The 144,179-nt window shown below is 32.5% G+C and overlaps 3 protein-coding genes and 1 long non-coding RNA gene across 8 annotated transcripts in view; 3 read left to right on the top strand and 1 right to left on the bottom strand.

Moving 5' to 3' along the window:
* The first annotated feature begins 6,579 nt into the window (after positions 1-6,579).
* LOC139491683 (uncharacterized) lies at positions 6,580-41,841 on the top strand. Its single transcript, XM_071279495.1, has 7 exons — positions 6,580-7,024; positions 21,059-21,130; positions 24,564-24,914; positions 27,673-28,035; positions 28,405-28,578; positions 36,821-36,902; positions 40,715-41,841. The coding sequence occupies exons 2-7, from the start codon at positions 21,082-21,084 to the stop codon at positions 41,523-41,525; spliced, it is 1,830 nt and encodes a 609-aa protein (XP_071135596.1). The 5' UTR covers positions 6,580-7,024; positions 21,059-21,081; the 3' UTR covers positions 41,526-41,841.
* A 12,096-nt stretch (positions 41,842-53,937) lies between these two features.
* LOC139491684 (dnaJ homolog subfamily C member 8-like) lies at positions 53,938-79,465 on the top strand. The gene is made up of 9 exons (XM_071279496.1): positions 53,938-54,025; positions 58,053-58,154; positions 58,964-59,020; positions 59,860-59,926; positions 61,239-61,333; positions 64,865-64,936; positions 66,154-66,245; positions 74,872-74,947; positions 76,754-79,465. The coding sequence occupies exons 1-9, from the start codon at positions 53,960-53,962 to the stop codon at positions 76,874-76,876; spliced, it is 750 nt and encodes a 249-aa protein (XP_071135597.1). The 5' UTR covers positions 53,938-53,959; the 3' UTR covers positions 76,877-79,465.
* An 18,182-nt stretch (positions 79,466-97,647) lies between these two features.
* On the bottom strand, positions 97,648-115,700 carry LOC139491685 (uncharacterized). Its single transcript, XR_011656610.1, has 4 exons — positions 115,618-115,700; positions 102,018-102,232; positions 99,217-99,880; positions 97,648-98,304 (listed from the first exon to the last, which is right to left on the bottom strand). It is a non-coding gene; the product is annotated as an uncharacterized lncRNA (long non-coding RNA).
* A 536-nt stretch (positions 115,701-116,236) lies between these two features.
* The window catches only part of LOC139492243 (carnitine O-palmitoyltransferase 1, liver isoform-like), a 56,209-nt gene continuing 28,266 nt past the window's right edge, over positions 116,237-144,179 (top strand). The window contains exons 1-10 of one of the 5 annotated variants that reach the window (XM_071280435.1): positions 122,882-124,244; positions 126,051-126,736; positions 127,542-129,260; positions 129,602-129,741; positions 130,184-130,358; positions 134,238-134,339; positions 138,788-138,925; positions 140,193-140,270; positions 141,553-141,660; positions 143,321-143,405. In XM_071280435.1, coding sequence (XP_071136536.1) covers positions 129,120-129,260; positions 129,602-129,741; positions 130,184-130,358; positions 134,238-134,339; positions 138,788-138,925; positions 140,193-140,270; positions 141,553-141,660; positions 143,321-143,405 — 967 coding nt within the window. In that variant the 5' untranslated portion in view covers positions 122,882-124,244; positions 126,051-126,736; positions 127,542-129,119. Of the gene's footprint in view, positions 116,378-122,878; positions 124,245-126,050; positions 126,737-127,541; positions 129,261-129,601; positions 129,742-130,183; positions 130,359-134,237; positions 134,340-138,787; positions 138,926-140,192; positions 140,271-141,552; positions 141,661-143,320; positions 143,406-144,179 lie in introns of those variants that run through there. The other 4 variants (XM_071280433.1, XM_071280431.1, XM_071280432.1 and 1 more) reach the window with 4 other exon arrangements.

Genomic DNA, 144,179 nt, shown 5'->3' on the forward strand with positions numbered 1-144,179 from the left:
GTGCGTTTCGCCAGATTTAGGTCCGATAGAGCAAATTTTGCATCAGATTTGACATGATTTAGACGATGAAAACCACCACCAATATCATAAAGTCAGCTTGAGTTTGCTTTACAGGACAAGTGGAATAACATTCCTCAGGAACCATGCCTGTCTTGAACATAAAAACTAAATATAAAATAAACAATACACCTAATGCTCCGGGGCGCACTACGTTTGCGCGCATTTGGGGATTAAAATGTTTTACGTTTGCGCGCAGCTTTTGATTACATTTGCGCGCATTCATTTAACAGGTAAACTCAGGTAAAAATATAAATAAAAATTAAATTAAATTTTAATTGACTATATGTTTTTTTTTAATTTTCATAATAAATATGACTATCACTTTTTAATTTTGAAAGTATTTCTTAATTCAAATTATATATTGTTCATATTGAATTCTAAAATAAATTATAAAGTGATCATTATGAACTCCGTAGTATAGCTTTAAAAGACATACATGTAACTTCATTGCGAATATTTCAGAGTGAAAAGTGTTTCAACGAATAGTGATCGTTTTTAAAATTAGTAAATAATTTAAGTTGGTTAGTAAATTAGACCAAGACACAAACATGGAGTTTCGGCACGTACCGAAATGTAAAGTAATGAATTTATCAATACTTTTACCTTTAAGATTAGCTATGTTATAGAATTTTAACATTTTTATCTGTATATATTTCTACGATTTAGTGCTTGTGCATAACAAAACGGACTCACCTTGCTCGAAATCCCACTTCCAACTCATCTTTGGTGAGCAGGGGACTAAGGGGACTAACGGAATGAGTACTTATACTTGTAAATAATTGAACAAATTATAAATAAATAAGTAGTATAGTATTTTACCTGAGTTTACCTGTCAAAAAAATGCGCGCAATTGTAATCAAAAACTGCGCGCAAACGTAATGATTTTTGCGCGCAAATGTAATGGTAATGCGCGCAAACGTAATGCACCGATGCTCCGGTTGGTTGTCATTGTGCAACACAGTTAATAACACATATAGGAAAATCATAGAACTACATTTATCATAAAACACTGTCAAACATCCAAACATACTATCCACACTCATCTGTGTCCACACTTGTATCAGATAACAATATATAGTATCTAAAATAAGAATAGTTTTATTAAGATATTAAATGCCCCTTATATATACATTGATGCTTCAACAATGATCAAAGCCCATGCCGCATAGACATGTTTGTTAGCGCTCCGCATACCCCTCCCCACTTCCACCCAACCAACCCTCCTCATTCCTCCTTCATTGTTACAGTGGTGTACCAACAAAACAATTTATCACATAAAATAATAACACAAAGACACACATTATTGAACAACGAATGCTCGCAGGTACTGAAAGCTAGTTCAAAGCCGCATTTTCAACTAATAGATAAACGTTCTCATATACAAAAATTCCAATCGTGTCGATTAAAAAAGTCTCAAAACTTAAGTTCACATTTTAATGTTTGATGAAGCAGAACTTTAAAAGTGTGCAGTGAATCTTGTGCTCACAACAGTTATTGTCATAATTATGTTTACTTAAGACTCATAAAGGAATTAAGTAGGTACCAAGAAATATTTTACAGTTCAGTTTAATGATCATGAATGGAAGGAAATGGTACGGAAGTTTACATAGGACAAAAAGAAATTGATAGTATTTTTTGTCGAAAGACTTAAACGCGTCTGTGCATTATATAGTACAGCTCTTCTATAAAAGCATGCAAAAAAAAATTTTGATTGACTTGCTTGCTATGTTTGCTTGGATGTTTTCAAACAATAGGTAGGCGGAGTTCCAATACATACTGGGATTTATACAAACTGACAGGAATTGAAGGTAATGTTTATGGACTCCTCACCCTGGTGACCCTGCTGCCTTTCATAACTTTATCCGTATACATATATTAATAGATAAACAAAAGGCTGCAACTGGTATTTTTGTATTAAAAATGATTCGTTGGTGTGGTGAATGGAAACTGTTATGACCTTTTAAAGTTAAATGTAGGTGTTTAATCTAAGAATTTCTTTTTAAAACTTATATACTTGTTTTATACTCAATTGGTAGTATGAAGCTACGAGATATTTTAATTTTTGAAATTGAAGGCACAATTAACAAAGCAAAAGGTAGTTTCAAATACTTTTATAGATCTTTAATGATAATGTACCCTTGTGTTGATCCCATGCTAAACATAACAAAAATCTCTGTACAAAGGTTATCTCGTCTTCATTCTCTGACATATTATAGTCTGCCCTTTCATAAAATAGTGAATTTTTTTTAGTGGCCTATCGAACTTTCGAAAAGAAAAAAAAACCTTGATAACCGTTCAGACAAAAAAATTAAGTTGAAAAAATCTTACAGATACAGCAAGTGATTCTTAATAGCTATAAGATACATTTTTCTTTTAAAATACAACTTTTAAATCTTACGAGAAACTATTCCAAGCTTAAAACTTTCACTGTAACCTCGCTCTAACTTATCCCCCATCCCCCCAAAAAAAAGCCAAACAAACAAACCCGTAATAAAATTGTCATTCTTATAGTCAGCACTAAATTGTTCACACACAAATGTGTTTTAAGCTGCTAAAGACATATGTTTCAAACGCTCAGAAATTCCTTTGTTCTATATTTTTGCTCTCCATTTTTATGCAAAACTTTTTACATTTTTATTTTATGGGTTATTGTTGAAGGTCGTACGATGACGTATGGTTGTTAACACATACTTCCTTTGGTTTCTTATGGAAATTTGTCCAATGACAACAAACATACCACATCATCTACTTTATATAAGTATTGTATAAATTACAACGTATTTTGGTGATCTTGCAAAATGATCGTAATCCCGAAAATCGTAAACATATTTTCTTATCTTAAAAGGCGGCAAGAAGGGTTCCATTAACAGGCCAATAAATAAGATTACAGTTAATTTAAAAAAAAAATACGGGTATTTTTTCTCTCATAATAACAGTAAACAGATTCACAACAATGTCAATTTCAAGAAAGCAGACAACAGTTAATTAGTCAATAACAATAAAGCATCAATGATCTTGAATATATGCCACTTTTAACTAAAATATAAAGGCACAGAACCAGGACATAGGAGCACAGAACCAGGACCGTTATTCTTATCACCAGCACAGCGTCAGGACAATTCCGTTTAACGAACTTGCACGACTTTTGCAATATAATATTGTTGTAATATACTTTGCATGATACTTATGACACATCAGAGAAAAAATTAAGCAACAAAACAGTCGTTTTATTGCCGTTCTGATACAATGTAAACAAACCCACCAGCACAGAATCAGGACCCACCAGCACCTGACAGGACCAAATCACCAGCACAGAACGTTCTCTCGCAGGAAAACCATACCCACCGTGCATCTAAGACTAATCCCTTTTAGAAACTACAAGAACAAACACATGAACAATTTGAACCTTCCTGTATAAAAGCGAACAATTGAAAAATTAATAAAATTATTAAAAGGTTCCCAATATGCCCGTTTCTATGTGTTATGGATAAATGGTAATATGGATTCCACACAGAATGTTTAAGAATAAAATTATAAAGTTAACAGAATCGAAAAGTAAACAATCATATCATTAAGAAGGGATATAGTAACGATAATGTTGTCAGGTCATTAAAGAATGCATATGCTGGCGTTAATATTGACTAGAACACACCCGCGCGGGCATTCAGAGCGTAGTTTAAAGTATCAGTATGTAAAATGTTGTTGGAAGAATTTTGTTAAATACAGAATGACTGGAGAATTTCAGCAAAAGTATCATAAGTCATAGGTTATTGGTGACAGGAAAATGTTTTTTTTACCCTCCACCTTTATTTCCAAAGTTCCCAATTTTTGGTTTTCTATCAATTTCAATATGAACATACATTTAGTCATCTTCGCTAGCCAAGGGTTACGATCCACTCCCGCTCTCTGAAGAGAGCGGGAGTGGATCGTAACCCTTGGCTAGCGAAGATGACATTTAGTATGTTATGAACATTTATTTAAGTAAGGAGCCTGTAATTCAGTGGTTGTCGTTTGTTTATGTGTTACATATTTGTTTTTCGTTCATTTTTTGTACATAAATAAGGCCGCTAGTTTTCTCGTTTGCATTGTTTTACATTGTCATTTCGGGGTCTTTTGAAGCTGAGTATGCGGTATGGGCTTTGCTCTTTGTTGAAGGCCGTACGGTAACCTATAATTGTTAATTTCTGTGTCATTTTGGTCTCTTGTGGAGAGTTGTCTCAACATGGCAATCATACCACATCTTCTTCTTTTTTGTAATCAATGAATTTTGTAAAAGATTTAATGACTGGAGAATTTCAGAAAAAGTATCAAAAGTTCACATGAATAATTTTAGCGCTTATCTGTATATTATGAACATTCATTACTATATAAATAAAGCGTATTTACTTTCAATTCTAAGTTTACTAATCGATCCATGGTGATCATTGATATAGTATACAGACCCTCTCTATTTAATAAAATCTGTGACTGCCATGGATAGTAAACTTGAAAATGATAGCAGATAAAATTCTGAAAATACACTTTATTCGTAGTATATGTATGTTCAAAGTATACAGAAAAACGCAAACCGGAAGTTTAATCTGACTTAAAATTTCGTACAATGACGGGACAATATCCGGATGCCTTTTTTCTCGTTTTTCTCCTAAAATAACTCAATCTGAATAATCATATGAATGGATGACAAATGCGACTATGCACTGTACCTATAGGACACAGACTTCAGACTCGGACTTCTCTTGAACTGAATTTTAATGTGCGTATTGTTATGCGCTTACTTTTCTACATTGGCTAGAGGTATAAGGGGGGGGGGGTTGAGATCTCATAAACATGTTTAACCCCGCCGCATTTTTGCGCCTGTCCCAAGTCAGGATACTCTGGCTTTGTAAGTCTTGTATTATTTTTAATTTTAGTTTCTTGTGTACAACTTGGAGTTTAGTATGGTGTTCATTATCACTGAACTAGTATATATATTTGTTTAGGGGCCAGCTGAAGGACGCCTCCGGGTGCGGTAATTTCTCGCTGCATTGAAGACCTGTTGGTGACCTTCTGCTGCATGTTGTCTGTTCTATGGTCGGGTTGTTGCCTCTTTGACACATTCCCAATTTCCATTCTCAATTTTAATCATATCTTTACCACAATTCAGCTGAAAGCGTAAAGCCTTCTCTATAATTTGAAGGTATCAATTTATATTATATTTTTCTTCGTATGTTGTTTTGTACCAAACAAAATGGATGTTGGGTTTTCACGTTTGGATTGTTCTTTATTGTGACATGTCACGGTCTTGTAAAATTTGTTATGCGGTATGGTATTTTCTAATTGTTGAATCGAAGACCCCTAAGGTTGACTAGGGAATATAAATATGGTCACTGCAGGTCTTCCTCCAATCGGCATTTAAACCCTTGCCAAAGTGGAGAGTCCATTTGGCTGTGCGGGGTGTACAAATACGCAGCCTGTCCGGTCAGAATGTAGACTTAAACTGTAGAAAGAGTGCCACGTTCTTTGCATGTTAAGAACCAATGTAATAATTCTTTGGTGTGATCTGTTGCAAATTCCTGAAATGTCTATCCCTATCCAATATACCCTCTTATTCCAGTGGCGAAAAATTTCCCCGATCTTGATTTTAATTTGTAATCATCCTGAACATACACGAAATAGTAACCACTAGACGGTAAGCAACCAACAATCAATCTCTAACGGATCTTTGTCTCCTTTAGTGTCTCATAGGCAATCATACCTTATTTATCTTGTAAATGTCTTTTGTTTATTTTCAATACACTATCGCCTAGTTCTCTCAGATGAAAAGATGGATTTTCTCGAATGAATAATAAGATTTAATTTATTTCTCTTTTGTCATTTTAAACTATATGTTTTGAAAATAGATATCTAGCTTTTGTTTATTTCCTCATTTCTTTCCCGATCTTATCTTCTCTCTCTCTTTTATTCTCCAATTTTATTTCTCCTTGCTCACACCCTTAACTTCCTCTTGTTTCTCTAGACCATTTCTCTATCTCTCGATACCTTTCTCTTTTCTCCCAACCCTTAATCCCTGTCTCCCTTAATTCACCCTGTCCTATTCTTCTTGTATGGTCATTAAAATTTTATGACAGTTGTATACTTCAATGTTGTCTCCTCTTTGGTCGGGTTGTTGTCTCTTTGACTCATTCCCCATCTCCATTCTCAATTCTATTAAAGTATTTCTCCTCTTATTCTTATATCATTATTTTTCTTCGTGTCGTTTGATTTTTTGGTTTTATAAATTATAATACAGATTTCAGTTGTATTTTAGTTGTCTGTATGTGAATGTCTGTATACTCAAGTATGATAATAACCGTATTAAATAAATACATTAAAGCATATGTTTATAGTGTTGATTAAGTTGAATTAATTGAATGCACTGAATATCCTAACTCGAATAATTCAGCGCCCTCTATCGGTCAGTGTCCTCTCGAGTAATGTAGCGATCGATAGTGAGTCGGAATATAACGACTGGATTATTCGGGTTATGAATATCCTGTCCTTCTGACAGTTAGTGGCGCGTTAAATAATACCCAGCATCCATTGTTTATCTATGTTAGTAGCGGGAGTATCTGATTAGAGGATGCTCTCTTGCTGACTGTTTTATGTTGCAAACAGAAGCATCAACTTAAAAAATTGCAGGAAGCTATACTGATAAGAGATATTAATAGATCACTTACTTCGAAGGCCGCGTACTTTTTACGATAAATGAAGAGACACGAAGATCTGTTGTCTGGTGTAAAATTAATGGAAACCCCTGGTATACATAGTGTGAGATGATCTGCTGCATTGTTGACGTTATTTACTTAGTACCTGTAGTGTAATATTGGCTGCCGTTGTGGGAGTTATTATATAACTATGTGTCAGGATTACCTAACAATTTAGTAATAGTTTCAGTATATAGAATATTTTGTACTGACGGAATATAGTATTCAGCAGAATTAAGAAGGTAAGAATTATTTCTATTTCATAATAATATAATTCATACATGTATAATGTAATAACAATGAAATATTACAAAGCAAATACTTTTTTACTACAAAACTCAAAATCGATATGGCAAAGATGACAATTCACCCATTCTCAACTGTAATTGTTGAGTTGATGGTAAAGATATGTTTTCAGTCAAATGTGTTCAAACCTTCAGTCCGTTTCAAAGCCTTTTAAATTCTCATCCGCATAGTTTTCAAGTATTCGCTTTTTAAAAGTCTATCAAGTAAGAAGACACGTGTATAGTATATACTAACTGGCATAGTACAAAGAAGCCTAAACAAGCGTAAGTATTTGGTAATATTTTGTAGCAATTTTAAGATTCTTTCAGATTTACAATAATTATAAATTCATTTTGTTGCTAATAAAGGTCAGAGTAAACAGAAACCCCCTTTCTAACATTAATTGCATTGGTAGTAAAACTATTGCTATGCGCTGATAAACAATAAATGTTAAAATGTTGATCAGTTATAGACTATAGTATATGTTGTGTTCATTACCGGTGATACTCTTCACACAAACCAGTGGGATATTCATTCAGTAGTTGTGAAACAATTTATATCTCCTACATGAGCATGACATACTATAGGCCACCTGTGATTAACATTTCCTCGCTACTTTAATAGTAAATACCATCACGAAGATGATCTATGTTAGTATTGAACCCCTTGTTATCCTATACCATTGTTTAACTCGTAGTTCTCTAATAGGTTGATAAGGTTTGACAGTAAATACCTCCTGGGACTGATAACAGTGTGTCTATGTGTAAGATTCTGCAATTAATGTATAAGTGGTGGAATGTCGTGCCTTCTCCAGGGAGCTAGGTCTTATTTTGGAAAAGTACCAAGTTACTACACTACATCTTTACCCAAATTACCGAGAAGATCTTAGTAAACCATGTTTAATATTTTGTTTAGTAATTGGTTTCTAATTCAGCTATTTATAAAGTTTTAAATATATTAACCCCTTTCCCGTTCCTATTGGATACCCTCGCAACTATGGACTAAGTTTCCAGGCAACTAATTTGCGTTAATATTTTAAGTCTTGTTTTTGTTACACTATTTTTACGTACAGCAGAGCTCAAATGTATACTTTATATGTATCACTCAACACTTTAATTATTTCAAATAGAACTCTGAAATCGTGAAGACACTTTACTACTAAAATTTTATTGACGATTAAGACGGGATCTTGGTGATTCAGTTGTAAGCTGAACCAACCGAAAAACTTGGACTATTTTTACTGTTTTCGTTATTTGATCGTTATTTCTCACATTTGCATGGTAGCAATAAGCCAACTATATTTTGTGTAAACAGTTATTATTATAGGTGTACATACTTCATGTAGGTTTTAATTTATCTTGACAATATTTCACCTATCATTTCTCCAATGCTCAGTTTTTGTGGACTAGTCTTTTCCCATGCAAGATACTCATTCTGTCATCTTCATTTGGTGTATTGGGTGATTGTAAGGTACATGTATACATGTCCGTCTGGCTGGATTTATCTTACCTCATTAACATGGGTCATTGATAATGTAAATGTTATGTGATAGTTGTCGTAAATCCTACATCTTAAAAGACTTTCAAAATAATCAAGCCTGATCCGAAGAGCGGATGACATTTCAATGTACAGTTCTGTATGTTCTGCTGACTCGGCATCCCTTCTACATAAAATAATATACCAGGTGGTAGACGACCTTGTTCATCATAACACTCGAATATTTTTCCCTTGTCATGAGTCAAAGTCAAAGATTGTATTGATATAAAATCCAAAATATCCGTTTAGATTGATTCTAAACACGTAATATGATTAAGCGTAAATCACAGTGAGCATAGTTCTTACAAGTCAGGTTGGTTCAACTCTATCAGACTAAATTATGAACTCAGTAGAGTCCAGTATATTATAACTACAACATCTTTCGTGATGATTACTTTCTGCACACGTGCACCCTTTGTACTCTCTTTATATACTTTAATGTCAAATAGACTTAATAAATTAAGGCGAACACTAAACATATGGTCTGGATCATAATTGCTTCACTCAGTGCATTCTAAGAAAACAATACATAGTTTTAGAGTTGGCGAAAGCATCTATGATGTATTTTGTTACTTAATGAATGGCTATTATCTATTTTGAATTTATTGAACCATAAAACTAATTTTTGACTCTTCACATTGAATAATCCGCAAATTAGTTTTATGGCTCAATAAAATCAAAATAAACTATTGCCATTCATTATAACTATATTTCTATCAAAAATAAGGCTCAAAGAACGTTTTATATTAATTATATAAACAATAACAACGTACACACATGTTGGCGTATGAATACACAACGTCAGAGTGGGCGTGTTGCCATCAAAATTGACAACATTGAAAATAAAACTAATAATTTTAACCAATCAGAAGACAGTAAATACACCAAATTTATTTATTGTTTTATAAACATGATTACTATGAAAGATTGTAACGTAAAAACAATATATGCACGAGCAAGAGTTAAGTGACAACCTATTGGTTGTTTGGTTGTTTTATATACTGTTGCTCCTCCAGTCTTGATTAAACCAATAGTTTCCAGTATCGAAATGCTTGTGATATCCCCGAAACTAACAGTTATCATGTTTATATGCGGAGGTATCGGGTTTGATTCAGTAAATGCACATTTCTACACATTAGGCCATGCAATGAATATAAGAACTTCAGACATATTTTGAAATAAACTTAATGAAAGCAATTCTTGTTTTAAATTATTCGCCTTTATGATTAAGTCGAAAGTTTCTTGATTTCATACTTTCTTATTATATGCACTTTCAAGAACTGCATAATAGAATAACTGCAAAATAAACAATTAAGCCAACTGCTTTGATGTCTTATGTTGTGTTCTTTAATTGTATGTGATATTGTGAGAATCAAGCGTTAAATGTTTTTCTTAATTATCTTACGCAAGTTTACAAATTGCTTGACTATTTTCCATGTGTATGTTATTTCGTATATTAAGATTGCACTCAAGTCAAACATTACGTTACCACTCTGTTACTGTTTTAACAGCAACAATTGCTACAGTTTTCTTATGTTTAAAAATGTGTTGTCCTACTTGCCAGTAGCATAGAGTCAAGAAAAATAAACATTTGTTGTAATCCAGTAAAAAAGTGTGATTCATCGTTTTTGAAAGGATATATCTCAATATTTATGCAAGAGCTTATACTTTATTCAAAGGTGAAGAAAGAATCGCCGAAAGTTCTCTTTAATCAAAATAAGAAAGAAATTATGCTAAAACAAAAATAATTACATTTCTTTCTTCACTTCAGAAAAAAAGACTACAATAGCGCTAATCGCATATTACCAGCCTTAATTACAAAAATGAATGGTAAACCTGTATAATGTGATATGTTTTCAGCTACAGAGTCAGTCCGTCGTTTGTATAAATTATCTTCTTTTTATATGTGTGTGTACCGGCGCTGAACGTTTGCGCTTTTTCAAAGGACATTTGAGCTTTTTAATGGATATTTGCGCTTCAATTTATAGGAAATTTCCATGCGCTGTTCAAAACAGGAATATCGTAGAATAAGATTTGGCCACTAAGTCAGTAAGTGTTAAACATGCAAGAGTATTAAACAAATCCCAATTCATAGATAAACCCGCACAACATATATTACATGTGGTTACGTTGCCGCTTTACAATAGACAGAAAATGTATTGTTAAACAAGGGAGTAAAATGATGTTATAATTAATATTCTATGCTAGAAATTAAATCCTTTTTAATTATTTGAATAATATCCATAACATTTATAACTATACTAAGAAAGAGAAATGTCTTGCACTCTAAGAGGGGGGGGCAAGGGGTTTAACTGTTATGCTGTTATGGGCCAATTTAATTTTTTGTTATCTGTTATTCTGAAAATATATTTGCTGTTAGCTGTTATTGTCTTATTCATTGTTAGCTGTTATTGGACTATTAGTTTTTTTGTTATCTGTTATTGTGATAATATATTTGCTGTTAACTGTTATTGAAAATTCGAATGTTAGAATTTTTTTTGACAGCCCATATTCGGTAGAAATTGAAGATTATTGGACATTGGGGTCTACCACTAGTAATATGGTGGTCCCGTATTCGGCGAAGGATTTCATTGATATATACCCATCACAGATCAACACATAAACATATTAATATCAGTGAAATCCAGGACAATTACAGTATATCTTATGATTATCCTTTGTAATAAAATCCATTTTTTTATGAACATGTAGCTTGCTGTTCGGTGTGAGCCAAGGCCTCATGTTGAACGTTGAAGGCTGTTTTTTTTTTACCTAAAATGGTTTACTTTTATAAATTGTTACTTGGATGGAGATTTGTCTCATTGGCACTCATACCACATCTTGCTTTATCTGTGTATTTAGAATTTTTTATTGTATGGGGATAATGTTCCTCGTTTCCCGTACGTACATATTAAATTCGAGCATTTCTTAATATGACAAAAGAAAAGTATATGGCCAGGGATATCTGATGAGGATCTCAATTAAGAACTACATGGAGGTCTTTACTACCAGTTAACATTTTATATCATAAAGTACACAAACTCAGATCTGTGATTCTTTTCAAAGCAGAACCAAATACATTGTACAATGAAAGTTCAAACCATGTACTGGGTTCCGAAGCTGCACATAACTCATTACAAACAAAGATGTATTTCGTCTTTAAGCCATTGTTCCACTACTAGACTACGTATTCTACTTACTAGTACACTTGGAACACTCAAAACCCTGATAATAAGATGTTCAAATAAGGCCTTTGAAAATAGTGGAATAATTGGAGTGTCAAAATTATTTTGAAGTACTTGATAAATTGCATGCTTATAATTTGTGCTTTTGATTTTCTACCCTATATACCACTGTGCCTGGTAGTCTTATTAAAAAATAAATCCCACACCTCACGCATTGAACGTGCATTTAAAAAAAAATCAGAATGCAAATATATATATTCAAACTCTTTCAGGTCATTTTTTAGTAATAACAAACAAAAGAACTATGTCAATTAGACCTGCTTTGATACCATAACTGCCCTTAAATGTTTACTAGATATCATTTTTGTCTGCTATGGAGTTTACGTATATTGTCAAGTTATCAGAATTCCAATGGGGAATAACTGTGCACCACTTATTGCTGACCTGTTTCTGTTTTGTTATGAGTTACAATTAATGAAACAAATCAGCAACGGTAGGGATTGTGCTTGATTTTCATATGATGGAGACATAATCGTTCAATCAGTCCAGGACCACACTTATTTTAATATTTCATTTACTGTTATCTGTTTTTGTCCATTTTAATTCCTTGTTATCTGTTATAAGCCAAATCAATTTGCTGTTATGCTGTTATTGGGACCCCCCTTGCCCCCCCTCCTCTAAGGTTGATAAATATTCTTTTATCGAAGTTACCGCGAGCAAACCAATCCTACATATTGACTTGCCTCTTATTTAGACATGTAGATAGATTAGAAATGTTTAAATTCGGACGAATTTATGAGGGAGAATTTAAACTCTATGCTTGTGCACTTGCAAAAGATACCACACGTTTCCCGACATATATGGTATTGTCGAGTTAAAAAATCTATGTAATATTGTTGTTTACATAAAAACATTTATCTTAAGTGCTGATGTTTGGTTTATTATTTTCGTTTCCCGAAATGATAAGCACGTAAGTATATACATATGAAGATTCGTATTATCACAAGATATGTATCTCAAGAGTTCAAGGAAACAAACTGCCGTCAAGTTATCTAACTTCATCTAACTGCTATAACATCATATAAAATCTATTTGGATCAAAATAAATATATATATAACATCATGCAACTTCAGCGACTAGCCAAAAAATGGTGTAAATCTCCTCCATGTCAAACAAAGTTATGTTACTATATGTTACTTTAATACGTGGTGGAGATTGATCAACATCCGAACTACAGTCAATCTGACTTTTCTATATATAACATCTACTAGTATGTGACCTATAAAATTACCATTCTCTCTTTTACTTGGTCTGGGAAATGTATGACCAAGAAAATTCAACTATCTTTAGCGATGATGAACACGTGGCAAGGGATCTGTGAGAGAGTTAACGCGATGGCGGACACGAGGGATTTATGAGATAGTAGACATGTTACTAACGATAGCGGACATGAGGGATCTATGAGATAGTAGACATGTTACTAACGATAGCGGACATGTGGGATCTATGAGATAGTAGACATGTTACTAACGATAGCGGACATGTGGGATCTATGAGACGGCGTTTTGCATTTGCGCCGATCTGCATTTCATTTGCGCCTATTTTTTCTTTCATTTCCGCCTATTTATTTTTTCCTTTGCGCCGATTTTTTTTACAGGTAAATGACAGGTAAATTACAGGTGAATAGATATAAGAAGATGTGGTATGAGTGCCAATGAAACAACACTTCCATCCAAGTCATGTTATATTTCATTGATCATTGTAGACCTCTTCTTTTAGCCACTTGTACAAATGTAATAAATTGTCAATCATAACATGTATTGTTGTCCCCTGCTCACCATGGGGAGGTGAAAGAAGGCCTACAAGATACATCTACAGACTTTCCCTTGGCCGTACCCGTAGTTCTTTAGCCTCTGTCTTTCCGGTCAAATGCCACATGGTTATGCTCGTTCTGTGTTTTGACAAACTAGTCAGACTATCAGAATCCGTGGTGACCCTGGCTTTACACGAGTTTAGGGTACTTTGTAAGATATGTTGTTATGTTTCAAGACACTGTGACCTTCCGATATGTATGGCCATCGATGATCAAAGAATTGACTTCTCGGCTCGTTTCAGTGTGCAATATGTCCATCATGTTACAACGAAGTTTCAGAACAATATGAATCAAAATTATTCTAAACATAAGTGAACAACATTTATAACCAGATATTACCAATGGTATAGTACATGCATTAACTTACCTGTAAATCTAATCATGAGCAAATATAAAATGGACACGTGGGATCTATGATATAGTAGACATGACACTAGCGATGGTGGACATGTGGGATCTATGAGATAGTAGACATGACACTAGCAATGGTGGACACGTGGGATCTATTATATACTAGACATGACACTAGCGATGGTGGACACGTGGGATCTATGAGATAGTAGACATGACACTAGCGATGGTGGACACGTGGGATCTATTATATACTAGACATGACACTAGCGATGGTGGACATGTGGGATCTATGATATAGTAGACATGACACTAGCGATGGTGGACATGTGGGATCTATGATATAGTAGACATGACACTAGCGATGGTGGACATGTGGGATCTATGAGATAGTAGACATGACACTGGCGATGGTGGACACGTGGGATCTATGAAATAGTAGACATGACACTAGCGATGGTGGACACGTGGGATCTATGATATAGTAGACATGACACTAGCGATGGTGGACACGAGGGATCTATGATATAGTAGACATGACACTAGCGATAGTGGACACGTGGGATCTATGATATAGTAGACATGACACTAGCGATGGTGGACACGTGGGATATATGATATAGTAGACATGACACTAGCGATGGTGGACACGAGGGATCTATAAAATAGTAGACATGACACTAGCGATGATGGACACTAGGGATCTATGAGATAGTAGACATGACACTAGCGATGGTGGACACGAGGGATCTATGAGAGAGTAGACATGTTACTAACGATAGCGGACACGATGGATCTATGAGATAGTAGACATGATGCTAGCTATGGTGGACTCATGGGATATATGAGATAGCAGACATGTCACTAGCGATGGTGGACATGTGGGAGGTATGAGATGGTAGACATTGCCTTCTATTTTTCTTATGATGCTCTGTTTAAGCCATACACAAGGTGTCATTATTAGACAACATGAAGCTTGTAAACAAGCTCGGTGACGTAGCATTTTAATCAAAGTGTAGAACATATTTCAATATATACAACATTTAGGCAAAGATTGAAAAGTTCACCCATTTGTTGTTTGATACTCCCACGTACACCACCACAAGTCAATCAGATACGTAAAAAGACAGCATTACAACAGCTGATTAAATGCTACAGATCTCTATCTGTGATAGATAAAGTTATATATTATCTCTAAGGATATCTAATCATCTTTCCGGAAATACTGGATTTCAGTTCTTTAATTGAGGCATAACCGAACATCATGGTAGATAAGATGAGCAATGATCAGTACAGAAAGCAAATGTTTTTAAAATGACGGTAAATTGTAAGATTAAACATTATCTGCCTTTACTTTACAAATTTCCTGAAGTATATGTATTAAATAAAATGATTTCACAAAATTAAATACATTCTAGCAGTATAGATACCCTTGTCAAGTTGGATAGCTAGGAATTGTACGTTTCTGACTAATATTCAACGCTGGTGTTAAAATTTTAAATTTATAGAACTGAACTTGTTAGCTAGCGTTTCAGTTTAAATATGCAGCGCTTGACTTAAAAAGCAAGAAATGGAGTTTATAACTCCAGAGCTTAAACTTGACCTCTTCAGTGCTAGTTACATTTGCAGCCTATTATACTTAACATATTTAGTTCTGGATTTTACATGTCCAGCACTGGATTCTATGCATGGCCATAGCGCTGAGGTTTACATCTCCGGCATTATGGTTAACATCTTCAGAGCTATACAAATGATTCATTTAGATGAAACCAAATAATTATTATAAAATTACAACTGTTTTCATTGATAAACTTAAATATTGATCAATTAATGACAGATATTACTTTAAACAAAGACGGCGTATTCATCATATAAATTATTATAAAATTACAACTGTTTTCATTGATAAACTTAAATATTGATCAATTAATGACAGATATTACTTTAAACAAAGACGGCGTATTCATCGTTAATACAAAGGTAAATATTAGATATAAATAAACACATTAAATGTTCTTTGTAGTGAAATTATGATTTGTTAAGACCTTTGTCAATTTTGTAATGCTTTAAATAGATTGATTTGTCTCGTTTTCATAAAAGATAATTGCAAAAGACCACATTTTGCTAATTCTCGCAAGATGTAATTAAAAGCCGGTTTACATAAAATTTAAAAATTACAATATTCATTATTTTCTGCTATTCATGGGCCATTATTATGGAAAAAATAGTAGATTTACTACCAATTTATCCTCGTTGTAAACTTATTCAATATAAATGAGATAAACACCAAAAAGACATGACGACATAATACTGTCACATCAATTATTGTTGAAAGATAGGTTTAGAAAAGTTGGTACATTGATATTGAAAATGCTTAAAGGATCTTAAAGGTATTCTTTTCATTTGAAACTTGATATCAGGCAATTTACTGACTACATAGCACCACGAGTGTTGACTTTTTTACTTGACGAGCTATATTTAAGTACATTTTGTTAGATTAATATTAGTCGAATTCAGTATTTTCCACAATTTGTTACATAGATAGGCATCATAATGGGACACCTCTTTATTTTTAAAGACTTAACACTGTACTTTATCTAGTTGTCTTTTGGGTTATTTTTGTCGTATAGTTAAGTTGTATTTATATAGAAAAATAAGGGAAATAACTCTTTTAAACTTTTAGATTCGAGCAATGTTTCATTACATGTTGTAACACCAGAACACTTTTTCTGATAGTATCGGATGAGTTTATTTGACCTTTGAAATATTAGAAGTCCGCGTAAAATAACAATATAATACAACACATGCTGTGCTAAATTAAATGCATTTTACGAATATTAGATATAATGTTATATGGTTGTACAAGCTTTGATCATGTACACATTTTAATATGAAGAAAAATGTGCTTCGGTCAACGCTTTAACACACCAATAAATTCATAAAAAAAAGCATTCAATTCTTGATTAAATCAAAAGGCATCAGTAAAATAAAGAACTGGGAGATAAAAAAAAGTTTGCGCGTCTGTTGATTAATAATGTAAATTCAAACGGCGCCAATGAATGTTTTATTTTTGTTGCAGATTAAAATTTTACTTTAATTTGTCTACACATATTATTAATATTGCATTAAGTGTGGTTTCATTGAAGGTAAAACATATACATACATACTATTCAGATTCATTCATATAATTAGTGGTGTCTTCTATCTTGTAAGTCAACCTCCTTCATATATCAGCCATCTGTAAAACAATGTGCGTTACCATGGTTGATGAATTTCTTAATATTCTAGACCTTTTTATTCATTTGTTATGGATCCTTCATGATAGTGTCAAAACTGTAATAAAAAGTCTTTGACCATAATAATTATGAATATGGGCAGATCCATGCGAGGTGAACCTATTCAAGTAAATTCAATAATGTTGGCGCTCCTCTGCGATTTCTGACAAAAGCAATTAGTCCAGTATTTTATCTTTATCAAATTTACGTAACACATAAACATAAAGAGATGTAGTGTCCGCATTGCAAATGGACAAATGAATATATGTGACAGGTATACCGTATAGTAAGATCAATTTAAGGGAGCATTAACTACGGACTTGATTAAACACCAAAATAATATGATTATTGTTTTGTTTCAAAAATAAAAGTCCGATAAATAAAACCCATAAAATGGAAAAGACCGAAAAATTTCTCCTCAATATCATTCCATGCACTTAAAAAAACCAACAGCTATTGAACAGGTCGCAGTGAGGACTTACCACATAAAAAAGCTCAGAACTCATTGTAAGTTATAGGCGACACTTATAAGGGACTGAGTTTGTTTGATATCGACCAGACAATATAATCATCAACCAAGTGATTTTCTGTATATAAAGAAAAAGAAAAAGACGACTACGCTTCAACAGTACATTTATGCGCGGGAATATTTCAGTCGTTATCTTATAGTTGTTGTAACGAGGTAGCCGTCCACATGTCAACGTGTTCAGTACTCGTGACATTGGTTTCTGGATTTACCAGTGCATAACGTGAGATCTTTCCAACTAACACAAGATATTGTCTATTTACATATTCTAGAGTTGGATTTTTTGGTCCATGCTGATCATTCAGTTTTTTAAGACCATTCGACAGTATTATTTCACAAGTAATAATTATTGTCCTGTTAAGTGTTTTACTAACAATGTAAAACTCGCTTAATGAGTTATCTTATATTACGTTCTTGTTACCTCAAGATGATAAAAAAAAATGAACGATTTTGCAGTTGTTTATTAATATACTCTTCATTCGCAATAAGAAAGTTTGACTAAACAAATAAACATTCAAATGCTTCCATGCATCCATTGTAAACACATTGATGATCACTCTATATAATACTAAATTGGTTTTAATTACTGGCTCTAATTAATCATATGTTTGAATATCTTCATTCCAACTTGTGGAGAAATCGTTGATTCTAAAAGTTTCACAGTTTCGACATAAACATAATTTAACCGAAGGTGAATTCGGTGCCCCGGAAGGGTAAGTCGTTTCTGCTCCACTAAAGTGACATCCGTCGTCCAAACTCAGCCTTATGCATTGTGAAGTGAGGATGACACAATTTGACTTTGGGGTCAATTGAGCAGTTATTAATAGATTGACATTTTGAGAAAACATTTGATTTCAGAATGTTGTCTTTTGAACCATATCTCCAAACAATCAGATCGGGAATGACATTGGAAAGAACAAAACCACTGTAGATTTTTTTGGTCAGTAGGTCAACTGTCAAGGTAACAGTAGCTTTTTCCCAACATTTGACATAAAGTGTCCACCACAGTACTCGATTAAGAAATCTGTTTCATCTGCTATAAAATCACAAAGATCACAACAAATACAATGCATATGCTATAAGATATATAAATAGCTAAAATCATTCTGAATATTGATTGTCAGTTTTAAGAAGTACAGTTCAAATAAAGGTACTAACATATATATCACAATATCAAGTCATTAACTAAAACAAATAGTTAAATGTATGAGACAACATCGAATATTGACCGGTCAATAAAAACTATATCCATTTTCCCGATTTTGGTTAGAATGAACACTAAAGTTATAAATGCTTTCGCGCTTTGGTATAGCTGGTAATTTTGTTGAAAACACATTTTGGTGTTTAAAATAAAATAAAAAAGATACAAAAATTGCCTCCTTCAAAGGTAAGTCATTAAATATTTCTGAAAAGTTTAGAGATGTTAGATTTGTGATCTATCATGTTCTGTATTTGAAGTTCATAAATTTATCCGATCATAGGAGTTTCATAGTTTGCTCGTAATTTTAAGGTATTTTAAGTTTTATTTTTTTCTTCAGATTTTTAAAATCATATGAAACTTTTAATTTTAAAAAGTCACATATTTTTGTATTCTTTATTGGCTATAAAATATGTAACCGGTCATTTGTAACCTAAATGGGAGTTTGGGTGAAAATAAATGAGACCTTGATTTTTGGGAGCAACTCTGTGTTTTAAACATGCATAACACATTTGATGTAATATACCAAAATAGTGTCTAGTTAATTCAGATGTCTTATATACATATATACATATCTTAATTTGTGTCAACATTGTTGTCTTCAAAATTCATTCCAAAGTGTGTTTCATATGAGCCATGACCGTCTCCTGTCTGTTTGTCATAAATGGGTTTTTTTTTTTTGCTTTTTCCTCTAAACCTAACTAGTAATCCCCAAATACTGAATTAACAGAAACATAATTGTAATTAAGTCAGTTGAACCAAAAACTAAACATTTGAATAAATCATCATTTCTATTTAAACAGCTTAAATTCGAAAACTGTTTTCATTATGTATTCAGTGAAATTTGAGACTTATTTACGATTGCGTATGAATCATATTTTTATGATAAAATCCTTGAATGTTAACCGAAACAAAAGAAAAAAGACATTGGAAAATAAATTATTGATTATTGTTATAATTACACCATTTTTATCAAAAAAACATGTTTGTTTAAAAAGAAGGATGTTTGTGGTTTCATTGTACGTAGCCGACAGTCAATAGGATGGATTCTGATTATGCAATATTAACCAATGGAATAATCATGGTATTTAATTTCAAACAGCCATATAATCTGAAATGGCGTTATAAACGTTTAATGTGATAGCATTCTTGGGTTAATCACCTTTAGATTATATATATTTGAAGATAATATTTGACCACTTTTAAATGCATCTCACCTCAAATGACATTTTAAAGAGCCCCTCCTAGCCCCAGAACTGATTTAGTCCACACAATAGGACCTCGGGTATTGTGATGAAATATGATAAAGATAAAAGAATGTTGTGTGAGAGAAAATTAAGTGATTTATCATAAAAAAAATATATGTTGAACAGAAAATTACTTGTCAAAGCGAGCATGGCCTGAAGTTAGTACAAGTATTCAATGACAATACACAGTGGAGAGAAAGGTAAAATTCACTTTTCATTCAAATACAGAATTGGTTTTGCATTATTGTTTACAAGTTGTAATTATCATTTTTGAAGTTGAACTTCTTGTCAGATTTATACATAATTGATAAAATGAATTCAAGTATCTTTATTTATGTTTTATCTTTTATGGTGTTGTTGCTAAGTAACTTTTAAATATCAGGACTGAACAGTTGGCAAGCATTTCTTTGTTTACAAATTCTCCGCATTAATATTCACATCTAAAACCTTTGATTATTTGTACCAATAATCCCGATAAAAAAGATATTAAAAAGATAATAAAGGTAATTACTTTAACTAAGTCAATCTATTAAAGTTAAAACAATCCAATTCATATAATAAGAGGATTTACTGATGAGAATATTTTCAAAGCAAATAAAGATCTGAATCGTTTTTAATTGGTTATTATTTTAGTTTGTTTATAGTTATAATATAAAAAGTACATAAAATGTCGTTAAAATCAATAGTTGATGTAAAACGGCAGCTGGGGGTGGAGTCTGATGGAGATTTATTAATAAACATATTTCTATAATAAGTTTAATCTTTTATTATATGGGTGTATGTTTTATTTATTTTTCAGTACAGTGAAGCTTGATAAAGACAATGGATTACATTAATTTGACAATATTAACAGCGCTTTACTTTGTACCTGGTAAGTTCTTTAAATGTTATACAGACGATTTGAGTTTCATATAAAAAAATAAATAGGGAAGAGCCGTACACTACTCCATTTAGTTTTAGAATGCTTCTTTGTTGTGTAGTTTTATGTAAAATTTATATATGATCATCAATATTATAAAACTACAAGAAACATTCAGTTTATAATTAAACAAATGGAATGTACTATAAGATATTTGACTGCAAAATGAAAAGAAACAACAGGTGAAATCAAAGTTTTTCGCATATTTTGGTTTATATTTTCAAAAGCATTGTTGTTACTTTGGCTTTGATTGCACGTGCTATCATGGGTGATGCGTTTTATGAAGAAATTAGTACGAACCCTACTGTTATGAACATATTTGTAAACCAGTTTCCCTATCATAATTCATACAACACCTTTTTACAATGAACAAAAAAGTGAGAGAGTCACTTAATTTCTTAAATGATTAGACACAGTATGTTTAGGCTTATTTAATTCTGCAGTCCTGTGATTTACGAATTTTTCAAATTGTTATTATATCAAAACAGCTAAAAGTACTGACATGCATTGTGTATTTATACCAATTATTACCAATGTAAATTGTATGCCAAACTCCGCTATATATTAATGCTGTATATGTATATGTAAACTGTATAATTTGTGTATCTGTTTAATCGTATGAGCTGTATATTTGCTTACGGAATAAAGAATAATATACCAATGGAAAAATTTATTCAAAGCATATGTTGTTTATTCGGTTTTTAATTGCATTTAATAAAATTGAGAGGTCATGGCAAATAAAGCAAAGTTCCTTTTCTCAGAAATTCCAGACTATAATATGGACTTTTGTCATCAAATTTTGAAAATAAATCACTCTTATGTCATGATGTGCTAGCGTTTATTGTTTACAAAAAGTATAATAATCTTAATAATCCAATAAAACTCATGTTGAGTCACTGAAGTGTAGCACACTGTATTAGGTGTACAAAGGGTGTTAAAAGGTCACACATTAATATTTGTTTTATCCAATATCTGAATTTATTAACTTATTTTTGCTAGCACTGCAGGCAATAATCCTCTCTCTATAAAGCACTGAAATGTCAAATATAAAAGTCAAGAATTGTACAACCAAATCACAAAGTCTTTTCAGACCGTGCAAACAAAATCTTGAAATCGGACTTAAAAGGGCTACTTTGCCAATGGTTAAAAGTAAAAAGTTCTCCGTGAATTTCCCCTGATTTTATTTATTCTTACATGTCGTTTGAAGCGTTTATTTTTGTTCTTTGTTAAAATGTTCAATTATCAAAAGTAAACATTCAGAAATGCAGATAAAGATGTAAAGAAAAATGAAACATGCAACATTAGTTAAAATTGATTATGAATCAGATGACAAAGGCAAAGATTTATTATAAAAATCAGAATTAATCAGTGACAGCTGACTTCGGGTACTTAAAGGTTGAGTACACACGATGTGATATTATGGCCTATAAAACTTTGTTTTAACAAAGAACAGTCTTTTTTTAGAAAACATATTGATTAGGAATGTTTTAACGGACGCGTCTTCATTCTAAATGCTCTCCTATTTTTCCTTTATCATAGAAGAAGCGGATGCGAATGCCTTTCCATTTGTTTTCCCATATTTTTTTTAAAATTGTAGTTTTTACCCTCCTTAAGCATAAGAGGTTGGCAATTATTATGGCCGTGTGCACACAAAAGTGCTCTTGAGTTAAATACAAACGTGTGCACACAAAAGTTTTCAGTTGACATGACAGGACCTAAGAAAAACAAGTCCTTAACCCATTTTTTTGAAGTTCCCTTTTACAATCCCACGAAACCAATTATAAACCAAACGCCTGAAATTTTTATGCTTGTGTGTTTTACATATTTCATTAAACCGAACTTTAATATTTTGTCTTATCATACATTCGGTCTCGGAAGTGTTCGCATTGAAATTTATACGTTTGTTTTACTTAATTACCTTGACCAATTCGTCGGATATTTGCGACTATCAAGTACAAAAAAGATGCTTGCAAATCTTCAGATATCATTTGATCTGAATTATAATGTTTCTGAAATGAAAATACATCTCAAAATAATGTAGATGGGTATAGCACAATTTCAATCGTGGATGTGTTATTGTTGTCAATGTTAACCGTTATAACCAGTGTTGCATCAAAATTAATTACTTAGAACTCTTTAGTAACGAATCACAAACTTTACAAGCGCAATTCAATTTATTCTATCTTTGCCAAGAATATAATTTTATAGACGATCTGCGAGTAAGAGAATTTTACAACTACTTAAAGCTGAACTGAGGCGTATAGATGTAATATAAGTAACTACTTGAGCATTATTACAGAAACAGATAACCATGTAAACGTTTTGTTAATTATAGAACATCATCTAAATATGTGTCACTTGATCACGAACGGTTTTGGCATATTGCTTCTGCTAAAGTACATTAAACTAATTTCAGATATTTAGTGGTAGGATATCGTTGTAAGTTGAGGTTTATAGATATAGGAAGGTGTGGCATGAGTGCCAATGAGACAACTCTCCATCTAAGTAACACTTTATAAAAGTAAACCAGTATAGGTCAAGGTACAGCTTTCAACAAGGAGATATATACCCAAAAGTATTGAAGACAAACAATACAACATTATATATACACAACACAATGTAAACATTATGAACTATTAAACATCACAAATAGTAAATCTGGTAAAAAAAAACTACAAAAATAGTAATGATTATGAAGGTGTGATCACCACTCTCTTAAGTGCAAAAGACATAAATGAACGGAAAAGATGTACCTGCATAATATAAAATGATGATAGAAGTAAGACCCCCCGTATCGGCATGTTCAACCAGCAAAGATGATACTAAAGTCATTACAATTGTATTATATTTAAAATAATAATATTTTAAAGATAGGTCCACGGAGGAGTTGTGTATATTAATATTAATTATCTTTCTATAAGGAAGGTACAGAAACATTCCAAGAGCACAAAGATTATGTAAAAAATGTGGAGTCCTGGATGACGAATTCCATTTCTTGTTGTATTGTGACATTAACATATCATTGCGTTCTAATTTTTTGGCTTATCTAAAAGATTATGTACCATCATTTTAACATCTTGATGAATTTAATAAACTCAAACACATTATAAACCCCCATTCCTGAACTTGTTTGTCATATTGGCCACGGAGTCTTCATAAAGCAGTCTTTAGAACTGAGGGGTCAGACCCATGTCAGACAAGCTCATGATTGTGTTTTATACATAAATTTATAAATGAACTTTTAAAAAATGTTCTATTATATTGTATTATATTTCATTGTATTGCATTGTATTTAAAATGTACATTTGTTTGTTTGTATTGCTTGACCCTTATGGGTGTAATTTTGTAATAAAGATTATTATAATAATCTTAATTATCTTTCTAGGTGTTCTCGGTAAAGCAATAGAACATATATTTGTGAGTGGCTGTACTGATGAAGAAATGAGTATAAAATGTCCCGATAACCATAAGATTGCAGTTAAACGGTTATTCTATGGTGTTAAAAAAGACAGACGATGTGGATTGAGAGGACGAAAGTATATGGAGGACTGCTGTATTCGTACACATTCAGATTGTATTGTAATGAATGAAAGAGAATATGGGAAGTTGAATTCCTATTGTTCCGGTTTTCCTGAGTGTTCCTATAATGTGACTGTCAAGAGTGCAGTAGATGCCTGTCCTGACATGTCGCACAAGTACACAGATTACATGACTATTATTTATGATTGTATACCAGGTAAGAAGGCTACAGAAAAAAGTAACCCAGGGGCGGATCCAGTCATTTTAAAAAGGGGGGTCCAACTACATGTCCCCATTCAAATGCATTGATCGTCCCAAAAATAATGGGGGGGGGGGGGGGGGTCCAACCCCTGGACCTCCCTCCGCCCCTGGATCCGCCACTGCAACCAGAATACTAGGATTTAAGTAATTATAATAGCATTCAAGATCAAAAATTCACACAAAATATATTTGCAAAAATGCTACCATGTACTGACAGCTTTTCAATAATTATAACCGTTTCACTAAAGATTTGTAAACTTGAAAGAACTATTATGTTTAGGAGAATTTGTTGCATAAAAGATCGGTACTGTACTGACTTTTCTTCAGAATAATCATAAATATTCTTTCTCTGACTATTAGTTTGAGTAGCAATGCACTTTGGAATAATAGAAATTTCGAAATTCAAATAAAGAAATTCTGTTCGCTAGGTAACTTAATTATAAACTATACGTTTACCTGAAGTGGTAACATATGATGCAGTTTTTATAGACGTATATTAATTTTTGACTTCTATAATGTGCAGTTACTACATAAAATGGGAACGTATGCAGTTTTAGTTCATAGTGTGTTTGATACAACAAATATTCAGGTAGCTCGGATGTCTTCGAATTCCAACATCTTGTATTTTGAAGTAGCAGATAACAATTGTTCTAGATCTTTAATGAAATGTGCAAATTTTGAGAGTAGTTTGTAATTCGTGTGAATGAATTTACATTTTTATATAGAAAAAAATGTTTTATCATATTTACGGCTGTATTTAAAAAAAAAACACTATATTTTTGTTTGTTATTTAATCTTTTCCAAACTTTACCAAATGAGGGGAAATAACTCAAATAGTAAGGGAGATAGCCCAGATAAAGTAATTGTATGGTGATAGAAATAATAGAAAGTGTTGTGAATTTATTATTTTAATGTGTAGCATTTTTTTCTTTTTCTTATCTGAAAGCATTTCACAAGAGCTATTTCTCACGTTTTATCTTAAAGTTCTATGGCCAGTGTCGTTTTCTTTTTATCACTCAAAATTCCGTGCACAACCTATACAAAATCTGACCAATTTTGCACATCCTGTAGTGTGAAAAAAGTCCGGTGAATCAATACTTTTTATTATATGTTTGAAAAGGCATGATATAAACTTCATTTTGACACAATTATTAAAACATTCTATGAATTGTCATTAAGACCACAATGCTTATTACCATAAAACACAGATCAAGTTAGAATTTTGTTGGTGTCACTTTAACCGTTCTAGAGTAATGCTCATTTATAAATGAAAAAAATGCTGAATTTTAATTTCCGCTCTCTAACTTTAGTTTGCCTCAACTAAATGTTATGACTCGACCACATTAGCTTAAGTTTAGCTTTCAGAAGTCGATATAATGCCTTTCTTCGTCGGCTTTAAAAATAGGTTTGTAACACAGTACATGACGTATACTAGTGGCAAGTATAGATGGTGTACCATTCAGATCAGCTATTTTGTCTGTCGTAATGTTAAGGATGATAATGTTACCATGTCACCACATCGAATTTTAATATTCATGACAACTTTATGACAGGCATTTTCCCTCGGATACAATATGGATATTCAGCACTAATGCCATTGAATATATAAAACTCGTCTCATATATAATGTAGAGCGTGCATACTAAGTTTCAAGTCAGGGATAATGTGTCCTTGGCGACCGGATGAACGGACCGGAAAAATAATCATTGCCCCATTCTTTCATTGGAGTGGCATACAAATATACTACTGTATGGTGTTTCTATTGTAAACGACAGAGGAACTAGTGACACTTCCGATCCCAGTCTAGATTCTATTGTGGGCTCAATCTTTAATTGTATGCTGTAGTATTTTGTTGAATGTTGTTTGTCTGTTCATTTTTTTCGTTTGACAATTGTGTTTTCCATTTTTCTTAATGAAGTGTATAAATGAAATATCTGCATATATATTCAGTTTGGTCAGAATATTTACAATAAGAGGTTAAGATGTACATCAGTGTCAAACACCTGTAAATGTAGGTCTACGTTTATGTTTTCTGTCAGATTGATAATTAGTATGTGTGACTTTTACTATCATAGTCCTACTTAGTTAATTGTTAGTTTTTTAGTTTTGTATTATTAAATTCTTTGAGATTTTAATGCACAAGAAACGAAGTGAATTACAAACAATCGAAATAAACATAAATGTAAATATCTATGTCATTTGATCTCTTGTCTCATAGGCAATCATACCACAGCTTCTTATTTTTATAATACATATACTAGAACATCTTACAATCATGATTGGGTTGTCTTTTTCATCTCTCTATACTTAATTACAGATTAAAATATTTTTAATGATTCCCTGCACTCAGTCTTTGTGATTTGTTTAAAGGGATCCTACAGTTTTGTATTATCCTGTTTTACTTTAGGATGAAAATTTGTTTTTATTTATCAATATGGTTTAAGTTTATATTAGATTGATTTTGAATTTAAAAAAAATGTTGATTCCATCATGGTTTAATAGCCCATCATTTGCAGCCACAGTCGATCTGGTAACATTGCAGTATGTATGTTAAGTAGCCATCGGCCAATATGGGCGTGAGGTGCTTTTTCAATTAAATTTCCATCTTTAAAAAAATCTTAAGCTGGAAGTTGTATGTAATGTTTTAATTTGATCTCGTCAGTTTCTATAGTTTTCCTAAACTAGGAAAAAAATCTTAATGTTTTACATTTCAGACGATGACGTAGTAAAGTTTTGCAGACCTAGTGAGAGGACAGCAAAGTCAGTTTATTTGGCAAATTCAAAATACCCATACCCAGAGAATTCATTGCACAAAAAATCATGTCAGTGTTCGGTCAGATCCGGACTCGCCAATGGGATAACTATTGAAGCTATTGATATCATGATAAGGAAAAGCAAAGATAAATGCCATCATGCATTTCGTATTCATGACTCTTATGGAATTTACCGTCATATTACCTGTGGACAGGAAGGTCTCTATGGTTACCGGTCAGTGTATGAAAGAATGGTAGCAAACGTCACATTAACGTTAGATATAGGGACTAAAGGAAAATGTTTTGTCTGGATACATATCAAAGGTAAAGTTAAACACTCAGCACATCTTGACAACAAAAGCGAGATCCTACACACGATTTATCTGTAATCTAGTTAGTAATTCAAAGCTATTACTGAATTCATTGGCAATCAAACCACATCTCGTTTGTTTATATCTGTTTTTGTAAAATCTAAGAGGAATATGGAAATCTAACAATTGCATAAGAAATGGTTAAAAGAAAAATAAGAGAAAAAGACAAATAGACCAAAACCCAAATTCACAAACTATGTTAAAATTCAGTGATTGAGCCAGTTTGTAATTGTAATTTTTCTTTATGAACATGTTCAATAAAGAAAAACCCTTGACGATTATACTAACAAACCTTTTAATGTGTTTTTTTTTTTCATTTCAGTTCAAAAACCTGAGGATTATTTGATTGTTTCATGTGACGGTGATCCTACAGCACCAGAAGGTTCAGTGTTGCCACCTATTGCGCCAGATGCATCAGTACTGCCACCTAAGTCATACAATGATACGTCGGCAGAGGTCGTCAGTCAAGGGCAAATAAATCTCATTCCAGATATGGGTAAATATCCTTTTTTCAATATTAATTCCACTGGATGGTGAACGAATTGTTATTATAAAATCCCTTTTTAATTGTCGCGTACATATCTCCGTATATATCTCCATGATATAATGGTCGACATCAACACTACCGTCTTATTCACAGCAATCATTCCGTGTTTAGGAATGTTAACAATGTTTGGACGTTAAGAAGATTTTATATGATTGCCAACGAGAGACCAAATGACCCAGAAGTTAAGATCTTTAGGTCACTGTATGGCCGTCAACAATGCGTAAACTCATACCACACAGTTAGCCATAAAACGCCCCGAAATGAAAAATGTAAAACAATTCATAGAAAACCCCAACAGCCTGATGTAAGTACAAAAAAAACTAGAGGCTCTAAAGAGCCTGTGTCGCTCACCTTGGTCTATGTGAATATTAAACAAAGGAAGAAGATGGATTCATGACAAAATTGTGTTTTGGTGATGATAATGTGTTTGTACATCTTACTTTACTGAACATTCTTGCTGCTTACAATTATCTCTATCTATAATGAACTTGGCCCAGTAGTTTCAGTAAAAAATGTTTGTAAAAATTTACAAATTTTATGAAAATTGTTAAAAATTGACTATAAAGGACAATAACTCCTTTTCAGTCATGTAGACTTATTTGTAAATCTTACTTTGCTGTACATTATTGCTGTTTAAAGTTTATCTCTATCTATAATAATATTCAAGATAATAACCCAAAACAGTAAAACATTGTCAAGAATCAGTCCGGTCGACATTACGCATGCGTGAATTCAGATACCCTACATGGAGATAATCGTTATGTTCCAGACCGTATGAGTATTTGGACCGTACGCGTACGGTCTGGACCGTATGCGTACTTTTTCAAAATACGCATACGGTCGGACCGTACGCGTACGGTCTGACTGATATTAAGAAGTTGGTCAAGCTTATTAGATACAAATGTATATAACAGATCAACATGACTTATGTCTCCAATTAATATAAAAAGTTCAACAGCATTTGACATAAAAACTTAATATTTTAACTATTTAAAAAGATCACGCTTATTTAATCTGTTAATCTCCTGTATTTTGCAGGCCGGTAATTCATTAATTGCAGCTCATTGAAATTGAAGTTATCGGAAGTAAACATAATGTGGGAGGACAATTGTTTTAGAATATTTATAAACTTTACAAAAGAAATGCATACGCAAAGGAACATGCATTAACAAAACATGTAAATGTAAAAAATACGACGTTCTTATTAGAAGCAAGTGTCACCTTCGGCCAGAGTAACAAAATAGAATTCACGGATATACAATTAAGCAAATATTTAATTTCAATTGTTCGCTTATTCACTTTATCATCGGCCATCTATTTTGTAATAATAACAATTTGTATAACTAAAAATAAAGATTTTGATAAATGTTTGTTTAAATTTAACCCACATGATCCCAAAACGTATGATCAGCTGGACCGTACGCGTATACTCATACGGTCCGACCGTACGCGTATGGTCGGACCGTACGAGTATACGTATACGGTCCGGACCGTACGCGTACGGTCCAAATACTCATATGGTCTGGAACACATCCGTATAGAAGTTATATGGAAAATAATCTTTATAAGACGACATTCAATTTTCTTCCCGGTTGTTTTCTTAGCTGTTGTGATCACCAGAATCCTTAATGTGTCTTCTTTTTAATGATATAAATTATTTTAAAATAATGTTTAAACTTCATGCAACAAATTTAGATTTTTCATACAGTGATGTCAAATGGCTTACATTAGCCGTTATTCTTACAGAAAATGCCATTTTTCGGGAAAGTGGTCAGCTTTGAAAAAATAAATAAAATACTTTTACTGATGACATTCCTTAGCTGTTGTGACCAAGAGAAAGATGAAAAGTTATAGTTTAATGTGGTGTAGTTTATTTTTAAATTGGTTATTGTCTCCTTGCACCAAATTTGATTTAAAAGTAGGCGATTTTAAGTTTTTATTCTATCAATTTCTATTTGACAACAGGATACATTGTTTGTGTAAACAGATAGTAGCCTGTTACACAATCTTGTTTATACAGTCATGCTGAGACATAATAATTCATGTGATATAGTGTAAACGACGTTTTGTATTAACTTGGTTTAGGGCTGAAGGAATTACAAAACAATAAATAATATGAAATTCACGTTTTTATTATTGAAGTTAATTAAATATTCAAAGTTTTTGTTTGTGTTTGTTATCACGTGCTTATAACCGATATTAAATAAAGTATGAGAATATGCAATCGTAATCTAAAAGTTAACGCATTGTATTAAATAGATGCACGTTCATTTAACTGAGTGTTTTATCAATACACAATCACATTTTTTTGTAATTAATGGGATTAAATAGTTTCTATTCATATTTGGTAAAAAAAAAAAAGAGTTCAGCAGTAGCTGTATGATGGTAGATTGTCAATGAGACAACTCCCCCAGTGACTAGTTGCATTTTAACTGGTCCTTTTGACTCTTTTTCGTAATAATACTTGTATAACCTTTTTAAGGCTATTTTCTCACGATTTGAATACACAATCATAAAGGAGAACAATTCCATTTCGTCGCACTTTAACAGTGCATGCATAAAACAGCATATATAATACACCACTGAATTCGACCACTTGATACTGCAAGTTAAAATCAGATAATAGATTTTTCTTCAAACCCAAGTTTCTGTTATTAATTTCTTAAAACTAAATATACGAATAATGTGTGCGCTCAATACATTAGAAAGTTAACCCCTTTTAAGACCCGTTTTACCATATGATGATATAAATTTACATTCGCCGTCAAAAAGAAACTTGTTGATGACTATAATAATCGAAACTAACATATATATCTAAATACAACACTATTCTTATTTAAAATGAAAATAAACTGCTGTTTATAGAATTGCCTTGTCATTTTATTTTATCCCAAGCTCTTCAACTGAATTAAAATTCATTGAACCGAAACAATATTAAATAAAAAGTCAATAATTTCTTCACAAAACGATAAAGATTGTTAGCTTTGAACAGGTACTTGTATGACAATTAACATGTCAGCTTCAGGCTATATACCTGTGGATACTCGAGGTGGATATATGGTGGAAACGATGCTGGAATCGTGTATTATTTTATTAAAACAGGAAAGGGTCAACAAATATGACATTTCCGAGATTTTATTTTCAGACATGATTTAAGTGTGTTAATTGTCATAACGTAGATACAAACAAAATGTAGCATGACGCTTTCTCACTATCTTCGTGCAACCGTATAAGTTACTGCATGGCTTTTATCAATTATCTTAACCCATATCGTATAGGAGCTTTATAACTTATGGAAACGGGAAATGAGTTATAAAAAGAGGCAACAACCCGACATAAGAGCAGAAAACAACCCATAGTCACCAATGGGTCTTTAACGCAAAAAAAGGGGGGATATTCAATACAAAAATGTTATAACTATATATAATTTAGCGAAAAGAACGTCACACAAAATTCCGTAACATATAAAACAAAAATTGAAAAAAAACACACACACACATAAGACTAACAAAATTTCTGTGTCATATTTTATTGTGGATAACAAGAAACGACAACCTCATCATAACAAATAATTTGTTCCTGACTTTATAAAACAAAACTAAAAACCGTGGCATTCGGCGGGGTTAAAAATGTTGGTGAGTGCTCAAATTTATCTGTGGTATAAAAGCACAACACAAGACCAAACTCTTAAAATTAGTAGGAAAATGCTTCCCTGTACATTGGGCATGAAACTTATTTACAGAATACAAAAGATCTAAAGTACCGATTTGAAGATAATTAAGTTATCTACCAGTACACATCGAACATACATATGAAAGCAAAAAAAAATGTGATACGATTGCCAATAAGACAACTGTCCACCAAAGTTCAAGCAAAAAATCACAAAAATACTGAACTCCGAGGAAAATTCAAAACGAAAAGTCCGTAATCAAATGGCAATATCAAATGATAAAACACATCAAACGAATGGATACATGTAACAACTGTCATATTCCTGACTTGGTATAGGTGGTCGTATCCAACTATAGACAACCGTACGGTCTTCAACATTGAGGAAAAAACATACCGTACGTATAGTCTGATATAAAAGGCCCAACATTAAAAAAATATGGAATTATTTAATTGAGAAAACTAACGGCCTCATTTATAACAAAAGAATTTACGAAAAACAAATCAGAACTCGCGGAATTGTGCTGTTATTCTCACTCAAAGCATAAAAGTAATATTACTGCCATGCTCAAAGTGAGTGTACATTTAAAAATTATTAACTGTCAATGAATTTTAAAATTGAATTAAACGACAGACATTCCGAATTCTCAAGGTACCTGTTATGTATATACACATAAAAAAAATAAAGACTCGTAAGACAACGACATTTCGGCCAATTGTGTTACTTGAACTAAAATTTCAAATACATTTCAGTCAGTTTGATGATCAATCCATTTTGAATAAGAAAATATAATTTATTTATATGCATTTTTCATTTACCAATTTGGGTCAAACATCTTGCGCCGTTTTAATGTTTCAACTAGGACTAAGAAACTAATTCAGTAGTCCCCGGTTTCAACAAAGATCGGAACTCCGGCCTTCAATTAATTTTACAAATTGAACCAAAAATTAGAAAACATGAATCAAAATTATTTTAGCGATAACATCTGGTATTGGTTTTCACTGAAGTTATCTTACAGACCAGCGGGTGTTCAACCCCTTAAATGTGCGTCTTATCGCAATTGTCAAATTATCTAGTAACCCCATGTGGAGCGAGGATGTATTATCGTCCTTGTCGATACAAATAATTGTTATCAAATTGAGTTATCTCCCTTAAACCGGACAGATTCTTGGCAATGTTTCCTTAAAATTACCAATTAAGGGGCAGCAACCCAACAACGGGTTGTCCGATTCATCCGAAATTTCAGGGCAGATAGATTTTGACCTGATAAACAATTCAACCCAATATCAGATTTGCACTAAATGCTTTGGTTTTTGAGTTATAAGCCAAAAACTGCATTTTACCCCTATGTTTTATTTTTAGCTATGGCAGCCATCTTGGTTGGATGGCCAGGTCACCGGACACATTTTTTAAACTAGATACCCCAAAGATGATTGTGGCCAAGTTTGGATTAATTTGGCCCAGTAGTTTCAGAGAAGAAGATTTTTGTAAAAGATTACTAAGATTTACGAACTAGAGTGTCCAAGGACCCTGTGTCGCTCACCTGATATTTTTATTTACAATTGATGCATGATAAATGCAACTGTTGTACTGTCGTTTAGTTTCAGAGATATAATACTAAAAAGTGCATTTGAAACCTGTTTTATTTCAGCCATGTGGGCAGGCAGGGTCATCATACACAGTGGTCCCTGGATATCCTAGTGGTGATTTAAACCAAGTTTGTTTAAATTTGACAGTTGTTTCAAGGGAGAATTTTGTAAAATTTATCTAACGAGAAATGCAAAGTAATGAGAAAGTTGTGAAGTTGTTTTGTTGTTGCGCAACCCCCTGCTCCCCCTTTGCCAAAAAAAACAAAAAGGTAATAAAAAATTATCATATAAGGGCAATCTATCCTATTAATGATTTCTGCAAAATTCAGTTGATTGTGCAAGGGTTGTATAGCCAGCTGAGGTCGTTAAAAACTCTCTTTTGTTGTTGCAAATAGATCTTGACCTGATAAACAATTTTACCACATGTCAGATTTGCTCTAAATGCTTTGGTTTTTGAGTGATAAGCAAAAAACTGCATTTTACCCCTATGTTCTATTTTTAGCCATGGCGGCCATCTTGGTTGGTTGGGCGGGTCATCGGACACAATTTTTAAACTAGATACCCGAATGATGATTGTGGCCAAGTTTGGTTTAATTTGGCCCATTAGTTTCAGAGGAGAAGATTTTTGTAAAAGATAACTAAGATTTACGAAAAATGGTTAAAAATTGACTATAAAGGTCAATAACTCCTAAAGGGGTCAACAGACCATTTTGGTCATGTTGACTTATTTGTAGATCTTACTTTGCTGAACATTTTTGCTGTTTACAATTTATCTCTATCTATAATAATATTCAAGATAATAACCAAAAACAGTAAAATTTCCTTAAAATTACCAATTCAGGGGCAGCAACCTATCAACGGGTTGTCCGATTCATCTCAAAAATTCAGGGCAGATAGATCTTGACCTGATAAACAATTTTACCCCCATGTCAGATTTGCTCTAAATGCTTTGGTTTTTGAGTGATAAGCCAAAAACTGCATTTTACCCCTATGTTCTATTTTTAGCCATGGCCGCCATCTTGGTTAGTTGGCCAGGTCACCGGACACAATTTTTAAACTAGATACCCGAATAATGATTGTGGCCAAGTTTGGTTTAATTTGGTCCAGTGGTTTCAGAGGAGAAGATTTTTGTAAAAGATAACTAAGATTTACGAAAAATGGTTAAAAATTGACTATAAAGGGCAATAACTCCTAAAGGGGCCAACAGACCATTTTGGTCATGTTGACTTATTTGTAGATCTTACTTTGCTGAACATTTTTGCTGTTACAGTTTATCTCTATCTATAATGATATTCAAGATAATAACCAAAAACAGCAAAATTTCCTTAAAATTACCAATTCAGGGGCAGCAACCTATCAACGGGTTGTCCGATTCATCTCAAAATTTCAGGGCAGATAGATCTTGACCTGATTAACAATTTTACCACTGTCAGATTTGCTCTAAATGCTTTGGTTTTTGAGTTATAAGCCAAAAACTGCATTTTACCCCTATGTTTTATTTTTAGCTATGGCGGCCATCTTGGTTGGTTGGCCGGGTCACTGGCACAATTTTTAAACTAGATACCCCAATGATGATTGTGGCCAAGTTTGGTAAAAATTGGCCGAGTAGTTTCAAAGGAGAAGATTTTTGTAAAAGCTAACGACAGACGACGACGGACGACGGACGACGGACGACGGACGCCAAGTGATGAGAAAAGCTCACTCGGCCCTTTGGGCCAGGTGAGCTAAAAATGAACGAAAAACAAATATGATATACAGTAACAAACGAAAACTTCTTTGAAAGTGTCCTCTGTTGATAATTAAGGCAGGTTTACAGGATATACATATAACCTTAATTAACAAACATTTTACTGAATATTTATCTGGATCAATCTAGGATTGGTTTCTGTTTTGATTACCAATATATTTCATTCTCCTTTGACCATTTTGTTAATATTTATTCTTAACTAAAATTTGGCATCGATGTTATAAATGTTTGTTTCCAACTTTGATGTATTACATTAATTATAAAGCCGTCAAAACTAATACCTTGAGAAATAACAATGAAGTTTATATGCAGTTAATGGTGGCGTGGTTTCTAATGAAATGTGTCTATCAAAACTAGAAATACCGGATGAAATATCTGAAGCAGTTACCGTAAATCTTCCCTTCCTATATATAATATGTCATAACTGATTAATAGCTTATTATCTTGTATGAAACAAACAAATGTATCCAACGCAAGTTTCTACATTACTGCTTGTCATGTTGGTGGTATTGCCTTTTTATAATAGTCCTGATATAATTGTCATAGGATAATCGGTTGAATAATATGTTTTTCAAAAGGAGTAATTACTAGTTGCAATCTACTCCCTTATAAACAAACCTAGATTCCCACATAAATGTAGTCTATGATGAACAGTTCCGTGCATTATTTCGTGAAACGTATACATATTAGAATTTGATGGTACATCCACCAAACAGAATTTCTAACAATCACTGAAACATAGGTACACGCGGTTATTTTAGTTACTTAAACACAACATTGTTTACAAACCCAGTAGCAAATTTATGGGTTTTTTTCTTTATTCTAAATTATTACTTAATGGTAATGTTCGTATTTCGGATGGTGACACTAACCATTATAATCTGCAAAATCCTGGTAAAAAGTACTTTCTCAAGACAGGCTTCATTCCCAAGTTTAGTCACAGGGTTGCACAGGTTGCTATTAAAATAAGACCACTATTTTATTAAGGTTTCAACCTAAATAAACTGGGGTTTTTAAAACTAGTTCATACATCTACCACTAAAAATCTTGAGGAAAGTTTTAAAACTGGGTTAAAACTTATACTTTTTTGCAACCTATTCGCTCCTAATCCATTTTAGAATTATTTTATTTATAAGTTTTTACTTATAGTAGCTTTTGTTTAATTTTATATGTTTTTACTTACAGTAGCTATTATTGGAGGTATATGTGCAGCGTCAGCACTCATCCTAGTTATCTGCATTGTAGCTATTGCTGTTCATTGTACAAGGTGAGTTAATAGTTATCTGTATTGTAGCTATTGCTGTTCATTGTACAAGGTGGGTTAATAGTTATCTGTATTGTAGCTATTGCTGTTCATTGTACAAGGTGAGTTAATCTAAAATATTGTAGCTATTGCTGTTCATTGTACAAGGTGAGTTAATAGTTATCTGTATTGTAGCTATTGCTGTTCATTGTACAAGGTGAGTTAATCTGTATTGTAGCTATTGCTGTTCATTGTACAAGGTGAGTTAATAGTTATCTGTATTGTAGCTATTGCTGTTCATTGTACAAGGTGAGTTAATAGTTATCTGTATTGTAGCTATTGCTGTTCATTGTACAAGGTGAGTGAATAGTTATCTGTATTGTAGCTATTGCTGTTCATTGTACAAGGTGAGTTAATAGTTATCTGTATTGTAGCTATTGCTGTTCATTGTACAAGGTGAGTTAATAGTTATCTGTATTGTAGCTATTGCTGTTCATTGTACAAGGTGAGTTCATCTGTATTGTAGCTATTGCTGTTCATTGTACAAGGTGAGTTCATCTGTATTGTAGCTATTGCTGTTCATTGTACAAGGTGAGTTAATAGTTATCTGTATTGTAGCTATTGCTGTTCATTGTACAAGGTGAGTTCATCTGTATTGTAGCTATTGCTGTTCATTGTACAAGGTAAGTTAATAGTTATCTGTATTGTAGCTATTACTGTTCATTGTACAAGGTGAGTTAATAGTTATCTGTATTGTAGCTATTACTGTTCATTGTACAAGGTGAGTTTATAGTTATCTGTATTGTAGCTATTACTGTTCATTGTACAAGGTGAGTTAATAGTTATCTGTATTGTAGCTATTACTGTTCATTGTACAAGGTGAGTTAATAGTTATCTGTATTGTAGCTATTACTGTTCATTGTACAAGGTGAGTTAATAGTTATCTGTATTGTAGCTATTACTGTTCATTGTACAAGGTAAGTTAATAGTTATCTGTATTGTAGCTATTACTGTTCATTGTACAAGGTGAGTTAATAGTTATCTGTATTGTAGCTATTACTGTTCATTGTACAAGGTGAGTTAATAGTTATCTGTATTGTAGCTATTGCTGTTCATTGTACAAGGTGAGTTAATAGTTATCTGTATTGTAGCTATTGCTGTTCATTGTACAAGGTGAGAGAGATATACAATGTATATATCGAAGGTTTTTTCTTATAACTGAATAATTGGTATATAGAAGTTTTCTAATTAGAATGAATAAATGGAGAAAGGAAGGAAGAAATGGCTGTTTTTTTTAATAAAGAATTTCTATTCTGGCAGCATTTAAAAAAAATCATGTACATTTTATAATTGAGACACTAGCGGATTTAGGGGGGTTGGGGGGGGGGGAGGGCCCCCCCGCTTGAAAATCTTAAAATAATTTTTGTAATAACCATTTTTTGTTTAAATGTTATCTTTACTATAAATTAAATATATCGCACTGAAAAGGGTGACACTTTGTCGCTACACTCCTTTTAATAGAATGTAGGGAAAAAAATCACAGGAAAAAAAGTCATGGAAAAAAAGTCACAGGAAAAAAGGTCACAGGAAAAAGTCTCAGGAAAAAAAGTCACAATATATATTTTTTGTATGAAATTTTCACATGGTCTGCACATACATGTATCAACAGGACAAACATTCCCAATATGTATTTTAAATGGAAATGGTCATATAGCCGCACATATATATGAATATATTGAGAAACATTCCAAATAGATATTTTGTATGGAAATGGACATTTTTTAATTCATTTTATACGACTAGCTTTGGAAATTTATATATAAATCGCAAAACATTTAAATAAAACGTGTAAATGCTGGTGTACTATTCAAGGATTTGTTGTAATTATTTTTGTTTTATATCTCTTATGAAAGAGATGTGAGTTTAACAGCAACAGTTTCCTTCATTATGAATACAAGTTAGAAGTTCAGTATATAACTTGACCGCATGTTATTTTGATCGGTGCTTTGCTTTTGCGCCAATTGGCATTTCATTTGCGCAACAAACCATATTTCATTTGCGCCAAAAATAAAACCTTTCATTAGTGCCAATACTTCAGGTAAATAAAAGTAAATAGTATTATTTTTTTTTCGTTCAGAAAACACTTTAAAAAAATAAATACAGGTTTTTTTGCATAATAAAACATATTCCTCAGAATTCAGTCAAGGGACTGCTTCTTGTGGCACCTTCCCCTTTTGTAGACCTTTCACTTCCTGTCTTCGTAGGGAGCTATACCAATGAAATACAACTCATGCTCAATATTAAATAAAAGGAAACAATCAGCTTTCCCTGTTTGTGAAAAAGTCAATTTTGAAAAAAAAAGAACATATTCCATTACGCTTTTATTAGTTTATATTTAATTCCTTTATTGTTTTTAAAATTTTACCACTAACATGACTAAGATAGGTAATCTGATACAAGTATATAATGACTTTTTTCCTGTGACTTCTTTTTCCTGTGACTTTTTTTCCTAAGGATTTTGTGACTTTTTATCCTGTGACTTTTTTTCCGTTTACCTTTTAATATACACATGTCATAATTACATTGGCCTGAGGGTAACTTGATAATAAGAGGATCAAAGGATTTAATTAAGACAATCAGAGGCAGGTATCCCTATATTTTATTTCTTTGTTGGTTTTATGATTAAAACGACCTAGTGCTCAAATGTATAGCATTCTAAATGAAAACTGGAATCCACCTAGTTCTTTTCCTTTTCATAAACGTGAAATGTACGGGTTTAAAAGAGTCTTTTAATATGCGTGGCTGCACTATTTCCCATGCACTGTCTATTCAACTTCACAGGACGAAATTTATTGCAAATTTTGCGTTTTGTTCGCTACTGACGACAGCCCCAGACTGTTTGTTAAAAAACACGTTCAGAATTGGGTAAAGCAAATGGTGAATGTTAATCTCACAAACAAAAAAACAAAAATACCACCAAACAGCCTTATTAAAATCACAAAACTTTACCAACACACATGATAAGACGCGGCTAGTGGAATAGATGCAAGGGGTGATACAGCAATTGCAAAACGGGTAGATACGATCTGTAATTAAATGATTAAACTAATCAAAAGTTTATTTAGAGTAACCATATGCCGGATGAACAAAAAGTGTGCCATTTATTGTAAAACATATGGTTTGGTATAACAAGAAAACTTCTCTATTGTTCAAAAACATTTCTCACAAGCCCCCCCCCCCCCCCCTTTTCCGCTTCAAGCTCGGGATACGCGCCTGTGAGTTATAACTAGTACCACATAGGATATATAGTTAAATGTGATTTTTTTCTAATGTCTTTTAAGTATTATTCTACTATAACTATAAGAGTTTTAACTGCAAGATTATACGCTAGTATGCTTGTTTGTAAGCTCGGTTTCGTACCCGGTTCCTCCATTGGATTTAAAAATCATTAACAGATAATATAACGACTCAAAAGATTAACCCAAAATAAACAGAACACAACTATAATAATACAACAATTAGCACTGTCCAGTTATACCACCGTATATGCTACCCCTAAATCGGTGGATTTCTTATTTTCATCACATTATACGTTTTGCTGACAAGTAAAGTTATGTGATACTAGTAGTGATTTTATATTTAGGGCTGCTTTACCATATTTACATGAATTTCGTTGTTCAAACAAGTATAAGTTCATATACGTCTTAATTTCGAGACCAGCGATTTAGTGTAATTGATTTTGTAAAGCAACGATTGAGTAAAGACTTTATGTATACAGTTACTCTTAGATATTTGCAATGATGTTATTAAAACTTTTATTGCATGTACTTTTACAGAATAAGAGAACAAGGCAGCCCTAAAACTTCAGGACCAGTGATCTCTTCTCCAGTGCTAATTACTAAAAAGTATGATGGTGAAAAAGAAACCGAGAGATTCAATTATGACGAAGAAAGGTATTGTTCGATAAAACGAAATCCAATTAAAATGACAAAATATACTGATCTTGATGCAGAGAAAGATAAACAATTAAAAGAAGCGTTCCTTCAAGGCACGGAGTCCGAGGCAAAACTTCCGAATGATACATTGTCGAATACCACCAACATGCCTCTGTCTGAAAGTCCTGAACTTCCATATATAATAGACCCTCCAGTACCGTATCAATGCATGGCAGACGATAGATATTTTACAATGAATCCACAAAAACCTCAAGCAGAGGTTGCTCAAATAAGAGTTACTTCGTCGTTACCACACAGAGGAAAGAAGGCAAAAAATAAGGACAAAAGCGTAACATTTTCTCCTGTTGCTATGGTAACTCCATTTCCATATGGTTCCGATGAATCAGTTGGTTCAAATGGAGAGAAAAATATTGCTAATATAATTGACAGCTATCAGAATCTACACACAAAAGCAGCATCACCAGACATGAGTAAATTCCGTAAAGTTGTCATTCTACCTCCCACAGCTGAGGATGTTGAACCTCCTCCTTACCAGTGCCCAGATCGAAAGGAAATGGCAGAGGTAGAGGCATTGTGGAAATCATTACAAGACACTACAACGATGGATGATGGTGCATATGACAATATTGACTACCTCTTATCACAAAATAAAGCAAAGCATAATCAAAATAAAATAGAATCAGGAGTGTAGTACAGATAATACAATGCCTTTTTAAAAAGGAATCGTAAACTGGCGACATTATATTGTAACAAACAAGGTGTAAGTGACCGGATAAAGCTAAAGGATATATTTCTGTTCAATGTCAAACCCTGGTTAATGATACAAGACCAATACTGTGAATTTGTAATGTTCTGCAAATGTGAGAAATAAAGTGTAAATAGACCAAAGTAGTCCAATTCACTTAAAATATATTGTTAGATTACTTTGCTACTTTACGCAACTTGATTATCATTTATTTATTTATTTATTTTGTATGATATGATAATAAAACGATTTGATATGATAATGACTTTTGTTCAATAAAAAATACATTAGCCGACCCTTTCACCGGTGTCTAGCAAGGCAGGCGGTAATATCGATACAGTTACAAGGGTAGATAATGACGTTTATCGTCCTTCCCTGCGCCTATATCACCCTGCTCTGTCGCTCAGTAATTCTCGTATCAAGACTTCAAAACGAGACCAGGCATTATCAGCGACGTCACAATGTGAGAGTAGAAGTGATCAGCGACGTCACAATGCGAGAGGAGACGTTATCAAGCTTGCTTTCATCAAGCGTAAAACTGTCTTAGGGAGAGGAAAAAAGACCATTAATAGAACGATAAACAGATAATCGGATTTTCTACGTATAGATATCGTAAAATATCACCCGCTCGTCACAATGTGAAACTTTTTAGCTCGTTCGCTACGCTCACTCGCCAAAAAGGTTCATATTGTGGCTCACGGCCGATATTTTACGATATCAATGTGTAGAAAACCCGATAATCTATACTGCTGGAACTAACGTAACATGCTATTTTTTTGCGACGTAAAACTACATGCCTTAACGAGAAAAGATGCATTTTTTCGAGTGGGTTTTTGCTTCGCATCACGGTGTTGAGCTATTAGTTTCAGTCGACATACTCGCCATCTAGAATTAATTACTTACCACACGCTCATCACATTATAATAGACTTTTTTCGTCTTAGGATAAGTCATCAAATGCCAGAAAATTCGCTATGTCAGCCTATGTGTATTACAGTTCCGATCTGAGCTGTCAATAATTCATGTTCGTTTTATTATGCATTAATGCCGTGTACAAGTTGCGATTTTGTAGGGGTTATAATATGGTCAAAAGTATCTCGTACATGTTTTAACTTGTACAAAATATTGTCTAAGAAATGGGTTTAACTTGTGTGCAATATTTGAAAATAAAAATATGTTATAACCTGTACAAAATTGCAACTTGTACACGACACATGTATTTCACAGATAAATTTTATATTGAAATATCAATTATTTATATTAATTTGCATTGTTAATCTACAATATGCACGATTTGCTTCGCTAAACAATGTTCCTATACAATGTTTACAAAAATGCAGTATTTGTATTTTATACTGACTTCTGACAATTTCATTTTTTGTTCAAAATAATGCCGTTTGTTTTCTCGTTTGAATTGTTTTACATTGTCATTTAGGGGCCTTTTATACTGACTTTGCGATATGGGCTTTGCTCATTGTTGAAGGTGATCTATAGTTGTTAACTTCCCTGTGTCATTTGGTCTCTTGTGGAGAGCTGTCTCATTGGCAATCATACCACATCTTTTTTTTTCACCTCAAGATTCGTGTCTATTTGTAATTGTTTAAATTTACAACAAGTAATTTAAAAAAATTAAAAGAATGGGTGTATAACTCTAATTTATAAAGGAAATCTGTTTCAAATCAATCAATATCTAAAAATACCACATCTCCTATACTAAATCAACAACCACATGCAAACATATTACCTAAAATTATGATAGAGCGAAGCAGTCCATGGCTTTTTAGAAAGCTCAAACTTGTATTCATTTAGTTTGAAAGCGAGTATAAGTACTTGTACCGCCCTTGTTTTGTAAAAGATAAGTAACTAAATACTACAGTATGTAAAGATTATTTGTTTCAATTTTTATAAAAAAAAATCATAAAATTTCAAATTCAAGAGCATAGTTTTTCTAAAGAGGATATACCAAATCGTTTTACAAAAATCTGCATGTGTTTATCTTTAGAAACAAAAAAGCGAAGTTTGTTTGTCCAAAGAATATAATTGTACAAGAAACCGAAATTTAAAGTAAATGTCTAAAATGTCGTACCCAATTTATATCAAATTTTGCGCATAAAGGTATATTTTTTTTTATTACATAAGTGAAAAATAACTTGAATGCAAATCACCGTACATGGGATCAAAACTGTATCGTATGTCCTTTAATATGGAACGCCAGAGCTGTCTTGTGATACTCAAATAATTATGAATGTTACATTCGTGATGATATATGCTTCCACAAAAATGCGCACACGTGAATAAAAGGAAAAACAAGATAAAAAAAATACGCCCGTTTACGCGACGTATGTATAGATTATCGGGTTCTCTACACATTGATATTTTACGATATCTATACGTAGAAAACCCGATTATCTTTTTATCGTTCTATTAATGGTCTTTTTTCCTCTCCCTAAGACCGTTTTACGCTTGACGAAAGCAAGCTTGATAACGCCTCCTCTCGCATTGTGACGTCCTCTCGCATTGTGACGTCGCTGATAACTTCTCCTTTCACATTGTGACGTCGCTGATAACGCCTGGTCTCGTTTTGAAGTCTTGATACGAGAATTACTGAGCGACAGAGCAGGGTGATATAGGCGTATGGAAGGACGATAATATGGAATACCGTTATCCGTCCGTTCGTCTGTCCGTCGTCAACATGTCGGATAATAACTCAAAAAAGCTTTAATCTGTTTGCTTGAAGCTTTGATAAATTGTTTATATCTATGGGCGTCTCCTTATATATATATTTTATTCTGAAAATGTATACAGAAATACATAGACATACCTAATAATATTATAAGACACATGGTGAGGTAACAGCAAATATTCGATTTTTTTTTCTTTTTTCGTCCGAATTATGGGGGATTGTTCATTAAAAAAGTTGGAATTTTCTAGTTTTCGAACAATAACTCAAAAAGCTTTGAGCAGCCGTTTCATGAAACTTGGGTGACTGGTTTATTAGAATTACCTCCATTAATTTGTTTTTAAGATCAACTTCTGTGACATTGAGAACATTTATTCATTGAAAAAAACGACGGACGCATCATGCGCTCATGGCGGCAACGGGTTCAACACGGGAAAGAAGACGTAGACACTCTTTCCGAGTGGATTACTGCGAGTTCGTTGATACAAATCAGAATAAAAACAAACTTATTGGGTCTATGAATACACATACTAAACCAATTTTTAAAGACCAAATGTTCAAACACTTGTCCTACCTCCATGACAAATGTGTTTTTGTTCCCGAGATAAGCTGAGCCTGAAACTACATCGATTTTTTCGTGTGTTAGTCACATTACATAAATTTTATTGAGATAAATGAATGAGTTATCTTCCAAGTGCTCCACGAAACTTCTTTCATAATTATTAACATCAATTTTCAACTTATCAATTTGAATTTCAGTGTGGTATCTTTTGCCTCTCTTTTAGCACACTGTGTAACGAATTTGTGTTACCGACTATATAACTAACATGTAGACATTTAGACTATCGAAGTGGTAAATTCAACATAAAGAGCCTACTTCCATTAATTGTCTTCTATACAAAACCAAATGTCATCAGTACCAACTTGTAAGCATGTGTTTTATGCCCCACCTAGGGGTATTATGTTTCCGTCCGTTCGTCTGTTCCACTTCAGTTTAATTCTTCGTTAAAGTATTTTATTGTCAAACTAGAGTTTTTACACGAACTTCACGGTCTACTAAACATAGAAAATGATCGTGCGAGAAGGGCATCCGTATTTTATGAACACATTCTTGTTTGCTTTTTTCTCTCTTCTTTCTCTATCGTTCATAATCAATTCCTTCGTCTGTTGTCTGGTCCAAAAGGCGTTTCAGATTTTTCTTCGACTCAATGATTTTTTTTTTTAAAGAGGAATTTTACACCACTACTAACCGTGTATATAATGAGCGAATCCTACTAAACCCATGCATATAAACTTGATATAAACTTTTATCCAATCCTATTCCTAGAAATGTATAGGGGTAAGATGAATATTTATAATGTCTAAAATAGCATCGCCCAACAGTTGATCTATCTAAGCATGTTACTAAATTAAGACATATAAATAAACTCATTCTAGATACAAGGAAAGAAATTTTGTATTTGCGCCCGACCTGTGTTGCGTTTAGTGATCCCGACAACAATGGTAGTCGTGTCTTATACCATTGTGTAGATAAATCAATTAAGATTTACGGCATAATAAGTTTAAGTAGGTTTGAACACTGAGAAATCGAAAAATAACGGAAATTCGGGACTGGGTGACGTTTTTCAAAAAATTTATTTAAGTACCTTGTGTTATATTAAGGTATATAAAGGGGGGGGGGGGGGGGTTCTGAGACAAGGGCCTGTGACTGATTATTGGAAAGTCAGACTGTGGTAAGACGACGCTGATCAACAGCATTCTTCTCAAGCCATGGTTATATATTATATATTACGATTGATTGTATGTCTTTTGAAAATCTTTTCACCAACCCATCAACCAGCTCTTTGAAAAAGTAAAATCACAAAAACACTAAACTCCGAGGAAAATTCAAAAAGGAAGGTCCCTTATCAAATGGCAAAATCAAAAGCTCTAAAAACACATCAAACGAAAGGATAACAACTGTCATATTCCTGACTTGGTACTGGCATTTCATGTAGAAAATGATTTTAAAGCTAGCTAAACCTCTCACTTGTATGATAATCGCATCAAATTCTATTGTATTTCCAACAATGCGTGAACAAAACAAACAGACACAATAGGTAAAAATGTCAAAAATAGGAGTATCGCAGGCAACATTGTGTTATCATCTTAATCACTATGAAAACAAACAGAAGACAGAAGCACAAAAAGGCATACATCAAATTAACAACCTCGTTATGCTTTTTTATTACAGGATTTTATTTATGTATGTAAAATCATAAATAATTTTAAACTTTGACGTAGAATCGCGCGTTTGACGTCACACAGGTAGAAATAAAATAATTTTGTCGTTCAATGTAAAATTACTGTGTAAAAATAACTGTGTAAAACATTCCAACGGGAAAACCAAACGTCTAATCTATATATAAAAAAAAAGAACGAGAAACGAGAAACACTCATGAACTACATAAACATACGACAACCACTGAACATCAGATTCCTGACTTAGGACAGGTGCAAACAATTGCAGCGGGATTAAACGTTTTAATGGTACCAAACCGTCTCCCTTTTCTGAAACAATAGTATAACTACATAGAAAGACTTATTGGAATGACTTAACTCAAACAAAAACGTAGTAACACAAATTAACATACAATGAACGAATTTAAATAAAAATTAAGGGATGAATACTTGCGGCCGTCAACCCCTAATTTCATATATATATATACGCCTTATACCTCATCCAAAAGCTTATCAATTAGAGGAACTAAAGTCAAGTTGTTCCGTATAGTAACAGAGGTCCTAAATGTCGAACATTGAACATTAAGAAATGACATATTTTGATAAATGAAATGAACTTTTCGCGATCCGTCAGCCCCTGATTACAGAAAAACTGTTTACATAATTTAAAAGTTTATTGATAAGGGAACAAAACGCCGGATTATAAGCAATATGTGTCGCAATAACCTCGAGGGGTTATGGAAGACCTAAATGCCAAAATACGAATGAAAATTAAGAAATAGTCAATTTTGAAAAATGGAATGGATATTTTGAATAATGGAATGGTTTGCCACGACCTTTCAGGGCCTAATTACATAAATACCTTATAACTTATAGGCGTTGCGGTAACATACATTCTTCTGTTGGTCTCATTTGACAAGCTTTTAACATAGTAAGGGGCCAGAATCGGCTTGTTCCATAGAACAGTCATTAGAAAAATCAATCAAAGTTTGTACGTGAGGAAGTTATATTATTCCCATGAAAATTCTGTTTCTGTTCTTTTTTTCATTATTATCATTTTCCATGGTGTTTAATCAGTAATGTGCGTGCAGAGAATGTGCAACAAAAGAATAAAAGTTCCAATGTTTGCAATTGAAGGAAATTATTTCCCAGTAAATTTTCTTAATTGGATGCTACAATAACTATTTACACAACGCATATTCATTATTCTTGTTCATGGAAGTTATAACACTTATCAATTCAAAGTTTTAAAAAGTTTTGAAACTTTAGATTTTTGGAATTTTGATCAAAGTTTTAAAATATCAAAATTTCAAATTGTGTAAAGTTTTGAAATTTTGAAATTTTAACCAAATTATTAAAATATTAAAATTCTAAATATCGTTTATAAATTTGATAGTTTAGGAATTTGATCAAACTTTTAAAATACTAAACCTAACGTCCAATTTTGATTTTTTCACTTTTTGAAAGTTTGATTTTTTGAATTTTTGATTAAAATATCAAAAATAGAAAAGGGGCGAAAAGAGGGGTACCTGTAAACACGGCTCTGATAACAATCATACTTAGTTATAAATAAATAGCACGAAATATATCAAATCATTTTTAATTACAAAATAAATAATGGAAAGAAGAAGCCTTTTTTATATATATATAAAACATATTAGACATCACATGGGATAACAGTATTTTAAGGTTGTGCATCTATCAAAATTTTTTTGTTAAACCTATTTAAACCGGAATTAAATAAGTTGATTTAAATCTCTCATATAAGGTTGCGTTTGAGATAAATAATTCAGAGCTATTTGGTGTTCCCAGTGCCCAACATTTAGCGGAAGTAACAATGAAAACTGACCAACTCGCAGTAAACCAAATAGTATTATTCGCCTTTTTGACGTTCCTGATGAAGGTAGATAAAGAAAAAGCGCATCGGTCGCATGCAACTTTAAACGTTTTGTTTTCTTTTTTATCGATTGCATGACGATAAATTATTGCCTTTTATGATTTATTTCAGTTCCAAGAAATAACACGGAAGGAATACTTAATATATAGCGTCGCAATGAACGTTGTGCTAGGCGCGCTTCAGCTGGCCCCTAGACAAAAAAAAGTGTACTGGTTCAGTGATTATACACGTACTAAACTTCGAAATATAACAATGAACTAAAATTAAAATCATACACTGCAAGACTTAAAAGGACAGAGGCTCCTGAATTGGGCCAGGCGCACAAATGCGACAGGGTTAAACATGTTTCGTGAGATCACAACCCTCCTCTATACCTCTAGCCAATAAAGAATGAAAAACACACAGTAATACGAACAGTTAAACGCACTTGAAAAGGAAATATAAGTCCTATGTCAGAATAGGAAACAAACGAAACTAATCAAATGACAATGAGAATAAATTACACAAAGGACTACTATATATAAAGCTAGCAGCTACTGTCATACTCCAGCTCCAGAACTCAATTCATGAAACTGATTGAAAGGTTACATATATGTCTTCATTATGCACACTCTCTCCCTGTTGTATTTATTGCTAATTTGTTTCGGAACATTCATGAAATATGCGTCACTGGCAACAAAAAATCGATAATTTAAAATAGGTTGTTTACGTACAAATTACGAAGAAACTTAGGATTTAACTCCCTCGGACAAAGTAGCCCTTATAGATGGAATTTGATATGTTTTAACTTCACTTTGGCCAAACACCTCTTCAATTTTTTTCAGTTCTAATTTTTCTTGACTTTCAAATTTCAGTTTTCAGCGTTCCGTAGTTGAATTCTTTACTTAAAATTCAGCGTTTTACATTGTACTGGTTTTTCGAGAACAACATTGGTGTATGGCAAAATATGGAAAAATCCATCATGCAGCTGACAATGTGGCGTCTCTTTACACGCCCCATTCTGACTGGACGTACCTGTGTTCTTTTAGTTTGCTAAAAGTCGATTGTCGTACGATAACTTAAAAATGTTCAAATAACAAAATGCAAATACGGAACAATAATATCTCTTAATACAAAAAATCCCTTTCCTTTTATTTACTATTTAAAAACAGTGGTTGATCTAGGACCTATAATGGAGCTACATGTACGTATATGATAAGCAGTCCAAACGTTGTCTATAAGGGAGCAACCATTTAACTTTAAAAGTGGGGAGTTGTTGTTTTGTCGATGCGCTAACAATTTTATTAAGTATATCGCTGATATAAACTTTAATTTGAAAAGAATTTTCAATTTTCAAAATGCCGACACCTACAAATAGATAGATGGGCGCTTAATATAGTACAGCGGCAACAATTACATACATATAAATGCTGAAAATAATGTTTATGGTATACGTTTATATATGATATGAATGGTTTCAACTTTTACAAAACCAGAGCTATAAGTTTGATATAAACGTTTAATTTATTTGGCGTTTTTAATTTTATTTGACTTTATTTGCCTTTTTGACTTGATTTGAATATAGCGTCACTGATAAGTCTTTTGTAGACGAAACGCGGGTCCGGCAAAATTTATATCCCAGTATCCATCTATGATGAGTTTATGTAGATACCTTGTAACAGTATCTTGGCTCCAATCTACTAATATTTGGTCTTAGTACTCTTAATTTTAGCGTAAATAAGATATAAATATATCAAAAACCTCCCACATTGTAGACTAGTACAACCTTAATTGGGACACCATGCATTCAGTATTCCTACCGTACCAAAAAAAAATATTAACTAAAATCATTGATACAAGGCAATATAAATATGATCGTCATACAACCGATAAAAATGAAAACATAACGTTAAAAGTTACGACTGAAGAGCTTTTCTAGATCGACCTTCTTAGGAAACGCTCAAAGTTGAATATTAAGGGCCAACAACTTTCAAAGAACAGATTAAATGATATATTCTTTAGCCAACATGATTGCAGAAAGAAAGAAGTCGTAGAGCAAAACAGAAAAAATTGAAATCAAAAGAGATAATACACCGTGTATTGAGCCTTTCTATTGTTTAGAGTTCAGTAGAAAATATATATACATGCTCAACCTAAACATACTATTTGACCTACTGCGAGTTGTTCAGTTTTTACTGTTACTCCTGTTTCTTCTTAAATATGGGTTCTAGAAAAAACCAGCAAGTAAAATGGCCAATTTCAGATCCGTACGTCTTGTTTTGAAATGAATTCTCTTCTTTTGAGAAATATTTATTTTGTCATCCAATTTTTCACCGCTTACAACTGTCTGTCTGTGGTTTTAATTCATACATTAACTTTCAAGTATCAGTATGTTTTCAATTCATATTGTTTTGTTTCGTTCCGCTTTTATTTCGTTTCGCTTTTTACAGGTATCCCTCTTTTTGCCCCTTTTCTATTTTTGATATTTTAATCAAATATTTAAAAAATCAAACTTTCAAAAAGTGAAACAATCAAAATTGCACGTAAGTTTAATATTTTAAAAGTTTGATTAAAATCCTAAACTTTCAAATTTAAAAACAATATTTAGAATTTTAATATTTTAATAATTTGGTTAAAATTTCAAAATTTCAAAACTTTTACACACTTTGAAATTTTGATATTTTAAAACTTTGATCAAAATTCCAAAAATCCAAAATTTCAAAACTTTTTAAAACTTTGGATTGATAAGTGTTACACGGACCATGTATGGCCGGAATAATAGCATAATAGCAGAAAAAGGCTATTCTTCCGTATGCATTTTTCATGGATATGTTATATTTTTTGTACCCTACTCCTATTCTTATGTTTTTCACTGTCTGAAAATATACTGTTATTTTTTGTTGTTGTTACTTTTGTTTATGTCACAAGCATAATTTTACTTGTATGACAATAAAGAATTATTATTATATTTACTCCGTTTGAACAAAAGTTTACTTGTCCACGATTTTGCATTAGACATCCTACAGATTAAATGAATGCGTTCATGAGTACATATTTAAGATTTCGAGAAATAAAATTTAGAATGGAAATGGGGAATATGTGAAAGAGACAACAACCCGACCAACGAACAGATAACATCCGAAGGTCACTAATGGGTCTTTTACACAGCGAGAAAATCCCGCACCCGGAGGTGGGGGTCGGCTGGCCCCTAAATAAAAATATGTACTAGTTCAGTAAAAATGGACGTCATACTAAACTTTAAAACATATGAATGAACTAATACTAAAACAATAGAAGCCGCTAACAAAAACCAGATGCTCCTGACTTGACACGTGCGCAAAAATGCGTGTTGGGAGATCTCAACCCTCCCCTTTCTCCCTAACAAATGTAGAATAAAGAAACACACAGCAATACTCAGATTATAAGAAGTCCGAGTCCGATGTCAAAATAGGTAACAAAAGAAACAAAGCAAAATGACAATGATACATAAATTGACAAAGGACTGATTGCAGTTACTGACATGCCAGCTTCAAACCTCAATTAAACTGGTTGAAAGATTGTGTCTTCACCATATGAAATCAAGCACAATACCTCCCTCTACTAGGTGGTTTAGTATCATACCATTATAAAATATATGAGATGAACATAACACATATCATGCCAATAACTGATTTTAGAATAATTATTTCCAATGCAAAGAACATATGAGTGAATCAATCTTAATACCAAAATATACAATCTTTAATGACCTGACAACAGTATCGTAACTATATCCCTTCTGAAAAAGTCTATTTAAGGTAGCACAATACAAAGATTTGTTCACTCCCAATCGGACAACTTTAAACTGATGTAATTCATTTAATCCTGCTTTATATATTATAAATGAGGTACCAAAAGAAAGAAGAAAGATTCATCTTTCAAATTGTGATAATTTCATTATGACATAATTATTATATAATTAATTATTATGTAATAAGTTGCTATATTGTGATGTCCACACTTGAATGAATTTAGCGTCTTTGTTCTTCATTCCATCCCAAAATATTTAATAGATGCTGGTACAACACAGCTTGACCTCCAAAAGTGTGTCTCAGATTTCCAAAAACATCAATAGAACAAATTTTATACCCAATTGAATTTAGTGATCTCTTATGAATTATTGTTGCAAATTTCATTGTATATTTATGAGAGAATGAAATACAATAGGAAAAATCTGAGACACAGTTTTGGAGGTCAAACTGTGTTGTGCAAGAATCTATAAAATATTTTGGGTGCTATGAATAACAAAGAAGCTAAATTCATTCAAGTATGGACATCACAATATGGCAACTAATTACATAACAATTAATTATGTAAAAATTATGTCATAATGAAAAATTATCACAATTTGGAAGATTAATCCTTCTTTCTTTTGGTATCTCATTTATAAAATTTAAAGAAAGATGAGTGGAATTACATCAGTTTAAAGATGTCTGGTTGGGGATGAAAAATCTTTGTATTGTGCTACCTTAAAGGTTTGGTAAGCTTTTGATGTGAATAAGATCATGCCGACATTTTTGTGCTTTGTAAAGAATATTACCACAAAAAAAAAGATGTGAAATACCCGAACGTATCGGAATTGGATGTCTGCATTTTGATTTATGTTTACGAATGGTGTCCTTGTACCGATGATAACATTTAGTAAATGATTTGACTAGTTTGTGATAAATTGTTTTCAGTAGCAGTAAATACAATGTACCTGTGATATTAAAGGCTAGGAGTGTTGAAATTAAATTCCTTATCCCTTATTTTAAGGAATTATTAGGATTAAACGCCTTTGTAAAGGAATTCATTGGTGTATAAACTGGACGAAGTCACTCACAAACATACGATATCATAAAAGTCTTTCGGACTGTTATTTGTTTGTGAGTGAATTGGTCGAGTTTATACACCAATATATTCCTCAGTTTAAAATTGCGATTAATCCTATAAATACACACATGCCTCTGACTGTTACATATCAAGGAATTGTATATTTAAAAACAATTCCTTGTACATCGCGGGTAATTAAATAAAACAAACGTCAGTTGAGTGTTAATAACGAAAAGTACGAATCATATATTCATTTAAAATCAGAACATTATACACAAGTTATGATCAGTTATATATGATTTTATTTTGTTGATTTGAATCCTTAAGTAAAGTGATATAACGAAATAATAATTCGCTGCCAATTTGTTTCAGTTTTGTCAAAATAACCAAAGATCGAAACATCGCTTTCGCCTCATGAACAGTTAGTCACTTGCAAGTTATTAAAAATTTGATCTCATTAAATCCGTACTCTGTTATGTACATGTATTTTCCTCCGTTATATAATGGAGCACTCCCACTTGGGATATAGGTTTAGTGTTTAATCAAATAGTTTAATACAAGGATATTTACATAATTAGGTGGCGTCGAGACTAAAATACACATGAAATGCTGATACATAAATTATTTAGGTTGTTTAATTTAGACTTTTTTTTATATGAATATACGTTTAAGTATGTTAAAAGTCGAATTGACTACGGAGCTGATTGCTCGAACGCACAAATCGACTCTTCAATTTGGAGGTACAAAGAAGAAAATGGCGTCTGGAGAGTCTTCGAAAAGTGCGGAATCTGAATCTGCTTTTAATCTGTTTTATACTGAAGTATACGACGACTTATTTTACTATTTGATTCTTAACAACTTGTTTGTTGTAAATTATACACACCCATGCTGTAACACAAGTATCAAGACACTATAGACTAGAGTAGCCTAGACTACTTCAATACACCTTATCGCTATTCCCGGCTGACCCGTCCGCTTGAACTTTTGACGTCAACAACAATCACTTTTCCATTGTGGCGTCATACATTTTGTTTTATGACGTCAAAATTTTACGGGAACCTGTGTGATTTCCAGCAATGGCGGACAAATAGCGATAAGGTGTATGTCTTCATACAGATTATTCCTTGATACTCATAATATTTTTACATTAAGCGCTTACCAATGGAGGATAGCACAGACAATTGTGTTTCTATCCACAAGGAGATCCCACAGGGGATGTCTCTTCCTATATGAAGGTTATACATATGTGCGGCTAGAATGGGTCCCTTTTTTTGATAGTGTTACTGTTATATGTTTTTCGTACTACTGTTTTAAATAACATTTTGCACTGCCTACGGGTTTCACTGTTAAATATTTTTACAACTGGTACTTAAATTTTAAAAGCATGTTCTGTCGAATGTTTTTAGGTATCTAGATTTTTTTGTCAAGGCTTACTATGATTTGTTAGTGTTTCTGATTATTTTGCGATTTTTGTATTTAAAAAAACAGCGTCATATGTTTTAGTATGATGTTAAAACTGGATGAGTACACGGACAGGAAATTACCCTAAAACACAAGAGTATTTTCTAAAGTCGTGCATTTCGTGGTTCTGGTAATTTCTTGAATCCTAAAAGTTATTTAATTCTCTTCAGTACTAAAACTAACTAGTAAATAGAATTTGGTTGATGTTTCATGTGCTGAAATTGTAACATGCTTTTTTTCCAGATTGGCACTAGTTTTCTACAACATGTACAAACATGACGAAAGACATTATTTTTTTGAATTTAAAATGCAGATTTCAAAATTTATGATAAATGTAAAAAGCTAAGACTGTATTCATCTTTATGTATTAACATGATTAAGGCCGTTTTTATTACATAAGTTGGTTTACGGATCCACCGACCCGAATTTTCGCTAATTCAAATAAAAATAAACGCACATTTGCCCTTAAAAATTATTTCCGCCGACCTCATATTTATCGATTTACTAAGAAAATTTTAAACGGTATTTTTGTGTTTACGTTTCGTAATTCTGGTTCCTATTAGTGCATTAAAAAATCGTGAACCAGTGCACCGGAAACGTGACTGGTTAGCTGTTCACGTGTTTGCGCATCCTTAAACCCTGACTTCCGTTTAGGAACCAGACGATATCAGGGCATGGTTTGTTTACTATGAATGAACCAGTGTACATCCATCTGGATGTGGACGTCCTAAACAATTCAATATTATCAGACAAAAAATTTGTGAAATGCCTTTGTCATGAAACCATAGGTCAAGTCATTAATGAACAATTAGAAAACTTTAATGTTGTGATTGAAGAAATAAGGGCCGGCAGTAGTGACCACGGCAAAATAAATGACAATGGAACCGTTACACCTGAAACTACACCGGTGGACGTTCTTATTGTCCCATATGCCAATCATGTTTGGACCAAGGAAACATTCCAAATACCAGAAATGCCCTCAAAGTCGGGCAAAAAAGAAAAAAATAACAATTTACATTTGTTTTTAATAATTTAAAACATGTATACTGCTTTCATCAATTGCATATTTCACTTAATACAAATCTTTGTCTGTCAGATGTATGTTTATAGGGTTGATACATATAAAAAAGATGTGGTGTGTTTGCCAATGAGATGATTTTTCATAAAGAGACCAACTGACACAGAAATTAATAACTATAGATCACTGTACAGCCTTCTTCAATGAGCAAAGCCCATACCGCATAAGCTATAAAAGGCCCCAAAATGACAAATGTAAAACAATTTACGTGAGAAAACAAACAGCCTAATTAAATGTAAAAAAATGTACTAAAAAAAATTAACAAATATGTAACACACCAACAAACAATATTAAACCACTGAATTACAGGCTCCTGACAGTAAATTTCTGTTTATACTTTTAAATACTGTCTGATATGCTCTGTCCTTATAGGTGTTGACATGCAATATGCTCTTAGATTTGCCTTTGTCTTTTAATATTGACTTGTTCTATGTGATGTGTTTTTGTTGTCGCATTTATTAATTCCACAAAACCTACAAAAGATGCTGAATAAAAGGTATTATCAAAAGGCTTTTCAAGTTTTACAGAACTATAAATAAGTCTTTTCAATCAAGTTTAAATTATTTTTTTTTTCCTCCTACCCTATTTTTTTTGTGGCTGATATCCGTAAACCAAGTAAAAAAACAAAAACTGGAAAGATCTAGTTTAAATTTATTTTTTTCCCCTCCTCCTACCCGAAGTTTTTTGGGCTGATGTCCGTAAACCAACTTATTAAATAAAAACGGCCTAAGGATGAATAAAAAGAATTGTCAATAGAATATTGAATGATTGGAGTTTGCACAACCATTTTTGTCGAGCCTTCGACTTTAGTCGAAAAAGCGAGACTAAGCGATCCTACATTCCGTCGGCGGCGGCGGCGTCCACAAATATTCACTCTTTGGTTAAAGTTTTTAAAATTTTAATAATTTTCTTCAACTATCCTGGATTTCTACCAAACTTGGACAGAAGCCTGTTTATGATCATAAGATATTATCCAGAAGTAAATTTTGTAAAAATAAAATTCCACTTTTTCCGTATTTTACTTTTAAATGGACTTAGTTTTTCTGCCAGGAAATATTACATTCACTCTGTGGTTAAAGTTTTAAAAATTTAATAACTTTCTTAAACTATTTTGGATTTGTACCAAACTTGGACAGAAGCTTGTTAATGATCAAAAGCTAGTATCTAGAAGGAAATTTTGTAAAAAAAATAATCTATTTTTTCGTATTTTACTTTTAAATGAACTTAGATTTTCTGCCAGGAAACAACACATTCACTCTGTAGTTAAACGTTTCAAAATTTAACTTTCTTATACTATTTTGGATTTGTACCAAACTTTGGACAGAAGTTTGTTTATGATCAAAAGCTAATATCCAGAAGGAAGTTCAGTGTTCTTCCAGTTAACATTACATTTAGTCTGCAGTTAAAAGTTTTTAAACATTTATTAGATTCATAAACTATCCTGGATTTTTACCAAACTTGGACAGAAGCTTCTTACAATTTAAAGATAATATCAACATGAATATTTTATTGATTTATTTCCTCATTTTTGTTGAGCCTGCGATTAACAGAAAGAGTAGGCGAGACAATGGGTTCCACGGAACCCTTACAAATTTTTTATTAGAACCCTGTTAATTGTAACTCGCTGGTTTATAATAAAAACGACCAAAGGAACACATGACAGTCATATGTCTTGACAATCTGATGTCAGACAGGCAAATGACATAGCTGTACTTCATGTAACCCTTCAGAGTTTTTCTCAACAACTATTCTAGTGATGCATATTTTTTACATTACCGGCAAATAAAAATGGCTCAACAGGTCAGTTTTATCAAATTTGTCCAACAATCTTTTAAAGGGACTTTGAATACATGTATGTTTTAAAATTGTCAAGTTGTAGTGTTGTTGTTGTTCCAAAAATAGAAACCGAAAAACACGTCACAATACACGAATGTGCAATCAAAACTGATGAAATATGAATGATACGCAAACATATGACATACAAAAAAAATCATATGACACGACGATATATCAATAGGGTGCAATTTTAACCAAGGAAATATATCTGTATGTAGTAAATGACCAATTGTGATGTATCAACATGATCAATGGGTCATAATTTTTCAGTTTGTTGTACAACAATCATCACTGAATTTCCTAAACTCTTTGTCATTAAAGAGATTTTCAAGATTTTTTATTGGTCAAATGTTATTTCAGCTGATAAATATATGAATGGGTTATGATTTCGCTGTGAAATATATGTAAATTTCACAATTATTCAAAAATATGAATGGGGTCTGTTTAATGTTACCATTTTCTTCATCTACAGGTGAAAGCCATAGAACAAGTTGACTCAGTATTGACATCAAAGCAACAGATAGACAGACTTCACAGACCTGGCTCAACATATTTTAATCTAAACCCATTTGAGGTAAAGTATTTAAAGTATTCAGCTGAATGGAAATATCTTTCCATGTGAAAAAAAACAATGAATGCAGACAATGGTGAAAAAAACCAATTTTGTGTTTCTTTAAAGAGAAAAAAAATAGGTTTGGGTTATACATCATTCAGACAGTAGCCCAACAGTACAAGAAAAACATTAAGTTATAACTATTTAAGATGTGTTTTTATTTTGGTTTAAAAGATGCTTGTTTTTTATATAAAGTCTGAACACTTGTATTCATGACCGTGAGTTACATCAATGAAGGAAATCCAGTATTACCTTACAAATTAAAACATACAATGAAATACTTTATTGATAATTAGCACTAGGCTTAAGCCCCAGTAAAGAGATTATAAGCTGACCAGTAGATTTATATATAAAAAAAATTAACTCCAAGAACCACATTCCTAATGAATTGATAGTATTTAGATAACCAACAAACAAAGCTACATGGGAAGAAAGGAAACACCCCATATTATTGAACTGATTTTTTGTCTCCCACACAATGTGTTTGGCCTAATATTCATGGTTCAGGAACTGCTTGAAATCAGCAAGATATCTTAAGGCATATACATGTACATGTTGCTTATTATGACTGTTAAAAGTCCCATAACTCTGAAATGGAAATTACTTTTTATCATTTATGTGCATTTTTCACTGATTATGAGTAATAGGATAACTTAATTTTTTTGTATGGTTTCCTTGCAAGGTCTATATGGTGAAGTCTGTATCTCGGTTTCTTTAAACAATTTCAGCATCCATGCTCTTTTGTTTTTGTTAATGTTATTTGATTGTAGGTTCTTCAAATTGACCCTGATTGTACTATGGCTGATGTAAAGAAGAAATACAGACAGGTAATTGTATAAGTTATGTGTAGGACTTGTTTTTACATACGTAAAAAAAAATCTCATCTGAAGTTGTGGACGATAGCCCATATGCATAAACTAATTCAGTTAGAATTGTTTAGAACAGACACATTTTTCTACACGTCCTACATTAAATTAGTATTCTGATTGGATTTCTCAACTTAAGTGGTTTCATGCATAAACATATTTATGAACAAAATCAAAGTTCCCTGCAGTGAACACTGTGCAAATGATTAGAGACATTCGTAACAGTTTTTTCAACTTTGCCAAATAAGGGGAGTTAACTCAGATAAAGTAATTTTTACAATAGAAAGTGTTACAAATTTACCTATTTTGAGACATGTATGTAGCAAGAAAACAAGTTCGGTGACCCCATTTTTTCTTTTTCTTATCTGAAAGCATGTTATAAGAGCAATCTTCTCACATTTCATCTTAAAGTTCTGATAGTACGTTTTCTTTTTATCACACCAAATTTGATTTTTTCATGTATAATCTATACAACCTGTAGGGTGAAAAAAAGTCCAGTGACCCATACTTTTTAATATATTTTTGAAAAAAGCATGATAAAAACTTCATTTTGACAAGTTATTAAATAAATCTGTCAATTTTAATTAAGACGCCCTAGCCACCTTAAGTCAACATTACACTTTTTCACTGACAGCAGGAAGGCCAATCATATTTCTATGGAACCCCTAACAGTTTATTGTAAATGTGAATGATTAAAAAAAAGATAAGTAAAAATTTATCTGACTAATTTTTTTGCAATTTTCTGTTTCTATTTCAAAATAAAACTTTAATGAAATAGTTTTTTATTTCATTTGTGGCAGTTGTCAATATTAGTCCATCCTGACAAGAACCCAGCTGATCCAGATCGATCACAGAAATCATTTGAAGGTAAGTATTCATTAAAAGAGATGCCTCATAAAAACTAAATTCATACAGAAAAAGAAAACCTTAATCAAAGGATATTTAATTTTTGGAAGATTGGACGAAATCCAAAACCAGTTTATAGTAATAGTAAGGTGATGCTGGGCAGGAGATCAGTAGGGAAAGTGTAACAGAACAAAGTATAAAAATCAGTTGGAAAGGCTTAAATCACCAGATGAATACAATTAGAAATACATAGAATGGATTTTGACCGATGCTTATACATCCACTCTACAGAAAGATACATAGTACAGCCCTCAGAGTACTCGAACATTTAATGAAAATCATCATATAATGCATCTCAGACTAAAATTTCAATCAGTATACACCAAACATCCATGGATTTAGTTTAAAGACATCATCAATAGTCAGAGGAAAAATTGACCTTGTGCAATGCCATTCTTCATGTATCAGATAGTAGAGCCATAAATGTGCATACTGTGAAAGTACTTTAATTCGTGGGTATCAGTTTTCGTGGTTTGAACAATATTTACATGTTCGTGGGTTTTTAAATTCGTGGATTTTATTTTTCTAAAAAAATATGGAAACATTGTTGAAATGAAGGTTAAAAATAGTCTGGATTGAAGGAAAATTGCAAAGTAAACATTGACTATAAATCGTATTGATAACACTAATTAACCCATGGTAAAGTGGTCAACAGATTAAACACCATCAAAGGTGTTAATTAGGCCATAACCATGTCACCTTAAGAAAAAAGTAACATAAACAAATGCTATAAACGTATCTTTGATTGTCAAATAGGTAATTCTTCTCAAAATTAAGTCCAGCATGAAATTATTATTTCCCATATGTACGAAACCTATGAGGATATAAAATAAACACTTTATCATACTAGCATGTCAATACCGGAAATCTGACTTTTATCGATCAAAAAATATTTTTTATGAGAATTAAAAGATCAAAAGTTGCACACTTTAAGTTATTAAAGATTAAATGGGTATACTCTTGCATGCTGTAGTTATGTGACTGCCATTAAAGTACTCTCAGATTTAGTGTTATTCAATATATTCTCTAGATCATATCAGTAGTCAAACCTACGGATGGGGATCTTTCCATGTCTTGATTTGGACAATGGATGTTTTATTTCGTTGGACACTTAAATTCGTGGATAAAGTTATCCACGAAAACCACGAAAATTGGTACCCAACGAATAAAAGTACTTTCACAGTATGTATAAAAACGATAGTTAGTTTGACCAGAATACCAGTCTACCAGAATTTACCTGTTAGTTGCACAATTTTTTAAAATTATTTTTTAGCTGTAAATAAAGCATATAAAACATTAGAAAATGAAGAAGGTTATAAAAGATGTAAAGAAATAGTAGAAGAGGCTAAGACGAGAACAGAAGATATGGTTAGTATATTGATGATGTTAATATCACTTGACATGTTTGTACTCCTACAACTAAAGACTAAAAGTATATTAAAGTGATGGCATTGGTAAAGGTCAAAAGAAAATTGTATTACCATAATGGAGACCCAAAGGGTATAGGGTCAGACCATGTTCTATACTACATTTTGTAGATAGTAAATAACTTTTTAACCGGAATTTTGTGTCAAAAATGTCGGTTATTGATTTGGGGATGTACGGCGGGCGGCCGGGCAGCAACCAAATGTTGTCCGTGCATTTACTCATGAAGCGTTCAACCAAACCTTTTAAAATTTTAATATGTTGTTACTGACAACAGAATGGAGGTCAACTTCAATAATAACAATTTTGACTTTTACCGTTCAGGAGTTACGGTTCTTGAAAGTTTAAAAAATGTTGTGTCCGTGCATTTACTCATGAACCATTCAACCAAACCTTTTAAAATTTTAATATGTTGTTACTGACAACATAACGGAGGTCAAGTTCAATAATGACGATTTTTTTCTTTTACCGTTCAGGAGTTACGGTTCTTGAAAGTTTAAAAAATGTTGTGTTCGTGCATTTACTCATGAACCGTTCAACCAAACCTTTTAAAATTTTAATATGTTGTTACTGACAACAAAATGGAGGTCAAGTTCAATAATAACGATATTGACTTTTATTAAATATTAATATGTTGTTACTGATGACAAAATGGAGGTCAAATTTGATATCATCAGTTATGGTCCTTGTGAAATTGAAAAATACCAGGACACAAATGAATGTTTATAAATCCGGTTTGCTGTCTCTCTGACAGCCTCTTGTTTATGATATAACAAGTGGAACTGCATGATATAACTTTTTATGATATAACAAGTGGAACTGCATGATATATCTTTTTTATGATATAACAAGTGGAACTGCATGATATATCTTTTTTATGATATAACAAGTGGAACTGCATGATATTCAGAAAATACAAATTGAAAATTGTCTTTTTCAATTATTTGACATAATTGCTTGCAGTGTTCTCCCCAGAAATTTTGGATAGCATCACATTTTGCGTAAAAAAATAACTGTATTTTTTTTTAATGTCATTTGTTGCGTCGCGTTGATGCTCTATTTCCTTTATATGTTTTAGTTTATATTGTTCAATTCATAACTGAGAATACAATTAAACTATAACAACAAAAACAGTTGTTTCAGTTTATGTTTTCTTTATTCATTTATAGTTACAGAATTATTTTTTTCCTCTTGTGCCAAATTAAAATAAATATGTGGTTTCAGTTACCCTACAATAAGTCAAATGAATGAATGGTTCATTATAGTGCAACCTGTATATATACAAAACTGAATATCTAGTACACAAAATTAACTATTTTTTTATATTTTATATTAAGCAAAAGTAGCAAAATAAATATCAATTTAAAAACTTTTTTTTATTATGTTTATGAAATTCATTGTTTCATGGCACTGAATGAATTAGTCCCTGTTGTTTCTTCTCTTTACATCAAAATGATACATATTTTTAACAAAGTTTTCTAACAAATAGTCTATTAATGCGTAGTTTTCTCTATTGGTATATTTTTTCTGTCTACCGTCCGTCTGTTGTCATTACCGTGAAAATGCGGATTTTTGTCATATCTGGTCCGGTTCCGATCCGTAGTTTACACAAAAATGTGCAATGGCGGCCGTAGAAAAATATACGAAAAGGAGTTCGAGAATAAACATTGTTTGACAAGAGATTATGAATGAATAAGACGCTTTTAATGCATTAAATGAATTAAACATAAACTTAAGCCAATTATGATCACTTTTTAAAGAATTATGTATAAAAGCTCAAAACCAAAATTCTCGCTCTCGTAATTTACCGGAAGAGAAAGAAAGTATTTTTTGGAGATTTGCACAAATAAACGACCTTTCAACAACAAAAAAAATCGTTTTAATCTTTGAAATTTCGTAATACAAAACATAGATTTCGAATTGTTTTTGTGATTGCATTTTTCCATGTCGAAATTGGTGATTGCAGACACGTGGTTAACCCGAATAATTCAGTCGTTATATTCTGCTGATCTACGAAGGCTACATTAACGCCTGAACGTCTTCCTCGATCAAGACCGTCAACCAGAAAATTCACACCGCTTTGCAATATGGGAATTTTGATTTAAATTGGCAGCTAAAGAAGGAGGAGTTCCGGATGTTAATTGATGATAAATGATGTAAACTGATGTTAATTGATGTTAATTAATTATTATCGGATATGTGTTAATTGAACACACGTGTTTGGTAAGACAATTTCAAGACAGTTGCGCAGACTCATATCCTGATCGCAGCTGATTGGCTCTCTCTCACAGAGAGCTGGCGACGCGGCCAATGATCACAAGGAGTTCAAGCCCTCGTGTGGGAGAAAATCGGACATGGAAAGGGCTTGAATTATTCGAGTTAACACGTGGTATTAGTCATGTCACAAGTGTCAGCTTGGGATATTCCCATCAAAACAGTTATCACCCTGAGGGCAATTAACACCTGGCTATTTAATCTCTTAATTGCCTTTAGTGTCCGACTTAAAGGGATTACAATTAAAGGTGATATAATTTTTATGATCATAATCGATAATAGATGAAAGTTCAAAATTGAGGACAAGTAAAATAGCATCTTCAAAATAATTATAGCGTCGCGGGAATTATTATAGCATCACTGTGAAAAAATATAACGTCGTGGTACCGCGACGCTAAAACGGCCTTGGGAGAACACTGTCTTGTATCCACATTATTTGAACTCAGGTGGTTAGTTACATATGTATCTCTTTATTCCTACTTTTTACTACCTGTCCTGGTAGATTTAGTTGTCTTGTCTCGCCTTGAGGGAGTCAAAAAGCAAGACGTAGCTGTTGCAGATTCAGCCATTTCTATAAGGAGGGGTTCCGACTATATGTCCCCATTCAAATGCATTGATTCCAACCCGGAAACCCTTCTTCTGGATCCACCATTGCATAGGTATGCTGTTTCATCGTTGGTAGCGGCAACGACGGCTGCAGCTTCAACAATGTATTAGTTTGTGATTAGGTCTAGTTTATGGTGAACCACTAGTGGTAGGTCAAAGATATTTGATATGTAGTTGTATAAGCATTGGCACATCTCATTTCTATGGATATTATTTGGGCCCCACCCCCTCAGTCATGGTCTGTAAACTTTGAAACTTTTGCTTAGTTTACATGTATTAGTTCGTGATTAGGTCAGTTTAAGATGAACCACAAATGATAAGTGAGTGGTATTTGGTATGCAAATATATTGTTGTATGAGCACTTTGTTGGAAGTGGCCCTCCTTGAAAATACACACAGATCCAGGACACAGGCTATAAAGAGTCTCTAGTTTTGACACATAACACAAAGGGTCTCTAGGCTCTTCAGAGACGCTTGTTGGTCAATGTAATCTTTTATTTTTTATCGTTTATTTATGTACAATATTTTAAACATTAACTTTTTTTTTAAGATATATATTTATCTTTTAAAACATGGTTAAATTTTTATATTTCAGATGAAGCAAAAAAGAAAACAATTAAAGAAAGAAGGAAAACCAATTATTATACCAGAAGATGATACAGAACAGGTTAGAGTTCAAACTGATTAAATCACAATTTGTGAAAATTGCTTGGATAAAAGAGCCTAACTATTTATTGCTCTTTAGGGCAAACTGTTTGCCATATAACTATTTAATTTTAAATTAAAATACAGTTGTAATCTTTATGAAGTTAAGTTGTCTTCATATATATAGAAATAATTTTGAACTGTCTAGTAGAAGGAAGTTTACTAAGACATATTTTTTGTATAGATATTGAAATCTGTTTAAGAAATATTTGATTTTACTGTATGAATTATAAAAAAGTTTCAAAATCTGCAGCATCAAATCCTGCTTCTTTAGAGCTATACCATTGTTATAAATATGTCCGCTTTTACAAAGCAAACCTTAACAATTAGTATAATCTGTCATTCTTTGTCTTTCATATTTTGTCATAATCATTGCATCACTACAAATCCTCATTGATTCCAATTTTTAACATATTTGCCATTTGGTTTAGGTAAATTAAGATTTCTATTTGATTATGTCTTGATGCTATTTTTATTAAAGTTGATGGATCATGACATAGTTTAAGAGTTGGTGTTTCTCTCCAGGCTCTCAGACCTTCCAGCTTTCTTTACCAATAAATCAATTAATCACTACTGTTATTCAGAAAAAGAATTATTCAAAATGTATGTTATGGAAATGATTGTATTGAAATGGAATTACATTACAACCATAATAAAACTGCAAATATATAAGTAATAATTTGAGGTTCAATCTGTTGTTAAAGTTTTTTTTGACATCAATAACTTTGTCAAACTTCATGGAGTTTTAGGAAATCTGTACAGAAGCGTAGTTATGACAACAATACTGTGTCCAAATCAAATTTTGAAATTTTTATTTTCATTTTTCATTTTTCTGAGTTAATTGATGAATGGACCTTGGACAGAAGCTGATCTTTTAGACCATGAAATAACATATTAAGAAAAGTTTGAATTTGTTTTAAAAACTGTATTTTACTGAAAAATGGACTCACTTTTTGAGTCAACATTGCTCTTTTACACTTACAGCAGCATTAATACCAAGTGAGACACAGGCTTCCTCTGAAACCCCTTTTTTTATGATTTAAAAACACGATGACTGCCCAGAATGATGCATTATTCCTATGAAAGCTAAAAAGATAGCTTTAAAAGATGGCAACTATCACGATGGAATTGTACTTTGCCTTGTTCTTGATGCATTAATTATCTCATTTACCATTTCAGTACAAACATGCTGTGTATGTACAAACTTGTAAATTGTTTGCAGACTTGGAAAGACTGAGACAGGAAAGAGAAGCTAAAGACATGCATGAAAGGTAAAATTTCTCTTGGAATAGTGAGCTGTGTATTTATAAAGATTTGCTACTACAGGTACAAAGGCACAGATATCCTCCTTTGATTCCATTGTCTAAAAATATAGACCTTAGTTTGCACACTCTATAACAACTTTATATAAATAATTTTCATACACATTCAAAATTTATAAATTAATCTTTAAATGCTAAAATAGTAAGTTGGGAGGGGAGGATGAAATCACTGTTAAAACAAGGCTTCCAAAATAGTTGTTTTTCAAGGATTTTGCCATTTAAACATATATAATTTTGTGATTTTTCAACTTAAGTTTTTGCCTGAAATTGCCTTGTTTCTAGTCATACAAATGGCATGGTGAAGCCTCCTTTTTTTAATTACTTGGTTTACGGACAAGTGCTGTGAAAAAATAGAGTCAGAGGAAATTTAAAAAAATGCTTTAATTACTCGGGGAAATTTGATAAGAAGAAATAGTTTTAATTTAGCTCTTTTCTGGATATTCTTTGCATTTGAATATGCATGTTTGACCTAGAAGCCTTTGAGGATAATATACTTGACATAAACACTTTCTTTGATATTCGACTTTGAAAATCAAGAGTGTTCAGGATCCTATCATGCTGATGAAGAAATAGCAATGTACCAAAGTTTGGCGAAACCCATATTTTGTAGACAGGAAATGTGTTGTTCCAGCTGTGAACTATAAAATAAATCGTGGTTAAGGATGTACTTAGGTGAGGTTTTGGAATTTGTGTCAAATGTTCGGACTCCTTGGTGTTTTTCCATACATTACAAGGTAAAATATTTTGCCCCTTAACACCCATTTATTTTTTCATATAAGACTTAATAGCTCATGAAACGTCATTTAACAAAATTTTAGAAGATTCTTGATTTTCTTTGTTTTGTTTTGAGACCCAAATAATACCAATGCAAATATAAGGTAAAAGTCCGAGTCAGCCTTTTCACGCCATATTTTAAATCTCAAATATCTCCAAAAGGAGGTCCATGACCTATCAATATTTTTAGCTTATTTTTATCCTTAACATATGATCTACCGGCTTATAGTATCAATTTTAATTTCTTGATTTATTAATTTTCACCTAACCTCACCTAAGTACATCCTTAAATTACAATTTTAAAAGCAAAGAAAGCCATACTTGACCTTTTTATTATTAACTTGAAATACATTGCGACTTTGATCTCATAATTTGTCACTCATACTACATGATACATCTACATGTACCTGTAGAATCTTTTAAGGGCTCATATGTAAGGAAATTCAATCCTCTTTTTGTATTTTAAAGTTATCAATGACATTATATCTGATACTGCATTTTCTACAGCACCCAGCGTCTTTAAAGCAACTGCATTTTCTACAACAAACAACATCTTTAAAGCAATGTGTAATAAATGTGCAGACAACATTTTTGGGTAAACTGTTCCAATGGTTTATATTATAACTGGTTGGGAAAAATGTCTTGACTTCTTATTTATTTTATTTTTTTCGTAAAAAACATTACATACAATATTGATCTGAGAGTGTCCATAAGGATGTAAGGGCATGAAAGGGAATATCAAAGGTTAAGAACAATGTTTTATTCAATGGCAAAAAGTAAAATAACAAAAATAACGAACTCTGAGGATAATTCAAAACGGAAAGTCCCTAATTTAACCGAAATTGAGACATTTTCATCAGCCATATTATCCAAAATGGCATCACCGATTGTTTGCTTTGGTTTCCAATAATGAAATTCCTTTCATTATGTTTGCCATCATAGTTTATGTTTGGCTGAAAGTAAATGAAAGCTTCAGACACTAAGGTTCACTTGGGGTTCATAGTTATATACAGTGTAGGGGAGTAAAACACACGTCAATGTATTTCGTTTGGGTCATTTCTAAGTTTTTTTTAAATGCATCGTTCACGACAAACTCTTTTTTGACACCGAACAAAGCATTTTGGAACTCCTCAGATTTTTTTGTTTACAGCACTAGAAAAAATCAGGTGGGCGGAATAAAAACAATATGAAATCAAGATTTTTATGTTATTTCACTCTAGACAAAATTTGGTGGGCGGATAAGTAAACCAACTTTTAAAAATTAAAGGCCAGAATAAGTATTATCTAAACAACCAATTATGTGAATAAATAAAGTGTGCAAAATTGATAAACTTTAATTTTGTTTAATAAAAAACTATTTCAAACGAATACTTCAAGTGTAATATAAACAAACATGAAAAATAACAATGTCAACTATTAATGTTCAGAAAATATTAATTATGAAATATTGTGAATTGTGACACGACAGTGAGTTATTAAACAGGATAGGTGCTTATTCATTCCAGTATTTTGAAGTTATGTTGGAAACAGGGTGTGTAATTCAGCTTCTCCCTATTTTTTGAAGACTTTGAAAAATAGTGAGCTTCAGTTGAATCTGATTCATTACCATCAAATATAGAATTCCTCTTATTTTCATTGTTATTGTTGTGATCTAAATTTGTAGTTGAATTTGCAGCTGTATACGACAAAATGGAAGCAGACATGTCACACTTCTGTGCGGTATATGTGTTAGATCATAGTTTTGAACACTTTGCTAATTCCTATGGCCTAAAAGAACCTCAAACCATACATTAATTAATAGTCCAGACAGTGCATAAACATTAAATGCACATGGATGTTCATGCAGGTTCTTGATGTCACATATTGCATTTGACTTTTTATGTTTGATTTGTCCCTTTCCTTCCTTTTAGAGTTTTTTTTATGCCCCAGATGTAGAGTTATGCTCTTTAGAAAAGGAAAAATTGCTAAAATTTTCATTTTTTCTTCTTCTCAAATTATTAATTAAGTAATTTTTAAAATTTGAGTTATCTTCCTTTGTCCATGATTATAGTTAAATCAACTGCAATCAATGTTTTATTCAATGCAATGTTTAATTTTGCCTTCCACTGATAAATTAAATTGGAGTTATCTTTCTTTGTCCATAATGGTAGTTGAATCAACTACAACCAATGCTTTATGCAATGCAATATTCAATTTTACTTCCTATTGATAAATTAAAGCAATCTTTATCATTCAGTGCTTACAAGCACTTTGATTACTGTTCTATGGTTATGGCCCTTTAAAAATGAACAAATTGCTGATTTTATTGTATCCATTCTCTAATGTGGGTTAATCGATTTGTCTCAACTAAATGTACTTTAAAGTATATATAATGCTTTTAACCACAAAACTCAGTATAATTTCAATTTTTGGAAGTGTCACTTTTACATTTCTTGAGTTATGTCCCTTTATAGCATTATATGCTAGCAGTGGCGTCATTTCTGTCCCTATGGACACATTACCAGTACACATTTATTACACATTGCTTTAAAGACGTTGTTTGCTGTAGAAAATGCAGTATCAGATATAATGTCAAATGGTTTGTTGTGTGGCAGCTACTTTAGATGCCTATTGATGGACTGTCGAATACACATATAAGCTACTCCTGGAATAGAAATCTCCATTTGCTTGCCGAATATTTACATAAATTCCTTTTAAAAACAAATCATTCAGACTGGCTTGGTTTTCTGTCCATGATGTTTTTTTTAATTTTTTATTTATTTTTAGCTCACCTGGCCCAAAGGGCCAAGTGAGCTTTTCCCATCACTTTGCGTCCGGCGTCCGTCGTCGTCGTCGTCCGTCGTCCGTCGTCCGGCGTCCGTCGTCGTTAACTTTTACAAAAATCTTCTCCTCTGAAACTACTAATCCAAATTGAATCAAACTTGGCCACAATCATCATTGGGGTATCTAGTTTAAAAAATGTGTGGCGTGACCCGGTCAACCAACCAAGATGGCCGCCACAGCTAAAAATAGAACATAGGGGTAAAATGCAGTTTTTGGCTTATAACTCAAAAACCAAAGCATTTAGAGGAAATCTGACATGGGGTAAAAATGTTTATCAGGTCAAGATCTATCTGCCCTGAAATTTTCAGATGAATCGGTCAACCCGTTGTTGGGTTGCTGCCCCTGAATTGGTAATTTTGAGGAAATTTTGCTGTTTTTGGTTATTATCTTGAATATTATTATAGATAGAGATAAACTGTAAACAGCAATAATGTTCGGCAAAGTTAGATTTACAAATAAGTCAACATGACCGAAATGGTCAATTGACCCCTTTAGGAGTTATTGCCCTTTATAGTCAATTTTTAACCATTTTTCATAAATCTAAGTAATCTTTTACAAAAATCTTCTCCTCTGAAACTACTGGGCCAAATTAATCCAAACTTGGCCACAATCATCTTTGGGGTATCTAGTTTAAAAAATGTGTGGCGTGACCAGGTCAACCAACCAAGATGGCCGCCATGGCTAAAAATAGAACATAGGGGTAAAATGCAGTTTTTGGCTTATAAATCAATAACCAAAGCATTTAGAGGAAATCTGAAGTGGGGTAAAAATGTTTATCAGGTCAAGATCTATCTGCCCTGAAATTTTCAGATGAACCGGTCAACCTGTTGTTGGGTTGCTGCCCCTGAATTGGTAATTTTGAGGAAATTTTGCTGTTTTTGGTTATTATCTTGAATATTATTATAGATAGAGATAAACTGTAAACAGCAATAATGTTCATCAAAGTAAGATTTACAAATAAGTCAACATGACCGAAATGGTCAGTTGACCCATTTAGGAGTTATTGCCCTTTATAGTCAATTTTTAACCATTTTTCGTAAATCTTAATTATCGTTTACAAAAATCTTCTCCTCTGAAACTACTGGGCCAAATTAATTCAAACTTGGCCACAATCATCTTTGATGTACCTTGTTTGAAAAATGTGTCCGATGACCTGGCCATCCAACCAAGATGGCCACCACGGCTAAAAATAGAACAGGGGTAAAATGTAGTTTTTTGCTTATAACTCTGAAACCAAATCATTTAGAGGAAATCTGACAAGGAGTTAAATTGTTTATCAAGTCAATATATATCTGCCCTGAAATATTCAAATGAATTGGACAACCAGTTGTTGGGTTGCTGCCCTCCAATTGGTAATTTTTAAAGAAATTTTGCTGTTTTTTGGTTATTAGGCCAACTAAAATTAATTAGTAGATTTTCATCCAATTTTATGAAAAAAATGGGGCGGGTGGGAGGATTTTATTTTTTAAATTTTATTTCATATGAAACCTTCTTGTCATCTTTTATTCATATCTGCAAGTGTAATAATAAGCTTATATCATGTAAATACATGCATAAGGTATCGTGTATAAGACAATAACAATCAAAACCAAGGAGTAAACGAAGACTCATAAAACCAAAAGACGTTACATCTACAGTTATAAATAATAAATAATAAACAACACGAACTCCACTAAAAACCGGGAGCAAAATCAGGTGCTCCGGAAGGGTAAGCACTTCCTGCACCGCATACGGCACCCATCATGTTATTTCTATGTTCAATTCGGTAATGATGAAAGGTTGTTATGACTGAGGAAGAATATCACTGAGATCATAAGATTTCTGACACACTTTTGTCATAATGGCCAATCAGCTCATGATGGCGACCATAAAATTTCTTGAGTGATGACCTTAATTTGATTGATTCATAGCCCTGTCTTAGCAACTTTTGAGAAAAAAGTATTCCTTGTTCAACAAAACCAACGTACTTTGAGCTAGCTCTAAAGTAACGTATCAATTGAGCCACATATACTCCATATGCTGGTGCCACTTTTTTCAAATTCATAAATATATATCTCTGATTGGCAACAACTGTGCTACATGTAATTGCCGCTTTAGAAACCTAATTTATAGTTAACAGCAGAAATGTGAAGAAATGTTCTCCTCAGTTGGATTACCTACATCAAATGTATTTTGCTTTCTACATGTTCTAAGCAATGTTTTGTTGTCCGAATAAAATGAAGCAAATGCATTGGTATGCAACACAGGTACGAAAAGTACAGCATAAAATGAAAACTCAAACAGTGTTTAAATAATAGGGTTGGTCCTTAATATGCAAGATGCAAATACAATTATAATGTAGAACATAAAGTTGTTTAATGACTCTATCGTAGGTATTGGGACAGAGGATGTTTTCTCTATTTCTAAAAAAAACAAAATTAAGGCTAAATCTAAATCTAAGAGCTTGCTATAAATTAATAAATTAAAAATGCGTATGTTTGTCGATTTTTTTAACTCAATATATACAGTCAACAATCTAAAAAGTTCATGCTTGTGTTAATTTCTTTATTCAAGTCAAATGTGTTCCACGATTCTAACGCTTTTGGGTTTCATTCACAGTCCAAATTTCTTGACACAAAGTCATTACATAAATAAAATAAATCCAAGGTGTTTTACTCACAAACATTTGTGTCATTTGTGACCGTACGGTGATTTGCGTTCTTGGACACAGCATATTACTCGTAACCCGATTATTTCACGCCCTTCTCGTAATCAATCTCTATTCTCGGTAAATGATGTTGTCATCATAGATCAGCAGAATATATCGACTTTAATAATTATTCAGTAAGAATACGCTAAGAAATACGAAAACCGAAATTTGAAAAAGGAAGTTTTACATCAAACGAAATCATCGACGGTTACCGGTAACGGAAATGAACAAAATCCGGAAATCGTATTTTTTTCAAAAATAAAAAAAATCGGGGCGGGAAGATTTCAGAGGGGCGGGCGGGGATGAAAATCTATCAATTAATTTTAATTGGCCTTATCTTGACTACTATTATAGATAGCGATAAACTGTTAACAGCGATAATGTTCATCAAAGTAAGATCTACAAATAAGTCAACATGACCTAAATGGTCAATTGACCCCTTAAGGAGTTATTGCCCTTTATAGTCAATTTTTAACAATTTTCATGAATTTGGTAAATTTATGTAAATTTTTACCAAATATTTTTCTCTGTTACTAATGGGCAAAGTTCATTATAGATATAATTGTAAGAAGCAAGAACGTTCAGTAAGTAAGAACTTCAAACACATCACCATCACCAAAATACAATTTTGTCATGAATCCATTTGTGTCCTTTGCTTAATATACACATAGACCAAGGTGAGCGACACAGGCTCTTTAGAGCCTCTATTTTCAATAGTCAGGATTTAACATCATCCTTACAGCACCACCTGACCTCTCTCTCTCTCTCTCTTAAAAGAAATACAAAAGTATTTCTTCCAGTCTTCAATGTTAGAAAGCAGCTCATCCTCTATCCATGATGTTTAATATCCAACCCTTTTGACATACATTAGTCATAAAGTCGTTTTAAAGGAAACTTGGTTGATTTTTGAGTGTTTTTTGCTTTTACAATTGGGATAAGGTGAGAAACATTCCATACAATTTGGCGGTAAGAGGCTCGTGAGCTTAAAATAGGAAAATCCAAAATGGCAAATACCACGACACAGACAAGGAATTTTAAGTGAATTCACTAGCAGTGGTGAAAAACAAGCAAATTCTTTTGAAATCAGGAAGAAAGAATTGAATGTGCAAAATATACACTGGTTATCAACCAATCAAATCCATCATTCTTATATAAGGAGTAATTATGAATTTCATACATGTCTAATTTCTAGATTTTTAGTTATCTACTTCTTTTGCATGGTAATTATACTCCAATAAGTAGTTATTATGTACTACATGCTCATTAAGATGTTTGGAATATTAACTTGAACATAGTAATTTCTCCCCTGCCATGGTATATGGAATCCACACCTCAAATTAAAAAAATATCATATCCAACAACTACAGTTATAAAAAAGATAATCTACAAAACTATTATCTAAAACAGGGTGTTTCAATTTTCTATGGTGGGGTTCAAAATACAATATGGGAAAAATGACCCAAGGTTGAAATACTATGCAATATAATGACCCTGTGTTCATTTTTCTATGGTGGGGTTCAAAATACAAATGGGAAAAATGACCCAAGGTTAAAATACTATGCAATATAATGACCCTGTGTTCATTTTTAAGGATGTCAAAATACAGGGGTGTGGTATTTTGAATCCCATAGAAAATTGATCTGAGGTAAAAATAACGCTATGGTAAAAAGAATCCTTACTAAGCTAGTTGAATATTAAAAATTGACCCTCATGGTAAATTAATCCCCTCCTGTTTTCTTCGTTCTAAGTAATTGTTTGTACATGATACATTATTTTAAAGCTTATTGTAGATTGAAAAAGATTGATATTAATTTCAAAGTGGTATTCTATTGATATCTATTAAGTGCAGATTTTCCATACACTCTAACTGTATTTATTTTCTTTTACATGTGCTATTCAAACTTTGGTTAAAACATACACAAGTTTTTAGCCATTCAACACTGAGGTTGTGAGTTCAAACCTGCTTGTGCAGGTGCACTATACTCCAATCTTAATTGAAAAGGATTGTCAGTTTTCCTATCTCCGGGAACTCCGACTTCCTCTACCAATAAAAACTTGCCGCCACGAAATAGCCTAAATGCAGTCCTTAAATATGGCATAAAAAAAACAAACTATAACAGGTTCAGCATTGAATGCAAGGAACTCCGAGATGTGGAAAGCAAAAACAACAAAATAAAAAAATAAAAAATAAAAAAAAATACTGGAATAAGTAACGAATCACTGTAGTGATAAGTTTACTGTTTCCTTCAAAAGCAAGTATTTAAATTTTAAATTTTTTTTTAATTTTAGGAAAAGAAAAGCTGAGGAAGAGGAAACAGAAAAAGAACAAAAGAAAGTAAAAGAAGAATGGAATAAAAACTTTGAGGTATAACTTTTGATAGCTTGGTATAAAGGGTGCACTATTTAAAAAATGTGAAGAACATGTGGTATTATCACACTACTGTATGTGAGGATTGATTCCCAAAACTTGTTGGGTTTGATAAAAGAAAAAAGGGGCACATAGTCATAGGTAGGCTGTTTCTGGTGTTGGCAGCAATGACAGCATCAAAATGTATTAGAATGTGATTAGGTCAGTTAATGGGGAACCTCTAGTGGTACATTGTGTAGGTCCATGATATTTGGTATGCAGTTGTATAAGCATTTGCACATCTCATTTCCATGGAGATTGTTTGGCACTGATCCTTCAGTCATGGTTCATCATCCTAGAACATTTTACAAAATTTACATGTTGTAGTTTTATTTTATTTTCTGGTTTGTTGTTTCAGAGTTGTCAGATTTCTGTAAATTTTATATGTCTACTTGCCGACCTTGGTTAAGGAAAATAGTTCTTGAAATCATCAGTATGTTTGTGTCGATCATTTTCATAAATATATTCTAAGCTTCTAGGTTACATAGATTATTTTCAATCTGTTTAAGGTAAATGCTAAAAATACATTGATGAAACTTTACTTTTAAAAACACATATTGATTTAAAGGGTTATCTCCCTTATCAAAGGTCTACTACCTTAATGGATCAACCTCCATAGACTTCCATACACTAACTTCAGTATAACTGTATGGATCTCTGTGAAAATACCACAAAGGAAAGGTTGGATTTTGGGAGTTATTGTTCTAGCTGAATGGACTAAAAACAAGCATATTTCCTTGTTTCAGGACAAACACTTTTTTAGTGATCTCTATGAAATTGTACCGTACCTTCTAAAGAAGGTTGAGTTTGAGTGTTATGACCCAAACTGTTTAGAATTCAGGTTTAAAAACAAGGATGTTATGGTATTGAAACAATAACTTGGGTACAAGTCTTTGAATCTCTATGAAATTGTACCACAAGGTTCCATATCCAAAAAGAAAACTTGGGATTGATTTAAGGAATTATGGTCCTAACCATTCAGGAATTAGGGACCAAAGGCAGAACTTTTCTAATAATTTGAAAAAATTGCTTATTTCTTCAATTTCAAATTCAAGACATTGAATCAGACCCCATCATGTGCCCATTCAAATTGGTCAATCAGAGGCGGATTTAGAGGGGGGCCCAGTTGGTGCTATACTTTTTTCCAAAACGGGACTAGGATAATTTTCATGTTGCTATTTGAAAATTTCTGGGTAGAACACTGCCTGTATTTACATTTTGAAATTTTAGCCCCATTTTTAAATTGGTCCACATTGAGTTAATGAAGTTTAAGTGAATGGATCTCTAAAAAATATTTTCAGAAGGTTCAATACCACAAAAGGAAGGTGTGGATTTATTTTGGGGATGATGGTCAAACTGTCTGCCCATAAATGGCCCGAAACAAGCATTTTTCTAGTTTTAGGATAATTAGTTGTGTATACCTGTAAGTATTTCATTGCTCTGAAATTATACTGCAATTTATAAAACCACAAGAGATTGAGTTTGGGGGTAATTGCCCCAAACATGCAGGAGTTAGGGGCAAAATAGGGCCAAAAACCAGCATTTCTCTAGTTTTCAGAAAATAACTTGTGTTTTAGTGTATGGATCTCTCTAAAATTGTACTACAATGTTCCCTACTACAAACAAGAGGCTCTGATTGAGTTTGGGGGTAATTGCACCAAAGGGGACTAAAAAATTGAGAGCTTTTACTTACATAAGAGGAGTGTTTCTAGGTAACTCCTCCTTTTAAGACCTTAGCACCCATATTTCAATATCCATTTGTAGGAATCAAGATCAGATCGAGTTAACAGCTGGAGAAATTGGAAAACAGGTTCTAAAAAGACAAAGACTAAAACAAGTAAAAGTGGAGAATTCAAACCCCCGAAACACAAGGCAGAGCAGCGATGACTGTTCTTATACAAGTGTTTGATAATAAGGAATGATAAAAGGGTTATTGGATATAAAATTCAGGTCAGGAGCTCCAAATATCCTATAGATAATTCTTTAAAAAATGACCAAGAATGCGATGTTAAGTGAGTTATGTGTGTGTAATATAATTTGGTAATGAAAGGTTTTATGTGTATTGAGAGTTTTATATGTTTGTTAGTTGTTGAAGATATGGTTTGTCAGCACATGACTATGTATTGTATATTGTATACTATTCTTCAGGTGTCAAGTTTAACTGAGAATTCAGTTTAATGACTTTAATACCTTGCATATGATAGCATCTGGTTATAATGTTGATTAAGTGTAGGTTACTGGTGTTTACATCAACTTGAAACTTATATGTTCATTGTAATGTGAAATTTGATAAAATAAATATCAAGATTTAGGCTGGCTTGAACTTAGAAAATTTTTGAAATCCAGAATAATTTTTTGTGAAAGATGTTTTGGAGGCCATACCCCCAAGTCTTTTTATACGTTGGTTTAATGTCCTTCTGTCCATCCGTCACCAACATGTCAGACAATTATTCAAAAACACTTGGACGAGTTCGCATGAAACTTTGGTGAATTGTTTATATCTATTGACATGAGCTACATATCGTTTTTGTCTCGCTTGAAGGAGTCAAAAAGCAAGACATAGGTATGCTGTTTCCAGCAGCGGCAGCATCAACAATGTATTAGTTTATGATTAGGTCTAGTTTTGTGAAAACCACAAGTTGTAGGTCAATGATATTTTGTATACAGTTGTATTTGTATTGGCACATTTCATTTCCATGGAGATTATTTGGCCCTGCCCCCCTCAGTCATGATCTATTCACTTAAATAAATAAACTTATGCTTATTTTACATGTATTAGTTTGTGATAAGGTCAGTTCAAGAGGAAGCATTAGTGGTAGGACAATGTTAATTGGTATTCATTTGAAAACCACAAGTTGTAGGTCAATGATATTTTGTATACAGTTGTATTTGTATTAGCAAATTTCATTTCCATGGAGAATATTTGGCCCCACCCCCTCAGTCTATTGACTTTGAAACTTTTGCTTAGTTTACATATTAGTTTGTGATTAGATCAGTTAAGGATTTAATGCTTATGTTAAGTCCAAAATATTAGGTATGCAAAGTTATTGGCATTTGCAAGTATCATTTTCTTGGGGTTGTTATAGCCCCATCCCCTCATCGTGGTTCATTGACTTTGAAACTTTTTCATAGTTTACAAGTTAATGTTTGTGTTTGTGTTTATTTAAAGGCAATGACTTATAATAAGTCAATGGTATTTGGTATGCAGTTGTATTATTTCCATGTGAACAGGAAACAAAAACTAGACTTGTTGCTTTAAAATAGAATTACGCAGGGACAGATCAAGGATTTAAGGTTAGGGTGGTGCAAACTAAAGTTTTGTTTATGTAAAATTATCTTTATATTCTTTATAAGCTGAGGACAACCCATGCTTTTTAAATTTTAGGGAGGGAACATACACGCCACCCCACTTCCTGAATCGTCTCTGTAGGCAACAGGGAAATTGGATTTTATCCTTGTACATCTTTCCATACATCCTTAGTTGGGTTCTGTTTTCTTACTTCTGATTGTCAAATGTGATGAAAGTTATACACAATGTTTATTACCTACTTCAGAACACAGATCAAATGCAAATTTGGGTGTCATCACTCTCGTTGTTCTGGAGTTATGTCCCTTTTCAAATGATAAAATTGCTGAATTTGCCTTTTTTTCATCCTCAACAAATTGCTATGAAACTTTACTCACGATGCTTATTACAAAATGTATCACCAAACACAGATAAACTTCAAATTTTAGTGGTGTTACGTAAAATTTTGTAGAGTTGTGTCCCTTTATATATGAAAAAAAAAATGCTAAATTTGCCTTTTCCACACTATAACTTTACTTTGCCTCAACCAAATGTTATCAAACTATATACACAATGCTTTATGATTACTATCCAAATACAAATCAAGTTTGAACTTGGGTGCTGTCCCTTTCACATCTGGAGTTGTTAGATATAAGAAGATATGGTATGAGTGTCAATGATATGTCTGAAATCGCTGAATTTGCTATATATATTTACAGGTGAGGATATTTGTGTGCCATGACCCATGGACACATTCTCCTTTAATTTTTTACTCAATTTTCTGCATTTATGTTGAAAAATTAATAGAATTGTAGAAACTGTTTACAGCAAAAATGATGGGTATATATGTAAGTTCTATACTAAAGAATGTCAACATGACATAAACTATTGACTGAAACTTAAAAGCAAGGTGAGGTGTTCAGGCTCCCAGGAACCTCTTGTTATGGATTCCTCCAATTTTATACCCTCTACTGAACAAAAAAAAAATACAATGTGAGAGAGTTAGAAGAGAATATAAGTTTTAATGTCAAATATGTATTGGCTTGCAAGAAATGTTTTAAGTATTTTTGTAAAGTTATGACAAAAGATGTTAATTTTATGAAAGCATGTATTCATATGTACATATATAATATGCAAATCATTATATGTCATTAAATTTTCATCAATAAAGAGCATATAATGTTTAATAATGTTGTTTGTTTGTTATAATATCTTGTTAAGATACAGAACATATTTATGAAACAATTTTACTTTCCTATTCATTGAACTTCTGCAAGTTTATAAGATATGGAAGATTTAGTGTTTTTGTATTTGACCAATCAGAACCAAACTTACCAGTTGTATAAAGACTCCTTATTTGGTGTTGATTAATTGACAAACATTGCAGAAAAAATGTCTCATTGTATAAAATAAAATTGAGAAAGGAAATGGGGAATGTGTCAAAGCGACAACAACCGGACCATGTATGCATTGTACACTATGGTTAGTCACATTTTCTTGACCTTATCTGAAATTTCTTAAGTTGTCAATCATATAAATTGACCAAAACTTATGGAAGGCTTACATTCAGATTAAACAAACTAGAGGCTCTAAAAGAGCCTGTGTCGCTCACCTTGGTCTATGAGCATATTAAACCAAGGACACATTATAGACAAGAATAGAATTATATGATAAAATTGTTTTGGTGATGGTGATATGTTTTAACTTACTGAACATTCTTGCTGTTCACAGTTATCGCTGTCTATAATGAACTTGGCCCAGTCTGAGTCAGAATTTTCTTGCCATATTTTATAAATCAAATATCTTGAAAAGGAGCTCCATGGCCTATCATTTTTTTTTGCTTATTTTGATCTCAACTAAAAAGTAAAATCACAAAATTACTGAACTCAGAGGAAAATCCAATTGGAAATTCCATAATCACATGGCAAAATCAAATGACGAAACACATCAAAAACAAATGAACAAGAACTGTCATATTCCTGACTTGGTACAGGCATTTTCAAATATATAGAAAATGGTGGATTAAACCTGGTTTTAAAGCGCTAAACAGTATCATCAAATTCTGTTATATTTACAATGATGCGTGAACAAAACAGACAATAAATAAAATAGTCAAAATATGGGTACAGCGGTCGTCATCGCATAACAATCTAACAGAACACAAAAACAATCTAACAGAACACAAAAAAATCTATCTACAAACACATTCATCGATTCGCATTTCTGACGTCAGAAAATTTTATACGTCATATTTTTGTCGTTCAATGTTTATTTAAACAATTTTAAAATTTCACATGGGCAATGTTAGCATACAGGGTTAAAAAATCAAAAGTATGTAAAAATTAATTTCAGAAATAGACCGAGATTTAAAATAGTCCAAAAGTTCTATGGAATTATTAAGAATCCACAAATAGTTCATTCCACTACGTGATTGAATAATTTTGACGTTTGTGGTTCAATGTATTTTCTAATTCATAATAGAAATATATCATAATGACATTTTATAGAACAATAACATACTGACGGGATATTTTTTAAAGTACAGAGTCACGTTATATAAGAACCGAAGAAACACAAAAAGTCGCAGACAAAAAATGAAAGATAATACAAACACATTGATGGGACGTTTAAGTACCGAGCCATGTTAAATGGATATCTCATAAAACAATCCAACAGTAAAAGTAATATTAATAATAGAACAAAGACAAATGAAAGAACAATATAACACGTTGTTAAGATGATAAACAACATCAGTATGCAGAATCTATACATCAAGACCATCATGTATTATTTGTGAAGTTGATATGGAACATTTATCAACAAGGTCTTGGTACCTTCCGATGAACTTTTTAAGAAAAAGGACGAGACGTTCTTTGATATACCCCTGGTTCATCTACATTCTGCTCACACACTGATGATGTTTTACAAAGTCTGAGTAGGAGCTGCAAGCTCTTGAATATCGAAAAAGTTGGGAAATATATATCCCATATGCAGGTGAAGTTGGTATATTGCTACTAAGGTGGGGAAAATTTATAATTTCAAAATTAAAATCCTCTCGTTTGTCATAGATTCTGATACTGAGATGACTGTGTAAGTCAAATTAGAGATATAAGTCTAAAAATGAGGCGGAGGAAGCTGTGTCTGCTGTTTCTTTAATTTCTAGTTCTGGGGGATATATTAATGGAACCCAATCAGAAAAGTTCGGATTGTTTATGGAAAGAACATCATCAATATATCTGAAAGTGAAATTAAATATTCTGGCTTCTTTGATCCTCTTGTTTTTGAAAAGTGTCTGAAGGAACTCTGATTCATATAAAAATAAGAAGAGGCACAGTTTGTTCCCATAGGAATGCTGACAATTTGTTGGAAAAGTCTACCTCCAAACTCAACAAATATGTTGTCAATAAGAAACTCCAGCATACTGATCACTTGTGCTTCTGTGTAGCATGTTTTACTTTTTTGTTTGTCACTATTTACAAAATATGCCTTATGATATTCCAAAGTAATAAATTTATAGGGTATGCTTCCATTTTTATGTTGAAAGGCATTGTGGACTATTTCTTTCAGGTGATTTTTCTATTTCACATAGGGAATGGTGGTATACACTATACAGGGTTAAAAAATCAAAAGTTTTTGATAGAACTTATTTCAGAAAAAGACGAAGATTTAAAATTGTCTAGAAGTTCTTTAGAATTTTTAAGAATCCACATATGGTTAATACCACTACACGAGTAAACAGTTTCACAGTATTTCTGAAGACACTCTTTCACTACGGACAGAATTTTATAGTCAAGCTAATACTCTTCCAGCTAAAGTTTCAATTTTGATTTCTCGATTTATTTAATTTTACCTTAGATCACCTAAGTACATCCTTAACATACAATGTAGCACCAACATCTTTAACAAGCGTGCACACGCTGAAATGTCTTGCCTCCTTTACTATTCATAGATATAATGTTGATGGTCCTAAATATAAAGCTTTATTACAACTGTCACATAAACTTAACATTAATCAAGAAAACTAAACATTGACCAACTAACCATATGAATATGAGGTCAAGGTCAGATGAACCATGCCAGGCAGACATGTACGTACAGCTAACAAATCTTCCATACAACAAATATAGTTGCCCTATTGCTTATAGTTCAGGAAAAACGGACCAAAAACACAAAAACTGAACACTGAACATGCATGAAAATGGGGTCACAGTCCAATAAAAGCTGCGCGACTGACATATAGAGCATAAAATATTTCTATACACCAAATATAGTTGACCTATTGCACATAGTATTAAAAAAAAAGACCACAACTGAAAAACTTAACTTTGACCACTGAACCATGGAAATGAGGTCAAGGTCAGACGACACAAGCCAGCTAGACATGTACACCTTACAATCATTCCATACTCCAAATATAGTTGACCTATTGCATACAGCATAAGAAAAACAGACTAAAACCACTGAACCATGAAAATGAAGTCAAGGTCAGATGATACCTGCCAGTTGAACATGTACACCTTACAGTCCTTCCATACACCAAATTTACTAGACCTATTGCTTATAGTATCCGAGATATGGACTTGACCACCAAAACTTAACCTTATTCACTGATTCATGTAATGAGGTCGAGGTCAAATGAAACTGTCAGACAGCCATGAGGACCTTGCAAGGTATGCACATTCCAAATATAGTAATCCTATTACTTATAAGAGAGAAATTAACATTACAAAAAATCTAACTTTTTTTCAAGTTGTCACTGAACCATGAAAATGAGGCCAAGGACATTGGACATGTGACCAACAGAAACTTTGTAACATGAGGCATCTATATACAAAGTATGAAGCATCCAGGTCTTCAACCTTCTAAAATTTAACGCTTTAAAGAAGTAAGCTAATGTCGCTGTCGCCAGATCACCATCCCTGTCGAGCTTTCTGCGACAAAAGTTGCAGGCTCGACAAAAACTACCAAGATAAATAAAAGTATCTTTTAAATTTCAACATTCCTTTAGTGTGAATGAATATGAATTCATGTTTATGATAACGGGTGTCTCTGAACCAACTGAGACAACCCCCCAGTTTTTGGTAGTGTTCGTGTTGCTCAGCCTTTAGTATGTGTTGAGTTTTGTGTACTATTGTGTGTCTGTTTATCTTATCTTTTTGTGTTTTTTTCAGTCATGGCTTTGTCGGTTTATTTTCTACTTCTAAGTTTAAATGTCCCCATGGTAATTTTTGTCAACTATACAACTATCAGCATACTGAATGAGTGACACTATTTTCAATTGTACTTTTTTATTGTGAAATAAAATTCACTGCTTTGTGAGAGGGATTGAACTTTCAGAGAAGAATTAAGCGGCATGATATTTACAACAGAATGGACAATCAATTTGATTTTGAAAACCACAAGACATGTCACAATTTGTAAAAGTAAACCATTTTAGGTCAAAGTACGGCCTTCAACACAGAGCCTTGGCTCACACTATAAAGACCCCCAAAATGGCTAGTGTAAAACCATTAAAAAAGGAAAACCAACGGTCCAATCTATATACAAATTGATAAATGAGAATCACTGATAAACAACAATAAAACAAACAACGAACAATGAACATCAGGTTCCTGACTATAGACCAATGCAAACAAATGCAGAAGGTTGAAACGTTTAAATTATATATATAGGCGCTTAAAAATAAAGGTCAATTTAGATATTTTCACAATAACTGTTCAAGAGTTGCAGCTTGCCTTTGAAAGTGGGATTTCTTGATGATAATTATAGTCCCACTTGACCCAATCCTTTGAAATTGAACACAAATTGTGACTTGGATATATAGAGTTGTCTCATTGGCACTCATACCACATCTTCTTATTCATATATCTATTTACTATAACTTCTACCCCTACAATATTTAGGCTAAAACCATCCAAACAATACATTTATAATTCTGATAATCCAGACAGCTTGTCAAGACACAGAGTTTAATGAGTGTTACCTAAACTCAAGGTCTAAATATAACTAAAACACACATATAATTTTGCTGACAGCCCATCAAATGTGATAGACCCTTTTTTTTTTATTTTTATCTCAAATAATTTCCAGCAGTATGCACATTTTACAAATATTTAACATATACAATGTATTAAATATCAATGTATTAAATATCAATGTATCAATAGTGTATTTGATTATATTTCTGAATTTTTACCCTTCATAGATAGCCAAGGCCGTCCAGGAAAAACCATAAATCATTATTTACCGGTATATGTATATGAATGGAAACCTGTATCCATTGCCAATACTGAAGCCTATCTCAGGATCATACCGTTAATTAGGAAATCAGCAAAGGAGCTTACTATGTTGAAAGACAGCTAGAAAGTGAAGTGCTTGAAAAACACCAATATAGCTTAACACAAAATTTGACTTCCTGATTGGTCAAGTTTGTCATGCCTTATGAATATTTATGAAAATGTAACGACAATACAATATTCCCTGCTTTACTATACAAACCATGAGAAAATACAATTATTAAATCAATAAAAATGAATACAAATCAGCATAAGCATATAAACATGAAGGAAATCAGAAAAATGATAATTGATGAAATGCTAAGACTTGTATGCTATATTTGAAAATAAGCTTTTACCAAATAATGACAAAATCTCTACCATAACAATCCTGCTGGCCAGAAACAGCCAGCTAAAACTATTGAACTTAGTCAAATTAGCTTCCTTAAAAACTGAATTTGTGTGGTTGGAAAAAATTGGAAACCTGTGTCCAAAACCCAATACTCTAAAGAATGTCTCTAGAAGTATATTTTAGACAGTGAAAAAGATGTATAATTATTTAAAACAAAGACAACTGATCATATGAAAAAATATAAATTAAAGCAAAACATATATTACATATATATATTTTAAATATGCAAAATTAAATTGATTTGACACTACAACTGATGGATAGAAAGCAAAGGTTATCAAAATATGTTTAGAAGATACTAAAAAATTGTCATTTTTCTTTCACCATTGGTCTTTTTCACTTCATTTTCAAAGAATTAATTAAACCTAGTCAGGGGAAAAATAATGAATATATGATTTAAACTATGAACTCGTCATTACAAAACTAAATTCCAAGAACAAAACATTTCATTATCCAAAATTGACACCAAAAAAAAGTCTAATTTTACATCATAATGTTCTATATATTGCCTCTGTTTATATGGGTTACTTATGTATTGATAATTGAATGTATTGAGTTAAAAGGATATGTTAATAAAGTTGCAAAGTTTTCAAAATAAAATAATGTAGAAATAGAAATGTTATTGTCTACTGTTTTTCACCGGTGAAGATGTTATATATTCCTCGTACTGTTACTTGTGTCATCAGATTGAGCTTAAAACACCAGATCCTGGATTCCCGATTATTACTATTTTGACCCCCTACCATGGTATATTGAACCCCATACTGTAGACCTCTCATGTCAAAAATTCTAGCTGTTCTAACTTCTTTACCTAGTAATAATATTCCAAATAAGTACCGTAGTTTGTATGTCTTTTACATGCTATGCTAGAAAAGATATTTTGAAAATTTTACTTTACCAAGGTATTTTGACCCCCCCCCCCTCCCTATTATGGTATATTACTATAGACCTTAAATTAAAAAAAAATTCTGACTATTCTAACTACGTAACATAGTAATAATACTCCAATAAGTAGTTTGTATGTATTTAACATGCTGGAAAAGATGTTTTGAAAATTTTACTCAGCCATGGTATTTTGAACCCCTGCTGTATATTGAACCCCCTTCTATAGACCTCTCATTTCAAAATACAGCTATTCTAACTCCTTAACAAAGTAATAATACTCCAAATGAGTAGTTTGTATTTATTTAACATGATGGAAAATATATTTTGAAAATGTTGCTTTGCCTTGGTATTTTGACCCCCCCCACCCCCTAATCATGGAAATTGAACCCCCTACTATAGACCTTGAATTTCAAAAATTCTAGCTATTCTAACTCCTTAACAAAGTAATAATACTCCAATAAGTAGTTTGTATGTATTTAACATGCTGGAAAAGATGTTTTAAAAATTTTACTTAGCCATGGTATTTTGAACCCCCTACTATAGACCTCTCTTTGGGTTTTGGAAATTTTGATATACATGTATTGATTTTCCATTTTTTTCTTTTTCTTTATTCCAAAGGTTTAAATAGAAATTTATGTTGTGTCAACTTTAATAGACCCAATTCACAAATAAAAAACTTTCAAAAGATTTCAAGTAAGGATTAATAAGCAAAATATTTTTATTCCAAATAAAGGGCCAATGGAGAGCGAAGTAACTTATTACAATGATTTTTATAATTATAATTGTGATTGAGTTGTTTTTCATAATGAAAAATTAAAACCCTTTGATAATGTATATTGGAAAATATATACTTTTTTAGCATATATACTTTTGTTATTTTTCAATCGTCATTACCTTGTTAGCAAGCAGATTCCCAGAAACACTTTTGATTGATTGATTGTATAGTTTGCACAGAAAGGCTATATCGCCGCGAGAGACACTTTTGAAGAAGCAGACGTAAACATATATTTTTATTTGGATAATTTTTTCCTACACTTATTAATTTAATTCAAAATACAAATTATTTGTTTTTCCGATTTTTAAATTTCCAAAGCAAATTATATATTGATTTAAAATGTTAGTGTTAACCATAAATAATTTTAAAAATGTAAGAAATTAAAGAAGGCCTTTGTGCAGATTCAAATTTCAAAAAAGCAATATTCTCATAACAGCTTCTTCCAATCTTAATGACTGTGCAACTATCAAATATGTATCATTTCAGAATTACATTGTACAATACACACCATAATGCAGAACACAGAAAAAAACCCAAAGAGCAATTGAAACAAACAGAAGATCAAACCAAACACTACTGCAAGCTTATACACCATTAAGAACATGCACAGCAACTGTTGTTAAATGTTAGTTAAGACGCAGCGCTCAACAAGAACAATGTATTTCTGAAATGATGATTTGATATTTGTTTAGTCTACATCAAAACATTCAAGATAAAGATTAAGGTTCTGCTCATAAACTTTAAATGCATTTAACAAAGATCGACTTCACCGGCAAATTAACATGCATGTTTTTTTTCTGAAAATCCATTTTCACTAACAATAAAAAAAAATCACACAGCTAACAAAACAATGACAAAAGTTAAAAAATATTTTTTCAAAATATCTGTCCATCATTGGATCAAATTTTTGTTCACTCTTATGTAAATTGATTTACCACTGGCAGATTCAGGGAATTGATGAAGGAACGTACACACCCCTTTGATAATATATATTGGAAAATATATACTTTTTTAGCATAAAATCATGGAAATAAAATATTGCCTCACTTGATATAGCAACATTATTTCAGTGTTATGAAATTAAGCCAACCTTTCAAAAATTCTGGATCATCCCCTGTTTACATCTTAAAAAAAGTAGGCATTCAACCCTCAGCCTGCCCTGGGGTTTATCTCAGCAACCACCATTAGCATATTCATCTAGATATTTTTCAAAATATCAGAATAATGGCTTTGAATATTAACTTGTAGTATAAAAAAAACCTTTAAATAATTAGCAGTGGCGTATCAAGAACCTTTTCTAGGGAGGGGGAGGGCTTCTCCAGTCAGGCTTCAGTGATTCCCTATATTATAAAAAAAAAAAACCCACACGTATTATAAGAACTTATTTCAGAAATAAATGTGGGAATTTTCAAATTATCAGACCTAAAAAAACATTTATAAATTACTGGATTATATTCTGATCTATATATAATGTAAATATATATTTGGAATAAAGATATGAAATTCAAATAATCTGAACCCAACCATATTTCTTTCCATATAATATCTAAATTTACACACAAGAAGAAAATTATTATTATAAAATATTGGAACAAGAATGTGTTCATAATACATGGGTGCCACGATCACACTATCATTTTCTATGTTCAGTAGCCAAATAATAAATAAATAGTAGGTTTATCTCTATATCCCTAGGAGAAACGAAAACATCTATATAATAACATGGGAGACAACTCATGTTGTTTGTACAAAATTGGTATAATTAGTTATATAAAAACATTATATACTATTGCAGCATTCAATAAATAGCCAAATAATCACAAAATTTATTCAATGTGGAAAATGTTTGAAAATTAAGTTACATTAAGAGAAAAATACATCTATGTATATAAGTACCTTATAATAACATGGAAGACAACTTTATGTTGCTTGTGCAAAATTGGTATAATTAGTTTATATAAAAACATTATATACTATTGCAGCATTCAATAAATAGCCAAATAATCACAAAATTTATTCAATGTGGAAAATGTTTGAAAATTAGTTACATTAAGTTTGTCATGCATGTGATGATAGATTAAATAATCATATAAGAATTGCATATTCCACTCAGATTATTCAATTTAAACAACTACCCTCAAGTAAGATTTAAATTATATTGCAATTACTAACTAATTTTGTTTCCAATATAAACTTATTTATGGACAATATAAATAGTCCTAAATTACTGCCCATTAACCCATACTTTTCTATTCAGAATTTGATTACATATAGTTTTAAATGTTATCTATGAAAATCTTATAAAATTCTCCTTATATTTTCATCATTTATGAAACAACAAAGGTGCCAATGTTAAATGTATGAAAAATCAAGAGAATTATTTTCCACCAAATTTTCAATGGCTAATATCTCGAAAACAAAGCACTCTGACCCTTCATTTTTTCTACTTTTTTAGTTTCTCTTATTTATATCTTATCAATTTATAACAGTTTTTTAAAATGCTTGTTATTTTAGTTTAAACATATTTATTTATAGTGGATTGGGAAACAAGTTATTGTAACTTATATTAACCCCTTTCCACTTTGCGGGTGCGAGTGCTGCCTTGTAGCGACATTAGCCTGCTCTTTTTTGAAATATACAAGGGTGTCTTTTACATGCAAGAGATATGTCTCTCTCTTTACACGGGTCAGCCATTTATCGTCCCCTTCCCACGGACTATCATCATTTCCTAAAGACCATACTAGCAAATGGTGTTAAGGGAGAGCCGAAATTTCAGTTTTAATAACCTCCTTAAGAAACTTATTAATTCTTCTTTTGACTAAAAACATTAAAAAAAAAACATTTTTAAAGATAGAAATGGAGTTCAATTGATTTTGAATTTGCTATACTTCATTTTTTAAATGCATGTCACTCATTTTAAAATGCAACTAAAATATATTGAATTAAAGGTGATATTTGTATCCCATTTTATTTTTATACACATTAAATTTGTTCACATGAGCTATTATTCTTCAATTTAATGATAAACAAATATAATTCCAAAACTTCTAGGTGACAGGCTGGCAGACTTCTGTTACATCAAGGTGACAGGCTGGCAGACTTCTGTTACATCAAGGTGACAGGCTGCCAGACTTCTGTAACTTCTAGGTGACAGGCTGGCAGACTCAGGCTGGCAGACTTCTGTAACTTCTAGGTGACAGGCTGCCATACTTCTGTAACTTCTAGGTGACAGGCTGGCAGACTTCTGTTACATCAAGGTGACAGGCTGGCAGACTTCTGTTACATCAAGGTGACAGGCTGCCAGACTTCTGTTACATCAAGGTGACAGGCTGCCAGACTTCTGTAACTTCGAGGTGACAGGCTGCCAGACTTCTGTATCTTCTAGGTGACAGGCTGGCAGACTTCTGTTACATCAAGGTGACAGGCTGGCAGACTTCTGTTACATCAAGGTGACAGGCTGCCAGACTTCTGTAACTTCTAGGTGACAGGCTGGCAGACTTCTGTAACTTCTAGGTGACAGGCTGCCAGACTTCTGTAACTTCTAGGTGACAGGCTGCCAGACTTCTGTAACTTCTAGGTGACAGGCTGGTAGACTTCTGTTACATCAAGGTGACAGGCTGGCAGACTTCTGTTACATCAAGGTGACAGGCTGCCAGACTTCTGTAACTTCTAGGTGACAGGCTGGCAGACTTCTGTTACATCAAGGTGAAAGGCTGGTGAAATAAATACAAATTCAATTCATTAGTTGTCTGTGTTGGCCCTGTAAAAAATCCAAATAATATTTATTAGATTTCTGTGCGAGACCGTCTATCCATCAAGTCCTCAAAGAAGCCCTTCATAAGCTCTTAGGTAGATTGCTTATACTGCTGCAGGATACGTAGTGGAACTATTATACTACCCCGTCCATGACACCAACAACGGAGCCAATCTTCAAAGTGTATGACTTACAAGACAATTCTCTTGGTCCATTCTGAAAAAAATCCAAATTCAATTCATTAGTTGTCTGTGTTGGCCCTGTAAAAAATCCAAATAATATTTATTAGATTTCTGTGCGAGACCGTCTATCCATCAAGTCCTCAAAGAAGCCCTTCATAAGCTCTTAGGTAGATTGCTTATACTGCTGCAGGATACGTAGTGGAACTATTATACTACCCCGTCCATGACACCAACAACGGAGCCAATCTTCAAAGTGTATGACTTACAAGACAATTCTCTTGGTCCATTCTGAAAAAAATCCAAATTCAATTCATTAGTTGTCTGTGTTGGCCCTGTAAAAAATCCAAATAATATTTATTAGATTTCTGTGCGAGACCGTCTATCCATCAAGTCCTCAAAGAAGCCCTTCATAAGCTCTTAGGTAGATTGCTTATACTGCTGCAGGATACGTAGTGGAACTATTATACTACCCCGTCCATGACACCAACAACGGAGCCAATCTTCAAAGTGTATGACTTACAAGACAATTCTCTTGGTCCATTCTGAAAAAAATACAAATTCAATTCATTAGTTGTCTGTGTCGGCCCTGTAAAAAATCTAAATAATATTTATTAGATTTCTGTGCGAGACCGTCTATCCAACAAGTCCTCAAAGAAGCCCTTCATAAGCTCTTAGGTAGATTGCTTATACTGCTGCAGGATACGTAGTGGAACTATTATACTACCCCGTCCATGACACCAACAACGGAGCCAATCTTCAAAGTGTATGACTTACATAACAATTCTCTTGGTCCATTCTGAAATAAATACAAATTCAATGTTTTAGTTGTCTGTTTTGGCCCTGTAAAAAATACAAATTTGATGTATTAGTACAACACGTTGGACAGAGTTTTACTGCCTGGTCGGAAGAAGACCAAAGTGACTATATTTCTATTCCCCAGTCACCCTTGGGGAAATGGAGGGGGAGAGGGGGTGGGGGTAATTGCTGATATAAACTTTTGATACAAACTGCAATAAATGTAGGTTGAAAGCATTTAAAGTGAAATTTTTTATATAATTGATTTCCGACATAACAGCATATATCTTTTAAAATAGTTCAGAGATTTTTGAAATTTTCCGATATAAACTCATATAAATTCCTCTCGATACTATCTTCTGGTTGTAAAGTAGCTTCTGCCTAAGTTTGGTAAAAATCCAGTTTGGTTTATGAAAGTTTAACCACCGAGTGAATATTTGTGGATGCGGACGACGGAATGTAGGATCGTTATGTCTTGCTTTTTCAAAATATGTGGATGATGAATAAATTACGACTGGCATACTTCTGCTACTTTAAGGTTTGTTGTTATCATATTACATTGATATTGATATTACAGTTATATATAGATTCTACCACTGCATCAAGTGTAATACGATATTTATCCACTCGAGACAGTTTAATTTTCTAATTTAACATGCGAGGCTTGTCTGAGCGTTTTAAATATTTAAAATTTAACTGTCGAGAGTAGATAAATATCTTATTACACGAGATTTGGTGGTGGAATCTTTTTCTCTAATGATTTTCTAACATTATGCAGGCTTCTTTTCGAATGATCTGCAAAAAGATGTGTTCTTTCTATGTGACGTCATCAGACATGGTCGCCTTATTCATGCCGTCACAATAGGAAATTCAGAGGAAAGCAAGATAATTTGATGTCATAATTGGATTTTAACAAATGAAGTATTAAGATAAACCAAACCACACATTGATTATTTTTTTTTTATGCAATGGGTGCAGAAAGGGATAAATTGACGAAGAATTAGAGAAATATATACATATAATCTTCATCCATTTGTATATCATTCTATTCTACTATTCTTATGCTATGCTAGTGCATGGTTGACATGCAACATGCACCTCTGTAATAATTCTTTTTCTAATAGATTAGATTAGAGTAGCTATATTTCATATTTTTCTGCATTTGTTTCAAAACGTTCTTGAAATATTCTTCTGCATGCGTTGACACAAATTCTCTGTATTCTTAATTTGTTATTGATACAAGAATTTATCGGGTCAATAAAGTTCATATCGGGTGAGGCGAAGCCAAACCAGATATGAATTTTATTGACCCGATAAATTCCGTATTAGGACAATTGAACACTGTGTAACGAATTTATCCTGATTTTGTTATTTTACATATTATTATATTCAAATTCATTTTTAGGACATTATCAACCAAATATATTATAGATATTTAATCTGAAACTGTAAAAACTTTAAAATATTAGGACTATAAAGCAACTGAATTTTTTTATTTTTTTTATTAGGTCAATGGTATAATGGAGATCATTCCAATTGACGTAATAAATAAGGGAGATAATTCCAATTGACGTGATAAAAAATTGTACTGAAATTTATTAAGACAATATCAGCCAATCAAATTGCGAGAAGTTACTCTGAATCAGGATAAATATACATCTCTCACGACAAAATTACAATCTGCATATCATTTATATATATTTTAAAAATTTATTTCAGGAATTTTTATTGATGAAATTGGTACATAGCAAGGGATAAGGAATGTTATTTTGCACTCAATAATATCCATGTAATTATACAAAACATGGTCGGTTATCAGTCAAAATTAAAAGTCATGTGGTAAGAAATGTCTGTGGCAACATAACACTGGAATTCCCTTATGGTCATCAGCTTTAAAAATTGAGAGTTGTCTTTCTTGGTCACATTTAATCAGGTTAAAAAAGAAAATTCAAAATGGTTTGAATAGAGGAACTAGTGGAGATGTTTATTTTCATCTAGAGTTTCTCTGTTACTACATTGCAATTTTTGAAGTTTAAGATTTTCACCATGTCCACTCATGCAGTTCTAATTTAAGCTTGTTCAATCTGAATTTTCAACACAATTTATTCAATATAAAAACAACACTTTTGGGATTGAAATTAAGGATGATTTGTGTAAATTTGATCAGCACGATTGAGATACCTTACATTCTTTTAATCATTTCAATTAAAAATTGAGCTAGAAAAGGAGTACTTCACCATATTTTGACAAATATTCAGAACAAGTGTTTCTCAACATACTATAATATACCAGAGCAGTGTGCCAATACAACACCAATACATAACTTACTTCCCCTCACCCAGCCCATCCTACTTCCCCTCACCCAGCCCATCCTACTTCCCCTCACCCAGCCTATCCTACTTCCTCTCACCCAGCCCATCCATCCAAGTCCCTGGACTTCCCCCTCTCTCTCTCTCATCTTCTATCAAGCCCAAATATTGTTAGCTGCTGTTTTCTCCGCCTCCTCAATCAAACCTCCCTTGATACCAGTCCCTGGCTTTCCCCAACACCTCCCTACTTTCCCCAAGTCCCAGGATAAGAAGAGATCTGCTGCATTGTTGGGCAAGGGGACAAAGAAAGAGAATAAATGAAAGATATAACATCAGCAAGCCAGCATAGTTTTTCATGTTATGTTGTTAATGCAGTGCTAATGGTTGTGTATGGTTGCTGTGATTGCATGCTGAGTGTGTCAGGTTAAATAATATTATACTGACTTGCCATTGTTAATCTCTATATTTTTGTAAAACTTTTTAGAATGAGCAAGTTTTGTATTCATGTTGTATTCACATTATAACAAGAGGCTCTCAAGAGCCTGAATCGCTCACCTTAATTTTTTGGGTTAAATCTCTCATCAATGATTATTTTGGCTTTTCAATTTATTTAAATGTTCTTTGAATCGTCCTATTTTCTTCAAAAGCAAAAAAAAAATCATTTTCTCCTATGTTCTTTTTTAGCCATAGGAGCTATGTTTCTGACATACAAGGAAATGAAATATAAAATTTATACTAGATACTCTGAAACTCATTTAGCCTAAGTTTGGCTGAAATTGATACAGCAGTTTCAAAGGAGAAGATTTTTTAAAGTAAGTCAACATGATGAACAAATTGTGAAAAAAGTCTTTAAAGGGCAAAAACCCCTTAAGGGGTCAATTGACAATTTTGGTCAAATTGACTTATTTGTAGATCTTACTTTGCTTAACATTTTTGCTATTAACAGTTTATCTGTATCTATAATAATATTCAAGATAATAACCAAAAACTGCAAAATTTCTTTAAAATCATCAATTCAGGGGCATTATACCTGAAAAACCAGTTACCCAATTCGGCTGAAAATTTCAGGACAGGTAGACCTTGACCTAATAAATACTTTAACTTCTCGTCTTATTTGCTCTAAATGCTGGAGTTTTTGAGATATAAGCCAAAAACTGCATTTTACCCTGTGTTCTATTTTTAGCCATGACGGCCATGTTTTTTGACGAAATAAAAAATAAAGCACAAACTTTATTTTATACACCCTACTGATCATTCAGTTGAAGTTTGGTTGAATTTGGTTTAGTAGTTTTAGAGGAGAAGATTTTTTAAAGTAAGCAAATATGATGAACAAATTGTGAAAAATTGTCATTAAAGGACAATAACCCCTTAAGGGGTCAATTGACAATTTTGGTCATATTAACTTATTTGTAGATCTTACTTTGCTGATCATTTTTGCTGTTTTACAGTTTATCTTTATCTATAATAATATTCAAGATAATGACCAAAAACTGCAAAATTTCCTTAAAATTACCAATTAAGTGGCAGCAACCCAACAATGGTTTGTTTGATTCATCTGAAAATTTCAGGGCTGATAGATCTTGACCTAATGAACATTTTTACCCCATGTCAGATTTGCTCTAAATGCTTTCGTTTTTGAGATATAAGCCAAAAACTGCATTTGACCCCTATGTTCTATTTTAAGTAACGGCAGCCATGTTTTTTGACGGATCAAAAATCGAAGCACACACTTTGTGCAGGATAATCTAAGGAACAATCATGCTAAGTTTCATTCAAATCCATTCAGTAGTTTCAGAGGAGAAGATGTTTGAAAAATTGTTAACGACGACGACGACGACGACGACAGACGCCAAGTGATGAGAAAAGCTCACATGGCCTTTTAGGCCAGGTGAGCTAATAATGGAATTCAATTAACATTCAGTAATAAATAGGCCAAACATAATTGCTAAATATGAAAAAGAAATTGTTCCTTCAACCAGCCAAAAAAAAATCTAAATTCTAAAATATAATAGTTGGGTGAAGTAGAATTTTTAATTGACAGAAGATAAGGGGATCTTCGACAATTAATGGTACATTGTACTTAATATTTATGCATTTTTAAAAAAGTATTTGAAGACTTTTTGCTACTTTTTGAACTACTGTTATTTTAAACAGAAAATAAGGAACATTTAACAACAAGAGGCTCTCAAGACCCTGAATCGCTCACCTGAATTTTTTGGGTTTAATCTCATATCAATGATTATTTTGGCTTTTCAATTTATTTAAATGTTCTTTGAATCGTCCTATTTTCTTCAAAAGCAAAAAAAAAAAATCATTTTCTCCTATGTTCTATTTTAGCCATAGGAGCTATGTTTCTTGACATACAAGGAAATGAAATATAAAGGCAATAACTCCTTAAGAGGTCAATTGACAATTTTGGTCAAATTGACTTATTTGTAGATCTTACTTTGCTTAACATTTTTGCTATTAACAGTTTATCTCAGTGTTCTCCCCAGGCCGTTTTAGCGTCGCGGTACCGCGACGCTATATTTTTTCACCGTGATGCTATAATAATTCCCGCGACGCTATAATTATTTTGAAGATGCTATTTTACTTGTCCTCAATTTTGAACTTTCATCTATTATCGATTATGATCATAAAAATTATATCACCTTTAATTGTAATCCCTTTAAGTCGGACACTAAAGGTAATTAAGAGATTAAATAGCTAGGTGTTAATTGCCCTCAGGGGGATAACTGTTTGGATGCGAATATCCCAAGCTGACACTTGTGACATGACTAATACCACGTGTCTGCAATCACCAATATCGACATGGGAAAATGCAATCACAAAACAATTTGAAATCTACGTTTTGTATTACGAAATTTCAAAGATTGAAACGATTTTTATTTTTTTTAAAAAGGTCGTTTATTTGTGCAACTCTCCAAAAAATACTTTCTTTCTCTTCCGGTAATACGAGAGCGAGAATTTTGGTTTAGAGCTAAAATAAGTTTAATACTTCTTTAAAAAGTTATCATAATTGGCTTCAGTTTATGTCTAATCCATTTAATGCATTAAAAGCGTCTTATTCATTCACAATCTCTTGTCAAACAATGTTTATTCTCGGACTCATTTTCGTAAATTTTACTACGGCCGCCATTGCACATTTTTGTGTAAACTACGGATCGGAACCGGACTAGATATGACAAAAATCCGCATTTTCACTATAATGACATATAATGATATAAGCCAAAAACTGCATTTGACCCCTATGTTCTATTTTAAGTAACGGCGGCCATGTTTTTTGACGGATCAAAAATCGAAGCACACACTTTGTGCAGGATAATCTAAGGAACAATCATGATAAGTTTCATCCAAATCCATTCAGCAGTTTTAGAGAAGAAGATTTTTTAAAGTTAGCAAATATGATGAACAAATTGTGAAAAATTGTCATTAAAGGACAATAACCCCTTAAGGGGTCAATTGACAATTTTGGTCATATTAACTTATTTGTAGATCTTACTTTGCTGATCATTTTTGCTGTTTACAGTTTATCTTTATCTATAATAATATTCAAGATAATGACCAAAAACTGCAAAATTTCCTTAAAATTACCAATTAAGTGGCAGCAACCCAACAATGGTTTGTTTGATTCATCTGAAAATTTCAGGGCTGATAGATCTTGACCTAATGAACATTTTTACTCCATGTCAGATTTGCTCTAAATGCTTTCGTTTTTGAGATATAAACCCAAAACTGCATTTGACCCCTATGTTCTATTTTAAGTAACGGCGGCCATGTTTTTTGACGGATCAAAAATCGAAGCACACACTTTGTGCAGGATACTCTAAGGAACAATCATGCTAAGTTTCATTCAAATCCATTCAGTAGTTTCAGAGGAGAAGATGTTTGAAAAATTGTTAACGACGACGATGACGACGACGACGACGGACGCCAAGTGATGAGAAAAGCTCACATGGCCTTTTAGGCCAGGTGAGCTAAAAATGAAAAGATTATTTTTATTTCTGATTTTTTATCTTAACTGAAATGGCTATATATTTGTTTGCTGTCTTTATATTCTTACTGACAGGAGAGGAAGGATAAATAATCAATTAACATTTCTAATAATTTGTCTTTATGTTAAAATTATGCTTATTTTAAGAAACACAAGTTTAAATTTTGGACTGCATAGTTTACCGTCCACAGAAAGATATTTTAAAACCACTTAATTTTTTTTTTAAATTGCAAAAGGGAGATATATCTTTGAAGAAATGTTGGGTTATTTTAAGCTTTGAAAAAAAATGTACATGGAGTTAAATTGAATCTTTTAAAGTGTTCAGTTAGTTATTAGTTTAGAATAGGAATGAGTGGCCATGGATATCTTTATATCATTATTTTAACCTAAAGTGGGGAGAATATTTTATTTCTTTATTCTAACCATTAATTTTTCTTATTTGTTGAGAACTTAAGGATAAATAATTATTTTTAATTGAAGCAAGTTAAAAAAGTCATTTAACAGGTAATGGATTTAAGATACAATTGACCTTTAACCTGTGCTTGCTCTAATGACAAGTAATGTGGCATTCTGAAATAAGGCCAATCTAATCTTTGACCCTGCAAATAAGTATTTGTATAATCATTCTACAAAAGATGCAACATTGACCTCATACTCTGAAAATGAAAAGTCAGGTCATGACCTGCATTGAGAAAAAAAATCTCAGGTCATAACGCGTACGACATTTTGCGAGCTCAATTGAAGAACAAAAATATGTTTACATATAATTTATATAGTCAATATGTATATGAAACAGTTAGAACATGTATACAAGTTTATTTCAGACTATTGTTATATTCCATAGTAGCAGACTTGGCATTCTTTAAAAGAACTGCACTTGGTTTCAGTTCATAGCAATGCAAATGTGTATTCATTTTACAAGAAAGAAGAGCACACAGTGTATCCTTATTAAGATCAGCCCTAAACTCTGTAGCTATTTTCTTTACTAAAGAAAATGCCCTCTCACTGTCTGCATTGCTGTTTGGCAAAACCAGTAATGTTTTAGCAAGTTTTGACAAAACAAAAAATCTTGGCTTGTTTTCAACTACCACTTTGTTATTTTCAACTGAAAGGGCCCTCTTTACTATTTGGGTGGTTTTACTTTTTCCACAGGAATAACCTGAAGCTATTTCACTGTTAGAGAACATTAGTTTACACAATTTTGTGAAATGGTCAGTTACTGCAAAGGAAAGGTTGTGCTCAGCCACAAAGTACGAAAATAAAGTTTCTGCATTAGTTACTTTATCAGCCAAAACACTTTTGGTCTTTGTGAAGAAAATATCGTTACGTAGCTCAGGTAAACAGTCCTACATTTTTCTTTTTGTTACATTGAAAAAGACCGATAAAACCGAAGGTCGTATTACTTCTAAATACCGGAAACAATTCCGGTCAGAAATCCGGGTGAAACGGGTAATGTTAGAAATTCCCGGGACCCGCCGGGTAAAGAAAAACTCCCGGGTGAGAGGTGAAAATAACGGGTGTCACCCGCAAAAAACGGGTGAGTTGACAGGTATGATTGACCTTGACTTTTGACTTTGACCTGGAAAATCCAATTTGACCATTAGCATAAGTTTTATCATTCATTGTTATGTTGACCTTTACCTTAATAGACCTTAAAACTTCTATCTGTTCAAACAAGTTAATAGACCACTTTTGAGTTTGTCCATCACTGGAAAAAACTCGTCAATTATCCGTGCCTCTATGACGTTATTTACCAGATAGAGGGGATTGCCTGTATCCCTGCACTAATAAATTACATGAAGTGTCTTAGCATTCATCATTGTGCAGGATAAAATAGAAATAATGTTTGTTCGGTAGGTACTTGATCACGATTCCCTAACGAAAGCAGTGCTGATTGTCAATTATAAGAATTCAGTTTTCCAAATAATTCGTGCAAAATAGCATCATTGTTTTCCAACCGATTGCTCCAACATTGAAACAGAAATGATGATGCCCCTAAACGCACGAATGATGTTCACTAAAACCAAAGTTTTTGATGGAAATGCATCAAACTCAAAAGTTGTCTATTGGACTTTAAAAAGATGATTGTAAAATATAATATAACTTACCATGGAGAAACTTTCTTTGAAGTCTTCATTTACCTTCAGCTACATGTTGTACTACCACATCATTTTCTGTGTTATTTTGATATTTACTGTGTATTCTCAGAATTCACTAGTTGAGCCTGAAAAACATTTAAAAACCATTAGAGGATATAATTTTGATCAATCAAACTAGGTTAATACAAGTTGTATGGTTCGCTACTGACCCCATACGGATCCATATAGGGTTAGTAAAATCCATAGGGGGTGAGGCCGGATAAGATGTGATATGTCTTTAAAATATCCCCAAACTTTGCACTATAAATTTAGTCTTTGTATGAGCATCATATGTATTCTTGTCACTGTATGAGCATCATATATATTCTTGACAAGAATATATATGATGCTTATACAAAGACTCAGAGGAAAATAATTGTAAATAGATCTAAATGAAACAATCCTATCTGCAATTAAAATGCAGATCATCCAAATAATACAAAAATTCATGAGAAAGCTGGAATATAAAACTAGAGGCTCTAAAGAGCCTGTGTCGCTCACCTTGGTCTATGTGAATATTAAAGGAAGCAAATGGATTCATGACAAAATTGTGTTTTGGTGATGGTGATGTGTTTGTACATCTTACTTTACTGAACATTCTTGCTGCTTAAAATTATCTCTATCTATAATGAACTTGGCCCATTAGTTTCAGTGGAAAATGTTAGTAAAAATTTACAAATTTTATGAAAATTGTTAAAAATTGACTAGAAAGAACAATAACTCCTAAGGGGGTCAATTGACCATTTCGGTCATGTTGAATTATTTGTAAATCTTACTTTGCTGAACAGTATTGTTGTTTACAGTTTATCTCTATCAATAATAATATTCAAGATAATGACCAAAAACAGCAAAATTTCCTTAAAACTAACAATTCAGGGTCAGCAACCCAACAACGGGTTGTCCGATTCATCTAAAAATTTCAGAGCAGATAAATGTTGACCTGATAAACAATTTTACCCCATGTCAGATTTGCTCTAAATGCTTTGGGTTTTGAGTTATAAGCCAAAAACTGCATTTTACCCCATGTTCTATTTTTAGCCATGGCGGCCATCTTGGTTGAATGGCCGGGTCACCGGACACATTTTTCAAACTACTAGCCCAAAAGATGATTGTGGCCAAGTTTGGATTAATTTGGCCAAGTAGTTTCAGAGGAGAAGATTTTTGTAAAAGATTACTAAGATTTACGAAAAATGGTTAAAAATTGACTATAAAGGGCAATAACTCCTAAAGGGGTCAACTGACCATTTCAGTCATGTTGACTTATTTGTAAATCTTACTTTGGTGAACATTATTGCTGTTTATAGTTTATCTCTATCTATAATAATATTCAAGATAATAACCAAAAACAACAAAATTTCCTTAAAATTACTAATTCAGGGGCAGCAACCCAACAACGGGTTATCCGATTCATCTGAAAATTTTAGATTAACAATTCTATATCATGTCAGATTTGCTCTAAATGCTTTGGTTTTTGAGTTATAAGCCAAAAACTGCATTTTACCCCTATGTTCTATTTTTAGCCATGGCGCCCATCTTTGATGGTTGGCCGGGTCACTGGACACATTTTTTAAACTAGATACCCCAATGATGATTGTGGCCAAGTTTGGTTTAATTTGTCCCAGTAGTTTTAGAGGAGAAGATTTTTGTAAAAGTTAACGACGACGCCGGACGCCAAGTGATGAGAAAAGCTCACTTGGCCTTTTAGGCCAGGTGAGCTAAAAAGTGAATAATTTAATAGTTGTGAACAATCTATCATTACAAATGTACTTTAATGCATATTTCCCCCAATCTTAACCCTTCAAAAGAACTATCCCAGAAGTTGTTGATTGAATATAATCTGTATATTTCCAAAATATTAATGTGAATTTATGAAGACATGTGCTAAATTTCTAATTTAATATGGGCTTTGCTCACTGTTGAAGGCCGTATGCTGACCTATAGATGTTTCTTTTTGTGTCATTTGATCTCTTGTTGAAAATTGCCTCAATAGCACATCTTTTTTTATATGCAAATTGTCTCAATAGAACATCTTTTTTTATAAAGCAATAAAATAAAGAATAAATTTCTTAAAAGAAGTAAATTTTCTTTTTTTTCTTTTCAAGAATAAAATATGCCTCCATGAAGAAAATGATTAAAGTCAAGAAACAGTTATCTGAAAATGTTAAGAAATAAATGAAATATTTTCTTCATAATCATAATATCAATGTTGCATCCTTTTTTTACCATTTTTCTAGAAGTATATGAAGTTCCAGGATATAAGTCTCAAAAGTTCTTTAAACATGATGTAGCAAATCATCTACCATCCATACAGCTTGTAAGTTGCCTCTATAAAAGCAATACACTAGCTACCATATCCATACAGCTTGGCAGGAGTCTTTCAAAACAGCAGTGCATCAGCTAGCAGTTTTTACATATTAGTTCTTTCAGTGGTTGATCTACTAATAGAAATGAATTAAGATATATATAAATGCATACATAGAACAAGAGTGCACACACTGAAATGACTCACCTTCTTTACTAATCATTGATATTACGGTATGTTGATACTCCTAAATATAAAGCTTTATTATGACTGTCACATAAACGTAACATGAATCATGAAAATTCGTAAGGGTTCCGCGGAACCCAGTGTCTCGCCTACTTTTGCTGTTAATCGCAGACTCAACAAAATGAGGAAAAACATCAATAAAAATTTCCCTCTCGATACTGTCTTTTGATTGAAAGAAGCTTCCAAGTTTGGTAAAAAATCCAGGATAGTTTATGAATCTAATAAATGTTGTATAAACTTTAACTGCAGACTGTATGTAATGTAAACTGGAAGAAAAACTAAGTCCATTGATAAGTAAAATACGGAAAAAGTGAATTTTTTTTTTACAAAATTTACTTCTGAATAATATCTTATGATCAGAAACAAGCTTCTGTCTAAGTTTGGTAGAAATCCAGGATAGTTTAAGAACATTATAAAAATTTTAAAAACTTAAACCACAGAGTGAATGTTTTGTTTCTGGCAAAAAAAACTAAGTCCATTTATAAGTAAAATATGGAAAAGTGGAAATTTATTTTTACAAAATTTTCTTCTTGATACTATCTTATGATTATAAACAAGCTTCTGTCCAAGTTTGGTACAAATCAAGGATAGTTTATGAAAGTTATTAAAATTTTTAAAACTTTAACCACAGAGTGAATGTAATGTTTCCTCGCAGAAAAACAAAGTCCATTTATAAGTAAAATACGGAAAAAATGGAATTTTATTTTTACAAAATTTACTTCTAGATACTTTCTTATGATCATAAACAAGCTTCTGTCCAAGTTTGGTAGAAATTCAGTATAGTTTAAGAAAGTTATTAAAATTTCAAAAACTTTAACCACAGAGTGAATATTTGTGGACGCCGCCGACGACGACGCCGACGCCGACGGAATGTAGGATCGCTTAGTCTCGCTTTTTCGACTAAAGTTGAAGGCTCGACAAAAATGAGGTCAAGGTCAGTTGAACCATATGCCAGGCAGACATGTACAGCTAACAATGCTTCCATACAACAAACATGACAAATATAGTTGAGCCTATTGCTTATAGTTTAAGAAAATAGACCAAAACACAAAAACTTAACACTGAGCAATGAACCGTGAAAACCAGGTCAAGGTCAAATAAAACCTGTGCGACTGACATATAGATCATAAAATATTTCCATACACCAAATATAGTTGACCTATGACACATAGTATTAGATAAAAAGACCAAAACTCAAAAACTTAACTTTGACCACTGAACCATGAAAATGAGGTCAAGGTCAGATGACATCTGCCCGCTAGACATGTACACCTTACAATCATTCCATACAACAAATATAGTAAACCTATTGCATAAAGTATGAGAAAAACAGACCAAAACACAAAAACTTTACTATAACCACTGAACCATGAAAATGAGGTCAAGGTCAGATGACACCTACCAGTTGGACATGTACACCTTACAGTCCTTCCATACACCGAATATACTAGACCTATTGCTTATAGTATCTGAGATATGGACTTGACCACCAAAACTTAACCTTGTTCACTGATCCATGAAATGAGGTCGAGGTCAAGTGAAAACTGTCTGACAGGCATGAGGACCTTGCAAGGTATGCACATACCAAATATACTTATCCTATTACTTATAATTAGGGATGTCAAAAGATCTGAAATTTAATACTTGGATACTGGGTCATGATACTCGAGTACTTGTATGAATCTTAAAGGCCTACTGAAAAGTTAAGGTTTTAGGTGGGATGCAGTGTTTTTGTTAGTACCTTTCATAAACATATTAACCAAAGACAAGAGGCTACAAACATAGCTTGTTTCTCTGTTTTTTGTGTCAATTATACAAAGAACTACCTACCACTGCTTCTACAAATAACCTATCATAATAGCAATTATTGTTTGTGTACGTGTAAAATCAAAAATATAAAGTCCGACAAAGTTGATAATATATATGTATCATCTTATCATCTGTTCAGTGAGTCGAGCTGGTACTTTTTATAATACAACTTGTCCATAAATTTGTCAACAACAATGTTGGACTTCAAATTACTTGTGTCTTTTCGTAATTCCAAGTGTTACTTTTTCCGTGTTTTGTGTTTTACACTATCGTTTGTCTGATTTTCTTTTTGCCATGACGTTGTCAGTTTATTTTCCACTTTTTTTGGTTTGAATGTCGATCTTGTACTTTTGCCTATCTTTAAATTGTAAATTTAATCAAACCATTATAGTTAAGTTTCAAATACAGAGTAATTAGATTAATTTAAATGTACATCTCATACCAGTCACGTTTACATATATTAACAAAGGTAAGTTTTTACGGCTTGTGATGAGTTAATTATTAATCCGTGAAAGTGTTGATCCATGTACAAACACCGTTAAAAATGTTTATAATCAGTTGCGTAGGGTTCAACGCAGGTCACTTTAATTTTGTTTTTGTTTAGAAATATGATCTGGTCAACAATTTTAGAGGAAAGACTATTTGACTTTTTATTTTTGTTACAAGTTGTCCACATGAAAACATTGTTGTCCACATGAAAACATTCCATCGGAAGGAAAGGACGTTACTGGTTTTACTATAACAAATAGTATTCTTCGGATAAACATATGTATGTTGTTAATTGATTTTATTTTGTACTACGAAGGGGATATTTCAATGGAATTAAATTGAGTGGAAGTGTGAAGAGAAATATCTCAAGATGTATAACATGCAAACGAGTATCTGAGTACTAAAACTGTGCTCGAGTACTCAGCCTTTCGAGCAAGTACCACAGTACTTGATTACTCGTTGCCATCCCTACTTATAATAAGAGAGAATTTAACATTGCAAGTAGTCACTGAATCATGAAAATGAGGTCAAGGACATTGGTCATGTGACTGACGGAAACCTTGTAAGATGAGGCATCCATATACAATTATGAAGCATCCAGGTCTTCCACCTTCTAAAATATAAAGCTTTTAAGAAGTAAGCTAACGCTGCCGCGGCCGTAGCCGCTGATGTTGTAGCCGCCAACGCTGGATCACTATCCCTATGTCGAGCTATCTGCAACCATACATGCCAAGTGACATGATATTCGCGTGTAAGACACGCTTTTTCAACGGTTTACACGCAAGGATTTTGTCACATGGCGTGTACACGCTTTTCACCACTTTACACGCATTTACACGCTTTTTCGTTCTTTTCATTTTTTGGTCCTTAATGATATAGCTAGTCTCGGGTTTTTTTCTTATTCTGCGATAAATACCGAAAAATTTGAAGGCTTGTTTGGCCGCCATATTGTTTATTTTTCGATATGGACAAACAGTAAAAGTTAAGTAGCTTGTGATTAGTTTTAACGATTTTGTGACTTTCTTTTCAAATTCGCTTTATAGGGAAAATGTGCACAGAAAGAGGTCATTTTCAGGACCTGTACCATTGTCTAAAGCGCTGATTGTTAAGCCAAAACGATGTGTACGTACCAAGATTTATAAATCATATTTTGGAGTTCGAGTTTAAATGATCGAGTGACAAGTAACGCATTGTGTATTGTATGTTGCAATGATTAAAAAAAATACATGTGAGAGGAGAAATACAATGTAGGTATTTGAATAAGCATTTAACATGTTTATTTAATGGAAATCAAATTTATAATTATTTTCTTTTTTCAATTTCAGTTTCAAATCTAGCCAACAGATTTCTACAGGCCATGGGGATGAAAATATCACAGAACTGTTGGATCATGTGCAGCCCTTATAACAGTCTGCACCAAAATCTTTTTCAACTACTAGTCCGAAGACCAATATTCTGACATTTTTCTTATTGGACCAAACAAAGTTTTGCAAAAACTTACTAGTCCGAACCAAATTTTACTAGTCTGGGGCATCGGACTAGTGGCTAACCGTGCAGACTGTTATAATACCAGCTATCTCCTGATGAACAACCCAGTTTTGACCAGGCATATAGCAATTGGAGCAATGGCAGAGATAATAGATGACATTTTACTTGGCCAAAAACAACCAAAATTATCACATTCTTTCAAATCTTGATAAAGTCAATATTTCAGTCAAATATCAATTCCTACTGTGGGATAGCATTTTCAATTATAAAGAAATTGATACTGAATTCTGATCAGAACTTGACTATGTTACATTTATATTATATGCTGTTATCAAATAAATGTAACTAAACTTAAAACTGGCAGTTGTTTTGAATATGTGCCTAGTGGTGGTGCTTTAAAAGCAACATAACAGACCGGCCACTGTTGATTACAATAAAAGTTTACAGTAGAATATATATTAGGATTGTGCCTGATGTTCATATGATGAAATCATAATCTTTCAGTCAGTTTAATTGAAGTCTGGAGCTGGCAAGTCAGTTAACTGCTAGTAGTCTGTTGTTATTTATGTATTATTGTCATTTTGTTTATTTTCTTTGGTTACATCTTCTGACATCAGACTCGGACTTCTCTTGAACTGAATTTTAATGTGTTTATTGTTATGCGTTTACTTTTCTACATTGGTTAGAGGTAAAGGGGGAGGGTTGAGATCTCACAAACATGTTTAACCCCGCCGCATTTTTGCGCCTGTCTCAAGTCAGGAGCCTCTGGCCTTTGTTAGTCTTGTATTATTTTAATTTTAGTTTCTTGTGTACAATTTGGAAATTAGTATGGCGTTCATTATCACTGGACTAGTATATATTTGTTTTGGGGCCAGCTGAAGGACGCCTCCGGGTGCGTGAATTTCTCGCTACATTGAAGACCTGTTGGTGACCCTCTGCTGTTGTTTTTTATTTGGTCGGGTTGTTGTCTCTTTGACACATTCCCCATTTCCATTTTCAATTTTATTAACAGATTTGTATGTAAATTATGAACATTACCACATTCATATTAGAAAGTCTGCATCTACGTCACACGTTTTCACATGCTTTTTGACATGTCATGTCATGACATGATTTCCCATTGTCAGAGGTTGGCAAGCATGTCTGCAACTAAAGTTACAGGCTCGACAAAAACCACACTTATAAAAAAGGCTAATACATAATAAGATACATTTTTTACATTTTACTTTAAATCAGTCATTGATTTGCACAATCTTTAAAATTAAAATAAGTTCTCATCACTTGCTCCTCAATTTTTTATATGTCGCTGTGTGAGGGATGGCGACATATAAAAAATGTAGGAGCAAGTGATGAGAACTTATTTTGATAAGACTGTGATTTGCAACGTCTCAGGTGTGGTTAAGTTATAAATAAAATTAGTATTTTGTTTCAAGCCTATTAAATTTGTTCATATTGAAAGTTATCTCCCCTTTTCTATCATGCTTTCATGAAAGGGATGTCAAATTCCAAATTTTATGAAACTTTCAGGTCTTTTTTTCTTTTTATTTATTACAACCAATTGTTTAGATCTCAATGTATAATGCTGTAGTCGAAATTTATAAATAGATATAGGAAGATGTGGTACGAGTGCCATCCAAACAAGAGGCTCTCAAGAGCCTGAATCGCTCACCTTAATTTTTTTGGTTAAATCTCTCATCAATGATTATTTTGGCTTTTCAATTTATTTAAATGTTCTTTGAATCGTCCTATTTTCTTCAAAAGCAAAAAAAAAATCATTTTCTCCTATGTTCTATTTTAGCCATAGGAGCTATGTTTCTGACATACAAGGAAATGAAATATAAAATTTATACTAGATACTCTGAAACTCATTTAGCCTAAGTTTGGCTGAAATTGATACAGCAGTTTCAAAGGAGAAGATTTTTTAAAGTAAGTCAACATGATGAACAAATTGTGAAAAAAAGTCTTTAAAGGGCAATAACTCCTTAAGGGGTCAATTGACAATTTTGGTCAAATTGACTTATTTGTAGATCTTACTTTGCTTAACATTTTTGCTATAAACAGTTTATCTGTATCTATAATAATATTCAAGATAATAACCAAAAACTGCAAAATTCCTTTAAAATCATCAATTCAGGGGCATTATACCTGAAAAACCAGTTACCCAATTCGGCTGAAAATTTCAGGACAGGTAGACCTTGACCTAATAAATACTTTAACTTCTTGTCTTATTTGCTCTAAATGCTGGAGTATTTGAGATATAAGCCAAAAACTGCATTTTACCCTGTGTTCTATTTTTAGCCATGACAGCCATGTTTTTTGACGAAATAAAAAATAAAGCACAAACTTTATTTTATACACCCTACTGATCATTCAGTTGAATTTTGGTTGAATTTGGTTTAGTAGTTTTAGAGGAGAAGATTTTTTAAAGTTAGCAAATATGATGAACAAATTGTGAAAAATTGTCATTAAAGGACAATTACCCCTTAAGGGGTCAATTGACAATTTTGGTCATATTAACTTATTTGTAGATCTTACTTTGCTGATCATTTTTGCTGTTTACAGTTTATCTTTATCTATAATAATATTCAAGATAATGACCAAAAACTGCAAAATTTCCTTAAAATTACCAATTAAGTGGCAGCAACCCAACAATGGTTTGTTTGATTCATCTGAAAATTTCAGGGCTGATAGATCTTGACCTAATGAACATTTTTACCCCATGTCAGATTTGCTCTAAATGCTTTCGTTTTTGAGATATAAGTCAAAAACTGCATTTGACCCCTATGTTCTATTTTAAGTAACGGCGGCCATGTTTTTTGACGGATCAAAAATCGAAGCACACACTTTGTGCAGGATAATCTAAGGAACAATCATGCTAAGTTTCATATAAATCCATTCAGTAGTTTCAGGAGAAGATTTTTTAAAGTTAGCAAATGTGATGAACAAATTGTGAAAAATTGTCATTAAAAGAGGGACAAAAGATACCAAAGGGACAGTCAAACTCATAAATCTAAAACAAACTGACAACGCCATGGCTAAAAATAAAAAAGACAAACAGAAAAACAATAGTACACAGGACACAACATAGAAAACTAAAGAATAAACAACACGAACCCCACCAAAAACTAGGGGTGATCTCAGGTGCTCCGGAAGGGTAAGCAGATCCTGCTCCACATGTGGCACCCGTCGTGTTGCTTAAGTGATTACAAATCCGGTAAATAGTCTAATTCGGTAGGTCATATTCATGAAAGGGAAGGGGATTGTAGTTACGACGTAAGGAACATATCCGATATCATTTGTGAAACGGTTATTCCATAACGGTCAACCAACTCGTGATGGCGTCCGTAAAATTTACGAAGGGATGATTTCAACTTCACCATTTGGAACTCTTGGTTTAATAGCTTCCTTGTGAGCAGCAAACCTCTATCAAGAAAATCATGATAGGAAATGCAAGCATGGGAATATCGTATCAATTGGGAGATATATACCCCGTATGCAGGTGCTGCTGGAATGTCTACTTAGAAATGGAAAGTTCACAATTGGAAAGCTGAAATCATCTCTTTTGTCGTAAAGTTTTGTTTTCAACCGACCCTCATTGTCAATTTCTAGATGTAAGTCAAGATATGAAGCCGACTTAACTGTATCTGTAGTATCCTTTATCTCTAGTTCGATTGGATAGATGCGTTCCACATAGTCACCAAATTTTGAATTGTTTAGTGAAAGAACATCATCTATATAGCGGAAAGTAGAGTTAAAGGATATTGCTAAATTCTTATCTTTCTTCCTAAGAAGTTCCTGCATGAAGTCAGCCTCATAATAATAAAGAAACAAGTCGGCGAGTAGAGGGGCACAGTTTGTTCCCATTGGAATGCCGACAGTCTGTTGAAAAACACGTCCTCCGAACGTAACAAATATGTTGTCAATCAAGAAATCAAGCATCTTGATAATATCAGTTTCAGAGAATTTTTTGTTTGAATCAGAGTGATTCTTTACAAAGTAGGATTTATCCCTCCCTAAGACAAGATACTTGTATCTACGTTGGCCATTCTTTTTTATGAAGCAAAGTAATATCAACTCTTTCAATTTGTCTTTTAGTTTGGAATGTGGAATACTTGTGTACAGGGTAGAAAAGTCAAATGTTTTAATACTGTTACAAGATGAAAGAGAGTTAGATTGTATGTACTCTAAAAGATCTTTTGAATTTTTAAGTATCCACATCTGATTCACGCCACCTCTAGAATAGGCAGTTTCACAATAACTTTGAAGCCCGTCTTTGATTGCTGATAAAATAGATGTTAATAATTTAGAAAGAGGTTTCGTGGAGCACTTGGAAGACCCAGCAATATACCGTTGTTTGTAAGGACACTTATGTAGTTTAGGTATCCAATACAGTGATGGAAGATCCAGTTCTTCATCTTTGGTTGAAATTCCAAAGGAACATAGAACAGACCTATGATTATCCAGGATTTCCTCTTTGGTAAGTGTCGTGAGGGTATATGTTGAGTTACCAAGTGAATTGTCAATACCTAATTCGTTTATCAAGCAGTTGATGTAGTGACTTTTACACACAAAAACGATGTTATTTGGGGCTTTATCTGCAGGGACAACAACATATTTGTCATGGAGGTCGGATAGGTGTTTTGCAACATTTGGGTCTTTAAAGATTGACGTAGCATGGTTATTGATGGACCCATTCAGTTTCTTAATTCTGATTTGTATCAACGACCTCACTGCCTTAATCCATTCGGAAAGAGTGTCTACGTCTTCATTAAAGGACAATAACCCCTTAAAGGGATAATTCGCGATTTTTCACTTTTCATCTTATTATGTTCATAATACCATAAAAAACATATTCACCAAGTTTTATTTCGATATGAAAAGTAATAAAGGTGAAAATTGGGAATTATTAATTTTATTTTATCAAACTTCCTGACTTATGTGACGTAGTTTAAGTCTTTGAGCATGCCGGGAGTGAAATTAATCTCATTAAAGTCTTGTTCGTTAACCATCTAATAACGCTATTTAAAGCGCATCGACGACTTTTGGTGTAGCTATTAACCAACGAAAAGTAAGTGATAGCCATGCAACTTTTTAAATTAGATTGCTACAGGATTCATTTGTGGATTTTTTATACGAATTCTAGTAATTAAAGTAAATAATAAAATAGAACATTTTTATGATTTTTTTTCTTCAAATACTTTAAACAAACATATGAAACTGACACGATCGATAGTGTATTAAAAAATACATGTTTGTATTCTGAACTTTTTGCTTCATTCCAGAAAACATTTTCACTTGTACTGTGGAAATTAAATGTGTATTAATTTGTGACACTTAGTGAATGTTGAATGCGTACTTAAACTCAAGGTAATTAAAAGATTAGCATTATGTAATTCTAATCTTTTGATCTTCATTCAGTGACACCTAGGCGTCACGGTTCAGCATTTCAGGTGTGAACAACATTTCGTATGAATGATATACGGGAGTCAGTTATAGTTATAGACACAGAACTGTAAGAAAAAGAATTAAAATGAATTACTGGAGAAATAAGGTCGCACAATAACTGGATAGCTGTTGTATATTTTTATATATTTTGCATAAGCTCACTTTTAAATGATTTATGACTTCTGATTAGTTTTGTAACGATAAAATACTGAATTATTTAATTGAATAAATTTATAAATAAAAATAGCCTTCTAAACACGAGTGTATGAACTAAAAATTGTACCATTTTAAATTAAAATCGCCAACCTTTAATATTTCAAACAGATTGCAATTATATAATTTAGTCCATCCAAAGCGATCTTTATTTACCTATTTATGTTTTCATCAAAATATTTTAAATCTCACAACGCATGCATGAATACTTCAGCTATTTGAGAAACAAAAGATGTTTTAAAGAATTGACAGGAAATTTAAGGATCCTCTTGGAATGGAATCGAAAAAGTATGAATAGAAATTCTTTTCAAGTGTGAAAAACGTCAACCAAATTTATTCATAATCGGGAGCATCCTTATATTAAAATAGTCTTCTTCTCACAACAAATAATACTTTAGCTATTTGACCAACAATGTTTAAAAAAAAGACAACGAATTTAATGTCATCTTAATTTCCCTATTTTTGAATGTAATTATAAGTCTGTTCAACTGGCAAGAATACCCCTAAAGCGGACAAGCAGTTTATTCTTTAAATTGCTGAATGTCATTGAATATCAAGAAAGAAAATAAATCCCGAAATCAATTTGAAACTTTAATACTCAAAAGTTTTCCTAGAAAATATTCACATCCCTTGGGGTTTATTAGTGTACGTCCAGTTGCATATGTTTTACATGAATGTCGGAACAATTGTGAATTTCTTCCTTTATTGGAGAACGATCTAATTGATATATAAATTTGTGATTTTACTATGTTCATAACTTCGATGAACCGAAGCAAGTTATTATATCGACCTGTATTTAAATCAAATTGGTCCTCCTCTTCTTCTTCTTTTGGTATACAATAGTCTATCGAATTCGATGATTACATACTGTTGGCAAAAGCCATTCGTGGACTAGTCTATTTACAAAACTGTTACCTCAATTTACACAAAATGTATGTTTCTTTCTTATGTTCAATGTATACATGTATATATTTTGAATTGCGATATAGCTCCGTAACCTTCTATCCAGGCGTAGAAATAAATCGTCGACAAGTGCGTACATTTTTTTTTAAATCAATTTTCTGGTATGTTCCAATTTGTCCTTTACTATTGACAACGAGTAAATATTACATTTTCCCCAATTAAACCTTGCAAAAAAAATGTAAATAGATTTTAATTTTATCAAATTTTCTTTTTTGTGTATTATTTATATTTTTATAAATAATATTCTTTACACCAGTAATGTTATTTATAAACAAGCGTTTGAGTTAAGTAATGACTAGTATATTATATCACTTTCGGACACGCAAGACAGAGATGTATATTATACACCTGATAGTTCAAAATGGAGAGTTATAAGTTATCGACCGTGTACACTGATCAATACCTACAGAAGTGAAACGATGCATGAACTTGCAACAGGAAATCGCTGGTTTGAATACCTGGACGTGTCACCTCACACCCCTCACAATACCTTTGGGAGTAATACCTTTAGTCATGCTGGTGATCAGATGAGGGAAGATCCGAGTTTATTTGAATAAAATTTATTACTTTAAAGAATCATAAACGAATTAGATTTACGAAAACAGTTTTCACGGAACACTTATTTATGATTTAAACTTTTACTTTTTAACTAATTCCAATATTAGCAGTTTAAAAATAACAGACTATGGTTATTTAAAAAAAAATAAGAACATTTCCGTATCAAGTTAGTTTGTCAGATAAAACAACCGTACGATTGACAAAATATCGACACGCAATTACGACTACATTGGTTACTGTAGTTTTGGTCCTTTGTGGTTTATAGACATATCGTGATTTTTAATCGGGGAAGACGACAAAATGGCGGAACGCAGAGAATTGATACTCTAAATTTAAAATCGATGGTGATCTCTTATCTAGCGAAATAAAACTTTAATATCTATAAATTTGAGCATTTCTATATAGAATGGACATAATATCAATTTTTGATTTTTTTGCGAAGTTTCCCTTTAAGGGGTCAATTGACAATTTTGGTCATATTAACTTATTTGTAGATCTTACTTTGCTGATCATTTTTGCTGTTTACAGTTTATCTTTATCTATAATAATATTCAAGATAATGACCAAAAACTGCAAAATTTCCTTAAAATTACCAATTAAGTGGCAGCAACCCAACAATGGTTTGTTTGATTCATCTAAAAATGTCAGGGCTAATAGATCTTGACCTACTGAACATTTTTACCCCATGTCAGATTTGCTCTAAATGCTTTCGTTTTTGAGATATAAGCCAAAAACTGCATTTGACCCCTATGTTCTATTTTAAGTAACGACGGCCATGTTTTTTGACGGATCAAAAATCGAAGCACACACTTTGTGCAGGATAATCTAAGGAACAATCATGATAAGTTTCATTCAAATCCATTCAGTAGTTTCAGAGGAGAAGATGTTTGAAAAATTGTTAACGACGACGACGTCGACGGACGCCAAGTGATGAGAAAAGCTCACATGGCCTTTTAGGCCAGGTGAGCTAATAACAACTTATAAAAGTAAACCATTATAGGTCAAGGTAAATGTACATTTCTGGCATTATTGATGTATACATTTGTGGTAATATTCATGTACATTTTTTGGCAATCATTTAAAATATAACTGTTTCTTAAAAGACAGATGAGAGGTACCATAGGGATGTCCATAGGTGGATCCAGGGGGGCGCAGGGGGCCTGGGCCCCCCCTTTCGTTGGAAAAATTTCGTTGATTATATAGGGAATCACTGAAGCATGACTGGAGTGGGCCCCTCCCTTAGGTCAGTCAGCGACCCCCACTTAGGAAAAGTTCTGGATCCGCCACTGACGTCACATCATGGACGTAGAAACTCCTATTAAAAGTAAAAAATAAACTGAAATAGCCATAGTTAAAGGGAGGTCACATAAATGACGTATGAGCTGCATAGTAAAGTTGATTTCATAAATGTTGATTAAGGTAATAATAAGCAAAAGTAGCTTAACTCTTGCTATGATATGAAACATATTTTAAATATATTTATGCCTTAAAACTTTTCAAGATGCAGTTTTTTCTGTACACAAAATAAATTTTGAGGTGAAAGTGCAGACATTTTAGCCTAAGGGTCCACATGCAAGTACCTTAAAAATACAAAAATAATTTTAAGGATTAAGTACCCTCGTGTTGATTCAATGCTAAACATGGAAATTTTATAGAAAATCCACAGCCTTTATCCTTGTATTCTCATGTTTGGCAGTTTAGTGACTTATAGATATACGATTACTGCATGCAATGCTGGCATTGATTTCCTTAAAACAAGTTTATTAATGAAGTTATTGGTTAAAACAAATAAAAATATGGACCAAATCAAGTACACCTTTTAGGGAGTGCTTGACTTTAGTGACTCGGCATGAGGTATTTTGGAATTTACAGGCTGGTTAGAACTTTTTGTAAAAAATAAGCACTAGCACATCATAAAAAAGCAAGTGAGTAATCTATGTTTCAAATTTTTTTGAACAAAAATTTCTGTATTAAAGGCTGTGGATTTTCTATAAAAATCTTGGTGTAATTTTGTCATAAAGTACTCTTTTTCTATTACATGAAATGAAACAGTGAATCAATAATAATGCTTTGCATCAAGTTTCCCCTTGGTGTATGTACAAAATGGCCTACTTCTATTATTCGTTATATCTGTAGCTTTGACACAATTGAAGTTTGAAAAATTCGTACAAAAATGGCTACAGAAGGGGTCATAACCTCGCAAACAAAAAGTGGATTTTTTTAATGCATTATATTTTTCACATATTTTGATATTTCTTTGGAAACACGTACTCCTCTTCATGGCGATATAGAATTATACTTATAAAATACCTTAATTTGCCACTGGTATTTGTGTAAACAGTGTCCACAGCTCTAACTCTTTAAATTTGTTTAGCACATATTGCTTAAGGGTGCCGCGTTTTATTTATATATGAGTAGATCACATGACCAGAGAACAAAGATCCGGACTTAATTATTAACTTCGCTATAAATTGAAGATTTTTATTTCCCTGGTTAATTTGAATAAATAAAAAAAATAAAAGAAAATATAGTTACAATGTATAATCAATGTGTTCAAATTATTAATCATTAAAAAACACAAATGTTTTCTTCAATCGCCAATGACCTTGAACTTTGTTGGCTATTTTGTGGATTCGTCCGAATCAGTAATAAATTCATAAAAATGAATTTTTTCTAAGATACGCACATACACTACCCAACTCTAAGAAAGAACGACTAATAAAAACAATGCCATGTGCTGAATATGAAATTATGGTACAATAGAGGCGGATCCAGAACTTTTCATAAAAAGGGGGCTCCACAGTCATGCTTCAGTGATTCCCTATATAATCAACCATTTTTTTCCCACGAAAACTGTTATTATTATTATTATTTTAATATTTTAATAAAAACACTTCACTACAAACCTACACAAGATGGTTTACCGAACGTCAAGTTCTAAGTTTGGGTTGTCGAAACGTTTGAAAGAGAATGATATTGCCTATATATTTAAAACGCATCTGATCACTGAGTCACGTGATGTTAAACCAGACGACAATATTCCCCAGAACTCGAACTTTGTATATCTTTGGTATGATTTCCCTTTATAACATAATAACAAATCATATTTAACCACATGTATTTGGTACAGAGATACAGCAAAATTCCCTACTGGTTTGAAGTACATACACTTTCGTCCATGTACAGCTGTAAGCAAAGGCATTAATGTCAGAGGGAACTCAGTAACTGAAATTATTTTCCTGTTCAGTTTATACTATAGTCCCCCATTATTCTTTTGCACGGTATATACTCTTTATCTAAAAATTAACCATTTGCTTCCTATGTTCACATCGACTTAGCTAATGGATACATGTCCATATTTTTTTACATTTGAGCTGCCAGTGGCAGTGCCTTAAATATACACCGTATCGCTATTACGCGAACATGGCGAATCCAATCTGACCCAAGAATATGTCCCGCTCGAACTATTGATGTCATACAACAATCACTTTTCTAATATGCGTCAGATATTTTGTATTATGTTGTGAAAATCTGTGTGATGTCCAGGTATGGCGGACAAATAGTGATAAGGTGTATTAACTGAAGGACATATGATATATCTTCCGAAGAATTACATTTGCCTTGGGAATATGCTAAGATGGGTGTCATTGCTGTTATCTAGTAGGCCAATAGTTTTTTGTAACTAGTTAGCCATTTTTGTCATGCTGTTGTATATTTTGGTATCAGGTCCGTTCGCGCCCAATACATGTTCGCACCGTACACGTTCGCACCTCGCATGTTCGCACCCAAGGTCCGTTCGCACTCTACACGTTCGCGCCCAATTTTAATCAAATTCCAGTTGACTAATTGGAAAATCATGATTGTTGTTTTAAATTGCTTTGGTGTAAATACTGAATGTATTTAGCTTGGTATGAGTAAAACATTGAAGATTTTAATTAAAAAACACAAAAGATAATTGTTTTTAACAGCTTGGTCCCTTTGATCTGAAACAATGAAACAATAAAATATAGCAATACACTATTACAACCAAAACATGATAAAATTTATTCAGCACACAAAAAAAAACGTAGTCATAATCTCACTTTATTTTGAAACAAGTCAATGAAACAAATTTATAGCAATACACTAACCAAACCATGATTAAGAGTTATTCAACACAAAATAAAACGTTGACAGAAACCCACTTTATTTACAAATTGTTATTTTTAACAATACACTATCAAAAGCATGATTAAAATTTATTCAACAACAAAACAAAATGCTGTCTCACTTTATTTTTAAACAATAACAACAAATATACTTATAAGAATACACTTGCCAAAACTTAATGACAAAGTTATTAAACACAAAACCAATGAAAATTGGGCGCGAACATGTAGGGTGCGAAAGTGAAAGGGGGCGAACATGAGTGGGTGCGAACGTGAATGGGCGCGAACGGACCCGGATTCGTATATTTTGATGCAATAATATTGATTATTCTTACTTGGCTAGATTCATCCCATATTATCAAAAAAGTGGATATTCTACTGTCCAAAATGGATGACTGCTCGTTGCTTCTTTCGCAGACTTACTGCCTTGGATCCATTTAAATTAGGCATCAATTTTTTCATTTTTCATTTACCTCTTCATTTCACCTACCTTCCACCATTTATTTTCTTTTATTTTGACGGTTAAAGACCCATCGATCTCTGCATTTCAACTTTTATTTTATTACAAAATGATGTTATACTTGTGAAGAAAAGGTGCAGGAAACTTATATATAACGTGACGGTACCCAAATTGCATCTATTTTGACAGTTTTTTCAACTAAGTTTTTTTATGATCAAGACAAAAATTTCCATTTTGTGTTTATTTTGTAGCCGTATCCTTCTTTATTATAAAGGTACACCAATTTGATTTTCAATCCATAAGGAATCATAGAAAAATTGGTCTGAACTTACCTCCAAACCATCCCAGATTCTGTAATGAGGAGTACCCAAATTGCATCCATGCTTAAATTCGCATCGTCAAAAGTCGAATAACAGAGGTTTTGTTTATTTTTTTCAAATATTTTGAACAATTGGATATTTGTCCATGCTTACTCTTCATTTTTTAAGAAATGGATACCTGAAACGTATTGTATTTGTTAATTTTAAAAAGATGACGTTTTGATGATGTCGCATGGCGACGTTTCCGTACATTTTGCTTTTTCAGTAAACACTTCATCTGTTGATAAATATTGTGAACGTTTTGTGTACATCTAAATATTTTTACCTATGTTGAAAGACGTGCATAGTATCAAATCATAAAAATACCATATTTTTAGTCTCTAGGAAATCTTGTTAGATTTTCGCTGCTATTTTTGATATTAAAATAGGTGCAATTTGGGTACTCGGTGCAATTTGGGTACCGTTACGTTATCTATTCTAAAAATATGAAATTCAATGATGTCATTGACTTTGTTTAAGACATTTTTATAAAGTGGATTATCTTCCTTTGTCCAGAATTGCAGTTGCATGTACAACCAAGACAATGCTTTAAATAATGCAATATTTAATCTTACTTCCACAGATAAATTAAAGCAATCTGTACCCTTCAGTGCTTACAAGCACTTTGTCCTTATCCCATTGATCTGGGGTGGGGTAGTTTGATACACTAGACATGGTCATCATTATTTTTGGAGCTCTTATTTCTCAAGAATGAACATGGTCAATGATACTTCCTCCAAAAATATAATATATTAATGGACTTAAGGTAGCACAATACAAAGATTTTTCATCCCCAACCAGACATCTTTAAACTGATGTAATTCCACTCATCTTTCTTTAAATTTTATAAATGAGGTACCAAAAGAAAGAAGAAGGATTAATCTTCCAAATTGTGATAATTTCATTATGACATAATTATTACATAATTAATTGTTATGTAATTAGTTGCCATATTGTGATGTCCATACTTGAATGAATTTAGCTTCTTTGTTATTCATAGCATCCCAAAATATTTTATAGATTCTTGCACAACACAGTTTGACCTCCAAAACTGTGTCTCAGATTTTTCCTATTGTATTTCATTCTCTCATAAATATACAATGAAATTTGCAACAATAATTCATAAGAGATCACTAAATTCAATTGGGTATAAAATTTGTTCTATTGATGTTTTTGGAAATCTGAGACACAGTTTTGGAGGTCAAGCTGTGTTGTACCAGAATCTATTAAATATTTTAGGATGGTATGAAGAACAAAGACGCTAAATTCATTCAAGTGTGGACATCACATTTGCAGATTGGTAATTAGCTTGGCCTCTAGGGCACTCTGTGCCAGGTGCGACTGTCTATTTGGATCAGTGGATTATAAGACAGGAGGTCGCATTTAATACACAAATTTGAAATACATTTTCAAGGTGTTGACAAATACAAGTGAATCGCCGTGGAATTATTTTATTATATTTGATGCTATTATTTTATTTGAATTCAAATAAGTAACTAAACTAAAAAAATTAACCGGTTAAAGTATGGAAATTAAATTTAGTTTTCGGAATAAAATGATATACACTCTTATGATTTATTTATGTTTTTTAAAAAGGGAAAATAGAACTAGTTTTACATAAGCATTTTAATTGTCTTATAAACCTGGCAAAAAATAGTACGGGAACACTTAAATTTAGACATTTGAAAGCCATGATTAAAGAAAGGTGTACCTGTATTACATTTTTACTTCTAGCGTTTGGCATTAGATTTTAGCTGAGACTACTATAACACAGTCTCAGATTTAAGTGAGGTTGGAAGGGTTAATCTTATGAAAAATAATTATCTGGGCTGCGTTCAATATCGTACCTGCTACGTAGCGCTACGTAGATTTTGACTATTGAACGAGTAGCTATATACTAGTTGTTACATAGATATTGATAGCAGCTACGTAGCGGCTACGTAGCTGCTACGATATTGAACTCAACCCTGATATCATTTGGATTATGGACGGAGCTATATTATAAAAATACATAAATTTATTACCAATACACTCGAGATCAAAGGTTGTTAATTTTGCTGTTCAAGTTAATTTTTACTGACATATTTTTATATTTTGATTTGAGCGTGCTTGTTTTTATATGACAGTTTTTTCAGTTCTCTTATCTCGTTAGACGAAAGCAAACCTGCACAGTATATTCTGCATTTGTATAGTCCGAAGTTTACAAATTGATATTCTTATTTCACATGTAAAATGAATGAACAGTTATTAAAATAAAACGGCATTCATTTCAAAATATACCACTGTTTTCTAGATTGAAAATGAAGTCACATATGTGAGGATAAAAACTGGAGGAATTACTTATATGAAATAACGGGACTAAAAAATATATATAAAAACGGAAGAATAGGTGCTGAAATATAAATAAAAGTAAAATTGAAAACAGTGGGGTAATCTATACGTATTCTTACAATCACTCTTAAAAAAATTGTTAGATTTTGTACAAAGGCCGTATATCACGGACAGTTTTATATTGGTATGGTATATTTTATAAATTTTACCTGTGCACATCTGGTTCACTTGCGATCACGCATGTGATTCATTGACCTTGTTCATTGTGTATTAAATTAAACAAGCCTGCCAGGAAGTCGACCGTTAGAATACCTGAATATGTCACATTTACAATACCCCGGTAATTGGCTCAATATCTTTAATTGTTTTTACATAGGCGGTAATGGTAACGTTTTTTCCTGTAGCTCAGTCCATATCGTAAACTTGGATATGTATGATAGCTCGTTTCGAAGCTGTGATATTTTCACATATGTGGTTAAATTTTCAGGGTACGAAGTGAGATTACTTTTTCCGTAAATTAGCAAACCCCGAACATCCTTTTGTGATGCGGCTCCTTGTGGTAAAATATCCCCTTTTTAACACAATAAGTTCTTTGAAAATTTAATACTTTGAACACATTCAATAGCTCCATAGTTTTTACACATTTATTCTATGTTCCTCTACTTTCCTAATCACCACAAATAATTAAGTTCAGTCATTTGTTAAAAATAGAAACATGTCCAATATCACTACACAGAGATTTTTTCTTTACACGTGACTTTTGAGTTCCTCATTTCAAGGCGCATTAGGGATGTTGTCCCAATTACCTGTATTAAGCCACGCTGATTACAAGAAGACAAGTTTTTGAACATGGGTCAAGTTAGGTAAAAACCCAAAATAAGCTAAAAATATACGTTCGAAAAAAAAAAGCATTTAAAAAAACTTTTACATACATTTAGGAGATAAATCTCAGTTTATAATAAGTATCTCCGGACTTTTTTCACTTTATTGAGACTACTTTAACATTATTATAGCATAATTCATACAATACTTGATACTGTATCTGGGTGCCAAAAATGTAAATTTATTGACCAGCTAAAACCATTGTACGATATTATGTCATTTACAGCTTTTTAACCTGACCTCAGCATTGTATGTTGAATATTTAACCCTCTTAAAAAATTAAGATGTTTTTTAAAATATTTTTTAAATTATTCTTATCAATCTTAGTGGATCATTACTTGATTTGATGATCTTGGAAACTATGTAGACTTCTTCAGCTTCCATTACTTGGTCAGGTAGAAAATCCATCAGCTTGATAAGTCATATTAACACTGATTAACGGACATGTCATGCCGTGTACTAGGACTTTGTGGTAATTAGATATACGTGGTCATTAGTTTTCAAGATGGCGTCTTTCCGAGAATTTAGAGTCGATTTTAAAAATCTAATAACTCACTTATCTAGACAAATAAAGCTTTAATATTTTGAGAATATGCTTATTTATTTAGGATGAACATAATATCAAATTTTTATTTTTTTGCGAATTTTCCCTTTAATGTATGAAGATTAAACAATAAATCACTGGTGTTAAATTGATGTACTTAATTGCTGTTACAAATATCCAAAGATGGCTGACTGAAATGACATTTTATAGATATAAGATGTGGCATGAGTGCCAATGAGACAACTCTCCATCCAAGTCACAATTTGTAAAAGGAAACCATTATAGGTCAAACACATATTTTTTTATAAGTTCATATATTAAAGAATGAAAATTATTCTTCAGACATTTTAATATCAGTGAACATGTACAACATTACCAATTTGAAGCTAGGGATGGATTGTTTTAATGTTGCTATTAATAATTAAGACAAATCTGCTAAAATTTGTTGAAAGTTCTGTTTTTGTGATAAAAAAAAGTAAAAAGGTATAACAAAAAAAATAAACCATTAAAATAACAAATACAATTTTGTACTGTTTAAAATTAATGTTGTTTCATCAACCCTTTATTAGTCTATTGAAATGTTTTTAAAAGTTGTGCAAATGAAAGCCTCTAATATCCCCTTATCCTTAATTGTATACATTTGTATGTTATTGTTTGTTTTCTTTTGATAAGATTTTTTTTTTAATTTGAAGTTATAATTTATCAGTTATTCATTGCAATAGTTTTGTTCCCTTTAAAAGACCAGAATCAGGTATGTCTATATTGATTATATATTTTACCTGTACATGTATTTAACAAATATATAAGCACCTTTGGGGGTCTCAATGGACTTTGAACCATCAAGTTCATTGGAGCATAACAACTTTGTTGATAATTACAAGCTGACTAGTCAGCTGTGATAAATATTAATTTTCTTAAATATACATGTACAAATGTATAAATGATGTCTTGTGTTGACTAAGACTTTGTTTACATTTCACCCATTAGTGACTGCATCCAGCTTGCTGAAGTAATGTAAGTCATATGTTAAATAATATTAAGAATTACAATAGGTACATTGGAACAACTTTCTTTGATTTAATTGTATGTATATGCTGATTATAAGTATGTGCAAGAAAAAGAAAAGCCTTCAGTTGAATGAGAAAAAGTAACAGATTAGTAAATATAACATATATTCTTAACATTAAGTGCAGTTGTTGACCTGAATCAGTGATTGCTAGATTAGTGTTATATTATTGTGCAATAACCAACTATCCTTGTTGCCTGAAAGTTTTGTATTTTTTTTTTAAATGAAATAATACATTTGTACAAATGTTTGATATATAATTTTCATGAACTGAGAAATAAATATACATGGTGACATAATGTAAATTTATACAGACTAAAGTAATCTAGTTGTCCCCTCGACATTACTCGTAAATCAAGGGCAGATCTGACATATCAATGTTACTGTAAAATACAATTGTTTTTATCTGTCTTGAATGTGAATATAGATATATCATTTGTCTCAAACTTAGCCCCACAATATTAGATCTGTTAATTTGCATTAGCATATCTATGTACATTTATTATATAAGTATTAGTACATAAAATGTAAGTAAGTTAAGTTTATTACAGTGTCACAATCTAATAATGATATATCCTACACCATATACAAGCAACATAAACATATATTACATTCCTTCCTTAAAAACATGAGACACTTTTAACTAATGCTCATTGATTGCATTAAATGCATACACAATTTAAAGATAGTTTTTCAAAATTAGAAATTATTAAAAAGTATAAAGTATTTTCTGTAAAAATAAACCTTTGTCCACGAAAAAGAAGGAGAAAAATATAAGTAATTAAAAGTTTTAATATGCTCATGAATACAACTGGTTAAAGATTTAACATCTTTTATTAGCCAGGAATTTTTAGCTCATGTGAGCTTTTGCCATCCCTTGGCATCTGTCTTCATCAACATCTGTCAGGTGTAGAATATTTCACAAATCTTAGTCTATGAAACAAGTGAACCAGTTCCAACCAAACTAAAGCTGAATGATCATTATAGCGTTTTATTTTCTGTTTCGTCAAAAAACATGGCCACCATGGCTGATAATTGAACATTGGGGGGAAATGCAGTATTTGGCTTATATCTAATAAAAATGAAACTTTAAGAGCAATTGGACATGGGCTAAAATGGTTCATTAGGTCAAGTCATTGCTCTTTAGGTGTCATACCACCAATTACTCCCTCAAATTTAGAACGTATGTGAAAGTAGGCCTACTCGGACAAAAAAAAGTGCATTTGATATCATTGTTCACCTAAACTAACTAACAAATTTGCAGAAATGAAAGTTTTGTTGAAAGAGAAATATATTAAGACCATTTTGAGCCAAAATTTACCTGTCTATGAGTTTGCATTAAAAATTGAGGATTAATGCGCTCCATAGTATACTAATTTAAGATTTCCAGAAAACCAGGGGTTATTTTTAGTGGTACCTCCTTTCGGAAGCTCTCTGCTTTCTTATATGATTTTGAATGTATGTTGAAAATTGGCATGCAGAAAGGTGACACCTGTACAATTCAGGATATACCTAGTTTCTATGAAGTTAAACTTAAGGTAAAATATTTAGAAAGCTGTGAAAATTGCAAAATTTGGTTGAACAGATAGGGACTTTTAATTGGTGGTATGACACCTTTAAGCAAAATGCGGTGAAACATCAAAATCAGAAAACAATTGTTTTTTTTTTGTCTTAACTGATCATTTGAGATAATAGTAGCCACATTTCAATCTTTTTGGGGGTAAAATGTCACATATTGCAAATTTAGAGCCTAAATCTTGAGTTTGTCCTATTTTTAGCTTTTCCCATCCTGACAATATGCTTTTATATAAAAAATGTCCTGAATAATGTTATAAATGCACAGAAAGTTATTCTGTGGTGTTAAACATTGAAACATAAGTTGTTTACTACCCCCAAAAAAATTTTGTCATGCAGATTTAATGAAATTATTTGATTTTTACCCCTTATAGCATTGCGTCATACTATGTACTTGGCAGATAGCATAGCCTAATGTAAGCACTGCAGAAACTCACAAAAGCACCATTTATTATTCCAAATGAAATTTTTATATCTTAAATTTTATTAACTGATGTAAATAAACACAGTTAAATGACCATGACTGCACTTTTGATCAATTTGTAGTACTTTACTGACACCAGATGGAAAAAAGGGGGGTCAATATTCCTTGACACTTCAATACCTTGGATTTTTTACTAAATTCATTGCAAAAATTGTTGGAAGTCTTTAGAGAAGTAGAACAAACAAGAAAAAATTAGCAAACAATGATCTTGATATTGAAAGTTTATGTTCCTGTAGCCCAAAATGAAATTTTCAAGTATTTTCTATCAAAGTCATACATTACAGTCAGTTTAAATTGAGCTGTGAAATTTTTATTATAAGTCGCATAATGCTCAGATAGGCTGTTTTAAACTACAAATTGACTAAGGATTAAGAATAAAGCAAAATAAAAGATTTCTAATCAACTTTTTTGTCTCTTTAGGTGTCATACCACCAATTACTCCCTCAAATTTAGAACGTATGTGAAAGTAGGCCTACTCGGACAAAAAAAAGTGCATTTGATATCATTGTTCACCTAAACTAACTAACAAATTTGCAGAAATGAAAGTTTTGTTGAAAGAGAAATATATTAAGACCATTTTGAGCCAAAATTTACCTGTCTATGAGTTTGCATTAAAAATTGAGGATTAATGCGCTCCATAGTATACTAATTTAAGATTTCCAGAAAACCAGGGGTTATTTTTAGTGGTACCTCCTTTCGGAAGCTCTCTGCTTTCTTATATGATTTTGAATGTATGTTGAAAATTGGCATGCAGAAAGGTGACACCTGTACAATTCAGGATATACCTAGTTTCTATGAAGTTAAACTTAAGGTAAAATATTTAGAAAGCTGTGAAAATTGCAAAATTTGGTTGAACAGATAGGGACTTTTAATTGGTGGTATGACACCTTTAAGGACAATTTTACAGAATTTGATTATCGTGTTTATCAATATTCAACTTAAAAAAATCTTTTCCTCTGAAACTACGGGACCATAAACCTAACTTAAGATGAATGATTTGTAGGTTTGTGTTTTTTTCTGTCTCCTCAAAAACATGTCGACCATGGCTAAAAAAAGAACATACATCGCCTTATTTTAAGCTCCCTTTTGATTTTCATCAATTCTAAATATGACATTGAGAAGTAATTGAACTTAATTTTTGAAAAGAAATTTATTTTTTGAAAATGTGACGGGTATATCATGCGCTTCTGGCACAGCTGTTTCCAGACAACAAGTTGTGTGTAGGTGTATGGATCTCTCTGAAAATATTACTGCTGAGCAGTTCAGGCTTTTGGGAGCCTCTTGTTAATGTATTTTAAGTTGCAAGAAGCTTACTGGTAATTCCTAAGCTGAAATAAATCCTGTAAAGTTTTATTCAGGCTTTAGCTGAAATTTGAAACATAAACAACAGACTAAAGGATATACATTTTGAATTCAGTGATTTCAAATCATTGCATAAATCAAGACAATGTGTTAATAGCAGATTTTGTATCATTAACGGTTATAGTCCATTAAGAATTCATATTTAAATAACCAAATTTAGTCCCAACTTATAATTATCCATAATCTAGTTCTGAAAATATAAAGAAAATGATTATTAGGCCAGAATTTTTTAATTTGTTGGTTTACGGATCCGCCGACCCGATTTTGCCGATTTCCAGAATAAAAATAAAATTCACTTTTCATGCTTTTTTATTTCCGCCGACCCTAACAAATCCATTATCTCTGAAAAATAATTAAAATATTCTTTTTTTTATGAAATAAAATGCATTTATCACTATCAAAATTGATAACACTTTCTGTAGTAAAAAAAATAAAACTTCCAGTTTACGTTTTTATAAATAGACAAATCAATTATAACTGACCTTGAAATGACGTTTGCGCAAATAATTTTGCAAAACGAAACCTGTGCTTAAAACCAATTACACAATAAGTTTGTTTCCCATATTTGTCATCAGTCCGTAAGATGCATCATCTGATAGAAATAGATTTGTCCAAATGTGGACTGGAAGACATCAAGTTAAAGTATTGAATATTCAATAATCATAATTGAAAATCATAATTCACCAAGTTTTCTGGAATTGATTAAGAACTACTCGAATCTGTTTTTCATGTTTGTGAAATGACGATTTAAGTTCGTCTTTGTCCTTGCACCCCTTTGTTTATGGGAAATTATTAGAATGTCATGCGATGTTTATGACAGCTGATTTCATCGAACTAAAATCTAAGAAATGATGACAAAATAGCATAACAAACATATTGTTAGAAAGGTGAAATATATATTTATTTTGCATATTTTTCTGTCTTAAAAAGATTTCTTTTTTTCTTTTTTTTTCCCGACCGACCGACCCGACTTATTCATGGGTAAAATCCGTAAACCAACAAATTAAAAAACCCTGGCCTTAGTGCTTGTATTAACTTGTGAAGGCATTATACTAGTTAAGTTTACTTGTTTAAAGTATTTTTTTTACTAAACCATCATTACCATGCTTATTATATATATTGCACAATAGAAAGAAATCTTCAATTGCACAGTATTGGGCAATAACGAAATATCCAATTGCGCAATAACACAATACTGCCCAATATCCAGATATTTTCAATTGCATAGTACATTGTATTGTGCAATAGCAAGAAATATCCAATTGCACATATTAGTATTGCACAATTGCCCAGTATTGGGCAATTGAAGAAATCTTCAAATGCACAGTATTGAGCAACAGCAAGAAATATCCTGTTGTGCACTGTCACAGTAATGTGCAAATTACCAAACCAAAATACTGCACAATAGCAAGAAATCTCCAATTGCATAGTATTAAATTGTGCGGTAGCAAGAAATATCCAATTGAACAATATTGTGCAATAGCAAGAACTCTTCAATCGAAAAATTGATACAACTATTTTAACCCATTTCAAATTTTAAGGTCCTTCACCACATTTATTTTGTGTCAGAAATCTATATTATGTCAAAAATTTGATCACAATTCAAATTCAGACAGTATCAAGCTTGAATATTGTGTCCAAACTTGCACCAACTGTTCAAAATTCAAACCTCTGCGGTCCTATCATGCTGCGCTCGGTGAAGTGTTTTATTTTAAAGAGAGTAATGCCCCTTGGAAACATTAGTTAAGTAGGACATTGCATCTTCAGCGCTCTCTTGTGTTCAGTTCTTGCCAGATTTTTATGAAATTTACACCTTTAGTTTTTATTATCAATTTTTTGGACCAGTTGGAAAATCAGTGTTAATAATTTTAAAAGAGTTGTGCCTCTTTGAAATATTATTTATATGTAAAATTGCCTGATGAGCAATTTATGTGTACAATTCTTACCAGATTTTTATGGAATTTATTATATAGGTTAAAATTATGGATGTTTTTTGACAAGATCAATGATCAATCTTTTTTAAAGGAGTTATTTTCCTTGGAAATATTGATTATATGTAAAACTGCATTATTAGCGCTTTTATGTGTAAAATTCTTGCCAGAAACTCATATTATATATTTATATCAGCAATGATTTGACTCTCTCCAAAATAAGTGCTGATTAAATACTTAACAAGTTATGCCACTTGGTAATGTTTATTGTCGAGTCTGCAACTTTTGTTGCAGAAAGTTCGACATAGGGATTAGTGATCCAGTGGCGGCGTTAGCTTACTTCTTAAAAGCTTTATATTTAAGAAGGTGGAAGACCTGGATGCTTCATACTTTGTATATGGATGCCTCATGTTACAAAGTTTCCTTCAGTCACATGTCCAATGTCCTTGACCTCATTTTCATGGTTCAGTGACTACTTGGAAAAAAAGTTAGGATTTTTTGTAATGTTAAATTCTCTCTTATTATAAGTAATAGGATAACTATATTTGGTATGTTATTTGGTCTAAATTACTGGATAAAGAAAACAAATTTGGTAGATTTAATAAAAATTTCAGACATTGCTCTAAAAGATGATTTTTTTCCCACACAGATTTAAAGGAAAAGCTGCAACATGGCTGAAGCTCATTCTGCTGTAGCCTTCTCCTTTTCAGTAACACCAGAAGGTTTGGATGTCAAGCTCAACCATGAGGCACTTAAAGCCGTCTGGAGAAGTGGTTTCAGATCAGCTAAAAAACGGGTTGGCAGAATGCAGGTAAACTTTACTGTTTATTTTACTTACAAAAATGTACTTGTAAAAAAGGATACATGTATGTATTCATGTGATATAAATACAATTTGTTGTAGATTGTACTGGTTTATGGATCAAGTATTTTGTTATTGATGTTATTTAACTGTATATTCTTGCAGTACTGAAATGAGACTCTGTCCAATCTGGTTGTCATGTTAGCTCAATTTCTTTAACCTGTTAAACATAACATTTGCCTTGCCAGTTGGAAATATTGATTATATGGAGAATTGCATCGTTAGCGCTCTCATGTGTTAAATTTTTGCCCAATGTTATGAAACTTATTTTTCGTTTATTTCCATTTGTAGAACCAGTTTAAAAATGGAACCTATCCTGCCACTCCTACTAGTTGGTTGTTTATAGCAACAATTGTTTTAGCCCTAAAGATTGGAGGATTTGATCCATCTTTTGGATTGATAGAATCTCAAGATCAATATGTAGCTGCAGTGTAAGTACTTAGAAGGAAAGGTACAATATGTGTTGAAATGTCATTACTCAGAAAATAAAAAAAAACCATTCCTGTTAATAATAATGGTACGTACTTAAAAATGGTTTAATGGTAAGGACACCAGGTCAAGGTCAAAGAAGCAATAACAGAATATTTCTGTAAACCTAAAAAACAATATCAGCACTAAACATCATTTCACCTGTATTCCTACAAAAGCAACCACCCCCTCCCAAAAAAAATCACAAACAAACCAAAACACAACTGTTCATAACATTACACTAAAACTTTGTTTTTCTAAAAAATACATAGAAATTCCAATGCATCTTCTGCACCTCTGTTGCTTCAATTTGCTTCAAGTTCAGATACTTTCATTTCATTTCAGTTACTGACTTTGGTTTTGTCTGAATGATTTTAGAGTTGAGTTTTGTCTTATATTTTTCAGATTTACAAACCAATCTCCTGCCATTATACATTACATCAGCTGTGTTTTATATGCAACTTATTTATGGTTTGCAAAGATAATTATCATCAAATGGTCATTACGGGTATTGCTTAGATATCACAAATGGATGTATGAAGCAAGAGGACCAATGTCATTAAAAACCAAAATTTGGATTGTAAGTGTCTAACTACTCATGTACTTTGCTTCTTTTGAAGAATGTTCAGCTTTTAATATTTCATAGAAACTCTTACATGATTTAATAAAAAGGACATCATGTTCTTCTTTTGGGCTTAGATAAAAATACAAAACAATAAGAAACATACTAAACTCTGAAAATATTAAAATTCAAAAATGTATTTTGTAAAAACTAATAGTCTCATTTATCAGGTTAATTGAACAAAGCGATTGTGGTATACAATATGTAGGACAAACAGGATGGAAACTTTGTAATCGAACACAGGAACATCTATGCCACTTCCGAAAATCTAAGAAATTCAAAAGTATTATTTACCAACATTTAAACACAACTACAATATTAGATTTATAAGATTACAACTGCTAGAAATGGACAAGAAACAACAAGGGCAATAGCATACAGGGTTGTCAATAAGATTTAAAGTAGGAGGCTAATTAATAAAAGTAGCAGGCAACAACGGCGGACGGCATAGCCGTTCGGTGCGACGAGCTTGCTCGTTGCCCTTCACGGCGAGGGGTCTGGGGGCCGCTCAAGGCCCCCAGAATTTTTTTTAAAATGGTGCAAAATCCTGCACTCTGGGGGGCTCCTGAACTCTAGTTTTGTTCTTTGCAAACACCATTTTTTTTAATGATGATAAGGTAAATGAGCAGCAAAATGGTCATATTTTCATATAAAGTTGATCAAATAATATCATCAAGACTTTCAGCTAACAAGTTATTGAAGCTGTTTGCAAATTTTTGAGGAAAATGATGAAGGCATGACTCTGTAAGACATGGTGATCATTCAGGAAAAGATTTAAATTTGATTTTATTAGTTGAAAATATTTTTAATTTAACTGTAGACATGCAATTATTCAAATAGTTCTAACCCATAGAAAACATTTTTCAGTATTAATAATTTCAAATACTTATCTCAATAAATTAAATGATGAATTCAATGGACTGTTTAAGGCAAAAAAAGATGCACTTTTGAAATTACAATAATCTAGAATTTAAAATCATGGTATTAAAATAATTTTTTGTGAGTTATTAATTGAAGTGTTATAATTAAGAAAGGAAAAATGGGGTCATCATGGTAATGGGTCAAAATATTTAACCCATAGGGAGAAAAAAACAGTGATCAAACATTTGACAGAAATTCCAGAACCTGGCCATAGTACATCCTTGAATGCAAAATGCAAGACATTCATTTTTTATTATTATTACTTGGATCAGTTGAGTCAGAGCATGAGTGTGTGTGTTTTCTTTTTCATTTTTTTAATAGCATTCATTGTGTCATGTATGTTTAGGGATGTTAAGTAAGACCTATTGTGTGTGCTAATAGTATATCCTCCTTTACACCGTATATCTCTTGGTGTCAGGTAGTGCTCCTAGTATTTATGATATATGAGGCTACACAATGACATGCAGACAACTAACACATTTTTTTTCTTTTATTTCAAATTTTAAAGAAAGGCCATGGGACAGGTATACATAAGATTTATGGTAAAAATAAACAGATAAAGAGTCTGCTTTTAAGAGGCTCTATCACTGACTTAAAAACAAGAAAATGAAAATCACATAATGAAAATAATGTGATGTCTGCTTTTACGAGACAGGACATTGCTCTTTTTTTCATTTCTTGGTAGGGCGACGATCATGCACTGCATGAACATTACCAAGGAGGGTGTCTCAATTATAATTTGAATGCAAATGTCATAGAACACACCTTTTTTTCGCTTCGTTGTCGTTTGAAAAAAAATCCGAAATCCTTACTCTGCTTCACTTTTTCTTTAATGACTGGTTACAAAATCTCGTTATTACTATTAATGCATACTTTTCCTGGTTTCAGTACAAAATCTGATAGTACTTTGCAGCGAACTCAACAACCAGCATCTATTTTACCGGAAATCCAATTTTATTAACCAATCAGAAATGCCGTTATATATCTATCTAGATTGTGCTAGAAAGTGACCGACGATCTAAAACTAAAAGTACGATTTGTATTTTTTTGACATCAGAAAAACAACCGATGGAGATTTGATTATAAACGACTATTTCAATCGGCAATCGGTTCTTAATGAATACGCTGGCATATATAATTTGTAGATTCAGGTAAAATTATCTAACTGTCTTGGATTAAATGACTTCAGACAACTATCCACTGGGTCTAATTGACAATATACTTGGACAAAGGAACATAGTATATTGTCAACTTCTTCTATTGATATCATGAATATTGTTGATAAAAGACAACGTAATAGTAGATATCATGGAAAACTTATCAATAGGAATCAATGAATTAAACATTAAATAAATTATGCACTTGATAATCCATCTATATATAAACACAATGGTAGGCATCAATTATATGTAAACTGGGTCAAATACCAATTAGTAAATTTATAGCATGATATTTTCAAGGAGGTGACCTAATATCCTTCTTCAGCCTACTTTATGAATATTTGCATATAATTACAGATTTGATATTAGTTCAAAGCCTGGTAATTAACAAGGTATCCTAAAATGTCCAAAACTTGTATTGTGCCTACATAGAAATAGTGGAGCAAAGGAAGAAATTGGATTTTCAATCCTCAGGGATGACTCTCCATGGTTATCTGTATAAAATATATACATTTAGCTATAATACAATAAAACTACAGCAAGTCTTTACTATTTTGTTTAAAAATAAGCTTGAAAAATCATATTACTCAGTATTGCCAAGGAGGTTATATTAGAAGGAGAGTGAACACTCTGCTTGATACAAAATTAGAATCCCCAGGATAGCAGTTCGATCAGAGAAAAATGATAAAATTATAAAGAAACCGACATGTTTATCACCCACTTGACATGGCCCTCTGATGTACCGGGCTGTTACCGCGAGTAGTTCGGGCTATTAGATAAATCGCATATGTCACGTGATTGTTATCAGTGACTGGGTCATTAAAGTTCAGGTGTATTTTTAGTTACAGTGCAGTGCATAGGTGTTTATGATTTGGAAAAAGATTTGTTGCGCAATTTCAAAATCAACGGTCTGTCCACGGTGAAAAAAGATTAAGAAATGACAAAGTTATGAGGGTTTAAAGGAAAGTCAGTGAGCGATTTTTATTCAACACTACATTTCTTTAAACAAAGATTTTTGCTTCACCTATCAATTTCTGCATATGAGAATTGGCAGGTAGTAATCATAGAAAATATACGAACATGCCAAGTACTTTAGTTACGGTGACCGGTAACGACCGGAAGGAATATTTGCAATTGAAACATAGAGAAATTTATCGGGAACAACGTAAAAGTGACTTTCTGTTATGACTGTTGATATTAACATTGACGGCAATGAGACAGATATTTGTTTTATTTCTATTGGTAATAAGTTTACTTTTAAAATTAAATTTTAATTTTTAATTACTTAATAAAAAATATCACAAAAAATCTGATTAAGATTTCAATAATTGTATATCCCGGCAGTTTATGACACCTCCAGTGTTTCAGTTCTTACTCGGGTATGTAATTAGGACAAATTTCCCTCTGTGACAGAGTCGATCTCAACTAATTAACACCCACTTAAAGAAAAGTCGGTAACATTTTATGTGTAATTATCGTCTTTCGTCCTCTCTCCTTCTAATATAACCTCCTTGGTATTGCCTATTTAATTCAAGGAGTATTGCTGGTAATTGTTATATTGTTTACACCATGATGAATTAAAGATCAGGTTAGCATTTTGTTCCAGTTCAATGATTTTTTTAACCAGTAGGGGACTATGTATCTTATGCAATACTCTTTAGAGTGCTTGTTTTCTTCACACTAAAGTTAGAAATATAAATTGTTTGTTAAATTGATTAGTTAATAGTATATACAGCAGATTACAATGTTATTACAGATGACTGTTAAGATATTAGGAGGAAGAAAACCTTTATTGATGAGCTATCAGTTTTCATTACCAAAGTTATTTGTGCCTTCAGTGAAAGAGACAGTCAATAAGGTATGTCAATGATTTAATGAGGAAAGGTATATACAGTAACCAGATTGTATATACAGTAACCAGATTGTATATACAGTAACCAGATTGTATATACAGTAACCAGATTATATATACAGTAACCAGATTGTATATACAGTAACCAGATTGTATATGTAGGACTCGGAGGTGCGATGGGGACGCTGAAGTGTGATGGTCACGCTGAAGTGCGACGGTCCACGCCGAAGTACGATGGTCCTTTCGCTGAAGTGCGATGGTTTTGTGTATGACGTTTGAATAATATGACGTTTTCAAAATACGACATGGATTCGCAGGCAAGAGAATAGGGTTTTGAAGATGAAGGTTTCATGTTAACAAAGAAAAGTAAGGAAATAAGAAAGAAACAAACAATTCAAGTTTTAAGCATTACATGTTGAGATTAAAAAAATATGTTAAAACATTTTAGGCAGAAAAGCGGCTGAAAGATGAACTTGGTCACCAAATGGGCTAACCAGTATTCTGAATTATGCCGCAGACTTTTTGTACGATAAATACAGTATACTAATCTAAATATTAATCTTAATTTATCTTACGGTAAGCGTCATATGATTTTATGTGGGCAATTTAAAAATAAAAAAAAAATATGATAGTATTAGCAATTTTTCAATGATTTTACTATATCAAGTTCATATATTGTTGTTTAATTCCCGAGATATTTGGTTTTTTTATGGTTTCAGTCTAAAACAGACAGAAATTAACCTGACTAAACCCTACGTGTTCTTCCCAATTTATCATCCTCATCTTTGTTTTTCGTGAAATAATTGACAAGCTTCGCTATAAGTACACGTAAAGCATAAATTCCGTTCCGACATTCAAGGTTCTGCTTCTGCTTCTGCCTGATAATGGCCACAATCAACGAGCTGATTATTATGCCATGACTTAGGTGCGCATACAGACCCCCCCCCCCCCCCCAATTCGATAATTTAGTTCAGCTTTGTCAGTGAGGCTTTAAAGGCCTCAACTGACGGTGCTGATGCTACCCCAGGAGGGAGAGCATTCCAATCCCTGATTGTTCTTGGGAAAAATGAGTATTTCCTGTAATCACTTCTGCTTGCAGGAATTTGAAAACTTTTGTCGTGCATGTTCCTCGTCAGTCGTGTTGGTTGCATAAGACGACCTTCCTTAGTTACAGCCACTTTGTCGTGTTCTATTTTATAGAGCATGGTTAGCCTAGCGTCTTTTCGCCTTTTTTCCAGAGATGGCCATTCCAGGTGTTCAATCATTTTGCTGACACTTGAGTGGTTGTGGTGTTTGTTGGAAACGTATCTTGCTGCTCTTCTCTGGACCATTTCTAAGCGATCTATTTCCGTTTTAAAGTATGGGTCCCATACTGGACTTGCATACTCTATTATTGGTCTTGCGAGGCTTTTGTATGCATTTTCTTTTACTGAAGTTGCTCCTATGCTTAAATTTCTCTTAAGGAAGCCTATTGTCCTATTGGCTTTGTTACATATATTATTGATATGATCATTCCACTTCAGTTCGGATGTGAAGGTGCAACCAAGGTATTTAGCACTTTTGACAGGTTCCAGTTTGTGGCCATGCAATGTGTAAGATGTTGGAATGGTGTTGTTTTTGCGGCTGATGGTGAGAACATTGCATTTGTCCGGATGGAAGGACATTTTCCATTTGTCTTCCCATGTTCCCAGTTTGTCGAGGTCGCTTTGAAGGTCATTTGAATCTTTGTCAGATGAGATGGTAAGATATGCTATTGTATCATCAGCAAATAGGCGGACAGTGGATTTGATCCCATCTGGCATGTCGTTGATGTAGAACAGGAATAATGCAGGACCAAGGACAGAGCCTTGGGGAACTCCAGATTCTACATCAATATGTGATGAGCACTCTCCATCCACTACCACTGCTTGCGTTCGATGGGATAGGAAGCTGGCTATCCATCTATTGGTTTTACCACTGATACCGTAATGTTCTAGTTTGTGTACTAGGAGACTGTGACCGACTTTGTCAAATGCCTTAGAGAAATCCATTATAAGAACATCTGTCTGTTTACCTGCACTCATATTTTTAGTGATGTCATCCACGAATTCGATTAGTTGGGTTTCACACGAGCGTTTAGTACGGAAACCATGTTGTAATGGATAGAGGATTTGATGTTGATCAGCATGTTTCATGATGTGGCTTGTAACTATATGCTCTATTAGTTTGCAGCAGATACAAGTTAGAGAGATTGGTCTATAGTTTTCTGCTTTATATCTTTCTCCTTTCTTGAATACTGGTGTTACGTTCGCATTTCTCCAATCATTTGGTACTTCCCCAGTTTCTATTGATGTTTTGAAAATGATTGTAAGGATTGGGGCTATTTCTGTGGCCAGTTCGTTGAGAAGTTTAGGTTTTATATTATCTGGTCCAGCTGCTTTATTTGGATTTATTTTTTGCAAGGTACAACATGTATATATAAATTGAAGAAGAATGTGAGCAATTACTAAGTTTTATCATAATATTTAAGTAAATGAGATGGACACTTCTTAATTAGAACTATTATAAAGACCTACACGCTGAATCTTTTTTTTCTTCCTTTGAACACCTTATTCCATACTCTTGCGTGCTAAAAGAATAATTGGAGACTTGGAAAATTAGATTAAATCAAAAATTAAAGTCTTTGGTTTGATCTAAACAGAAGTTAAAACATCTTCCAAATAAGAGGCTAGCAGCCAAATATTAATGGTGTTATTTTATTACAACAGTCCATGTGCATTTTGCTTTTACTCAAAGTCTTAAGTTGGCCATCGCACTACAGCGTAACCACCATCGCACTTCAGCGTAAATATCAACAAGTTAACGTCACAATGTTACCATCGCACTTCAGCGTGTTAACCATCGCACTTCAGCGTAGACCATCGCACTTCAGCGTGACCATCGCGGTTCGGAGTACCATCGCGGTTCCGAGTCCTACATATATACCAGATTTTTTCAATCATATTGTGTTGTAAAATGATGCCCTTTATGGGTTCTTGATTAGATTAATAAAATTCTTATCTTATCTTATCTTATCTTATATACAGTAACCAGATTGTATAGTAACCAGATTGTATATACAGTAACCAGATTTCTATAGGTCTCATACTTTTAAACTGCATAACATACTATTAAAAGTTGTAAGGAAGCCTACACACCTTTTTTTGGGGTCATATTTTATTAAATGACAATGTTAACAAAAAAAAGTCTGAAATCACTAAATCTTACAGTCCAGTTTTTCTGATAAGCTTAAGTTTCTGTCATGAATTCAGAGTGCTCAATGAGCATTGCATATAAACAAAATTTATAACAAACTAAATCACAATATATGTTTGTTTCCCTTTCTTGATTCATTGCTAGGACATAGAAATACGGGGTCTCACATGTCCAATTCTTTCCAGGTTTTTCTCTCTTGCCTGAGATGAAAGTCATTGAAAACTAGTTAGACAATTATTAAGGTTTCATAGGAACTATATATAGCTACTTGTGATAGATCAGTGATGTTTTCTAATAAGTTGGATTTCTATTAGTACATATCAGTTTGATGGCTATTAAAGTGCCCATGGTCTAGGTCAAGATTGATATAGACTTTCAATTGACAAGCAATTTTCACTGTTAAGTCTTCTGCTAAAATAAGTTTTATAGGAGCTACTTGTGATAGATCTTTATCTTGTATAAAGTTGCATTACTATCAGTACATATCAGTGTGATGACTATTTCAAGGCAATCTAGCATTTTATGATCATGACAAAATGAATGTGCAAACCTTCATGGATTATTATTATGAAACTTGGACAGAAGCTGTGTAGCCACTTCCTGTTTGCTGATAGTTTGATATTTTACAACACTCATTGTAAAAGTAAAAGTTTCTTTCGTCAAAGTTTTCTTGCCATCAGTGAAAGTCCATTACGTAACCCAATCAATTGCATGCAGCTCCATACCTTAGATCTTGTTATCAATGAATGACATCAGAAGACCATCAATAATTTGTATATATATATGACATACAAGTGTGTTTATATTTGACATGTAATTATAATATGGTCTTCACCTAGATCATATTTCACAATTAGATCCGATCCTGAAAAACTTTGCATAGAACAGGACACTCATTACTCCAGAATCAAGAGTTAAAAAGTGGTCATTTGCTTTTTATACTACAATGCTTTATTGCTACTACAGTGTAATAAAAATATTCTTACCATTTCCAATACTTTAAAGGTCATCCCATGATCCTTACCAAGTCTTTGATTGGTCTGTTTCAAAGGGATGGATGGTGGGATGTGTTATTACAATCTATTTACCATTTGACCTCATACTGTTATTGTATATATACCCCCGTATAAACTATTTATGTTATCTCCATTTAGTTTAAATAGTTACCAAAGTGATGCTCTAGTATATGTTGTAATGTTTTTTTTATTTAACTCTTTAAGTATTTAAGATCAGTAAAACCACTGATGGAGGATGAAAAATATCAAAGAATGGAAAAACTCAGCAAGGAATTTCAAGAAGGAGCAGGAAAGAAGTTTAACAGATATTTAGTACTCAAATCATGGTGGGCTACTAATTATGTAAGTGCATAGAAAAATACTGATGACTATAGTTGTGGACAATACATAACTTGCTTGGTCGCAATTACAAAATGATTAATTTCCCCACAACCTGAATAAATCAGTCGTTATAATTCCCTGATCTACAATTACTTCATTAATGCCTGAATGCATAGACAATGAAAAATCTCCAATCAGTCATTCGGAATTAGCTTGGGATTTACTTATCTAGATAAAATTAAGCAGATTGCAGAATGGTCATCTCTTAAACATGGCACCAATCAAAATCAAGGATTCGTTAAGTGTTTATATTGTGTTAGGTATTCAGGCCCTAAACAAGTAGGAGAGATTGGATCATGAATTAAGTGGATGGACTGAATTATTCTGGTTATTGCCCCCTCATCAAAGTTGGCCAGGGATAGAGAAGTACCAGTTGAGTGTCTTTATCTGTCCTTCCAGTCTTGTAAGTGCTATTATGGCTTTATTTACATATTGAAAAAAAATCATATTAATATTGGTTGTGTCTAGAGGAACGCTAATTTCGTTGATAAATTTATATGAAAGAACATGACCATGTGATGTTGCTGATGTGATACATGTTCATGATGTCATTGCCTAATATTTCAGAGTATCAAGTCCTGTCCATTGATCTAAAAAATATTAAGTTGTAAGATCAAAGGAAAAATGTTAAAATAGCAGATAATAAGACTGATAATGACTTAAAATGAGAATCATGGAATCCATGAACCAAATGTTTAATTTGTTTCTTTTACATTTTCTTCTACCAACTCTGGTTTCTGATGTCATTTAAATGGTTTATGGGCAAACTCATTCTAATGTCATTTACTGCCTGCTTGACATTTTATGTTCATTATGAAACCCTTTAATATTTATCAGATTTATCTAATCCATTTTATGATAATAATTTTAATTAAGATATTCATCCCTTTGCTTAACTTTTGCAACTTATATTAATCCCTTTCCACTTTGCTTAACATGTTATTTTCCAATACTAATTTAGTATACTTTATGGAAATTTCTTATATTATCAATTCACTTCATTGGACTTGAGACCGCCACGAAAAAGCCTAAATGTGGTGCTTAAAAGTGGTGTAAGACACCAAAAATCAATCAATCATTGCACTCACATAGTATTTGTCAATTTTCACTTACATTTTATATGCCCTGCCAACCCATAGTAGCTTGTGGTAATATAAACAATGGGTGATAATGCCTTAAATTAACACCTGCTGAGCCCAAAGTTTCTAATCATATTCTTATTTTCTAGGTATCAGATTGGTGGGAAGACTATGTCTACCTTAGTGGAAGATCACCTATAATGGTAAACAGCAACTTTTATGCAATTGTAAGTGTGACTGTGTGTAAAGTCTAAGTTATGCTATCCCTGAAATTTCAGATTTATAAACATCTCATACAGAAAGAAAGTGCCCTGAATGGATTTCTAATTTTCCAATTCAATATTTAAGACAGAATTAATGTTATGAAGGCAAGTTTATTGCAAAAATTAAAAAAAATATTATTCTGGTATGCATGTTCATAACTACAAAAATATTGATGATTAAACATATATTATTACATTGGTTGCTATATATTACATTGATTTCCCAGTTAAATAAAAACCGATAATTTCACATGTGAAATAAACGTGGTTATTTCACTCTCCGACGTCATACAACAATAGGCGTTGTCAAGACGTCGATAACGTCGGATCAAAACAAATTGTCAATGCGTAGGAAAAAGATATAGTTCCTTACATTTTCTACATTAATTTCATAAAAAAAAGCCATTTGCCAATGTAATAAAAAGAATAACTAATCGCCGTATTTGAATATCAAAAATAAGACAACTTGTGACAGAATGCCGCTATGGATTAAACTCGTGCTGCGCACTTGTTTAATCCATGCGTCGTTCGGTCACACGTTCTTATTTTTGATATTCAAATACGGCGATTAGTTATACTATAAAGAATATTTTTCAACTTCCAACACATTTTTTGGACAAATTAGAACTATTATTTTAATTCTATCATGGGCGTCTCAAAACAGAAAGTAGCAAGATTAGCTATTAAATCTATACACACTGAAATGAAATAAACAACAATCTCATAGTTTTCCTGTCAATATGCAACAGCATTGTGTATTGCACAAAAGCAAAAAAAAGAGGGTTACATTTTTTTTTTGGGGGGGGGGGGGGGAATTAATTCGCAACAGCATAGTGTATTCCACAAAAGCAAAAAAAGTGAATACAATTCAAATCATATAACCCATTCTAAGTTCTTTGACTACAGTTATTCTGTGTCAGAAACCTATTAATATTATGTGTCAAATACTTAATTACAATCCAAATTCAGACCTGTATCAAGCGTGAATATTGTGTACATTTTTGCCCCAACTGTTCAGGGTTGGACCTCTGCGGTCGTATCCAGCTGCACTCAGGGAAGCATTTTATTTTAAATTTTTCTAACTGGTTACCTGTTGACCAGAGCTTTATTTACTACACAACTTCATCAAGGATACTATGAACACATTAATGAATCCTCTCTTTTGATAGACTTTCCAATTGTAGATACATCATATAACTTCAGTTTCTGTGGAAATATGTTTTTTTATGCCATTTTTGATTTGCAGGATGCAGTATTGCTCCATCCCTCCAAGGTGCAGGTAGCCAGAGCTTCTAATATTATCCATGCCATGCTTCAGTACAGGAGAGATTTAGACAAAGAATCTCTTATGCCTGTAAGTAATTGTAATAATAATAATAATAATAATAATAATCTTTATTTCAAGAGGGTATGCTCAATTAGTACAAACACTATTCTCCCTTGAGGCCCTCACACTCCACTCACAATGCAATTCACACAATTTCTTTATAAAAAAGATGAACATGAGTAAACATAAATCAAAATTGATACATAGTCATTTAAATAATTCCTGGATTTTCAAGTAAAAACTTAAAGCAGTTTGTTTTAAAAGTATTTATGTTTGACATATGTCTTAGTGCTTCTGGTAGTTTATTCCATAAAGTTGGGCCAGAATATGAAAAAGATCTTCTATATGTGTTTGTTCTTGCCTTTGGTATATTAAGTAATTAGGTAGTATTTGATCTAAGTTGCATTCCATTTTTATTTGTAACATAGGAGAGTTTGTTAGACAAATATTCTGGGACAGATCCATATAAACATCTATGAACATATAAGGCCTTGTGGTAAATTACACGATCAGTAAATCGAAGCCATGATAACTTTTTAAACATTGTATTTGATGGGGTATCATAAGGAAGTTCAAGAATAATTCTAGCTGCTCGTTTTTGAAGTTTATCTAATCTATTTGTATTTTGGTCACTGGTGTTTCCCCAAATTGTACAACAGTAATCCAAAATAGGGAGAATATAACCATTAAAGTATAACTTTCGTGTTTCTAGGGGGAGGGATTTCTTTAACCTAGACAAAAGATTTAGTCTGGTACTGATTTTTGTGCACAAATTGTACCTTAGTTAGAGCTTAAAGAGGAAACAAATTCAAAACATAAGTTCAATATTTTTTGATACACTTGAATGCATGGCTAAGTTTAACTATAAAATATGTGTACATGAACTTTCTTGTATAAAAAATCCTTATAAAATGAGTATCAAAATCTTTATAAATATACTGCTATTGAATTATTGACTTCCTGTACACTTAGCTAAAAGACCACTTGTTAGAACTTCGGCCAGCGTAAGTGCCTGAGGGCAACTGTGATGAAAGAATGTACACTTTACACTTTTACACTGACAGCAACAATCACATCCCAGACGCAGGGTTTAACAGAACCCTTTACAAATTTTAACAAATAATCGTATTGTATCCATAATTTTGTCAAAAATGCCAGGTGAGAAATATATACTTCTTGAAGCCTTTAGTTTATATCAAAACAAGAAAAATATTCGACTGAAATACTACATTTATCCATGTTGACTAAAAAATTAAATTCAGATTACTTTAGACTCATTATTATTTGTTGGATATCAATTTTCTTGGATTTCTTGGATACAATTGAATTAAAAAATCAAAAGTTTAATGAACAACATATTTTTAATAAGCATTATATGTATAGAGATTGGCCAAACTACGAAATCAGATATCCTCGAAAATTCAAAATTTCAACAATCCATGAAAATTGAAACCCTTAATACCAAAAAAATCCACAGAAGTAGAAAATAAAATAAAATACACACAAGACTTTTTGAAAATCATTTAGTATACAACTGATTTTTTAATAAAATGAATTCAGTCATACATTGTTGGAATCTTAAACAAAAAGATACTTCCACCACAGGATGAGTAAAAATGTAAGTATGTGGACCCAGTTCTAATTAGCATAAAGCACTAATATTTTACAAATGAACTTTTAAATTTAGTTGATGCTCAACAAAACAGTGCCATTATGTTCAGCTCAGTATGAAAGACAGTTTCAGACAACAAGAATCCCTGGTATTGAAAAAGGTATCATGTTTTATCAAGAAAGACAATGGAATCAATCTTGAATTTAAAAAAAAAGTATAAAGTAGAAAATATTGTAATTTTGTGTTACTAATTACTTACAATAAAGCTGTTACATCATGCAGCATGTTACATCAACAGTGAAACTTGAAATTCGATGCAGTAAAGTTATAAAGGTATTCCTACCATGAAAATAATGAAATGTAGCATGATTGACAATGAGCCAGGATTTCAGACCACAGCTAAATCACCAGGATATAGATATAAAAGTCAAATTTGACATGAAAGGGCAGACCTCTGAAATATATTATAAGGATAGTCACATGATATGATATGATCTTCAGCAGAATTAGAGCAGAATCATAGTTCCATTTCGTTATAAATACAGAAATGGTAAAATTATCTGGTTTCAATAAGGAGAAAAAGGCCTCAACTTTATATGGGTGCCATTCCTCTTTTTCAAAACTTGAATGATTACAGAGAATTGGTTAAACAAGTTATAATTATGAAGGTATAAAGTGTATTCAAAGAACTTATTGTGTGAAAAAAAAGGATTTTTTACCTGGAGTAGCCTCATCACAAATGCATATATATATAGCTATTCAGGGTATGCTTAAATACAGAAAAACAAATTTTACCTTGCACTCCTAAAATTTAACCACATTTGTGAAATTGTCCCTAGCTTCAAAACAAGCCATCATTTATATCCAAGTTTATGATATTGGCAGAGGAATTGAGGAAAAGGCTTCCATTATCACCCACCACAAATGAATTGCA

Source organism: Mytilus edulis, chromosome 10 (assembly GCF_963676685.1).
Source record: "Mytilus edulis chromosome 10, xbMytEdul2.2, whole genome shotgun sequence".
NCBI lineage: Eukaryota > Metazoa > Mollusca > Bivalvia > Mytilida > Mytilidae > Mytilus > Mytilus edulis.

What these genes read in the sequence shown, in the direction of transcription:
- LOC139491683 (XM_071279495.1), top strand. Translation starts at nt 21,082, where the DNA reads ATGGATTACATTAATTTGACAATATTAACAGCGCTTTACTTTGTACCT. An exon ending in AGCGCTTTACTTTGTACCTG is followed by an intron (nt 21,131 to 24,563) that starts GTAAGTTCTTTA and finishes TTATCTTTCTAG; the next exon opens with GTGTTCTCGGTAAAGCAATA. An exon ending in AAATCTCATTCCAGATATGG is followed by an intron (nt 28,579 to 36,820) that starts GTAAATATCCTT and finishes TTTTACTTACAG; the next exon opens with TAGCTATTATTGGAGGTATA.
- LOC139491684 (XM_071279496.1), top strand. Translation starts at nt 53,960, where the DNA reads ATGGCGTCTGGAGAGTCTTCGAAAAGTGCGGAATCTGAATCTGCTTTT. An exon ending in TTAATCTGTTTTATACTGAA is followed by an intron (nt 54,026 to 58,052) that starts GTATACGACGAC and finishes CTTCATCTACAG; the next exon opens with GTGAAAGCCATAGAACAAGT. An exon ending in GCTAAAGACATGCATGAAAG is followed by an intron (nt 66,246 to 74,871) that starts GTAAAATTTCTC and finishes TTTTAATTTTAG; the next exon opens with GAAAAGAAAAGCTGAGGAAG.